Source organism: Macaca mulatta, chromosome 15, assembly GCF_049350105.2.
Source record: "Macaca mulatta isolate MMU2019108-1 chromosome 15, T2T-MMU8v2.0, whole genome shotgun sequence".
NCBI classification, from domain to species: Eukaryota; Metazoa; Chordata; class Mammalia; order Primates; family Cercopithecidae; genus Macaca; species Macaca mulatta.
Window position 1 is genome coordinate 43,163,016 of NC_133420.1, and position 134,552 is coordinate 43,297,567.

The window sequence follows — 134,552 nt, forward strand, 5'->3', positions numbered from 1 at the left end:
TACCTCACTGTCCTTCACAAATACCCTGCCCCACACCAACTTGGCCTGTCTTTCCATTGCAAGAGTGACAGTGGGCAAAACCTTTTTAAATTTAGCCAAGGTCTAGTCTGGAATTTATCTTTGTCACAGATTTGGTGATAGGGCTTATACTGCATTAGGTTTAATCATATTAAAGTATCATTTTTATAGGTCACATATGGTTGAACACGAGCAATTTCATATGAATTACTTCTTAGATTAACTGAGCAAACAATATTGCAACTTGCTAAAAGCCAAAGTACTTCCACTTCCTTCGAAAGCAACCACTTGTGACTGATTTCCGCTCATTAAGCCAGACTCTCAGAAGATCTCTCCTTGGCATACTTGACTGGTTTAAAGGAGCCACTGGCAGAATATACTTCAAAGTCAGCTTCCCTGGATTGGTCTTCCACAATGCAGCTGTCTCACTGATTCATCCTGGCCCCTGCCCACTACTGTCCATGGGGATTATCAAGGCTTCACCATAATTTCCTTATAAAGTATTTCCACGAGAGAAATCTATCATCTACCTCAAACGATGAGTCATCTATCTATATTCACTCAAGAGCACTCCTCATATACCATTCATCTGCAAGCTGAGTCCAATGTGGGCCTGGGCAGGTGTTCCAAAGAATTTAGAAAGTCTTTTTGAAGTTCCCCTACAGAGGCTGCTTTCTGATACAGTGTCTGAAAAACTTGCCTGGCATCTCACTAAGGGGCTCCTTTGGCCCCCTGATGCCACAGCCACATCGATAAGAGCACCACGTGCATCCAAAACCGGAGAAAAGCGGGAGAGAAAGAAGGGACATCATACTGCTGACGGAAGCTCAGAGGGAGTAGAGAGCCTGGTGTGTGTTCACCTACTCCTCTCAGTCCCCTTTATATGTCCTTTCTAAGCGAAGAAGCCCAATCCATGTAAAGGATTTTTAAGCAATAAATTCCTTTGGCTTTGGCTGGTCTTACACTAATCTAGGCAAGCATTTTCCTCCACATGGAACATAGTTTCACAGATGAGCAGACCTGGATTTTAGCTCAGAGTGGGCAAGACGCAACTGCTTTGGGCCCCATTTTCTTATCTCTAAGTTGAGCAGGATTGTCTCATAGCTCTTTTCACACTTGTCAAAGTGTGCTCTGGGTGAATCCTCTGAATTATGGTTGAGCAGTGACCCAGATAAGCCTGCCACTTGCTGGGTTCAGACTGACCTGGGAATGATAGGAATGTCGTGTATAAGTCTAGATTTACTCCTCACTGTGGGCTAAACCACTCAACACTGCAAAGTTCCCATGTCAACAGGCCACTTCAAAACTATCAGGCTAATGATGGAGGTTGCAACTCCCTCCAACTTCCCTTTCCTTCTCTGTCTTTCAGCCTACAGCTAAAATGTCATGTTAAAGGAGCTGTGCCAAAAAAAAAACAGCCGGGCGCGGTGGCTCAAGCCTGTAATCCCAGCACTTTGGGAGGCCGAGACGGGTGGATCACGAGGTCAGGAGATCGAGACCATCCTGGCGAACACGGTGAAACCCCGTCTCTACTAAAAAATACAAAAAAAAAAAACTAGCCGGGCGAGATGGCGGGCGCCTGTAATCCCAGTTACTTGGGAGGCTGAGGCAGGAGAATGGCGTAAACCCCGGAGGCGGAGCTTGCAGTGAGCTGAGATCCGGCCACTGCACTCCAGCCGCGGCGACAGAGCGAGACTCTGTCTCAAAAAAAAAAAAAAAAAAAAACTACTTGAAAATCTAGCGATGTGCATTTACATCATAGAACTACATCTCTAAGGAAAAGCATTCCAGTTTCAAGGTAAGTTAATGCCATTTCTCCCAGAAAAATCATCTCTTGGACGAATACTAACCATTACCATTTTTAAAAATTCATTAATTTTTGTTGGTACATAGTAGGTGTATATATTTACAGGGTACATGAGAGGTTTTGTTTAATAATCATGTCATGTAAAATGCGGTATCCATCACCTCAAGCATTTATCCTTTGTGTTACAAATAATCCAATTATACTCTTTTAGTTATTTTTAAATGTACATTTAAATTATTATTGACTATAGTCACCCTGTTGTGCTATCAAATACTAGATCTTATTCACTCTTTTTAATTATTTTTTCTGCCTATTAACCATGCTCACCCCCTATTCCCCCTCCCACTACCCTTCCCAGACTCTGGTAACCATCCTTATGCTCTCTATCTCCATGCGTTCAAGTTAAACATTACTGTTTTTAAGGCCCTGTTATGCACAAGGCAAAGATACTTTCCCATTTATTTCTTGTATTAGTTTTATATTGCTACTCTAACAAATTACCACAAACTTAACGACTTAATAAAACAGAAATGTATTCTCTTAAAATTATGGAGACCAGAGGCCTGAAGTGAGTTTTAGTAAGCTAAAATCCAGTTGTCAACAGACCTGGTCTTTCTGGGGGCTCCAGGGGATAATCCATTCTTTGCCTTTTTCAGTTTCTGGTGTCGGCTGGCATTCCTTGGCTTGAGGCCACACCACTCCAGTCTCTGTTCCCTGGTCACACTGCCTTCTCCTCCTCTGTAGTCAAATCTCTCTCTGCCTTCCTCTTATAAGGACACTTTTAAGTATATGCAAAATAAACTCCCCACCTCAAGATCCTTAACTTAGTCACAGCTCCAAAGTCCCTTTTGCCATACATGATAATATTCACAGATTCCATGGATTCGAACACACACCTTGGGAATCCTTATTCAGTTTCCCATGACCCTTCCTTTATCCCTGTGAAGTAAGTATTCTCCTCTTTTACAGACTCAGATACAAGATGGGGTCACGTAAGTGAAGGAAATTGAAAAAGGTCAAACACCAATAAATGGCAGAGCTAAGATTGATCCCATCTGTCTAGTGTCAGATCATGAGTTTCTTCTTTATACCACTATACCCCATAAAACTGATAAAATAATACTCTTTATAGATGGTTCTGCAATGGAAACCTGAAGAGCCCAGTAGCCCAGTAATTTTCATGTGTGGACCTTCTGTGAGACCACATACCAGCTGTGTGACTTTCAGCAAGTCTCTTGATCTCTCCTCACCTCAGTTTTCTCACTTGTAATAGGGGAATGGTCTGGTGTGAGGACTGAGATAATGCCAACGCCTTGTCATGTTATTAGCAAATACAAGTGGGTGTATTTGTTACCACCCCTACCATTGGAAGGCTATGGGGCAAGGAAGTAGTCAAGGTTAGGACTTCCCAGTATGTGCTCACTAAAATAAGGAGGGTCAATTTACTCTCTGCCTTAGGAAGGGCAAGGGACAAAGGGCCAGCCCAGAGTACTTTCTAAGGAGGAGAGGGACACAAATACCTATGTGATGCCAGTCCATCAACCTCTAGACCCTGCCGAGGGAGCTTCTGGCTCTGAGGCAAGTGAAACCACTCAGCTGACTCTGAATCAGGGAAATTTTTCCACCTGAGAAACAGAATGTACAAGGCTTGAAAGACAATTAAAAATAATAATACCTTCTATTGACTGGAAGGGCAAATGTCATTCTACTTTTCAAAGGAAGTTCAAACTATTTCTCTCTCAGAGCAATACTAAACATCCTTTCAGGAAAATATTCATTTCAATGAACTCTCTCTCTCTCTCTCTCTCTCTCTCTCTCTCTCTCTCTCTCTCTCTCTCTCTGTGTGTGTGTGTGTGTGTATGTGTGTGTGTGTGTGTGTGTGTGTGTGTGTTGCATGTGTGTAGCAGGATGGAGGGGAAATTTATGAAGAACATTAGAGCACACAGGGTGACTAGTACAGTTCAGTCAACCTGAAAATCTTATGTCCCATGATGAAAAGAGCTGTATATTTTTATTTGCATGTACCTTTGTTTTATTAACCCTTCTTATTTTAGTGAGCACATTTATGAAGCATACCTCTGACATTATCTTTTCCATCATTTTACAGATGAGAAAGTAAAGGCTCAGAGTAGAATAAGTGACTTATCTACAATAGCTAAAGGCCACCATTTTGAGATTACTTACAATGTGGCAAGCAACAGCATAAACTTTTGACTAAGTATTGTTCTTTTAATCCTGACGCTAGCTCCAAGGAGTACCCGTTTTACAGATGGAGAACCTATAAGAAAAGTGTTAAGTAATTTACCCAAGGCCCTACTCCTTTTTGAAGCTACTATTGGTTCAATTAAGGTTTGAAACCAAGTCCATGCTAGGTAATCCCAAAACTCCAAGATTAGCACAAATAGGGACAAAGCAAAATAACCAAAATCTTGCCTCATCAGATCTTTATGCACAAGCTCCAAATCACTCAATCTGGTTCACGAATCGAAGAATGTAATCTTTGCCTTTGGGCAATTGTTACATTACATACATAAGAAAGCACTGACAATAATAGAAAATTGGGAGCTGGAGTCCTCTTGGTGGGTTTGAATCCTCTTGCTACTATTTATTACCCGTGCACCTTGGTCGTTTCTCTAACCTCTCCATGTCTCATACCCCCCATCTGCAAAATGGGAACAATGATAGGACTAACCCAATAGGCTCATTGTAAAGATTAAATAATTTAATACATCCAAACTGCTTCAACAGTGCCTAGATCACAGGAAATATTCAATCAGCATTAGCCACTGTTACTCTTTGTGGTCCACAAAATAAATCTTAAGAAACCTAAGAGAGAAGGAAAAGAAGCAAATTATACTTCCTCACAAGTATCCAACCCAGCTGTGGAAAATCAAAGAAAGAAATTCAATTTGCATTGATTTCAAAGCTATATATTCCCTCTGTGACCTGCATTAAGCCCAAGATGGTTTGACCCATTTGTATTCATCACCACAGCCTGAGCTCAGACCGGTAAACATGATCAAAACTGCCTCCCCATCCCTCTGTTGGAAATATACAACTCCAGATCTTCTAATTTAGCCTGGGCAATGCTAGTTTTTTAAATTCTCCCTCTTTCCCTTCAACCTCCAAAGAGGCAGTCTTTAGAATGTTTTAACGAGACAGCACCAGGTGGCTTCAACTCCCCTCTTCCTGCTGCTAGTCCCTGTAAAGCCCAGAAGCGTTTCAGATAGAAGTGGGGGTTCCATGCTTTCATAAGCACAATACAGCTATGGAGATATTGAGCTATCTTTTGGGATTTGGGGGTTGTGGGGCGGGGAAGGGAACCACATCATTTAGCATCAAAAAACTCTACATAGGGCATCCCAGTTTGCTAAGCACTTTGCTTATACCCTCTTTCTTGGTCTTCATACCAATTTTGAAAGGTACTCAAGGTACAGATTTTTATCTCAGTTTTATAAAACAGGAAACCAGATGGATCCCAAGAAGAAGAGGAGCTTAAGAGAGGGGACGTGCTTTTCTCAAGGTAATTCACATTGAAAGCAGTTGGGCCAAATAGAACACAAAACTGTGTGGTAATATCATATATTTTCCACTATGCAGCCAATTAGTTGATCAGTCAATCATTTCAAGGGAACATTAATAGACCTCCAAGTGTTTTGGGTCTGTACAGGCGAAAAGCACAGTCCTTGCCCTCAAGGAGTCCTCACAGACCAGCTAGGCAAATGAATGAGTAAATCGATGATCACAGTTAAGGTTTCTAATCATTTCATAAAAGTCACTTCAAGAATGTTTTTATTGCTTACCTCCAAAATCTGCGACAGGTCATATGCTATTCTAAAAACTATGATATGCAGGAACAATATTCAAAATAATTAACAAATAATATGGCATAGGCAGCAGCCATCAACAGATGCTGGCAACAAACAGAACTGCTGACAAACAGACGGAAAGGCACAGTGCCTATCCTCAGGTGTCCATGATCTAGCAGGGTAAACAGGCAATGGAAATAAAATGTGCAATATGCCAAAAGTTAAAAAATGGTGGTGTGGATGAGCATGAAGGAGACACCCTTCTCTCTGGATGTGAAGGTCATTAAAAACTTTGTTAGAAGAGTATGAAGGAACTCTTGAAAAAAAAATAATAAGGAATTTGTCATGGCAATAAGGCAGTGTTCTTCCTAGGGAAGTGAATGTGCAAAGGCTTGGAGACTTCTAAATTATTTCTTTAAAGATTTTACTTGAGAGTTTTGAGTTTCTATAATCCCTGGGAATTCCCCACTTGGTAACCAGGACCCTGGGGGTCAGCGGGGAAAGGGATTTTCCCAAAGTCACACAGCGAATTGATGCAGCATCAAGACTTGGACACTTAACCAACGCTCTCCACTCTGCTCTGCTGACCAGGCATGGCTTCTTGGTTGATGGTGAGGCTAAATTGCCATAGTCCATCCATCAGGGACGCTCTCATATGTCTTGCCACACACTCCATATGGTCTTTGACCTTGATTTTGTCCTTTGTTTTCTAAGGAAAAGTGAGAACAGATGAAAAGAAGACCACTCAACCATGATCTGTAAGCAAGTTGGGAAACCTTGACTCTAACGAAATGCATTTAATTAAATGACTGGCCCACTGTGTGGGATCAGAGATCCATCCTGGCTTTGGAAAAGATTTCTGGTGATTATGGAGTTACATGAGACTTTTGGACCGGAGTTAGCACACCAGATGAGATGAATCCTGAGAAGAGGAGGAGGAGGTTGGGAACACTGAAGGAGTACGTAATCAGAGTAGGAAGCAGGGGATTCCATGGGGAAGTGGACACTCAGCTTCCTCAGCACTAGTCCTGGCCAAAATTCCACTCATTGGCTGTTCTGTCTGGAAGAAAAAGTATTACATTTAACAGACCTTTAAGGAAATGAGAATGATCTCACCTGAGGCAAACCCCGACATTCCTCTGGCCTCCAAACCACAGCCTCCACCAACAAGTCCTGAATGAAAATTGCAAACAAGCAACAATGAAATCAGTCTTTGGCAGGAAGCTCTGTGCAGAGGTGGTGTTTACACGCATTCATTCTACCCTCTCAAGTGGAAAAAAAAGTGCTTATGCTTCTGAGAAGGATGCAACCATGAGGGATCAGATGCCAAGAGGTATGGCCTCTGCCAAACAGGAGGATAAATGGTTCTTCATTTCCATACACTTCCTCTGCTGTAATGTCTAGTGTGGCTTGGTTACTCAGTTCTGACTGTGACAGTTTTCTTCCTGGAAAGCAGGCATAGTGGCTTCAGACAAGTCATTCTTCCTCTCAGTGCCCCATTTTCTGATCTGTGCGATGGAAGCATTGTACACAATAATCCAGTTTCCTTTCCAGGTTCTATGGTTGTAAAAGGAAGAATTTAATTATAAAGCACAACATGTCAAACATTTATTTGTTCCTCCATTACTTCATTCATTCTATAAACATTTACTGAGCTTCTCTGATACCCAAGGCTCTATGCCAGGTACAGAAAAAGCAACTGTGATCACCAACCTCAGGAAGCCTAGAGTCTAGAAGGAAAATCTAGACATGCACATGTTTAATTATACCACGTTGATGCAATGGATGTCCTAATAGAGTTACAAATGCCATAGTGCATAGAAGCATTTCTTCCTAGATGGATTTCTTCCACTTAGGAAGCTCCATAGTGAAGTCAGATCAGAAATGGATGATAAATAGATGTGAGGACATGGAGGTGAGGAGCCTAGGGCATCATCCTAGCATGAAAAAAGGTTGGGGGTATTGTAGAGTACGTGGTGCGTATGGACCCATCTACCAGAAACAGAGGCTGTGAACAGTACAGGGATGGAAAACACGTCCTTGTCTGGGCCCTCCTTACTCAAATGCCAAAAAGCTATATAGCTTAAGATGCCACATAGCTTTTTGGAGAAAATACCTTTTACAAGTAGCCTCTCCTAAAAATGCATAAATCATCTCTTCTCTATGTTATCAGAATATACTTATATGATAGCTGTTAACTTAATCCACAATAGTATTCCTGTTTGTCACCTCCACTAGCCTTTTCCTGCTTTGAGGGCCAGCCTGGTCATATTTGGCTTTAGTTTCCCTGTGATTGGCCATGCCACTTGTGGTAGACACTAATCAATAATTGTAGAATCTTAAGAGAACTGGGGAGAGGAGTTCGAGTTTGAGACATTCCCCAAAAAAGCCATATCTATCATCTAGTTTTCTAGCATGTGCTCTTGTCTTATTTAAAAACTCACATAGAATTATAAATATATTGATTATATGTTATATACAAATATAGTTTATATACCATAGGAAATATATTGTACACTATTCTAATATTTTACTCCCTAACCCAAGAGATTAACTCAGTAGCCTTAGGAAAGCCAGGAGGCATGGAACCACTCACTGCTGGTTGAGACACAGCTTCATGCTACTGAAATATCCTTTGGCTAAAGCACAGAATGTAAAACTTCCCAAACAACCAACATTTGAATCAGCCAAAATGGATCAAAAGTTCAAATGAGCAGTTTTATGACATGACTATTTATGGGCTTTCTTGCTCTCTGGGAGGGGTCACTTTAGCAGAGAATCCTAAAATACTACAGCCAAAGCACCGTAGGATGACCTAATCATGTCTTTTTTTTTTTTTTTTTTTCAGAGAAACTGAGGCCCACAGCAACAATAATAACTGTGGGGATGATATCATTTAATGTTGAAAATAAGTGAATAATTGAGACCTCTATTATTAGTAGCTATTTTTTAAAAAATCAAAGGTCTCTCCTAATTAGCTTTACGGAGCAAAGAAATGTATTTTCCATATTCAAATATGGCTGTGATTTCTACACAAATCGTGTTAACAATCTAATACAGCATAAAACATTGCTTAAATATCCTCATACCCTATTCCTAAATAGTAACGTGTAATAGAACTCTGGAGCCCAGTGTTGTAATAAAAACACTTCCCAGGTGTATTCCCTTGGTGAAGTTTCATTGCTTCTCTTAACCTCAGTTCTTCTGTGAAAAAGAGACACTTGTGCCTATCCTACTTACTGGTTGCAAGGATATAATAAAAATCGTGAACAAAAATAGTGTTCATAAAGTACCCTGCACAGCACCTTATTAAAGACTTAATAAGGGAGGGCTCAATGGTAGTTGCATTTTGAATTACATTCGATGTTTCATTTTCCTCCACGGTCACAAACTACTATGCTCTGTGACAGGCTCAGAAGTCTCTAGGCGCGGATGAAGTGCTACTTCTCCACTCCCTTAAATGCCCCTGTATGCCCTGCGGATACTCAGCGCATGCTAACCACCAAATGAACGAATGACTCAGAGCTTGGAGGAAATCCACGGCAGGCTGGAAAGCAAAGGCGCAGCTTATGGCTCAAGGATTAGGTTGTTACCTTTTTAAATTATTGCTTTTCTTTAAAGAAAAGGCTGTGGGGGACGCCTTTCAGCACTAAGAGAAAACCTCAGAAACCGTTCCCCCTGGAGACCCAAGCTGAGAAGACCACACCAGGCACAGGGCATGAACAATGTCAAAAAGCTACTGCCCTGTAGGACACTGGGGCTAGAACAAAGATGCCTCCCAGCAGCTGGGCAAGGCTGGCTGCCACATAAGAAAAGCAGGGCTGACATGAGCCTCCCACACGGTCCCCACCTGCTGAGACCTAATCCTGGGTTATCTCTCCGCTGGCCCAGAGAAACCTGAAACGCCCCAGGCTTTTGAAGGGCTTTATCTCCTCTTTCCAGGAACTGGGCTCAGTCCCTGTACTCACTCCCAGGTGCCACTGAGCAGCTGCTGCCCAGAGCCTAGGCGAGCCCTGGTCCCATTTCCAGCTTGACCAAGTACAGGAGGGGAGCCAGGGCTGCGGATCCTGCTCCCTCTTGCTCCCCGGGGCATCCGTCTCACAATTAGAAAACCCGTGTGGGGAGCAAAGCAAAAATCACATTTCACTAACAACTACTCGGGTCGGGGGCGGGGAGGCGGGAGGGGAAGCGGGAATTCCTACTTTCTCCATAAATTGTATGCAAATGGGTTCCTTCCCTGGCCGAGAGCCAGGAGTGAGTGCGTCTTTCATGAGCTAACCCTGTTCCGCTGGGAGGGCTGTTCCTTTAATTCGCCAACTGAAAAAGTGGGAAAGGATGTCTGGAGGCGAGGCGTCCCATTACAGAGGAAGGAGCTCGCTATATAAGCCAGCCAAAGTTGGCTGCACCGGCCACAGCCTGCCTACTGTCACCCGCCTCTCTCGCGCGCAGACACACGCCCCCGCCTCCGTGGGCACAAAGGCGGCGCGGCTGGGGGACTCGGGACCGCGCACGTGGGAACCGCCGCTGCTTCCCACTCCAGGTACTTCTTCCAAGGATCTAGGTCTCTCCCCCATCAGAGAGGTAAGTCTGTTTTTCCCTCATCACTAGAGATCCTTATGATGTACGGATTGCATTCCTGGTACCAAATAAGTTGTGGTTTTATATTATAATCATAAAACGTTTGGGTGGTTTTTTTTGTTTGTTTTTTTCCGCTGCTGGAAAAAAAAAAAATGAGTGTGTATTGGTTGTGATCAGATGCACCTTGACTGTTCTGGTTTTGTAATTTTGTTTGTTTTAACTTTATGAATAGTCAGACTTGGAAGGAACTTTTCGTAAAGTTGTTATCTTCAGCTGTTCTGCAGAGGAAAAGTAAGAATTTTCTCTTAAACTTCCCCCCTACTTCTAGCCTGACTGATTCACCTGTATGTATATTTCATTTTGAGGGTTAGGGAAGTAGAGTTTTAAGGTAGAGTTTGCTCATAGCCTGCCCCTGGGATGGGTTAGAGGGACTTTGATAGAGGAGTGCAGGGAGAATACAAAAGTTTACATCTAAACAGACCTTACATAAAGTTTACAAACAGTTTTGTACCCATTCCCTCATTTGGTCCTCAAAATATTCACCCTGGAGATGAGAGTTGGGGGACAGAAGAGAGGAGGTGGCTCCTGGGCCAGATGAGTAACTGACAGGCAGCTAGAAAGTGGTGGAGAACAGCTTTATTGGGGTGCCTAGAGCCAGCAGCATCCCACATGTCTCTAGAATCACCTCCTCCTCCTCACTTCTCATCACAGAAAGATCTGAGCAACAACGTCCCCCAGGTATGGGAACCCTACTGCCCCTGGTGTACTTTGGAAAGAATGCAGGGTTTCTTCTCACCCATCGGTGTTGTAAGAGGAATAAGAGCTTATGTTTGAAGCCAGAGGTGTTTGGTATTCTCCCCACCACCATGCATACGACCCTGAGAAAGATACATTGCCTCCTTAGTCCTCAGTTTTCCCATCTCTAAAATGGGGACAATAGCGTCTGCTGTCGTTTTGAGGAGAAAATGAGGTATAGAAAGATCAGCAGTGACTGCTCAATAACTGGAAGTTTGGATAATCATTGTCATTGCCAAAAACTGCCATCACTCTGGAAGTTAAAAGAGGCACTTAGCCAGTGTTGGATCGTTTCTTGTGTATTGTTCCTCAGCCCACTCCCAACCCCCACTTTTTATCTCACCCAATCTGATGGTGTCTCACCAGGCTGGCAGGTCTGAGACTTGGCTATATTTTACAAGCAGGAGGTTGTGTTGGCACAGGTTGGAGAAAAGGTAGCAGCCTGGGGCTGGGTGTTAATGTCAAATACTGATTCCAGAATGTCAGGAGGTTTTGAGTTTAGGCATCTGCAGATTCTAAAGCTGACAGCTATGAAGTACGATGCTGTTGGAAACTCTTTGGAAAGCTTTCTGTCCGGAGGGAGAGCAGGACAGGGAGCCCCACTTGAAGAATGAATGCCTCTTTTTCATGTTTTTGTAGACTTTTTTCCCCATTTTTACAGAGCTTTCCCATATGTGCTTTAGAAAGGAAAACTACTACCCACCCCAGCCAGGCAAGCCTGATTCAGGACTGAAGATTTATTCAGTCCTAGATAACCCAGTGAAGAGTTTCTGGCATTGTGCACATACAAGCCATTTGCAGGATATGTAAGTTAGCGTGCTTTGGCCCTTGCATTTCAGGAAGGTGACTGCTTCGGGGGGAAGAAAAAGGTGCACAATATGAGTATTCTCTGGTTTGCTCAAACAGAGTAAATTGGACAAGGATTGAAAGGGATGTTGCCAAGCTCTACAGTCATTAAATATTTTTTCCTCTATGCTTTGTTTTAAAAACCTAGTTTCTCTATTTTATCTCCCACTAACCTCCTCCTTCCCCACTCTAAGAAGTTACTAACCTTTCAGCCATCAGCTTTGTCATTCATATAATGGAGATGACAAACTATGTCTCACAGGGCTCTTGCAACATTCAAATGATGTAATATATGGCAAACTCTTGGCATAGTACCTGCCACATATTAAGGGTTCAATAAATGGAAACTTTTCTCTGTTTATCATTTTACAAGGAGTTGTCCAAGATTAATGTTCTAATACCATGATTTTTAAACTTATTTTTAAAGATGGAAATATTCATTACATGAATTTACGGCAAAACCCCAGTATATGACAGGTAAATGTAGGGCTGCTTTGGTTGAAGTGAGGTCACAGGGTCTAAAACTTATACCTTTGCTCTTAGCCTCTGTGACATTGCCACAGAATGTCCAATGACAAAAAAACACAGTTACAAATCATGAAACCAGGCTGCGTGCATTCTGGTTGCCCTTCTACCCTTCAACAAGGATTTTTGCGCCTCTGAATCACCATCTGTAACAGAAGTAAAAGCAAGTCCACAAATAGTGCAATAGACAGGAAAATATATGAGAAATTTAAAAGGTTTAACAGTCTATTTTAATTAATTCTAATGACAATGATAGCCAAAATATACGATGAGCCTACTTTCTAAACTGTAGCCCTTGGTGGGATCATGCACAGCATGTCTCTGAGGTGTGGACTGTATCTGTTGGACAAAGAGATGGCTTCAAGAACAGGGAGACTGAATAAATTTACTAAGGTCCCAGAACTCGAAGTGATAGAACCAGGTTTCACACCCAGGTCCCCGTGATCACCAAGTCAGAGGTACATTCTGCCATGTTCCTTCTGAATGCTTCTCTGCTTCTTGCCTGCCTTTAGAAGGAAAACACTTCCTTTCTGACTAAATATGCCCCTCCAGGCAGACTGTGGCCACCCATAAATACAGCAGTAGCGTGATCATATAACCAGAATGGAATTTGGAAAGAGAATTCAAGATGACAGGATGAAAAACATATCCCCCTTAATCCTACCCTTTCTAATGCTTATAATAAATTAAGAGCACATATTCTCTTCTTTCTCTGTAGATTTCTATAGACACCTAGCTGTGCTTTCTTACAAGAAAAAACATCCACTGGACCAAAGTGCAACCCTCTTCATGCTGAAGGCACTTCAGTTTGAAATGTAAAAAGTCTAGGTTGCAAAAGTTTAGTTGGTTCAAAATAGACGTCCTTTTGTGATGGTAAAACATGCAAACACAAAGTTGATAGTGAGGGCTATGTGTGGCATATGTAATAGGAGGGTTTGCCAATAGTTTTTCATTTAATTCTCACTCTAACACTACAAATTATAAATTACTAGCTCAATTTTATGGCTAAAGAAATCAACACTCAAGGAAGTTAGGTGACTCATCTGAGGTCTTTCTGTAATTGAGGGGCAGAGCTGGCTTTGACCCAAGCTTTCTAACTAATACCCTACTGTTCTTTCTGCTGTGCTACATTGCCTTCTGAAGTCAGGCTGTGCTGACCAAGTTTAGAACCTTTAATGGTGTCTTTCAGTGAATGATCAAGATCGTGAAGAAGACCCCAGCTGTCATTGGTGCCTATTGATTTTACAGAATAGCCCTGCATGTATCATTTTTCATGGTTCTCAGCAAAGGTCAGCTCTCAGTGGTGCAACTCTCTGCCTGGAAACAGGAAAGTTCAAATTTCAGCCCCTGGAAGAGAGAAGAATGAAACTAGAGGTAGCAGTCAGGTCACTCCTGCTGATTTTTCATCTCAGAAAAGTAGGCACACAGGTGAGCCAAACATCTGGTTTTAAAAGGGCTGATTGGTAGGTAAAGTGAAATCGGCCTTGGGGCCACGAATCCCAGGACAATTTGGAAATGGTTGTAGGCTCCAAGCCACAAATTGAGCTACAAATTCAGGGGAAGCCTGGGAGAGGAAGATTATGATTCAAATACTTCTCACTCTGAGAAGATTGTAGGGAATCCCCTTGAATCTTATCCCGGTCCAGTCTGAACACCTTCAACATGTGGGAAACATTAGATGAAGGCTCCTTTCCAAGAGGAAAACCCCCCTCAAAGTGTGATGTAACCAGCTGCCTACAAACCCCAGCCATAATTCTAGTCAATGTAAAAGACAGAGATGGTAAACTTACCTACCTTCGGAAGCTATACATGCTTTGTGACTTCTCTGTAAAGGAGAAAAGTCTGCGTACCAACCTGATTCTAATCCTAGTGGCCAGACTTTTTTCAGTTATGCCCCTAAGCCTAAACTCCATTCCCTCCACCTTGTCTCACATTTCCAGCTTCTCCTCCACTTTAGAAACAACTCTATCACCATCATTACTCTCTTTGACCCTTCACCATAGAATAAAAGCAAAATGTCCAAGTCAAAAGCAGATCATGAATGGAAAATCCCTTCCATGTGCATTTTCAGTCTATCTGTGAATGGAGATTTTAACAATATATATTTCATGCCATGTTGTCTCAGAATTTTGAAATTTCCTGAAGTTCATAGGTCCTTCATGATATAGCCATGGCAACTCAAATAGCTTTGTTTGGTCCTTTAACCTTCCCCAAATACCCTACACCAAGAGCCAGAGATATATCATGAGCTCTGAACATAGATAGCTTTGTTTCAGAATTAACCATTATTCACCTCTAACCCTAAAGCTGGCTACTGCTAACTTCGACAAGAATGTGTCTGAAATGTTGTCCTAGGAGAATCCTAGGGGATAATCATAATAGCTAATATTTACTGAGGACTCTACAGGCATCATGCCATTTAGTCAACCATAGCTTCTAGTAAGTCTTAACACCCACCCCATTCAAATATGCACAATGTGAGGCTGAAAACGTTTAAGTAGCTTACCCAATACCATGCAGAAAGTACTTGGTGGAGTCAAAAATCAAACCCAGTTCCCAGTCCTGAGAGGGTGGTTATAACCATTTCAGTAAGGAAGTCATGCTCAGCACCCTAATTCTATTCATCTTCTGATGAGAGAGGGCTAGACACAGCAAAGCTAAGAAAGAGACAAAAGCTTGTCTTTTGGGTCCTTGTGTTCTTTGACAGACTGTTTAATTTTGCTATCTCCAGCTTGCTCCTTCAGGCTTCACCTCTTGAAAAAACTGTAATTAAATGATTAGCATGTGACCCATAAATGTAATATATTTTCTCTACTAGACTTTATGCTGCATGAGAGCAAAGCCCGATCCACATCACATCCCCGCAACCAGCCCGAGATCTGAAGCACAGACACACATAAGCAAGTGCTGCCCAAGGAAAGCCATGAATGCCCTGCAGGCTGCCTGGAATCCTCCTGCTCCAGGTTCCCACTGAGCTCTACCCGTCCCCCACTGTGTGTGTCATAATTACCCCTATGATTGCCTTCCCTGCCACACTGGACTGTACACCACTAAGGTCAAGAACGTTAGGGAGGCAGGAGCTTTGTCTGCTGCAGTTCGTTTTCCCCAAAAAAAAGGCCAACCATGGGCAGACGCACCATTAGCACAGTCCCCAAAGGAGATACCCAGGATTGTGGAATGATCTTGTGAAGGTCGATGCACAGATATTGCAGAGGAGTGCTTTAACTTCTAGGTAGGTTACTATTTTCTTAAATCTCCTTAGGGAACATAGAATTTTCAAACTGTAAGGGCTCACGGGCAGCCTCTAAGCCAGAATCTTTCAGACTGGATTTTAAAAAGAACCTCAGAGGAGATTTGGGGGCTGCTGTGAAGAGACAGGGAGGTCAAGCAGGGGATTCTCCTCAACTTATATCAATGAAAGCCCCTCCACTTATCTGTTTTGTACACTGAGCCTCCTCATGAAATTTCATTTGATGAAAGGGTTCTGTGGGGAAAAAACAGAATGTTTTTGTAAATTGCTGCCCTAGGTTAGCATACCTCATTTTAAAGAGGGTGAAACTGAGACGTAGAGAAGGGAAAGATCTTTCTAAGATCTTCCGCCAGTTGGCAACAGGGTCAGTGTGGAATCCCAGGTCTTCTGACTCTTGCTCTTGGAAGCCAGGGACAATATTAAAAGTTTCAGAATTAAGACATTCTTTTAGAAAAGAAAAATGAACAGAGTCTTATTCTCTCAACAGCCTTAACTCATATGGACTGAGCCAAGGATGACTAGTATCTCTGTATTCATTATCTATTAATGCATACCAAATTACTTTAAATCAACACTCATTTATTATCTCATGGTTTTTAGAGGTCTAAGCACAGCTTAGCTGGATTGTCTGCCTCATGATCTCTCATGAGGTTATTGTCTGTGTTGGACAGGGTTGATGTCCCATCTAAAGGCTGAACTGGGGGATGATTAGCTTCCAAGCTTGTTGATGTGGTTGTTGGCTGGACTCCATTTCTTGAGAGATATTGAACTGAGGGCCTTAGTTCCTTGATGGCTGTTGGTCCAAGGCCACCCTCAGTTCCTTGCCACATGGGCTTCTCCAACAAGGCCATTTACATTAACAAAGCCAATGAGAAAGAGAGTTGCCAGGCATGGTGGCTCACACCTATTGTTAATCCTAGCACTTTGGAAGGCCGAGGCAGGTGGATCACTTGAGGTCAGGAGTTGGAGACCAGCCTGGCCAATAAGGTGAAACCCTGTCTCTACTAAAAATACAAAAAAATTAGCCTGGCATAGTGGTGGGCACCTGTAATCCCAGCTACTCGGGAGGCTGAAGCAGGAGAATCGCTTGAACTCGGGAGTCATAAGTTGCAGTGAGCCGAGATCAAGCCATTGCACTCCAGCCTGGATAACAAGAGTGAGATTACATCTAAAAAAAAAAAAAAAAAAAAAAAAAAAAAAAAAAAAAGAGAGAGAGAGAGAGAATCTATAAGCAAGAGGCACATCACAATCCTGTGTAATCTAATCATGGAAGGGATATTCCATCACCTTAGTCATATTCTGTGTGTTAGAGGAAAGTCGCTGGGCCATCCCACACTCAAGGGGAGGTAATTGCACACGTATGAAAATGCCATGAGGCAGTATCAATGGGGTCACCTTAGAGTCTGCCTGCCACAGCCTCCAACACTCCAGTGTCACCAATTTCTGGCAACTTCTTATCAATGACAAGTTCACTCAACCCATCTGTACTCTCCCTGATGAGTAATAAAAAATTATGGCAGCCACTGAAGTGGACTAGTTTCTGTTTAGCATCCTCCCATGTATATAGTGGAGTCAAATGTTTTGATTAGCTGTCTTAACTCATTGGGTAGCCATAATTTCTCCTGAATTTCACCCCAGGGAGGGGTCTTTCAAGGTAATGATTCCAAATTTATTTTATTCTAATAATTTTATTTATTAGTCAATGTGATCAAAACTAAAACTCATCCATTGTCCCCCTTCTCAATCTATTCCTCTCAGCAGATATAATAATAAATAGTAACATCTTCGATTAATTCTTTTTTCCTTACTATCCCCACATACAAAATATTGTAGTCTCTACTGCCTTGACAAGCAAAACTGTTCACTGCCTCCCCACTTTCTCCATCATCATCCCCTGCCCCACCTCCATTACTCCTGTAGTTCAGGTCTTGGCACCTCACAGATGGGCCACTGCAACAGCTTTCCCACTGGCCCCCAGCAACCCAGCCCTCCCCTTCTTCAACCTGAGACATAGAGGTTAACATTCCTAGGCCTCGAGATTCCAAATGCTTCTCCTCTGCCTGCAAAAAAAAAAAAAAAAAAAAAAAAAAAAAAAAAAAACCGATATTCTGACATTCAAGATTCTCCATGATCTTGCTTCTGGTCTCTAAACAGATCCTGTACTTCAGCTGTAATTCATACTCTTCGCATCAACCCTTTTATTCCTTTTATGTCCTTGTAAATGCCATTCCCTCATGCCTAGATATCCTTTTTTATATTTTTCACCTATTCATATTTTTCTCTCAAAATTCAGTTCAGGCACCACTTCTTCCAGGTAAATTAGATGCCCCTTTACTGTCATCTCATTCTACCTATGTTTCTTTTTTTAAATCTGTCATCTCCTTTATCATCCTGGAATGGACTATCTGCCCCTCTTGACAATATAGTTCTTAAAAGAAAAAATTGTATCTGGTTTATCTGAAACCTAGCACAACCAGAATAAAGTTAATCTTTAGCAATTAATAGGAGTCTTTGCTGTGTCCCAGATTTGGACATCCTCTTCCTTAGCAGTTTGCTCAGAAAGCCCAGAACTTGAAGTTGTTTTCACGCTTCACCCACTGGCTTGCAAATGTGCAGTGTGGTGACACAACATGTGACAGGAGGAAACCATCCCAGCCCTAGGACAGGAAACTGTCTCAGAACACAGACCTCAAGGAATGTGTTTGCTTTCAGAGGTGGCCTTCAGGATAAAACACAAATTGCTTTGGATTTGGAAAAACCAGTACCAAGGACAGAGGAGTCCTGTCTGGGGATTTTAGGCTGAGTCACAAGAGATAGCTGAAAATCTGGAGGTTAAAACAAAGATCAGTCAACAACTAATAGGAAGAAAGAACAGGCTCAAGGGAGGGATGGAGACAAACAGCTGTCTATCTTGGACATGGAGAAGCTCACATCCCATGAGAAGAAATGAATAATGGTTAAGAGTATGACTTTGGCATCAGAATCCTCTGGGTCCGAGAGGTATTTGCTTGCTATGTGATCTTGGCCAAGTTACTTAGCTTCTTTAAGCTAATTTTTTCTTATCCATATTAAAAGCAAAGGAGTAGCACCTAGTTTAAAAGTTTATTGTGATGATTAAATGATGTAGTTCATGAGCATTGCTTAACACAGAAACTGGCATTCAATATAAATGTTTTGTTGTTGTCATTGTTTTGTTACTTGTTGATCAAATAGTTCTTGATGATAAGATCCCACTAGAGAAGCAGTTCCCAAAAGTGTGTCATGTGGAAAAGCATTCTCATGGAAATCACCCAAAAAAGGATTTTGTGGCCAAATGAGTTTGGGGAACACTTGATACCCTTCTGTTCTTGGAAATGCACAGCTCATATGTCCATTCAATGCATAATTTTAGGGCTGGTGATACAATAGAAACTAATACAGTCAAGATCCCTTTATTCATGGTGTTTACATTATGGTGGGGTATCTTAGTTTGTACAAGTTGTTACAACAAAATACCATAAACTGAGTGACTTACAAACAACAGAAATTACTTTCTCACAGTTCTGGAGGCTGGGAAGTCCAAGATCAAGATGGCACCTTCTATGTCCTCACATGGTGGAAGACATAAGGCAGCTCTCTGGGGTCTCTTTTATAAGGGCACAAATTCTATTTATGAAGGCTCTGCCTTCAAGATCTAAGTACCTCCCAAAGACTCTGCCAACTAATATTATCACACTGGTGATTACGTTCCGATGTGTGGATTTTGAGGGAACACAAACATTCAGACCATAGCAGGGGGAAGGCAGACAATAAAAAGGAATCACATAAATTTATAGCACAATTTCAGGTAGTGATATTTTCTGAGAAGAAAGACAAAATAAGGTAAGGGGATAAACAATGACTGGTGGGGAGAGGGGTGCTCTTTTAGATGGGGTGAGAGGTGAATGTGCCATTGTGCAGACATCTGAATGAAAGGAGAGAAGGAGCTCTGTAGGCAATGACTAGGAGTTTGAATTTTATTCTGAGTGTGGTTAGAAGCCAATGGATGGTTCAGGGAAGTAGAGTGCATCATCTGAGAAATCTTGCTGTAATTAATCTATTCAACTTTCATTAGCCCAGTATCTCCAAACATACCTGACCATAGGACGTCTACCTAAAAACATCTTGCAACGTAGTCTGGGAAATTCTTCACTGGAGTACAGGGCTTCGTAGATTTTAAAGAGACTGCAAATTTGCTCTTTTTCATCTAGATCTGCAGTAAAAATCCAAACATACTGCTTGGGACATGATAGGTATGCCCAGGAAGGAAAACCTAGCTCTAGAGGTAAAGACAAGCAGGATGTCATCCTAATTAGCAGCTCTTTTTGGCCAAGACAATCGATGAGCGCAGCCAGGCCTCAGCAGATTCTGGAAGCCCATTTGATGCCAACGGAAACTCGCCAATATCTACCCAAGGCTAATAAGTGTTTGCAAACAGTACACCTTGGCTTAAGTATTCTCCAAAAAGGAAGTGCATAAAACTTGAGATCCAGCAGAGGTTCTGAGAGAAAAACAAAGGTCAAATATTTTGGTGCTTACATGTGCGCAGCCACCAAAGAGCTGCTGAAGGTCTGGGAAATGGAAAGTCAAGGTATCCACTTGAATGCTGATCTCTTTCTTTATGGAGCAGTAAAAATTTAAGTTTTTACCTTATCTGAACTGAAGAAAATTCCTTTAGGAGTCAGCCCGGTGTAGCTCAATGTAGTTGAAAGCACACATTTTAGAGCCACAAATAAATCAGCATTCAAAAGCTAGCTCTGCCTCTCAAGCCAGTCATGGAAACTCCCTGAGTCTCAAATTAATTTTCAAATAAACATAATAATACCTAACTCACCAGGTTGTCATGACAAATGACAAGATAAATGATAGCATGAATAAAAAGCATTTAGTATAAGATTTGTCATAAAAATGTATATAATAGCCACTCAAAAAAATGTTAGTTTCCTTACTGTTTAATTCAATCTGTATTTAGTTTCATAATAGAAGCTGTCATTTATTGAATAACTACTATATTCCAGCAGAGGTTAGCAAACCACAGGGTGGCAGCCTATTTTTGTAAATAAAGTTTTATTGGAACACTGCTATGCTCATTTGTTTATGTATTATCTATAGCTGCTGCCTCTACGATAGCAGAGTCGAATAGTTGTGACTGAAATCATCTAACTGCAAAGCTCAATGTATTTTCTATCTGTTCACTTAAGGAAAAGTTTACTGACCCCTTCCAGTCAACCTACTAAATTTTTATACTTACTTTCCAGTCACCTTAACCTAACAAGGTGGATATTATCATACCTATGCATATAAAGAGATTGAAGCAGAAAATAAAAATCAACTAGTAAGTTCTCCTCCAAAAACATAATGTTAAACTCTATACCTAAAAGAAGTTCAGAATAATGATTAAAAGTTATTCGTTTGTATGATTCATCTTCATTTGCCTCTGCCTTCCTCTGACTTGTATTTCTTTCTGACTAAATTTCTTGAATTTCCTGCCATATGCTGAATTAAATGATCCTATTTAGAAAGAATTTTCCCTCCTTTCCTTACTTATACAAATAGGTTGTTTGTTCATAGAAGTCCATGCTTTCAAAACTGAAAGTGGTAATTTCCAGCCCCTCTGAAATGCTCTCCTGCCTTGACTGATTTCTTGGAAACCACGCTTTTTTTAGATAGTACATAGTGTGAAGCCCAGTTTTCCAGAAATGATAGATTTTTAGCTCCCCCATCTGCTACTTCTCACTATATCTTCCTCTCACTTATTAACCTTCTCTCCAGGTCAGACTCAAGGAGAGCAGGCTTTTCTCCAGGGGCTTTAAAGATTTGCCTAAGACATAGATGTTATAGTCCGCCTGGCCTATGCTGTCCCCTCAAGTTCACGACTATAAATAAAATAGTTATGTGAATCCCAATTCCCAAACACCATCCTACCTTGTTCCATTTTGCAAATCCAACAACTCTATTCATACTAATTATGTTGAGTTTCTCTCTGATAGTTAGTAGATAAATATTAATTCTTTAACTTGAACAATGAATCTTACTTCAAAGGTAACTTGATATAGCAGAAAGAGCATAGACTTTCGAATTATAAGGCTGTTCTTAATTCTGATTCAAATAAATGCTGACTGGGCCACTTACATAACCTTCTTAAGCCGTCGGTTCTCTTACCAGTAAAATACAAACAATGCTCCCTAATTCCCACAGTTGGTAACATGATTAAACAGCATTTGTAAAGTGCCAGGCACAGTATAAATATTGACTTACTTGCCTCATAGTTTAAATTGCTCAAGATCCTCTAACACAGGACTTCACATTTTATCCCAGACAGGTCATAGGTATATCGCTGCTTCCTTCTAATACAGGAGGAAATGAAAGGAGAAAGGGTCTAGGATTTGTTCTCTATCAGTTCTTCCCCTATCGTGTGCCATCAAACCTAATCCTAATCCTGTGACTCACTTCAAACAGAATAATCAAGTAGATTTGGGAAACACTCTATAAACTGTCCCCTTCTTGGAGATTTCCAACGAGCATGAACCTATTAAACACCCTGGAAAATCCTGAAGTAAAGAAAGTTGTGTAATTTGTTTGGCTTAAAATCATATATGGTTAAAATAACATTTTCCAAACATGTTTAATTAGGAAATCTTTTTCCCTCACATTAGTACCTATCAACATGTTGTAGATTACACTTTAGAAAATGCTGTTTAGAGTTACACAGCTAAGTTAAAGCCAAGTCAAGGAGGTTAGACATATCTCTATTTTTCAGGTTCTTCTGCAGTTTTTCCTGTCCTGCCTGTAGATCATAAAGATGTTTCATTGCCAGTAGCTTCTCCAGACCCCGACCTTGGTTATGCAAACCATCCTTTAACATAATTAAAACAAGTGAATCAGTTCACCTGATTTAAATTTCTGTTCCCCCTTTCGAGCTATGTGATCTTGAGCTGTGTGAGCCTCAGTTTTCTCATCTATAAACTGTGAAAAATAAAGACAACTACCTCAGAGGTCTTGGGGAGGATTCAATGAGATAATCCACAGAAGACACAAGAAGCAGTGTCTGGCACAGATGGCATATGCAATCAATGTTGGTTATTATTGTAGCATTTAGATGGTCCCATTTTGGAAAAGTGAAAATAGACAATGAAAGTATGTTTGCTTTGCCTGGAGTCACACAAATTTATTACTGGAGTAGTCTTAGTTTTCCCTGAGAGTCTGGTTTCCTGCTTCCAGTCCTAGAGACGTATTTTTGTTTCACGAGTCATATTCTATCAAAATGTATCAGACTTTATTGAACTTGATTTAAACAGGATTTTGTAATTGTCAGTGGCTCCATCTGGCTCCTTCTGATGCAAACCCACTCAAGCAGGATTCCATTCATTTGAATATTAGCACATTAGATCGGAAAAGATTTCCAAAGCTGTCTGTTTTGCTATGCCAAATATTTGGTGTATGCATCAATACTCCCCACTCCTGTCCCCATGGTGGATATTGCTAATCCATCACAGCACCTTTTCCCGAAAGCCTAGTCATAGCCACAGAATCTTTCTCAAAGCAGTTCCAGGTAGTTATGTCAGCTCTTTGAGTTGAAACGTAATTGATCCCAAACCAATTCCACTTCTTAACCAGTGCCTGAACCACCTCTACGCTATTACTCTTTTATTTTTTAATATGCCCAATGTCATGGAGCTCCTTCATAAAGGGAAACACGAAGGAAAAGGAAAGAAAAGGAGAAGATGTACTAACATTAGGGTAACGTTTATTATTAATATGTCAGGCACTTACAGCTTTGTTGTCCCATTCACTGTCTCAAACATCCCTGGAGAGATTTTATAGTTGAATAAGCCACAATTCAGAAGGTATAGAACGTTGTCCAAGGCTCCCCAGCAGATAAGTAGAATTTGATCTCAAGTCTTCCTGACTCTAAAGGCAATGCTCCTGTCTCTCCCATTGCAATGCCTTCTTAAAATTTTTCAGGGTCTTTCAGGACTGTATTTCTGACATTGGGTGGCGGATAACAGTTTCACAAAGGCCACCATATCACAGAGCCCTATTCAGAAGTTCTCTTACTTAGGGTTGTGTTAGTCTGTCTGTACTTTGTCGTAATCAGTTCTTCCTAGATAAATCTCTTCCATTTCTTAACCTTGGCTCAAGACTTTGAGAACTGCTTTCCAATGCTTGTGAAAGAGTCAACTAGATTTCTTAAAATTCTGGATGAAGACCAAAATAGAAGAGGTCATTGTTCCATTGGGAAATGAATTCAAATCTATTTTTGAAACAATTTTCCAGAATTTTACAGGAATCTATATTGTTGCCACTTGGTCAGAATCACTTTTTATTTTCTTTTCTGTCTAGGCAAGAAATAGAAGAGAGAAAGCAAGTGCTCTGCAGTTTTATTTCAAAAATTGAAACCAGACCACACCAGGGCAGTTTGTGGTCTGAATGTATCAATGGATCTAGTCATATTTCATCTGAGCATTTCTTAGGTATACTAAACCACAAATATGAATCTCGTTATTGTGTCTGGATGGAAATATTTTATGGATTAAGATTTGTGGATTTAATTTGGTTGGTAATGGAACTTCTGTTCAAGGGGCAGGATGGAGGAAGTCGTGAGGCACCACCAATGCTTAAGCCAAACTATGGAAAGAAACAGTATTTAGAGGGTTTTGTATTTAATGTTGGCCATTTGACTTGGGTCTAAAGTGAAATTCAAAATAAAGTTCAACAAAAATATTGTGAAATTAGCAATGGACCACAGATCACTAGAACCAAAGGGATGTTAGAATTGGGAACCATACACGGTTGCTCATTTTACATGAGAAACTGAGGCCTCAAGAGTGGATGTGACTTGCCCAAGGTCACACAATGACCCTGTTGGTCAGACCTGCTTGGCAGAAGTGGAGCTCAGAGCTTCTCCTCCAGATCTTCAATTTATTGCACTTCCTGTTATATGGCCTCATAAAAGGCCAAGTATCTGGGAACTTAAAAAAAAGTAATGAAGGTAAAAATTTTAAATGAGGAAGGGAGACCTAGATTTAACAACAGTACAACAAAATGACAAATACTGCAATGAAATTGAAAGTGCTACTAACTAATAACCCAGGATGCTTTCTTCACACCAAAACCAAATTTTCATGCTGAGTGCATCTTAGGCCTGGCCAAACTTTATGACCAAGTTTATTTGGTCATAAAGAAATCTTGTTTCAAAGTAGAAAGCACTGAGCTCTTAAAAGCCCTTGGGTTGATGTCTAGAATCTCATGGGAAGGAGCTAGGTCTGTCTTTGTCACTTTTGTACCCTCTGCACTTAGTGTAGTGTCTGGAACATAGTAAGTACTCACTGAATAACTGAATAAACAAAAACAAACTAATTCAGAACTGAGACTGTGATAAATTCCTTGATACATCTTACCAAGAAATACATTCAGCTTCATTTTATTTAATATAAATATATTGTGCATTTACTATGTTCTAGATAAAATGTTTTGTGTTGGGCATTCAGAGATGAATGTCTCAGATATATCCCTACCCTCATAGAGCTTATAGTCTACATACAATCTAACTGCATGCAGAATAACTGTATGCAAACCCACTGTTTATAGACTAATACAAATATAAGCTAGAATTAGCTAATTTCCTAAGAGATGGAATTATGCACGCGTAATAAAGCCATTCCAAATCTTTTTTTAAATGATAAATGAAATAATATCATATCAATTCCCCAGACAATTCAGAAGAGAGAAAGATAAATTTAGGCCAAAGTTACCTGATAAAACTTTCAATAGTAGATTTTTTTAAGCAGCATCTTGAAGGACTGATAGATTTATTCTCGCAGAGATGGCAAAAAGGCTTCTAGAAGCCTTCAAGGCATCTGGAACCCTCGCTCAATGATCACTGAGAAATGGCAGCATCCCAAAGGTATCTGTTAGCTTGCTTCATCTCCATAGCAGTCACAGGCTGTCTAGCATCTTAATGGTCTACTTCTCGGGGATTGATTGTATACTGCTTTGAGCCAGGTGTTGGGAAGCTATATAGTCAGAGGTTGGGGCTGGTCTTGACTCACAGCTCCTTTGCTTGGCCCTCCAGCACAAAAGCCTGTAAAAAACCATGGTTCAGAGCCCTGACTTTGGACTCAGATGGGCTTTGGTTCAAATCCTGACTCCATAACTTAATAATGTCTGAACCTGCACAAACCATGTAAAGACTCTATGCCTCAGTTTTATCAGCTGCAGAATGAGGGTGCAAATACTATCTCATAATTTTATGTGAATTTGAAATTGGAAATTTAAAATGCTAACTAAGCACAGGCTCTGGCAAAATCAACACTTAATAAATTATAGTTAATGATATCTGTATTACTTTTGATGGTGATGATAACGATGTCAACTTCCTGATTGTTATTATTATTATGTTAACTTCTTAATGATCTTCCAAGGCCTCTTCAACCAATATTTGGTGATTGTAAGTCTTTGCTTTTCTAGGAAGCCCTCCATGAACTTCCCATTGCAAACTGACACACAATTATCTCATTCAGGCTGGCATTAATACCAGACCTTGCTTGTATATGATCTTCTAATTTCTGAGATCTCTAGGAACAAAAAATAACTGCTTACTTGGCCTATTTTCCAAAGTACCCAGCACATTGGGAGGTCCATAGTAAGTGAATAGCAATTCGCTCTTGAAATAATGTTAACATTTATACTCTTGCTATTGGCTTGGGAGTGTTCACCATGTTCTCAACCTGCAGTGGCACTTAAGAATATCACAAATACTAAATCAGCTATACATGAAGTTAAAATCAATTGCAGCTGGGTGCAGTGGCTCACGCCTGTAACCCTAGCATTTGGGGAGGCAGAGGCGGGCAGATCACCTGAGGTCAGGAGTTCGAGACCAGCCTGGTCAACATGACGAAACTCCGTCTCTACTAAAAATACAAAAAGTTAGCTGCGCATGGTGGTGGGCACCTGTAATCCCAGCTACTCAGGAGGCTGAGACAAGAGAATCGCTTGAACCTGGGAGGTGGAAGTTGCAATGAGCCGAGATCGTACCACTGCACTCCAGCCCGAGCAACAGAGTGAGACTTCATCTCAAAAAATAAATAACTAAATAAATAGCATTTTGTGACTCTTTGGGAGGAAATTATGAGCTTTGTGATTATACGGAACACATTTATCTTCTTCAGTGTCGTATTGTTCATACTTAACTCAGGGCTTGGCACGTATGTACTGAAAAAGTAGATAGTTGGATGAATGGATGGATAGAGAGACAGAAAAGCAAAAACCTCAACAGGGTCAAGAAGTCTAGAAATACTTTAACACAAATGCGCTCCAGGATCCCACCACCTATATTTCTCTCTGGAGATCATTACAATAACCTCAGACTAAGAATTACTGAATGACTTTCGTATGCACTTTTTTAAAGTTTTTTTCTGCCAGCTTTATTGAGGTATAATTGACAAATTAAAATTTTATACATTTAAAGTATACAATGTGGTGATTTAATATATGTATACATTGTGATATGATTACCAGATTCAAGCTAATTAATACATCCATCACTTTACATAGTTACCTCTGTGTGTCAATGATAAAGACACTTAAGATCTACTACTATCTTAGCAAATTTGAAGTATACAATATGTTATTATTAACTGTAGTCACCATGTCATACATATACACTCCTTTTTGAAGGCCTCCCGGTGGTCTAGAGGAAAAGATCAATCTCAGTTGAACTACTTGACCCAAAGGCAAAATCTCTGGATTTTAATATCAGCTTTAATAGTTAATTAGTAAAAGTCACCACTGATTACCTAGTGACTCTCTGTGGGTGTTTCAATTCAGTTATTCTCTTAAATAACTAGGTAGTATGGCAAATAAGTTTCATGTGATATACCTACCTCTATTTATATACTACTTAATTGGCTGCCTGAAGTGATGATTCAGAATGATTCTTAAGTAGGGTTCCTCAGAAGTGTGTTGTTATTGATTAGCTGTGTCTGCCCCATGCACTAGAATGAAGTGTTTTGTGCCACAGACTTGCCATGCCTGTACCCAGTGATCTTCTACAGTTGCTTCTAAGTCCTGCTCAAGCATGATTTTGATTCTATAATTTGATGTCTGTCTGTGTCTTTGGAAAGTACTGAGAAGCTGAGCCAAATATTTCCCGTTAGGAACACAGTCTTGAAAGACTAAACCACAGGCAGTCTATTCTGTAGAAAGCCCTGGCTCAGCAGCATGGACAGCCATCCCAACGGCAGCACTGCCCCTGAGAAACCTTGGCCAGGGTCCTGACCTCCCAGAAAAGAGCCCCACCCCAGGCTAATTCGTTTGCTTTTCTTGCTACTGAGTTAAAAGAGGTAGGATAGGAGGAAACCCAGGGTTGTAGCCACAGCCTCCTCACTTTCCTAAAAATTTTAGAGTGTCTCTGCTACTTGACAAATTGAAACACTAAGATGTACACATTTCCATGGAAAAAAGCAACAGCAGGAAAGAGAGGGCTTCCCAGATTTGTCTTATAGATCTTATCCTTCAGAGACTAGCCTTCTGTTAGAAATGCCGTCTCCAAGCAAAAGACAGAATAATCATATAATACCAAAACACACCAGTTGCTAAGGTCTCCCTCTTTTTAAGTGTTAGCTACTGAATGTTTTGCCTGTATTATCTCATTTTTCTCACTTTCAGTTGAAAGAACTTTATTGTGCAGTTGATATTAGTGTTCCCATTTTACAGATGTGAAAATTAAGGCCCAGACAGGCAATGTTACACAACCAAGACAGCTACTGGATGGAGCCCTGTGGATATGCTACTACCCAACCATTTCTAACCTAAAACAGTGGTGATTCCCACTTGGACACAGGAGGGGGAACATCACACACCGGGGCGTGTTGTGGGGAGGGGGGAGGGGGAAGGGATAGTATTGGGAGATATACCTAATGTAGTTGGCGAGTTGATGGGTGCAGCACCCCAGCATGGCACATGTATACATATGTAACAAGACTGCACGTTGTGCACATGTACCCTAGAACTTAAAGTATAATTAAAAAAAAAAGAAAAGAGTGGTGATTCCATGTGTTTCAAATTAATAGCAAGTGGCAGAGTAAGGATCTAGCAGTGTTTGACTGATGCGAGAGCAGATATCCTCAAACATTGCACAGATGTTTCTTTGATATCTGTCAATGTTAGTATTTATCATTCTTCACAACAGGTATCTGTTTACATGTCTGCTTTCTATACCAAACTGTGAGCTCATTAAGGGCAAGACCATCATTGGCTTCTGAAACACCCCCCCACCACTAGGCTATCCCATAGCCTGTTCTTACATTTGTTCAACACATCTCTGTTGAATGCAAGAATAAATCATTTAAAAAATAATTCTCAGTCCTCTCGGATAATCGCTGGCTCCCCCAACATCTTAACCGGGCATCAGTTAAGCCACTGTTCTGCCTAAATGGATAACCACTTCTCAGTTCTGGAATTCTTCAAACACCTAGGGTTAGAAGGGTCTTTACTTTGGCAGTTAAGAGTTTTCTCAGTTCTCTTATGACACAGGTTGTGCTGGACTCATTCAACTATGGAGATCAGATGTCCTCAGGGAAAAAAAAAATCCACACTTAAGGCTGTTTCCTGGCTCCTCTCTCTTCCTGACACATTCCAAAAAGGAATTTATGGATGTTGGGAAGGACAAAGGGTGAGGAATTTCTAGGACATTTAAGAACGCCCATGTAAGCAACTCTACGCTTGACAGGCCATGCACAATAAAACCCTTTTGCCTGTAAGTGAGAAGAAAAATTTGGTATAAGCTGCCTCATGAGTTGCCAAAATGATGTGGAAACAAATTCATCTGCATTTCTAAATGACAGGAATTCTCCTTGTCCTCCCAAACCTAGAATATTTCATGTACGTGCTTAAGTCAACAAGATAAATATATTCCATGAGGTACTAAAAATGAAGTCATAGGCAACTAATTCTGAAACATGATTCTAGCCAGTTGGAAGTTTTATCTTTATCTAAAAATGAAATTGTTTATTCTCCAGCTGTGATCAGGGAAAAATTCAGATTGTTGATTTCTTTGTCTAGCAATGGTCTTTGTCCTGCAGTGAGGTGCCCAAAAATAACTGTTAGTCTATTCCCTGCTGCTTCCAAAAGGTTAGCTACCAAACAGCTCTACTAGTAAAAGAGAAAAAAAGAAGGATTTGACAGCAAGCCAATAGGCATCTTAATGTGTAAAATTATGTGCTAAAAAGCCATTAAGACGGGCATGACACTGGCCTTGGTTTCTCAACCTTATAAATAAATTGTTATCTCACAGTAACGCTCTGAATAAAAGTCTGTAATGCCAAAATCTGAAGAAATGATTCAACACTGATAACATTTAATACCAAGACAACTGAAATAAGATTAAAGCTTAACATTTAACCCCTCTCTTACCCCACACTCCCCCCAAAAGCTTTCAGGACCATTGTTTTCATCTTCTTATTTTTTGTAGGGCGCTTGGGCCGTAAATGTACCAGGTATTTGGATAATGGGGGACTAAATATTAAAGCCTATATTCTACCCAGCCTTCTCAACAGATGACTAACTGTGAGCAGTTAGGCACCTAGCCTTACAGAGGTGCCACACTGCTTACTGAGTTAAGTACCAGCTTTTCATGTTGATCTTTTATATCCTTCCTAATATGGCTTCTGCCAACACCATGTAGTCTCTGCCTTTCCACTTTCCTATGCGTTATTTCATACCCTAGTAGAATGAGACCTCTCCATATTCCCTGCATACTACACCACCTTAGCATGTGTCTGGCACCCACAAGGATAAGCCACTATTATTACAGCCATCTTCTTAATTCTCCTCACCACCCATGCATTCCAACTTCTTTGCCTTTTCTCATGGTGTTTCTTTTTTCTAGGATGCTGTAGGCTTCCATTTGAACCCACCTACTGGAGTTGTATCCAACCATTTTTCAGAATCTTGCCCATCTTTCTCGTACATCTCAAATGCCACTTTTTTGAGATGTCTTTCTTGGGACCCTCAATGGGTATGAGTTGGCCAGTCTCTTTGGTTACTTGTTATAGTCATGAATGTATCTCCCTGATTCCCCCATCCCTTCTGAAGACAAGGTTTTCTTTCTGATCTATTCTGTATTTGGTCAGTGTTGTCATTACTGCTGCTGTTATCATTAGCTGTCACATATTAAGCACACCTTAATGTGTGCCAGACACTGTGCCAGTAGCTTAACATGTGTCTTCTCATTTCATCCCACTCTCCTGCAACACTATGAGATAGGCATATGTATCCCCGGGGAGAGGAGGCAGGGAAAGTGAGGTTCAGAGAGGAAAGGGATTGGCCATAGGGAGCAGCTGCTAAAGTGATAGAACTGTATCTGAACACAGGTTTATTTTACTCCAAAGACCAGACTCTTTCCCCCATACCCAGCTGCTTCATTAACAGAAATGTTTAGATGGCTGAAGGGTATGGACTGAGTGCTCTCAAAACTGGAGCACAGCAGTGCAGGGACAGCAGAGGAACGGGAGTCATGAGTTGTCTTTGACAAGTTCCTCCAGCTTCTAAGGAGAGGCTGAAGCAGACAGAAAGAGACATCAGACTTGGCCAGAGTGGTTCCTGGAGCAATTTGGTTTTAGTTTGACGTGGGGAGAAGATTCTCATGAGACTCTAAGGTGTGCAGAGGGAGGCAGAAAAATACATTTCTTAACCCAAGGACAAGGTTGGGGGAAAGGATGCTGATCTGACACAGGGTAGTTATCTCTTCAGATCTGCAAAGAACAATAGCCTTGAGGATTGTTTCTCACTTGTACCTGGATATGTTCAAACATGTAAGGTATGGAAACTACAATGCACATACATGCTTGCTATAGTTAATTGAGTTAGTTGCTAAAAAGAAGCCATTTTTTCTCCCTAATCCCAAGGCACTTGTATCTGAGGTACTCACCCATTTTCATTAGTCAAGAAACTTAACAACATTGAAACTTTCTTGTAGATTCTTCTTGACCTCTTTAAGTCTCAGTCTCCTCATTTTGTACCATGGGCTTAGTAAAAACAAGCAATCCTCTAAACCAGTGCTGCTCAATAAAACTTCTTTGGATGACAGAGATGTTCTTCATCTGCACTGTCTCATATTGTGACCACAAGCCCCATGGGCTCTTAGGTGCTTGAAATGTGAGTGATCACCTGAGGAATGAGATTTTTAATTGCATTTAATTTTAATTAATTTTAATAATCACAGGCGGCATATTGGACAGAGCAGCTCAAGACCAATGAATTCAAAGTGTTTTACCTCTTCTTAAATTTTCTATCTCATGGGGAAATTTTTATTGTGGATTTTTTTCACCAGATTAATTAGTTTGTGAGACATTGACAGGGATGGAAATACATAGAAAATCTCACAAAAACAATTTCATAATTCACGGGTATTTATTTGACTCTAAAAATTAATTTTGGTAAAGAAAGAAAGACACATGTGTCTTCTTTTGCATTAGATACATAAGCTGAGGCAGAGCAAAAGGCAGCACAACACGCTTAGCTTAGAAATAGCTTTGTCCTGGGTATGTGACTCCAAAAATCTGTATTTTGCGCCAATGCAAAGGCTATGTCTCTTCCTGATGCCCTTCTTTGCAATCATTGACTTACCAGATCCTTAAATATCACCATGAAAGATATACACACACTTACATATATAACATAATATGTAATATATTATCTATATTATATTATCTTTCATTGTTTTATAATATTTAGTATGTTACATCACATATTATAATATAATAATATATATAATATAATTGGAACAACTATAGTGAGAGATATATATATATCAGGGCATGCATATTTTCTGGGATCATTGAGAGAGGAAAAGTTCTCACTTTGCTGCAGAACTCTTGTCTTTTCTTAAAAACAGACATATGCCAAAGTAGGGCTTTCAAAGTTTAGGAGAAAGAAAATCCTAGAAAAAAAACACATTCATTAAAGTCCATATTTTTCGTTACAAATGTTTCCCTTTATTAAGCTCTTACTGCTACCGAAGACTGTGTGCCATTTCTTTTACACACATTATCTCATGCACTATGAGGACTCCCTTAACACATTTATTGATGACAAGACTCTAGCTTATGGTCACAGATGATATCTTGCACAAGGAACAGGAAGTGATCAAACAGTAATTCAAACCTAAGACAATTTGCCTATAAAACTTGTGCCCTTCAACACCATTCTATTCACATTCTGGTGCTTTGGAACCTGCTACATTCCCAAAGAAGCCCTTTCTATTGGGTGCCAATTCCAACTAGAAAAGCCTTTCTCCTGTTGTGCTGAAATTTGTCTTCTCATAACCAACCCTCCCTCCCTGCCCCATCCCCAGCATGTAAACACACACACACACAGGCACTTGTTCTGTCCTTAGGGGCTACAAGAGGCAAGCCAGTACCTGCTTTGCCAGGATTTATACATAGTAACCCTGACTCACTCAACCTTGGTTCTCTCAACTACAAAATACACATGCCCAGGTCTGTAGTCCTTCCTCCTACAAGATATTTTCCAGACCTTTTACTGCTGATCGATTTTCTATAAAGATTAGAATCTGTTTGTGTTTTCTAAAGAGTCTCTGTAGAATAAGTTGCTCATTCTGAAATTACAAAAGTCCTACTATCAGAACATGATTCTTCATGTCTAACCTAAATACCTCCAACTGCAATCTCAAGCAATTTTCCCTGGGTTCATCCACAAAGGAGACTTAAAACAGCCAGTTGTCTGCATGAGAATATTTCACATTCTTAAAGGTCATTATTTGCTCCCTATTTTTTCCCTCTCTCATATAAATATTTCTAGTTCTAGTAAATTTATCTCCTCGCCCACCAGTGATTTCTGCAGCTCTTCTTTGATCTACATCCAAGTTGCTGCTGAGTTTAGGACTGTATTCAACTAGGAGGTCAAGCTCAGGCTTAAGTAAAAGGAGGCTATTGGCATGGACTCTTGTTAGGTTTTGTTCCCAGGGGTGCAACAAAATAGGAACTACTGTTTAATGAGTGCCTACTACGGGCTTGACACCATGCTGGGTACTTTATGTACAGGTCTCTAATCCTTAATTTTCTCTGGAAAGGTTTTGACTCCTGTGTTATAAATGAGGTCATAGTTTAGAGATGATAAGTAGCTTGCCAAAGTTACAGGGCTGATGAGTGACATTTGAACCCAGGTATGTCTAATTCCAAAGCCTAATCATTTTCTACAACACTGAAAATATAATGGATTTTTCCCAAAGTACAAAAACACCCGCCTTCCCTCAGACCACCATGAGCCAATAGGAAATACACAATGTTCAAGAATAACATACTCTTTCCCCCAACGATGCAACATTTGGTGGTACCAGTGCACATCTCTTAAACACACAGTGAGAAATCCTCACACTACTCACACTCTGGTCATTATTACTCTAAACTCATTGCCTTGGAGTCTCAATCAGCAACTATAATGGCTTTTTAGATGGAAATTTAAGTCATTTAGCAACACACACAAAAGTGTCAGGGAGAAGTCCAAAAACATTTCAAGCTTGGCCCGTGGCCCTTTCTAAAAAAAAAAAAAAAAAAAAAAGCTAAGAATTGATGGGAAAGGAGTAGGAAAGTAGAACTTTGTGAAGGTGAAGAGAGTTAGAGCAGCTATTCTAGTAGACTGTGCAACCAATAAATATTTGTCCAGTAAACACGTAAGATGGCCAAATTGGTTTGAAAGGAGAGAACATGCCAAGTCTCCTTTTTTATAATAATCTTCATTCAGTGGCCTTACCTACATTACAGACCCACACATTGTTAGTTAAGGAGCTAATTTCAATGAGAAAGCATGCTCAAAAGAAGGTTGGGTGTTTTTTGTTTCTTTGTTTTTGGGTTTGTTTTTTTTTTTGGTTTTTGTTTGTTTTGTTTCTGGGGGGGGTTGTTTATTTTTTTGTTTGTTTGTTTGTTTTTGGTCTAACTAGGAGAAGATGCCCTAAATATATATTACAGGAATAGTTGGTAAAGTGTCAATAAGAATATAATTAGAATGTGGTGGGTATGTGGATAGGACCTTCTTGGTTAAATGCACTATGCTTTCTCAGTCTTTAGGCCCCTGATCAGTCATATAGAAATGTTTCCCAGTTCAATTTTCTTTGCCGCAATTCCTCTCTAAGTTTTGCAAAGGCTTTCTGTCATGAAGAAGGAGATGGTCAGTTGGGATCATGTTGATGCATTCTATCATTAGGATAAAATCTTTCCAGAAAAAAGTTAGAAACCTTCTTATAGGCTGAGCAATCCAAGCACCACCACTAATTGACATAAACAACTAACTTACAATGTGCAAATATAAGAACATCATGGGCATAGGGAAGTGTCAATTTCTAAATGACATGTTAAAAAACAAATATCAGCCGGGCACGGTGGCTCATGACTGTAATCCTAGCAATGTGGGAGGTCAAGGCAGGTGGATTGCCTGAACTCAGGAGTTTGGGACGAGCCTGGGGAACACGGAGAAACACTATCTCTACTAAAAAAAAGAAAATACAAAAAATTAGCTGGGCATGGCAGCATGCACCTGTAATCCCAGCTACTTGGGAGGCTAAGGCAGGAGGATCGCTTGAACCTGGGGGATGGAGGTTGCAGTGAGCCGAGATCACGTCATTGCACCCCAGCCTGGACAACAGAGCAAGACTCCTTCTCAGAAAATAAATAAATAAATAAATAGCTCTTCAATTATCATTTGAACTTTACTCAGGTGCATTCCCTAATTAAAGAAAACCATGAATGACTTCATATCATGTGTAGATCACTTTCACATGCCTCCATGGCATTGTTTTAGTGAATATTATAACTGCCATTTCTTCCTGTCTTTATTTAGTTTCTCAACTGCCTCTGACAAGTCCCCTTTTCTCCGCTGCCTGATTGCCCCTACCGGTGAATAGCTCTGAGATAGATGAATAAGATAACTTGGCAAAGTGAGAACTGCTTCATGGTAGCATATTCTCCTCCATATTCTGTTCCCATCTAATTCTTCTCACTATTTAAGTCTCAGTTTAAATTTTACTCTCCCTTTCCCATAAGCTATGCCCCACCTTTCTCTTGACCATTCCTTTTTATTTTCAAACCCCATAGGCAGTTATACACTATACCACAAAACAAATCCTATACATTCTTTCTTGCTTTGCTCCTTAAGTACTGAATGGATTATTCCATTTTCTTCTTAATTCTATTGTTAACTGCCCTGATGGTATATATACACTTGGTCTTATATTTATTTCTCCCACCCTCAGACCTCTGTAAAAATGCTCTAAGTACTTGTTGATTGGAGAAGACATCAGAGGCTCTCGGACATCCTTTCTGAGCTGTGAATTTCAGTTTAGACAACTGGTTCAGGAATATTCTGTCAGGCTCTTCTAAAAACTGGACTTTTGAAGGTTTTGGAAATAAATCAAGGAGCCGGGAAACTGAGGTGCAGAGGAGTAGACTGAATGCTATGCTGACAGTCACATAACTAGTAAGAAACTCTACTGGAATTAAAACTCAGTTTGCCTCCTAGAGTCATCCTTTATATTAACCTCTACCTCTCATGACAGAAGAGAATCAGCAGATGGTGTGAAAATCAGTTTTGAAGATCAATAATAAGAGGCAAGAGTTACTGAACATCTACCGGGACTAGGGCCTTTATAACACTGTAATAATTCATTCAGAGGACTTTGTAAATACTGAAGGAATTACTGAATACACAAATAACTTCTACATCATTCTTTTAACCCTGTCATTAGCAATTATGATCTTCACTACACAGAAAGTGAAATAAGGCAAAGAAAAGTTACATAACTTATCCAAGGGACCAGAGCTACAGCCAAGATACTAACCTGTGTCTCTTTCATTTCAATATTTTACCTTTTTCTCTCTATTTTTCTGTCTCCTTAAATTTCCAGAAGTTGAATAGTGAGTGAAATCATTCCTTCAAGTGGCAAAGTTCTTCTAGAGACCATTTTATGTTTTTACAAGGGTATGTAATGAAAGATTATCAGGAGAGCTTCAAATACAGGGAAATAAAATCAAAATTCACTTGGAATTACAGATATTCAATATATTCAATAGTAGATACTCATAATTTTTTTCTTCATCTTTGCTTGTAGAAAATAATTCTTTCGAGAAGATCAGGGACAACGGATTTGAAGTCTACTTTGTGCTTCTAAATCCCCAATTCTGCTGAGAGTGAGACACCCCAGAACCGTAGAACTCCAGCAGCACCCAGCCAAACCCACCTCCACCATGGGGGCCATGACTCGGCTGTCGGCAGGTGTCCTTCTTGCTTTGCTTGCCCTCCTTACCGAAGGTGGGGTCCTCAAGAAGGTCATCCGGCACAAGCGACAGAGTGGGGTGAACATCACCCTGCCAGAGGAGAACCAGCCAGTGGTGTTTAACCACGTCTACAACATCAAGCTGCCAGTGGGATCCCAGTGTTCGGTGGATCTGGAGTCAGCCAGTGGGGAGAAAGACCTGGCCCCACCTTCAGAGCCCAGCGAAAGCTTCCAGGAGCACACAGTGGATGGGGAAAACCAGATTGTGTTCACACATCGCATCAACATCCCCCGCCGGGCCTGTGGCTGTGCCGCAGCGCCTGATGTTAAGGAGCTGCTGAGCAGACTGGAGGAGCTGGAGAACCTGGTGTCTTCCCTGAGGGAGCAATGTGCTGCAGGAGCAGGCTGCTGTCTCCAGTCTGCCATAGGTATGAGCTGGCGACCGGCCCAGTCCCACACTGTGCAAATACGGAGAAATGAAGAGCATAGCCGCATCCATCACTTGCTTCCAAAGTGGGCTCACTAGAAAACTAGCTTCCCAGAGTGTTCATTACAAAGAGATTTTATGTTCAAATAAATGTGGACACTGCAGCCATCTCTCTCCTGCTTGGAGGAGTCATGGCGACAACTGCTTCTCAGAGGAATTTTCAGGCTTCTGATAAACCCTGCTTTGAAAAACCCTATTTCACCTTAATTATAAGTTTCTAAAACGTATTTGACCATGAAATCTACCCACTTTCTACCCCAAAACCTATGAGTACGCCATGAAATTTCTCCCCAGAGAGCACTCTCTGATAGGTATTGGTGTGGCCCCATCACCTCATTGTACAAATAGAGAAACTGAGGCCTGGAAGGAGGATGGGATTCCTGAAGGTCCTCCAATAAGGAGTTAAGTTCCTCACATTTCAGTATTCTTACAAATGCACAGTGCTGCCTGTGATAGTGCTGAGTCTATAAGAATTAGAAAAAAAGTTCCAATTTAATAGCAATTATAATGATTACAATCATATAAGCTACCTCTGTGTAACAGGCACTGTTGTATTATCTCATTTAATCCTCCCAACAGCCCTTTAATAAGGTTAGATAAGGGAAAGATAAGTCCTCTTCTGCAGATCAAAGAAATGAGACTCAAAGGGATTAACCCACTGGCACAAGATGACACAAAGAGCAATAAGAGATAGGGGCTTTGACCGAGTGCAGTGGCTCACACCTGTAATCCCAGCACTTTGGGAGGCTGAGGTGGGCGGATAACCTGAGGTCAGGAGTTCAAGACCAGCCTGGCCTACATGGTGAAACCCCATCTCCACTAAAAATACAAAATTAGTCGGCTGTGGTGGTACATGCCTGTAATTCCAGCTACTCAGGAGGCTGAGGCAGAAGAATCACTTGAAACCAAGAGGCAGAAGTTGCAGTGAGCTGAGATCATGCCATTGCACTCCAGCTTAGGTGACGAGAGCGAAACACCATCCAAAAAAAAGAGAGAGAGGGAGAGAGACAGAGAGAGAAATAGGGACTTTGCATGTGCCTGTGTGTCTCCAGAGCTCATACTCTCCCATGGATGCCCTGTTTCCACATGCATCTTATTTCAAGGAATTTTGCTGCTTTGGAATTATGTCTTTATCTCCAATAACTAAAGTTGATAAAGCTATGAGTTTCAACAACTTCAAATCAGAGCTGAAAATCTGTGTCCACCACTCAGAAAAAATGTTCTTCAACAATTATTTCAAGAGTAAACCTGGCTGGCCACAGTGGCTCACGCCTGTGATCCCAGCACTTTGGGAGGCCGAGGGGGGCGGATCACCTGAGGTCAGGAGTTCAACACTAGCCTGGCCACGGTGAAACCCTGTCTCTACTAAAAGTACAAAAAATTAGCCGGGCATGGTGGTGCACGCCTGTAATCCCAGCTACTCGGGAGGCTGCGGCAGGAGAATCGCTTAAACCCATTTGAAAACATTTTCTTTAGGCATAAGTTAGTTTATCTTCCACTTCTGCCAACTCCCTGGAAAAATGCAGATGAGAATACACAGCAGGAGTCATGCTAAGTAGTCAGTTAAAACGATTATTTAGAGCAGTGCTCTCTAATGAAAATATGAGTCATACATGTAATCTTAAATTTTCTAGCAGTCATGTGAAAGGAGAAACAGGTAAACATAATTTTAATCATCTCTTATTTAATTCAATGTAGCCAAAATATCAGTTTTTCAGCCTGAAATCAATATAAAAATTATTAATGGATATTTTTCAGTCTATTATTTCATACTATTTGGAATCTGATGTGTATTTTACACTTACAGAACATCTCAATTTAGACTAGCCACATTTCAATGCCTAATAACCACGTGTGGCCAAGGGCCACCATACTAGACAGTACAGACTTAGACTCTCACTTTACAAATCAGCTTTAAAAAAATTCTTACTTCCTGCTGTCAAGAAGGAGATAAAATATATTAATACAAGCTGTTTCTAGGTACAGAGAATATAGAGTGAATATATTCCAGTGCAGATTATTTAGAAGTGGGTTTTGTTTCTTCTCCTTAAGCTCCATGGAGATCAGACCAGTGACTTCTGCAAACTGAGCTAAGGCAATATTTAGGCCTCAAGGAGCTCGAGTAATGTCAACCTTGACCCCACATTCTCCAGGTTGACCTCCACTTAGCCTTCAGGATAGAAATAAATAAAAGATAAAGGCACGATACTTTTCTGGTGACAGAGCCAAACTGAAAGGTGTCCTTATAGAATTAGAAAGCCATTAGCTACCTCATTTTAGTTGTGGAAAATTAGAATGTTTTGGTTATATAAACCCACATACCAACTTGAGCCAACCTTCCACCAAAAACTTTGGAAAAGAAAACAGAAAAAAATAACAAGGACACAAGAGTGAGCTCTTAAGGGGTTCACTTAACTCGGATATTCCCCAGGGAAGTGGGCTATTGGCCCAACTTCATCTATAAGAAAACTAAGCTCCAGATAGTCTAAATCCCTTGCCAAATGTGGCATAGATATTGAATCAAAAAGTTAGAATTACATTCAGCTCAACAACTATTTCTTGGGAATCTTTTATGTGCCCGGCCTTGACCACGCACTAAAGAAATAGTAACATAGTGGCCAGGCATGGTGGCTCACGCCTGTAATCCCAGCACTTTGGGAGGCCAAGGCGGGCAGATAACAAGGTCAGGAGATCGAGACCAGCCTGGCTAACACGGTGAAACACCATCTCTACTAAAAACACAAAAAAATTGGCCCAGCGTGGTGATGGCCTCCTGTAGTCCCAGTTACTCAGGAGGCTGAGGCAGGAGAATGGCATGAACCAGGGAGGCAGAGCTTGCAGTGAGCAGAGATGGTGCCACTGCACTCCAGCCTGGGTGACAGAGCGAGACTCCGTCTCAAAAAAAACAAACAAACAAACAAAATATATATATAGTAACACAGCCCAGCCTAATGTATGACTCATAATCATCATAGAAATAGTAAGACTTCTTGAAAATGTGACAAAAACTATGAATACACTCCCCAGGGGTGGAAATACACACACACACTCACACACACACACCCCTATGCATAATCACACACTGTTTTGGCATACAAGCCTATAATTTTGGGGAGTTCAGGTTATGAATTCCTACCTGGTATAACTGGATGTGAGTCTCATCTGATTTCACACACTACAACAAATGGTTCTCAAGCCAGATGGAGCCTGAGGATGCAACCATCCTTCAGCTGAATTTGAATCTGGGTGCCCTGGGTAGATGCCGAGAAATGTGGCTGTTTAAGCCTGGCTGAGAACTTCTGTTTCTTTTGTTGCAGGCCGCGTGGACACCAGGCCCTTCTGCAGCGGTCGGGGCAACTTCAGCACTGAAGGATGTGGCTGTGTCTGCGAACCTGGCTGGAAAGGCCCCAACTGCTCTGAGCCCGAATGTCCAGGCAACTGTAACCTTCGAGGCCAGTGCATTGATGGGCAGTGCATCTGTGACGAGGGCTTCACGGGTGAGGACTGCAGCCAGCTTGCTTGCCCCGGCGACTGCAATGACCAGGGCAAGTGCGTGAATGGAGTCTGCATCTGTTTTGAAGGCTACGCCGGGGCTGACTGCAGCCGGGAAATCTGCCCGGTGCCCTGCAGTGAGGAGCACGGCACGTGTGTAGATGGCTTGTGTGTGTGCCACGAAGGCTTTGCAGGTGATGACTGCAACAAGCCTCTGTGTCTCAACAATTGCTACAACCGTGGGCGATGCGTGGAGAATGAGTGCGTGTGTGATGAGGGTTTCACGGGTGAAGACTGCAGTGAGCTCATCTGCCCCAATGACTGCTTCGACCGGGGCCGCTGCATCAATGGCACCTGCTACTGCGAAGAAGGCTTCACAGGTGAAGACTGCGGGAAACTCACCTGCCCGCATGCCTGCCATGGCCAGGGCCGGTGCGAGGAGGGGCAGTGCGTATGCGATGAGGGCTTTGCCGGTGTGGATTGCAGCGAGAAGAGGTGTCCTGCTGACTGTCACAATCGTGGCCGCTGTGTAGACGGGCAGTGTGAGTGTGATGATGGTTTCACGGGAGCTGACTGTGGGGAGCTCAAGTGTCCCAATGGCTGCAGTGGCCATGGCCGCTGTGTCAATGGGCAGTGTGTGTGTGATGAGGGCTATACTGGGGAAGACTGCAGCCAGCTACGGTGCCCCAATGACTGTCACAGTCGGGGCCGCTGTGTCCAGGGCAAATGTGTATGTGAGCAAGGCTTCAAGGGCTATGACTGCAGTGACATGAGCTGCCCCAATGACTGTCACCAGCACGGCCGCTGTGTGAATGGCATGTGTGTTTGTGATGACGGCTACACAGGTGAAGACTGCCGGGATCGCCAGTGCCCCCGGGACTGCAGCAACAGGGGCCGCTGTGTGGACGGACAGTGCGTCTGTGAGGACGGCTTCACCGGCCCTGACTGCGCAGAACTCTCCTGTCCAAATGACTGCCATGGCCGGGGTCGCTGTGTGAACGGGCAGTGTGTGTGCCATGAAGGATTCATGGGCAAAGATTGCAAGGAGCAAAGATGTCCCAGTGACTGTCATGGCCAGGGCCGCTGCATGGACGGCCAATGCATCTGCCACGAGGGCTTCACAGGCCTGGACTGTGGCCAGCGCTCCTGCCCCAGTGACTGCAGCAACTTAGGACAATGCGTCTCAGGCCGCTGCATCTGCAACGAGGGCTACGCCGGAGAAGACTGCTCAGAGGGTGAGTCCCAGGGTGCAGACCAGCGTGATGGCTGTAATGGAGTGGACTCCTAGTATGGGTTGGAAAACTATGTTTATATTTATAAACATACATACACACTGATTCTTTGCACATATTAATATATCCATTTAGACACACACCCATAATGACTCTTTAAGGGGGCCCTGTCATTCAGTTGTTACAAGGTGACCTATTTAAGGGCTGAAGGGCTCAGAGAGGTTATATAATTGTCCCAGGGACACATAGCTGACACATCACAGAGCTGCTATTCGAGTCTACCTAACTCATCTACATAGAGTTTAACATGTAGTGTTCAAGATGAGGTAGATAAAGGGATAACCTCTCTTTTGCTAAATGTCAACTTTATTTCCTACTCTCCACTGACATCAAACCAACAGTAAAAAAGTCTCTCTATTTGGATGGACGTAAAAATTCAGCCAAATTGAATATGCAGTGAGATTACATAAAAACAACTGTTTCAAATGCATACTCAGCTAAAGACTAAATGCCTATTATCTGCAAGATTGACCTGTCTTTTAATTGTCTTTTGTAACTAGTTTTGGTTTTTTGTTTGTTTCGTTTTTTTAATCCTAAAGCTCCTATCCTTAAAAGGGCACTATTTCTGGCAGTTGGTAAGGGTCCTGGTACATAGTAAGGGCTGAGGAAACCCTGGTTAAATGAAAACACAGGAGAGAAATATAATGTTCATGTTTAATGAGTGTCTTCTTTGTGCTTCTCTCATCCTCCCATATTATAATTGTCATAATGGAGAATCTTTGCCTTTACTAAAGTTATTGGAATCTAGACATAAATAAATGGCTTTGTGTTCAGTGCGGCCCAAGCAGGGAAGCCTGGTTGGAAAGAACACCAGGCTGGCAGGGAGGAGATATAAGTTCTAAACTTGATGAGGTGAGCAAGCTTGGTCAAGTCATTCTGCCTTACTTACCTCTATAAAATAAGGAATTAGACCAGATGAACCCAAAATACCCTCCCAGTGCTAGGGACATGTAACTCAAAGTTCAGAGCAGGGAGTCAGGCTCAGACTGCACTTTCCCATGCCAACAGCCTGCATCTGAACTAAGACTCAGGGAGCAGAGAAAGTTGGAGAGGCCAAAACACCAAAGGGACTCCAGCCTGAAGGAAATGGACTAAGGAACAGCCACTACAGGTCTTAAGATGGATCACAGCAGGGGGTCCTTGATACTGTCTGCATTTTAGAGGCAGTGGAAGATCTTCAGACCTCTGTGGCTGACAGTGGAAGAGACAGGTCAAGAGAAACAAACCTAGAGAGATTTTATAGGGCATATTGTTGACACCAGATGTCCTTTCTTATTCCTGCCAGTGTCTCCTCCCAAAGACCTCATCGTGACAGAAGTGACGGAAGAGACGGTCAACCTGGCCTGGGACAATGAGATGCGGGTCACAGAGTACCTTGTCGTGTACACGCCCACCCACGAGGGCGGCCTGGAAATGCAGTTCCGTGTGCCTGGGGACCAGACGTCTACCATCATCCGGGAGCTGGAGCCTGGTGTGGAGTACTTTATCCGTGTATTTGCCATCCTGGAGAACAAGAAGAGCATTCCTGTCAGTGCCAGGGTGGCCACGTGTGAGTGAGCATAACTCTTTAGGGTAGCCTCACCTGACCTCAGCCCACCCAGTATATAACCCTCCCTTGCCACGGCCCCCTACAATCCCATAGTTGTTCTTTATAGTTATACCAAATAAGAGCCTAGAATTAAGTCCATAGAATCATTTCTTAAAGAAATCCCTCGTTTTCCATGAAATCTTTCTCCTTGCTCTCCTGTATACTTCCTGCCAGAGAAAATCATTACAAGTAACATTTAGCAAGTGTTTACTATGTATCAGACTTTGTTGTAAGCAGTCTACATACTAGTACAAGAATGGTCATTTGGCCGGGCAGGCGTGGTGGCTCATGCCTGTAATCCTAGCACTTTGGGAGGCCAAAGCAAGTGGATCACCTGAGGTCACAAGTTCAAGACCAGCCTGGCCAACATGGTGAAACCCCATCTCTACTAAAAATACAAAAATTAGCCAGGCATGTTGGTGCATGCCTGTAATCCCAGCTACTCGGGAGACTGAGGCGGAGAATAGCTTGAAACCAGGAGGCAGAAGTTGCAGTGAGCTGAGATCATGCCACTGCACTCCAGCCTGGGCGACAGAATGAGACTTTGTCTCAAGAAAAAAAAAAAAAGAGTCCTCATTATATGAGTTAGTATATGTATGAAATAGGATCTATTGTTAACTCCATTTTACGGATGAGGAAACTGAGACTACATGGTTAAGCATCTTATCCCAAATCATGCGGTTAACAAGGAGTAGAGGCAAAACTTTAACCCTGGCAGTCCTGGCAGTCCTGGCAGGTTTATGTTCTTAACCACTCTATTACTTTTCAGTGGAGCTCACTGACTATTTTTTTTAAGTGGAAACATTCTGGTTTATGAGTTTAGCATCATTATAATTATCTTCATATCTGAAAAGCAAGCTCTGGCTAGAAATCGACACTTTCTTGCTTAATAATAACATTGGCTGCCATTTATTCAACTTGCTCTGTGTGCCACGAACCAGGCCCAGCAGTCTACACATTGCAGTGGAGTATATCACTCACACCTCAATGCATTCCCAAGAAGTAGACATATTTACCTTCTTTTTCCAGGTGAAGAAACTCAGGCTTAGAGCATTGTGTGCAATTTGCTCAAGTTCACATTAATAGTAGAGCTTAGATTCTAACCCCAAGTCTGTCTGATTCCAAAGCCTGTGTTCATTTTAGACTTAACCATATGAAATTGCCAAAATTAATCATGCCATTTATCCTAATAATAATTTTTATACAACCTCATAGTAGACCTCATCCCAGAAGAAGCTTTAAAAGGACTCCTGCTCTGGTTGTCAGCCCCTGACTGTTGCAGACATCCAGTCTGGTTTAGTGGAATCGTGGCTGTGTTGCCCAACCACACACCTGCCCTATCCTTATGTTCTATTTGTGTTGTTACTTACAGACTTGCCTGCACCTGAAGGCCTGAAATTCAAGTCTATCAAGGAGACATCTGTGGAAGTGGAGTGGGATCCTCTAGATATCGCTTTTGAAACCTGGGAGATCATCTTCCGGAATATGGTAAGGAATACAAAAGAGCAGATCCGTTTGATCTCAAGAATTTGAAAGATGACCAAAGGGTTCTGAAGACTTCTGTATCAACTCATTTTCCTCAGTTTTTCGTGGAGGACAAGGCTCTAATTAGCATGTTTTGTGTTTGCATCTATATTTTAAGGGATGTTGGTTTTCCCCTGATTTTAGTAAGTCAGTAAGTTTAGCACTTAGGGCTGATACCCTAGACAAAGAGAAGTTGTCACCTCAAGGTTCCAATTGTCCTCATCACCTTGGGAATCTCTACTCAGATGCAAAGAAGAGAAGAAATGGTCTCTCCCTCAAACTACAGTACATCTCAGATTTGAGCAACGCTTCTCTCCAGACCCAAATGTACACGTGAGGGAGGGAACTTGTTCTCTGAATTTAAGCCCAGGCTCTGCCACCAACTAGCTGTGTGACTTTGCAACAATCACCCTGCTGCTCTGATGCTGGCCTCAGTCTACCAAAGGAGGGATTGAGCTTGTGCCTTCAGAATTCCTTTGGCTCTCACATTCTGTCATTTGACTTGCACGACAAAGGGGTAAATGTTTACAAGAGGGAGAAACAAACTAGAGAAATGTCTTTATCATCTCTGTATCCTCTGTAGCTCACCTACTGATCTGATGCATAGTAAGTGCCTAATGAATAGATGAAAGAATAAAAGAGGAATGAATGAATGCAGAGTGAATGAGTCACATAAATTAAGAGACTGACACCTCCCCTAAGTCTTACTAAGCTGCCTCTATCTCTCAGAATAAAGAAGATGAGGGAGAGATCACCAAAAGCCTGAGGAGGCCAGAGACCTCTTACCGGCAAACTGGCCTGGCTCCTGGGCAAGAGTATGAGATATCTCTGCACATAGTGAAAAACAATACCCGGGGCCCTGGCCTGAAGAGGGTGACCACCACACGTGAGTATCACCTTTAATACTTATAGAATGATAAGGCTGATTGTACCTCATAGCGCCTCCTGGTTGAGAAAGTGCCTTCTCATATAGCATCTGTATCATTTAACTTTTGCTACATTTTTAAAAGTCCAGATACAGTGGTTTAAAATAACAATTCTTTGCATGTTGGTGATTTGGGTTTGGGCTCAGCTGAGCAGTTTATCTGTTCTTGGCTGCACTCCTCATATATCTGTGTGCTTTAGGGGTGGATTGGCCTAGGATGACCTTAGCCAAGATGGTGTCTTTTTGTTTCGCAGGATCTCTCATTCTCCAGGATGCTGGTCCTGTTCACACAGCTATTGAACAGGTTCAAAATTGGCATTATATCACTTCTATCAAAGCACATCCCATGGCCAGTTTATATTTAAGGAATAGAGAAACAGATACATCTCTTGATGAAAGGAATTTCAAAATCGCCTTTCAAAGGGGCGTGACTACCTGAAGATAATTAAGCCCATTGCTAACAATCTACCATATGGCTAGTTTAATATTAGCACCCAGTTCTAGGACAGAGGAAGGGAAAATATTAATGTTAAGGCTTAAAGAAGCTCAATGACTTTAACATCATATAGGTAACACTATCAGGGGCATAACTTTAAGCCAGGGTAAGTTTTATAACTTTAACCCCATTTCCACTAACATTGACTAGGCTCTGGTTTATGCAGAATGTTAATTCCATCTCTTCAATGGGAACCTAAATAAAATTTCATTCAGTACTAATGATGTCAGAACTTCTTGGGAGTAGAATAGGATTTAGCAGTACTAGATCATTTGGTGAGAAAAAGACCTGAATTTGGAGTTGCTCCAACAGGAAGCGACTTTTTTTTTCCTTTTTTTCTGTCACCCAGGCTGGGGTGCAGTGGTGCAATCTCAGCTCACTGCAACCTCTGCCTCCTGGATTCAAGTGGTTCTTCTGTCTTAGTCTCCCAGTTAGCTGGGATTACAGGCTCCCGCCACCACACCTGACTAATTTTTTTGTATTTTAGTAGAGAGGGGGTTTCAGCATGTTGGCCAGGCTGGTTTCCAACTCCTGACCTCAAGTGATCCACCCACCTCAGCCTCTTAAAGTGCTAGGATTACAGATGTGAGCCACCGTGCCAGGCCGCAATGTTTTAAAAAGAAAAACGTACATAATTTTGCACTTCCATATAGGAAAACCTCTTTATTTTCTTCAAGATAACATATGCGCCAACTCTTTAAGTAATTGACTCTTCTTGGCAGGGGTTGTTGGAAAAATTAAATCAGTTGCTAATGACAAGAAAGAACATCTTGCGTTTAAATATTTGCACATTTTGCCTAGCTCAGAGCCAATTCAAAGAATTTTCTCTTCCATAAGTAAGTGTTTTCCATCATCCTGACAACATCACTCTGTGGTAGGTAGAAAAGCAGGTACCAACAGGAAAAAAAAAATCATTAGATCACCAGAAAGACAAAGAAAAGACAAAGCAAATGCTTAGTTGCTATGGAGGAGGTACACTGACAATACAAAAGACTTTTTTTTTCACTGCTCTTTTCTTTTTTATCTAAATTTGGGAATTGTCTGCTTTATTTCTTCTTATTTTAGATTTTTTAAAATCTAAATTTGAGAATCGTCTGCTTTATTTCTTCTTATTTTAGAACAAACATTCCAACATTTGAAGTTGCATAATCATATAAATTTCAACATAGGGGGACAGATATTTACCTGTTTATTTTGTATTTTTAGTACAGACAGGATTTCACCATGTTGGCCGGCCACTGTGGCCGGCCGCAATTTACCACATATACCTGAAACCTTTGAACCTTTAACCTTTTTTCCAGATTTAAAGGGCCTTAAATTTCCAGTTCAAAACACATTTGGCTCCTTCTGTCTGGCATCTATATCAAGGTGGTATTATATTTACTTTTGAGGTCGATATTTTTGAAAGGTGTTGTCATGTAAAGGGGAAAAGGAGGGGCTTTGGATTCAATGAGTTCTGAGTTTGAATTTCATCTTTACCATTCACCATCACCTTGGAAAAATCTATTTCTTTAAGCTCCAGATCCAACAGCTGAAAAATGGGTTTACAGTATCCTCCTTGTGAGGTTGTCATAAGACTCAAGACATAAATAACAAAGCACCATGTTTGCACCTGATAAGTACAGAGCATTGTTAGTTTCTGCTATTCAAGGGCCCCAAATCTAGGGGGACATCAGTGTCCTTGACCGAATCTCCACTTCTTTAATGTAAGGGGACTAAGGAAGGCAGTAGGTACGGTTTGAGTGCTTGCTAGCACCTATAATGACATAGAGCAGGCAGCTTCTGTCCTTTTTTGTGGCATCATTTTCATTGTGCATTTTATATCATCTGTGAGCCGAGACTGATGTATCAACACCTAGACTTCAAAAACAGACTCTGCAGTTTTCTCACAATCAGCTGTGAATTATTCTTCCTTTTCATTCGCCATATAAAGCCAATTTCCTGTCACTTGTTATTGTTTACTGAACAAACGCTGAAAACACAAACATGAAGAAGAAGAAGACGACGATGACGAGGAAGAAGAAGAAGAAGAAGAAGAAGAAGAAGAGGAAGAAGAAGAAGAAGACGACAACGATGACGAGGAAGAAGAAGAAGAAGAAGAAGAAGAGGAAGAAGAAGAAGAAGAAGAGGAAGAAGAAGAAGAAGAAGAAGAAGAAGAAGAAGAAGAAGAAGAAGAAGAAGAAGAAGAAGAAGAAGAAGAAGAAGAAGACAACGATGACGAGGAAGAAGAAGAAGAAGAAGAAGAAGAAGAAGAAGAAGAAGAAGAAGAAGAAGAAGAAGAAGAAGAAGAAGAAGAAGAAGAAGGAGAAGGAGAAGGAGAAGGAGAAGGAGAAGGAGAAGGAGAGGGAGAGGGAGAGGGAGAGGGAGAGGGAGAGGGAGAGGGAGAGGGAGAGGGAGAGGGAGAGGGAGAGGGAGAGGGAGAGGGAGAAGAAGAAGAAGAAGAAGAAGAAGAAGAAGAAGAAGAAGAAGAAGAAGAAGAAGAAGAAGAAGAAGAAGAAGAAGAAGAAGAAGAAGAAGAAGGGGAAGGGGAAGGAGAGGGAGGGGAAGGAGAAGCAGAAGGGGAAGAAGAAGGGAAGAAGAAGAAGAGGAGGAAGAAGAGGAGGAAGAAGAGGAAGAAGAAGAGGAGGAGAAGGAGGAGGAAGAGGAAGAGGAAGGAGAAGGAGAGGAAGAGGAAGAAGAAGAAGAAGAAGAAGAAGAAGAAGAAGAAGAAGAAGAAGAAGAAGAAGAAGAAGAAGAAGAAGAAGAAGGGGAAGGGGAAGGAGAGGGAGGGGAAGGAGAAGCAGAAGGGGAAGAAGAAGGGAAGAAGAAGAAGAGGAGGAAGAAGAGGAGGAAGAAGAGGAAGAAGAAGAGGAGGAGAAGGAGGAGGAAGAGGAAGAGGAAGGAGAAGGAGAGGAAGAGGAAGAAGAAGAAGAAGAAGAAGAAGAAGAAGAAGAAGAAGAAGAAGAAGAAGAAGAAGAAGAAGAAGAAGAAAGGAGAAGGAGAAGGAGGAGAAGAAGAAAAGAAGAAGAAGATTCACTGAATACCCAGAATGTGCCTGTCTCTATACTGGGAATTTAAAAAGACTCACTCTCTGAATGAATGAATAACCCCACCTAAATTGACTCAAACTGTACAGAAATCTGTTACAAAACAATGAGACAGATGTGATATTAGAATGCTCTTTAAGGACAGTAGCAGCCACAGGGAGGGAATACATGTTTACCTTACTGAAGCCGGGTTTAAGAAAGGCTTCTCATTAGGAGACAACATTTAAGTGGGATTTTGAAGGATGCATAGGAGATTTTTACAGGGAAGTGTGATCTTAGAAAGAAGAGAGAACAGCATGTACAGAGACCAGGTGGTGCCCAACAGCATAATGTGCTTCCAGAGCTCTGAGCATCTGTCAGAGTACAACAGATAGTGGGTGGGGCAGAAAAGGTCAAGAAGAGCATGCAAAGATAGGCACGGCTGGAAATAGCAATGACTTTCTTGCGTGAATTCCTTTTCATCAAAAATAACTTTTCATACACTGTCAAGACAGTCTACTGCCTCACTTTTCTGCTTTGTAATTCTGTTGGAAAAGTTTTGAACCATCCAGGAAGTTTTGCCTAATTAAAAATTTAAAGAGACCAAGTTCATTTTTTCAAATAAAGTATCCCCAAAGCATGTTTCCTCAACTTATGAGAACAGTAATAATACCAATAATGATAATAACAAAAGAACAACCTTTTTTTTTTTTCGTTTTCATGTGACTCCATGGGCCAGGCTTTGTGCTAGATGTTTTGCAAGCTTTATCTCTGTTAAGATTTGAAAAACAAAAAACAAAAACAAAAAACACTAGAGGTAGCTGCTATTATCCCTACTTATAGTTTATCAAACCAAAAACAGGTTCAGAAAGGTAAAATAAAGTCAAGCCGTTAGTATCTATCTAAGCATTCACCCACAGATCTGGAGAATTACAAAGTCCTCTCTGCTCAGCCTCAGGCACTGGCCCTAACCTCTGAAACCTCTCTGTCCTATGCCCATCATAGGCTTGGATGCCCCTAGCCAGATGGAGGTGAAAGATGTCACAGACACCACTGCTTTGATCACCTGGTTCAAGCCCCTGGCTGAGATAGACGGCATTGAGCTGACCTACGGCATCAAAGACGTGCCAGGCGACCGTACCACCATCGATCTCACAGAGGACGAGAATCAGTACTCCATCGGGAACCTGAAGCCCGACACTGAGTACGAGGTGTCCCTCATCTCCCGCAGAGGCGACATGTCAAGCAACCCAGCCAAAGAGACCTTCACAACAGGTAAAAGGCCTCTGCCTGTTAACAGATACAGTAAAGGAAAGATTGAAAGATTTCCATCCCACTCCATGTTGGGGTATCTTCCAGGCTCATTTTACAGTTAAAAAAAAAAGGAGTATTTCTACTCATGTAAATTTTAAAATATTGTAGCAATTTATTAATTAATTTTTCAAAAAAAATTCCAAATAACCTTCCAAAGCACTTTTGGGGCTGGGGGGCCTATATAGAAGATGCTGGTCAGATATTCTGAGACAAAAGTTCTGATTAAAATAAAGTTCAAATAAATATTTTTAAAGTAAAATACAGTATATGGAAAACATATATGACAAATGAGCCTCCTAACACCTTAGCCTATGGCATTATTTTAAAAGTTCGAAAGTGTCAATTTTTCATTCAGTAAATATTTTTTCGGAGCTCAGTAAGTACTTTGTGAATTATTAGAAATATGATGAGGAGGCTGGGTGTGGTGGCTCATGCCTGTAATCCCAGCACTCTGGCAGGCTGATGCAGGCAGATCACAAGATCAAGAGATCAAGACCGTCCTGGTCAACATGGCAAAACCCTGTCTCTACTAAAAATACAAAAATTGGGGTCGGGTGCAGTGGCTCACACCTGTAATCCCAGCACTCTGGGAGGCCGAGGCGGGCGGATCATGAGATCAGGAGATTGAGACCATACTGGCTAACACAGTGAAATCCCATCTCCACTAAAAATACAAAAAAAAAAATTGCCAGGCATGGTGGTGGGTGCCTGTAGTCCCAGCTACAGGCTGAGAGAGGAGAATCGCATGAACCCGGGAGGCAGAGCTTGCAGTGAGCCGAGATCGCGCCACTGCACTCCAACCTGGGTGACAGAGCGAGACTCCGTCTCAAAAATAAAAACAAAAATAAAAATAAATAAATTTTAAAAAATAACCGGGCATGGTGGTGTGCTCCTGTAATCCCAGCTACTCAGGAGGCTGAGGCAGGAGAATCACTTGAACCCGGGAAGCAGGGGTTGCAGTGAGCCGAGATCATGCCACTACACTCCAGCCTGGTGACAGAGGGAGACTCTATCTCAAAAAAATAAAGAAAGAAAGAAATATGATGAGAAAATGCAAAAGACCAGCTTTTACACGCATGAACTTATTTTTAAGTCTTTGCATTGTTCTTTAACCACAAAGTCTGAGAAAAACACAAATGACTAAAGTGTCGCACTCATCCGTAATAGGGAAAGGTGCCAAATCTGTAGCACTTGTTTAGATTTGCACATCAACTATGGGGACAGATGAATGTGCTGAGATTTTGTAATTTATCTCCAGTTCCAGGCACATTTCATATGTCAGCTTGGGCTATCAAAGACTCTTGCTCTCTTGTGACTGATATGTTCAATGCAAATGCTCCTTCTTCTCTCAAACAGGCCTCGATGCTCCCAGGAACCTTCGACGTGTTTCCCAGACAGATAACAGCATCACCCTGGAATGGAGGAATGGCAAAGCAGCTATTGACAGTTACAGAATTAAGTATGCTCCCATCTCTGGAGGGGACCACGCTGAGGTTGATGTTCCAAAGAGCCAACAAGCCACAACCAAAACCACACTCACAGGTGAGCTCTGCATCTCTGCAAGCCTGAGCCAGCCAGCCCTAGAGGGCCCTTAAAGGATGGGCACCTGCTCCCATGTGTCCCCATTTGCAATCCTCAGAAATAAGTCCAATTTCCAGAATTACTGCTTACTTGGATTGCAGCGAGTTCTTTTGTAAAACATTCTGAACATTGGTCGTCGCCTTCAGAGACCAACTCAAAGCCATTTTTATCATCCTCTGAAAGTCTTTCTGATTTCAGGATGAATCTCAACTTGCACATTCTCTCCTTAGGTCTGAGGCCAGGGACTGAATATGGGATTGGAGTTTCTGCTGTGAAGGAAGACAAGGAGAGCAATCCAGCGACCATCAACGCAGCCACAGGTGAGGCACACCTGGGATTCCCATCCCACTGAGCAGGTGCTGGGCAGATGAGACAGGGCCCATGTGGCCAAAACCTATTCAAAGAGAAAAAGTAGAAGCCCAGAGGAGAAAGGGCCCTGTAGTATCACCTAGCCCCAATGTCAAAATTCAAAAGGAACATAAGTGTGGTCCATCTGTGTGATGCCAACATCATCCCCTGTACGGAAAGGGAGACTGGGGATTTTTGTTGTTGTTGTTGTTGTTGTTGTTGCTGCTGTTGTTGTTGTTGTTGTTTTTGAGATGGAGTCTCACTCTGTCACCAAGCTGGAGTGCAGAGGCATGATCTCAGCTCACTGCAACCTCCACCTCCTGGGTTCAAGAGATTCTCCTGCCTCAGCCTACCAAGTAGCTGAGACTACAGGTGTGCGCCACCATGCCCAGCTAATTTTTGTATTTTTAGTAGAGACTGGGTTTCGCCGTGTTGGCCAGGATGGTCTCAATCTCTTGACCACATGATCCGCCCGCCTTGGCCTCCCAAAGTGCTGGGATTGGACTCGTGAGCCACTATGCCTAGCCGGGATTTTTTAAAAGAAAAATTGGAACCAGACTTTATAAGAAATTCACGAACATTTTTAAGTTGGTAATCAATTGCATCTTTTAAATAAACCATTGTCTAGTCCAAACACATCTGTGGGGTTTTCTCTGAGAAAACACCTAACTTTTATACCCCTGTCAAGCAGATTATAAGTAACGGGATTGTAGTTTAAGTCCAGGCTCTGCACTTACCTGTCATATCCTGTAGCCACAGCCTGCAGGTGAAGATGCTGAAGGGTTACCTGATTTGAGGTCATTGATTCTTCCCTCAAGATTTTTTTTTCCATTTTTCTAATAAGTATGCACTGCAAAAAGAAAACTCCTCCTCTGCCTCTCCCCCAGCCCCCAGCCCCCAGCACCCAGCTTACCTCCCTGCAGACACTATGAGGAAGAGGGAGGCTGGTGTGTAAAGAGGAGATGGAGCATCGTTGAGATTCTACATTATGCAGGATGCAAGGCTGGGCATTTACATGACAATTCTTTTTCTTTTAATCTTTTGATTTTGAGACAATTGCAGATTCATATGCAATTTTGAGAAATTATACAGAGAGATTCCCTGTGCCCATCACCCAGGTTCCCCCAAGGGTAGCATCTTGCATAAATGTAGACGAATATAACAACTGAGAAATTGACATTGGTGTAATCTGTCAACTCTATATTTCACCAGTTTTGCATACACTCATTCATGTGTGTGTATATACTTAGTTCTATGCAATTTTATCGCACATGTAGATTTGTGAATGCACCACTAGATTCAAGATACAGAACAGTCTTACTACAAGAATCCCATGTGCTACCCTTTGCAGCCACAGCCACCTCCCTCCCTTTGCCCCTCTGCCTAACCCTGGGCATTCATTTATCTGTTCTTCATCTCTATGATTTTGCCATTTCAAGAATGCTGCATAAATGGGATCCTACACATATTAATCCATTTGTGTTACTGTAACAAGAATATCTTAGACCAAGTAACTTATAAACAGAAGGAATTTATTTCTCACAGTTCTGAAGGCTGCAGAGTCCAAGATCAAGATGCCAGCAGATTTGGTGTCTGATGAGGGCCTGCTTTCTGGCTGACAGTGGGCCATCTTTCTACTGTTCCCTCACAGGACAGAAGGGGCAAGGTCTCCTTTATAAGGGCACTACTCCCATTCATGAGGCCTCCCAAAAGTCCCTAGATCCAAATACCTTCACTCTGGGGATTAGGTTTCAACATAAGAACTTTAGGGAGGCACAGACATTCAGTGCATAGCGATACAGCATGTAACCTTTTGAAACTGGCTTTTTTTCCTTCAGCATAATTCTCTCGAGATTCATCTAAATTGCTTCTTTTATCAATAGTTGGTTCCTTTTAACCGCTTTAAATTTGACTAGCATTTCACGGAATGGATATTCCATGACATTTTTAATCTTCTCAGACTCCAATGGAGTCATGTGGATAATGTATAATTAGACCTATTTTACAAAAGTAAAAAGAGAGACCCAGAGAGGTGACTCTCCTGTGGTCCCTCAGCTCCTCTGTGGCAAACCCACAGAGGAGCTCAGAGGCCAAATTCCAGCCCAGAGGCAGTTGACTTTCAACCCCAGAAGCAGCCCTGCCTTGCAGCCTGAAGAGCATTCATCTCTCTGTTCTCCTCCCAGAGTTGGACACACCCAAGGACCTTCAGGTTTCTGAAACTGCAGAGACCAGCCTGACCCTGTTCTGGAAGACCCCGTTGGCCAAGTTTGACCGCTACCGCCTCAATTACAGCCTCCCCACAGGCCAGTGGGTGGGAGTGCAGCTTCCAAGAAACACCACTTCCTATGTCTTGAGAGGCCTGGAACCGGGACAGGAGTACAATGTCCTCCTGACAGCCGAGAAAGGCAGGCACAAAAGCAAGCCCGCACGCGTGAAGGCATCCACTGGTGAGTCTGCCCTGAGCTTCCTCCAAACTCTAGGTTGATTCTGAGGTTAGCAGATCTGCTCAGTCAGGGTGTCCTTACATGAGAAAGCCAAATGCAAAAGCAAGCCACTTTGTCCATCCCTGAAGTCCCTAAACACCACTTTGAAAGCACTGCTTATTCGTCTTTCCTGCCTCCTGTCAATTGATACAGCAAAGTTCCCCCACTGGGAAATAGGGGTTTTAAAATAAAATATTTCTTCCTAGGAGAACTTAAAACCTCAGGGTTTGTGTTTCAATTTACCTATGATTTTTGTTTTCTTTTTTTAACTGTGTGTGCATCATAAAATCTTTTAAGTTGTTTCTTGTTTATTTCCTCCTTTTAGCCTAACAATGAACTTACCTTTCATTTTACTTCATTTAAAGATGGCCAAGATGTTGGTAATAATATTTTTTTGGGTTATTTTACACAAACTGTTTTTATTCCAGGTCTTTTGCTTTCTGCCAAGGTTACCCCTGAAGAGTGGCACATGGCCATTTGAGACTTCCACGGTGCCCTCTCATTTTCTCTTTTCTCTTAGTCATTAAGACATTAACCTAGTTTGTCTATGATGACAGCTGAATCCTGACATTGTGGCCCATGCAACCTGTGTCCATTCTGGCCCATGCAACCTGTTCGCTGAACCTGCTGCCATGCTTACTTGGTGGCTAAACTGAAGAGACAACCAGGTTTTTAAAATATTTCCTCCTTTATGAAAAATAAGCCTATTCAATTTTGGCCACCAAATATTCAAAAAGTATAGGTGGAAAATGTTACTTCTCCAGGGTTTGGCAAGTAACAGTCTTTACTTCCAATTTAATTAGTAAGCATGTTTTGAGTACCTACTGCATACATTGTACAGTACTGATATTTAAGGAAAAGTAGTTCCCAAAGTCAGCATTGTTATGTGGACTAATTTGTGCCTGCTCAGAGTGCTTGGGGAAGACTAGATACTCAGAATGCTAGACAGAACTCAAGAAAAAGAGTGATCCAAGGAAATCAGGAGAGCTGACAAAGGTGTTACGGCAAGAGATGTTATTCCAGTTGAAGCTTGATATGCAAGAAAAGGGTTAGAAGCATGGATATATTTGGAAATGGCTTGAAGAGTCTTTCTCACAGTATCTTCAGTCTCAAATCACAGTCACTTACACAAGATAGAAGTTGGTTTTCTTTCTTATAAAATGAATCTGGAGCTGGGAGGCACAGGGATAACAGTAGTTTCAAATTGTCAGGCACCAAGGCTGCTTCTGTCTTTCTTTTCCACCATTTTTAGTCCTTGGCTTCCATTCTCAGAGTCATCTCAGTGTCACAACATGGCTGCTGTAGTACATCCATTACATCTGTGTTCTAGGCAGCATAAGGGAGGGAGAACCAAAACTCCCAAAGAGGAGCACCTTCTAGGTGAGTCTTTCTGGAAATTCCACCAATCACTTCTCCTCATAGTTCATTGCCACTCTTAGCTGTAAGGGAGACAGGGAAAGGTAGTCTTCTGTCTGAACATGTTGCTTCCATATAAAATTGAGGTTATTTGTAAGAGAGAAATTTGGCAGACAATGAGCAGTCCCTGCCAGAGTCTGAAATGAGTTTACGTGGTCAATTCTGTTGACTCTGCATTGACTGCTTCCCACCCAACTATAAGATTATTATCAAGGATGCTCTGAAAGAGTAATTTAATCAAAAATAAGGGGGGGGGATAGAATCAAGAAAAAATAAATCTATAGTAGAGATTTAGTTTCAGCTTTATAAACATGAGCTTGTTATAAAGTGTCAAGGGGCAACAAATGAATCAGAAATACACAAAAGATGAAATCCCTCTCTTTCTTTCTCTCTTTCTCTCTCTTTCTTCCCTCTTCCCTCCCTCCTCCTCTTCTTCCTCCTCCTCCTTCCTCTGCCCATCTGTCTTAGCTTTCCCTTAAGTTTGATAAATGCTGTTATCTAAAAGAGATTCCTATTGCCCCTCAGTCATTCCACCTTCTGGTGATGGCCACGTTGCCTCCTTCCTCCAGTGAGAAAGCCCCACACCTCCGCAGTCACTGAAGAGGTTTTATCTCCCTAAGATCCTGGGGTATGGGGCTTCTCCACTAGAGAAAGGAGGTAATGTGGCTATAACCAGGAGATTTACTAGCTAGAATTATTCTGTGTCTGAATGAGAGCCCAATATTGGTATTTCAAAGCCTTAGCAGTTGCATTTCCCCACCATGCCTCCTTAATGCCATTTCAAAGATATCATGTTTCATATTTAAAGACATTCTTCAGTATGGGAAAAATGTGCAAAGTTCTTTTTATTGGTTCTTCTCCACTGTCCACAGAATATTTCCCCCATCCCTTTTTCCACAGAAAAAAAAATATATGTTTCATTTAAGGTGAAGCAAACATTTCTTTCCCTCTCTTGAATTCTAACTTGTAAAGTCAATAAAATATATCACCATGCTCTGTGCTAAGTTATGGGGTTAATAGGGAAAAGAAAATGGGTATCTAATTCCAAGGAACTCACTGTGTAGCAAACAGATGATGAGACAACATTCTGCTCACTACGATCGAGGGTACAGAGGGTGCAGCCAGTGCGCAGGAGACACTGGATCTAACTTCAGAGAATCAGGAAAGGCTTACAGTGGGAAGATGCTTTTGGACAGACAGGGCAAACATATAAAGGGCAAACATAGATGTGTTAAACTGAATAGGTAAAGAAGTAGAAGCCCAGGCACCTGGCCTTGGTAAGCATATAGGAAGAAAGAAAATAGGAAAAGTGAGAGCTCTTGGGTGAAGGAACCACGTGGCTGTAAGTCCTGAAATGTTGCAGAGTTTTAGGTTCAACCCTCAGAAGTAAGAACCTTCCAGCTCTGTATCACTGGATTCTTATCAACAGAAGCCTGCAAGGCGCCACTCAATGTCTGTGGGGCTTACAGAAAAAAATGGAGAATCAGTGGCCCTGAAGAATTTTTCCCAGGGAATTCCAGGGTTTTAGTGATGGATTGGGCCATAATGTAAGCCTTTTTCTTGATGTGGCACCATACTAAAAGTCTGCACAACCTGGCCACCTATTGCACCTCTCACCCAAAGACCCAGCCATGGGTTACAGGGCCCTACAGAATCTGGCATGGCCAGCCCATCCTCTGACCTCAGTCCTGCTACTCATGCCCTTGCTCACTTCACCGTGGCCTCTTCGGCCTTTGCACTGTTTCTTAAGCTTGCTGAGCCTGCTCTCCTCCTCGGGCCTTAGCATGTGCTGCTCCCACTGCTTAGATATCACTCTTCTCCCAGCGTTTCATAGAGCAGCTCAGGTGTGACCCAGAACAGAGGTCTTCTCTGACCACCAGCCTAAAAAGGCACTCCCATCCTGATCTACCCCTTCAAGCTGCTCTAGAGTTCCTTGTGACACTTACCTGCCTTGATATTATACAAGTAGTGGTTTACTATAATACCTATGGCCTGCCTCCCCATCAGTGAGCAGAATGTAAGGACCAACTCCATTATCCACTGCTGCATCCCATCCCAGTGCCCTGAAGGCAGACAAGTTTGTGGTATGAGCTTCATGAGTGTTTGGGGACCCTGGCTACCCCGGAGTCAGCATTTCCATGGAATCTTCTGATTCTTCCTTTCCACTTCTGCATTAACACCCCAATTCTTTCCTTAAGGAGTAGGGGAAGGGAAGGGAAATCATTCGCTTGGAAAGTCTTCAGTTCAGCTTAATCTGGATAGGAGGGAGGGAAGGAAGGAAGGAAGGAAGGAAGGAAGGAAGGAAGGAAGGAAGGAAGGAAGGAAGGAAGGAAGGAAGGCAGGCAAAAGGAGGAAAGAAGGGAGGCAGGGAATAAAGAAAGGTACTGGGTCTGTTGGCATTTAAAAAAATGAGCATGTACCAGGCATCTTTCCCTCTCCACCTCTCCCATTCCTTCCCTTCTCTTTCCCTCTCCTCCACGCTATTCTCCTCCTCTCTCCTTCCTCCCTTCTCCTCTCTTCTCTCTCTTCTCCTCTCCTTCCTCCCTTTTCCTCTCTTCTCTCTCCTCTCCTCTCTCTCCCTTTTCTCTCTGCTTTTGTACTTTCATAAACCCAACTAAACCCTGCTTAAGGTCAAAGCCATGAATTTGCTACATGCCGTAAGAGACAGGAGGCAGGGTTGATAGGTAGAAAGCCAGCAAAGCATCTTTTCATGGCAACATAAGCCTTGACAGTGACACCCCAGTAGCTCTCAGGAATTTTGGAAGAAGAGAGGTGGAATTTTGTTTTTAGCCACAGCTACCAGTAATAGAGAACATTCTGCTCTGATTTGCTATTTTGGTTTTCTCACAGACCAAACTGAAATTTATTCAAATATTTATTCATCCAACAAATATTTATTTCATATCTACTGTGGGTCAGGCGATGCCGGTGTATAGAACAGAAAGAAACAGCTCCTCTCAAGAAATGGTGCACATTGCTATAAGAGAGAGAACCAAAACCAAAATTATAATGCTGGAGCTTATCTGTTTTAGAGGGATTTGTGGGAGGCTGCAGGAGCATAGAGACGGGAGCATCACAGACCTAAGCAAAATGAATGAAGAGCATTGGAGTAGGCTTTTTGGAAGAAGTGATGTTTGGTTGAGTTCTGAAAAAGAAAAGGGGTTGGGCAAGTGGAGAAAGAGTAATGACATTTCCAGCAGGGGGAATAGCATCCAAAAAGCTGAAAGGCATGAGAAACTTTACCTTAGTGAATTGCACGCTATACAGTCCTACTACATGATAGAGTGGGAAAACAGTAGGGTAGGAGGCTAGAGGCATCATCAGGGGCACCTGCAAAGGGGCAGTTACAAAGAAATCACTGAATGTTTTAAGGCAGCCAAGGCTTCTCATTTCAATTGTCTTATCTCTGTGAGATGAGAGTAAAGCCACTGAATATATCCTTTGGGGTTGTCAGGCTTGGACATGACCATGCCTCTGCTGTGGGAGAATCAGTCTTTCTCCCATAAGTGGTCACTGAAATGGGTTCCTCATCAAGCCAGCACTTGGTCATCACTATCTAGAAGATGGTAACAATCTACAGATTTTAAGTTGGCACTGTCAGAAATTCCTCCAGACCAGCTGCTCAACCCACCAGGACTACAGCAGTGGGGTTTCAAAATTCTGATTTCCCAAGCCCACTGACATTGTCTAGAGGGTAGATTCCAGTGCACAGCTGTAAGAAAAAGACAACAGCCTTTTCATAAAGAAATGCCAAGAAATTCTGTGTGGAATCTATAATGGAAACACTTGGCTTCTAGGGCAGTAAATTCACAGTATGTCATTTGTGGTTGAAATGTGGAGCCAGCATTTATGTGAAGCCTCTTGGTCCTCACCTTAACTATTCTCTACTGTATTTTTTATTCATAATATTCCCCCTTCTTTCATAATTCTGACCCCTCTCTCTTTAATTTAGGCACTGATTTTATTTGTGGAAGTTTGGCCACATACTGCCTCTCTGAGTTATAAACCAATGCTCTTTCTTGATTTGCCTACCAAAAAAAAAAAGGTAGAGAAATAGCCAAAAGTATTAGCAGAAGTACCAACACCGTCACTATTACTATTTACTGAACAACATGACGTTATATAAAAAAATCACTCTATCGACTATATGAACAGATAAAACAGGATGTGGAGACCATTAGATGAAAGTATCAATGGCATATTAAAAATCTGATTCAAAGAGATAAGATGATTCTCATCAGGAAGAGACATTTTCCAACGTGCATCTTTTCTCTCCATCCATCTCTTGCCACAGCTTAATGGGCAATCCACAATCACATTACCCCACCCCCCGTAAGGTAACTTTCCCAATATTTCTTGCAAGGGGGCATTTAAAATTTCTTTCATAGAAAAAAATATGTTTTATGTAACAATTAGAGATAAGGATTAAAAGACAGACACCCGCAGAAGAAAGAAAGTAACTTAATTCACATGAAGGGGTATGCTGTCAATGACAGATTAGTTCCTGACAGGTGGACAGCAGAGGAACAAAAACAGGAAAGTGGGATAAGAAGGAGAGCTAAGAAGACATAGGACTGATTTAATTTTCACTTAGCTGTGTTTTATCCTATACCTCTTTCTGCATCAGAACTGCTGGAGTATTTGAGAAGGACATGCTCTTGAGTGTATTTGTGTTTAAATCCCAAGGTCAAGGGTACAATCACTATATCAGGGCACTGTTTCTGGCCTCACAAGGCCCAGCAGGATTAAATTACTATATCAGATACTGTTTCTGGCCTCACAATGCCCAGCAGGATTAAAGGTAGTTGACACCTCCTTTCTTTTCCTAAATCTAGATACATCACTTGCAGTTTGGGGTCCTTCCTTTCTCATAAAGACCATGTTTAGGTGGTTAAGAACTGCTTTGGAGCCTCGGGGGTAAGCTTCAGGACATGAGTCGGGGTTAAAGAGGAGTCTGTAGACTGTCATTCAAGATCAACCATTGCAAACATTTTCTATAAAGGGCCAGATGGTAAATATTTTAGACTTTACAGGCCAGGCAGTTTACATCACAATTATTCAACTGCACATTTCGTAACACAAAAGCAGCCATCAACAATGTAAGTGAACAATCATGGCTATGCTCCAATAAAACTTTATCTGTGACACCAGAACTGGAATTTTATATGACTTGCAGGCACCGTCAAATAATATTCTTCTTTGGATTTATTTCCTGACCATGTAAAAAAGTTAAAAAAAACTGTTGTTAGCTTGCTGACTACCAAAATAGCAGGCCAGACGTGGGCCTTGGGTAGCAGTTTGTGGACCTCTGTTCTCGATCAAACAAAATTTGAAGAAGTGTATGCTCTGACAATGTGAAACAAGTAGGAAGAATGTTCCCCAGAACTTGGAAACGTCTGAGTTAAATCAATTCTAGAAAAGAAATATTTTCTCCTCTGAAAGGATATCCTCAATCAAATTCCAAGCTAAGATTTTCAAGTTAGTAGCCGGCTCTAATGGACACATAAGACTCATTTGAAATTAGCAGCAATGTGAAGTATAAATAGAAAAAAACAATTTGTTCTTTTAAATGATTTAAAGGCAGTTTCTACTCTCTAGTTTACAGGATCCATTCCCAGAGAAATACTTTCCTTCCTAAACTATGCAAAGTCCACTTAAGCTCAGCCCTGGGCAAGTTATCTCCCTTAAGTCAGGTTGAGACCAGTGAGTTTTTATGGAATTTTGTGCATTAAGGAGATGAATGAAGAGGGTGCGTTCAGTTTTACTTGAGCTTCATAAGATCTGCTTCTGCCAGGACCTCTTTCTTTTTTCTAAGAAGGAACAGTTTTTCAAAGCATCATCACTTTCCTCAGCTCAGGCTTAGTAATACTGTGTCAATGTGTCTCTGATCTTTACTAATATGATCTATGTAAATGATTTGAACCCTAGAAACTGATGAAATCCCAATATAAACTAGAAAGCAGACCTCCCATAGGATATTGAGGCAGCACAAAAAAGAAGAGGATTCTTTTTTTTTTTTTTTGAGATGGAGTCTCAGTCTGTCACCCAGGCTAGAGTGCAGTGACTCAATCTTGGCTCACTGCAATCTCAACCTCCCGGGCTCAAGCGATTCTCCTAACTCAGCCTCCCAAGTAGCCGGGATTACAGGCTCATGCCACTACACTCAGCTAATTTTTGTATTTTTAGCAGAGATGGGGTTTCACCATGTTGTCCGGGCTGGTCTTGAACTCCCGACCTCAGGTGATCTGCCCACCTTGGCCTCTCAAAAAAGAAGGGAATCTAAGAGGAGCCAATTGTCTCAAAATACAGAAGGTTGGACAGCTCAAGTCAAGACCCCCAGAATAACTGAGAGCCACCCCCTTATGATGCAAGACATGTTCCGAAATGAAAACTGAAGCTCAGAGCATTGCTAACAAAGACGTATAGTTTTCTAAATCTGCAGGACACTGATCAATAGGAAAATACCATTTCCAAGAGAAAAACCCAAATATGCGTGAAGGCAAAATAAATTTTTTTTTTTTTTTTTTTTTTTTTTTGGAGACAGAGTCTCACTTTATCCCCCAGACTGGAGTGCAAGGCGCCATCTTGGCTCACTGCAAACTCTGCCTTATGGGTTCAAGCTATTCTCCTGCCTTAACCTCCTGAGTAGCTGGGATTACAGGCTCCCACCACCACGCCTGGCTAATTTTTGTATTTTTAGTAGAGACAGTGTTTCACCATGTTGGCCAGGCTGGTCTCGAACTCCTGACCTCACATGATCCGCCCACCTCGGCCTCCCAAAGTGCTGGGATTACAGGCGTAAGCCACTGTGGCTGGCCGCAATAGAAATATTACATTGTTGTCCTGCTGTGTTTTAATAGGGACAGCACCAGTAGGGGATGCAGTGAACAAAGTATGGCACTCGGACTGCAATGGCCTGTAGATGTGGCACTGGGCTTGCCATTCCCAGGTTCTCAGAAGCAAAACTTTCTGAGGAATACTTTAACTGACCCCATCTCTGTCATTATTCAGAACAAGCCCCTGAACTGGAAAACCTCACCGTGACTGAGGTTGGCTGGGATGGCCTCAGACTCAACTGGACCGCAGCTGACCAGGCCTATGAGCACTTTGTCATTCAAGTGCAAGAGGCCAACAAGGTGGAGGCAGCTCAGAACCTCACCGTGCCTGGCAACCTCCGGGCTGTGGACATCCCGGGCCTCAAGGCTGCCACGCCTTATACAGTCTCCATCTATGGGGTGATCCAGGGCTATAGAACACCAGTGCTCTCTGCTGAGGCCTCCACAGGTATCTCTTTCCTTTCTATTTATAGCTTCTGTTTTACCCAGCAGGAAACTGCCCGTGAATAATCAGACACGACTAGCTTTGGAATGGACTTGTTCTGCCACTAGTTATGTCTATGGGGTCTAACTGTGACACCAGGCCATTATACTACAGAACCCCAAGGCAACTTTTAATGCTTCACTCCACATGAATGACACCCTTGGGAGTTGTACAGAGCTCAACCTGAGGGACTAAACACACAGCTCCCATGGAGAGGGTCTTTAGCTCCATAAACAGCCTCCCTCCTGTTAAAGGATGTTCAGGCTCTGTATATGAAAGGGAAAGAAAATCACAAAATTCTCTCATCTACTGAGGGTTAAGGCAATTCTTTAAGATTTAAAAAACAAACAAACAAAATATTTTCCAACACTTCCCTCTCTTTGCTCCATTTCTAAAATTTAAAGAGTTGCATGATGCATGTTTATCTAAAGAAAATCACATTTTTTTCAGTAATATTATTATTCAGCTTATTCTTGCATTAAAGATTCCCTGGCTCTTGTTGTGTGATTTGATGACTAAACTAGTTCTTTGTCCTTCTCCAGGGGAAACTCCCAATTTGGGAGAGGTCATGGTGGCCGAGGTAGGCTGGGATGCCCTCAAACTCAACTGGACTGTTCCGGAAGGGGCCTATGAGTACTTTTTCATTCAGGTGCAGGAGGCTGACACAGTAGAGGCAGCCCAGAACCACACGGTCCCAGGAGGACTGAGGTCCACGGACCTGCCTGGGCTCAAAGCAGCCACTCATTATACCATCACCATCCGCGGGGTCACTCAGGACTTCAGCACAACCCCCCTCTCTGTTGAAGTCTTGACAGGTATTCTAGATGAATTCACTAATTCACTTCCTCCCCTTTGTCTCCACTCAGGAGGAATCAAAGCACTTTCTTGCTTTAAACTGGGATCAGCTCCTACCACCTTGGGGAAATACCAGTGAATCATCTCTGCTTCTTCCTAAATGTCACATCCCTTATTTGGCTAAGTCCTAGTTGTAGCCCAGTTCTATTGAAAATTCCACCTACTCTTCTTTTAAAAAAGTGAGAGGTGACTTTTCTTTCAAAGTAAGTTTCAGTCAAATATCTAAAAAGTTGGAAAGCCCAACCTGTAAATGAAGAAAAAATAGCTCTGAGCTCATGAGCTCATTTTAAGAACACCAAAGGACTCCCCATAGCCCTATTTGTATGTCAAGAATAGAAATTGTGAACAATTCCTAAAACTACTTTTCATTCCCAAAAGCTGAATAGAAAAACCCTGGCTTTAGTGCCAACAATTTGAGTGTGCTCAACACCTGCTGTAAATCATGTGTCTATAATCAACACTAACCAGACAACTCATCCCAACCTTAGCCAAAATGCCATCTCACCTGAATCTCAGAGTGCAATTGCCTTTTTAAGTAACTCAGCAACTCTGTGTCCTTATGCAGAGGAGGTTCCAGATATGGGAAACCTCACAGTGACCGAGGTTAGCTGGGATGCTCTCAGACTGAACTGGACCACGCCAGATGGAACCTATGACCAGTTTACCATTCAGGTCCAGGAGGCTGACCAGGTGGAAGAGGCTCACAATCTCACCGTTCCTGGCAGCCTGCGCTCCGTGGAAATCCCAGGCCTCAGGGCTGGCACTCCTTACACAATCACCCTGCACGGCGAGGTCAGGGGCCACAGCACTCGACCCCTTGCTTTAGAGGTCATCACAGGTATATGACCCTCCTCCCAGACTGGAGACGTGATAGGAGCCAGCATGTCATTGAAATAGAGAAAATTCCCCTGTGAGGCAGAATCCTACCTCAGTGTTGTTGACAGACAGAATGAATCTCTAACTCAGGAAGGTCTGTGTTGGAATTCTACCTCACTGACTAAATATTCTTGGGAATATATGTATGTATCTATATAGATACACATACATACACACACACAAATATATACTTATATATATAGTGTGTGTATATATATACTTATATATATAGTGTGTGTATATATATATACTTATATATCTAGTATATATATAATTTTTTTTTTAGTCAGGGTCTCATTCTTTTGCCCAGGCTAGAATGCAGTGGTGTGACCATGGCTCACCATAGCCTCAAACTCCTAGACTCAAGTGATTCTCCTGCCTCAGCCTCCACAGTAGCTGGGACCACAGGTGTGAGTCCCCACACTCAGCTGAGTTTTCTGTATTTTTTGTAGAAATGGAGTTTCACCGTGTTGCCCAGGCTGGTCTCGAACTCCTGGGCTCAAGCAGTCTTCTCACTTTGGCCTCCCAATGTGCTGGGATTACAGGCATGAGCTAGCGTACCCTGCCTCTATTCTTGGGTATATTTCTTGACATCCCTGAGCCTCCTTTTTGTATCTTTAAATCAGCAATGACCCCTACTTCAGGAAACTGTCATGAGCAATAAATAAGCTAATGAATGTCAGTGCTTAGCAAAGTGCCCATCATGTAGTAAATATTGAATATCAAATAGCTAAATTTATCATATAGCAACAGAGTCATGATTTTTAAAATAGCACTAACATTAGGGCTGTGGCACAAAAATAAGATCAGAACTTTCTAGAAAAACCTTATCACTAGCCTCAGAGCCACCAACTAACACCCAACTGATAGGCAGATCTTTACATAATAACCTTTAGAAATGATGCAGTTAGCTTCTGATAAAACTATCTAAGACTCTCTCCTCAACAGATACAAAAAGTAGGGACATTTCCAAGAAAGGACAGTCACCTTTGACTTCAATGCTTTTCATTCAATTTGGGAAGGAAAAACAATTCCTCTCAATTTTCCACCAAAAATGTGCTGCTTGCTGGGTGCGGTGGCTCGTGCCTGTAATCCCAGCACTTTGGGAGGCTGAGATGGGCGGATCACGAGGTCAGGAGATTGAGACCATCCTGGCTAACACGGTGAAACCCCGTCTCTACTAAAAATATAAAAACTTAGCCGGGCATGGTGGCGGGCGCCTGTAGTCCCAGCTACTTGGGAGGTTGAGGCAGGAGAATGGCATGAACCCTGAAGGCGGAGGTTGCAGTGAGCCGAGATCGCGCCACCGCACTGTAGCCTGGGTGACAGAGCAAAACTCCATCTCAAAAAAAAAAAAAAAAAATGTGCTGCTCCATCTGTTATAGAAAACTGTGCTGTACATGAGGTATCTAGAAATAGCTTCAAAAAGGGCTATGGGGAAAAGGGCCAACGTTTTGGTAATAGGGTTTCTGTGCTGACCCCTAAGCCCATGCCCCACTCTACATATCCTGCCTTTTGATAATGCAACCCAAATCACCCAATTCAAAAAAATTGTTTTCCTTGCTCTTATATAACAAATTAAACTTGGTGGTTGCTAGAAACTACACAAAATTCCAAAAATAAGGGGGCCAGGTTGTATTCCTGTGTTTCCTGGAATATCTTCAGATCAAACAAGAGCAAAAAGGGCCTTTGAGTCAGGTGTGGCCTGTGTGCAAGATGCTCATGATCTTCCTCTGTAGTCTGCAAACTTTTGTTTTTAGCAGTACAACTCCTTTTGCAAATGAAATCTTCCAAGGAACCCTACTATTTGACAGATAAGTGAACAGCTGTTCTTGGTGAGCCTGGAAGTAAGAGGGAGATACCGCCACCCATGTTCTCAACACAGTTCTTCTAGAAAAGCCCCAGATCTATGTGGAACACAGTTTGAAAATAACCCTTCTTAAAAGGAAGAGGTTGCTCAGACTCTCACAGTGCATTGAATCCTTGGACACCCAAGAACAAGTACCTATATCTTTCACCTTTTTTTGGTTGAAATGCCTGCAGATATTCTCCTCCCTAACTTCTAACCCATGGCCACTTCAGCCTTCAAAACAGTGGCTGAGAGATTGCATTTAACCCTCAGAAGCATCCCACAAAGCAATGGGATTTTCCATATCCTAAATCCAAACTTCCTAAATCACCAATAACAACTATGTTAAATTTCCTTTCTACATTGTAGAAGTACTAACAGTGGGTTCTGTTCTGCACCATTTACTGCGAAAAACATCCTCTCTTTTAATTAAAAGTAGGCACACTCATTTCACACAAACAGCTTTGCTCCGTGATACAGCCATTCTTCATTTAGACATAAAGTACAAGCAGAAAAAGGTGGAAGAAGAAACAAGCTGGGAACCCAGGACACAACTTTTGATCCCTGAAAGCTGACAAAAGACCAAAGAAAAAACATCATACTTGTTCACACCTGAGATAGCATACACTTTATCAACCCAGGCAGGCAGTCAGTGGCTAGTGATGAGATTATCTTTCTAATTACAAATAATGAAATAAAGCAGACATTTCTCCCTGACATGAGTAAGAAATTCCAAGGGAAAACACTCAAACAATAATTTATTTATTAAGCTGGCCACTAGCCATGTATCAGGTATGATACTAAGAAGTTGATAAATATTACCATTTAATCATCACACAATCCCATGAAACAGTACCATCAGCTCCATTTAAAGGTAAAGAGAGGGTGGTTCAGAGAGAAGCTGAGTGATATGCCCAAGATTACGCAGCCAGCAAACACTAGTGTTGGGATTCCAATCAAGGACCACCTGCCTCCAAAGTCTGAACTTATAGCTATTCCCATATCTCTTGCCCTAACCCACAATCCTACTTTTCCATGTGAACTTAAGCTGCTGGTAATACACGCTCCCTGTGGGTTGTGCATTGGTGCAGATGTCTTTGCCATCTCGAGGATAAACCATGCAGATATTCCCCTTTCTGGCCATTTTCAACACCTGAAAACTACTGTGGCCAGAGAACCACAGTTCAAATTGCAAATGCTTAGAGACCAAGAATTAAAATTAAAAAAAAAAAAATTATCTTTCCCCTTTCTCTCTTTCCTAGAGTCAGGCTGTGGGATGTTTGGTTTCCTAATTTTTGGTTTACACAACTGACAAATACCTTTCTATCCTTCTTCAGAGGAGCTCCCACAGCTGGGAGATTTAGCCGTGTCTGAGGTTGGCTGGGATGGCCTCAGACTCAACTGGACCGCAGCTGACCAGGCCTATGAGCACTTTGTCATTCAGGTGCAGGAGGTCAACAAAGTGGAGGCAGCCCAGAACCTCACGGTGCCTGGCAGCCTCCGGGCTGTGGACATCCCGGGCCTCAAGGCTGCCACGCCTTATACAGTCTCCATCTATGGGGTGATCCGGGGCTATAGAACACCAGTACTCTCTGCTGAGGCTTCCACAGGTACTTCCTCTCCCTGTCAATGCTTTCTCCCCAAAGTTCTTTGCTTCCTCTCCAAGAGATCATGCGCGGAGTCAGCATCTCGCCATAACTGAATCCTTTCCATGTGCCTTTCAGTGGCCGGCTGTGCATGCTCAGAGACCTCCCTGTGGGCTATGCCTTTGTCCTCATGCCTTTGCCATGTGGATGGCGAATGATACAGGTGTTGCCGTTTCTGATCTCCAGCCCCTCAGCCTTTCATACTTTACCTGACTGATTCTACATCTTTTTTCAATGATGAATTTTTGTTTCAGGAATCAGCCTGATGGTTTTAATTCACTTATCCAGTGCTTGGATATAACTAAAAGCCTCCCTCCCTATATATGAGTTCTGGTGGAACACAGATTATTTACTTTAGAGAGTCTTTTACTAGTTGGAAACGGTGCTTTTCTATCTCTAAATCCCTCAAGGATATGGGTACTGTGGTTCTTGCATTTAAGAAATGTTTCTTTAAAGCGTAGCCAGTATAATAAGAGAACTGAATTACCCTCCTCCGGGCAATTCTCTCAGATACTGAGTCATTGTTAGAACATCAAATTAGCAAATAGCTAGACCAGAAGGAAAAAAAAAGAAATTACACAATTATCACTGGAGACTGTACCAAAAAGAAAGCCATTCATTAGCACAAGTACACACAGCAGCTTTTGGAACAAGGAATGTCCTGGGCTATGAATGTCAAAGAACTGATACCCTTTTTGCTGTTTTAATCAAGAGTTTCTCTCTGGAGTGTTGGCCTTTGGATGGCAAACTCCCAGCCCCAGACCCAGGAGGGTGCGTTATAGTTTACTCGTCACTCTACCCCTGTTACAAGGCTTCAGTGTTTCCTGGGAGCCTGCTAAAGTCAGCAGTCTTCCCCCAACACAGTTTTCCATTGCTCATCTTTATTATGTGACACCATGGGTTTGAAGTTCAGTAGAGACTATTGCTTCATTTTGCATATGACTGCCCCTCTTTTAAAATAATTATTAATGCATACCTGTACGTCCCAGTTGAATCTAGCAAGAGCATAGCTCTGCATTTTAACCTCAGTCATTTCACTAATTTTCACTGAGATAAAGAAATATAAAGCACAGGCAACCACTGCTAGGACAGTGACCCTGAAATGCCTAGAATTTGCAGCCGAGGCTACTCTGAAGGCACCCGGGCCTCCTTTTTCTGAGACCCATAAACCATCCCTTCCCAGAAGGCAAAGTAATCACCCACCACTTCTGATCTTTTCTGCAGATATTGTGGCTTGGGTGTCCTCGGCATTTTTATGTGTATGTGTTTTTCTTCTTAACAATAGCAACATTCTTGCCACTGATGAATTGGCCTATGGGCAGGAAGGTCCATCATCCCATCTGAACTGTATCTCAACAAATCTATTAGAAGGATCTCAGAGACCAGGAGCCTTCTTTCTTGCTAAAGAGACAGTACTAGCTTTTCAAACCCTGCTCCTACCTGCCCTCTGCATGTTTTATTCTTATGGCTAGGGAAAGCACTGGCAGGACCATCTTCAAACAAAATGTTATTTCTTCGCTGAAAGAGATGGCCTAAACTGCCTTGCCTTGGCTTAGCCCTCTTGGTTGGCAATGCAATACTAGCCTTTTTGGCCTGCATAGCAGCAGTTAAGAGAGGACAAGTTATTTTAACAGAATAGGAGAATGGTTGGCTGGTCCTTGTCTAAAGCATGAAAAAAAATACCAAGAATTACACTGAGAAATTGGTAATTCCCATTAAGTCACAAAATCAGAAGCCTCAAGTTACCACCTTGGGAGGGTAATGGCATCAGAATTATTTAGCTCTCATTTGAATAGATGAGAGCTCCTTCAAAGCAAAGAATGTCTGTGGGGGGCATCCGAGTAATCTTGGTTTCCTTAATGCAATTCAAGAGACTGGAAGCTGTCAGGACTCATATCTTTTGACCAGTGGCCAGCAACCCTGAGGGAGGGCTCCCAGAGGCATATGTGACTAAGATGCAACAGTTCCTGATAAGATCATTCAGCACATCTTCTTGGCCAGGGCCTGATTATATGTGGCAACTGCATGTAGAGAAATCTAATTGCCATACCTTCCTTTCTCTAATTTTTCTTTTAACAAAACTGCTTTTTCTCTCTCGTTGGCACTAATTGGTAACATTGCTTCCTTCCATCATAGCCGTGAACTATCAGATCTCTCTACCCAGCAATGATTCCATTAACAACCTCAATCTTAAAACACAGCCACATAATTAACTCAAATTTATTTGTTTATTCTCCCCTACCCCTTCCTTTTTCAGCCAAAGAACCTGAAATTGGAAACTTAAATGTTTCTAACATAACTCCCGAGAGCTTCAGTCTCTCCTGGACAGCTACCGATGGGATCTTCGAGACCTTTACCATTGAAATTATTGATTCCAATAGGTTGCTGGAGATTGTGGAATATAATATCTCTGGTGCTGAACGAACTGCCCATATCTCAGGGCTACCCCCTAGTACTGATTTTATTGTCTACCTCTCTGGACTTGCTCCCAGCTTCCGGACCAAACCCATCAGTGCCACAGCCACAACAGGTATATGTGCATTCTCCCATTTCTAACACAGTCTTTCCAGTCTTCTTTGCAGGGTGAAGCCTCTCCTTCTCCTCGCCCATAGATGTACAAGCCACGGGGCACTAACTCTTCCATGGTGCTAGGCTGAAGTGCTGTTTAACATAACTCTTTTCCAACAGCAGCCCAAATAATGGATTGCCATAAAACCATGTGCCTGATTTATTGCTGACCAGGACGTTTACAGCATAAAATGTAGTTCTGTCTAGTTTGCCGTATGGAATCTAGAGAAAAGAATTCTAACCTCTGATAACTAAAAAGCTATATAATAAGAGCTGTTCTTGACTTTGAAAGATGTCTACCTCAGTCGAAGAGGTCTTATAAATTTTCTTTCGTATTATCTTAGTGTCTTTGTCTTCCTAGTCTCTTGGACCTCGCAATACCCAAATATACCAGTGATTTAATAATCATGTTGATGGTGTTCAGTATTTTTTTCCAATTGGGAAAGTAAAGAGAAACAGCAAAGATTGCTTATCAGATGAGTGCAGGAGGCAGCCATGCCATTCAGATCACCCCAGTTCCAACACCACCTCTAGAAGACCAGACCAGGATGTCTTGCCCTCAGAATAGTGAATGATAAATGGCAAAAATAAAAGTAGAATAGTTGTGTTCAAACAAGGGACTTAGTTTAAAAAACAAAAGAATGAACTGCTCTCACTTGAAATTTGTGGTGTCTGTGAGATGTGCACTAAGTCAGATGCTCTTTGCCATTCAGTAAAAGAGAACCCTATGTGAATTTAGAAATGGGAACCCCATACATTCAAAATAGCATTCTTAGCACAATTTAGACAGTGCCCTTTCTTGGGAGGTCAATGAAGAAATCACAAACTAGAAAAAAAGAAACAATATCTACAGAACAAACACAGGAGAAATGAAGAAATCACAAACTAGAAAAAAAAAGAAGAAACAATATGTACAGAACAAACACAGGATAATTTTTCCTTATAGTTTACAAAAAGGGGACTCATAGTCTGGGAAATCCAAGAAAAGGATTGACATTGTAGCATCAAAACTGCCTGTCATTTAGGTCTCACCCATGGTTGAGAGAGCGTCTGTCCTCATTCTACATGAGGCTACAAATTATCATCAGGGTGGTCCACAGATAAGGCAGAGAGTCAACATTATCCAGTTCCTATCTCAGCCAGGTTCAAGTATAAAAAAATCTTAGAGGAGAAAATTAGACAAACATATATGTTTGTTTCTCATGGCTCAAACTGATTTTCAACAAGGGACAAATTATTTTACCATTAACAAAGGGTAAAGTCTAAAACTTTATGGATTTAGTCTTAAGTGTTTTGATTTTGACTTTATAATGGTGTTTTAAATTGACACACTTTCTTTTTTTTTTTTTTTCTTGCTTTAGTAGCCGAACCACTTCTTAGCCACCTCACTGTCTCAAACATGACCTGGGGCAGTGTGTCCATCTCGTGGGAAGCTCAGGAGTCTGCCTTTGATAGCTTTCTTATAGAAGTTAGTAATTCCGATCACCCCCAGGAGACCATAGTGCTCTCTGTGCCTGGGGTGTCTCGCAGCTCTGTCATCACCAACCTTAAAGCTTCTTCTAATTACACTGCCCACCTTCATGGGCTGATTGGTGGGCAGCATGCTCAGACCCTGATGGTCCAAGCAACCACAGGTATTTCCTATTATGGCTTCTTCACTCTTCATGGAATTTCCTCTGAATAGCATTCCAAAAATCACCCGCTACCCACTTTTCATCCTCCTAGTTGCTCCCAATCCTTCTCAAATTTGATAGAGCCATCCAAATCCAAGGTTTAAGGCTTTAAAATAACTCTCATCCCAAATTAAAGAATTTCAGTGTCAAACCTCTTTTTCCTAAATATCCATTCACATCTGGAGTTGTTCTGTTTGTTTGTATAAAGTTAACCTGACTTGCTTTGGTTGAATTTCTAAACCATCCTTTCATCTGATCTTGAATAATCTTTTTCAATCCCACCCATTATCATCTGCTTGTGGTCTTTCTAATCAAAGTTTGCCTATGTCATGTTCAAAGAGGTATGTGCATGCCATTTCTGGTGCCTTGGTCAGAAAGATCTACACTCTCTTTCTCTCTAGCAGGATTTTAAAAAATAAGAGTGCCTTGAGCATGCTGAGAATAGACTCTGAATCACAACCCAAGAACTGCATGAGATGACCCAGTGGTCTTATCTTGTTCTCAAGATTTTTGTCTGAAGACTACTCTTTTTTGACATGTACTTTGTCAAGCATGTTTTGCCACCCACTGATAGCTGTCACAAAGTCTCAGGCTCTTCTTTCAAGCCATCATCTTGTCTAAATCTTGGTGCATGTGATGAATATTCAGAGCATTAAATTTTGAAAATGTTTCTTTTTCCTGGAAGCAGCTAGCATGGCAATGAATCATTTCAGAAAGTTAAAAGTGGTGGGAGAAAAATGCCCCTCGTTTTGCATGGAACACTGACCATACTCTAATTACCATTATCTTTCTCTGTTTTTTCTTGCATCTCATTTCTCAGCTTGGTTGCACCCGTTGAGAGACAGCTGAGGTAAAGCTGACCTCAAGAACCAGAGTCTTATTCTGCATGGTGAATCTGTTGGCATTGATAGTCTGTCTGGTAGCATGAGAAGAATTCCAGCATGCATCCTTAATTTGGGAGATGGTTTCTACAGCAAAATATAGGGAAATAACAGAGTTCCACTTGGAAGATTTTAGTCTTTTGTGTGGTTGAGGGAATTTGTCAAAGCTATAGCTAAAAATGATTGCATTGTTACCTTCTGAAACTAATTGATAAGGAGGAAGTCCCATGTCAATGCTAATGGCTATATTCTGCTTCTGAACCAAATCCTTTTTGTTCTTAGAGATTTTATGACATCAAGTTATGCTGTATAATTGTGCAGTTAAAATTTATCCAAATGAGCCCCTTCTTTCCTCCAAATTTTGGAGCTGAAGCAAAATAACTCCCAAGTCCTTGGAAGAAATATTGTGCCTTTTCCCAACCCTAAATCCTGATCTTAATATCTGAATCCTCCGGTACTGTTGCCTCTCTCTAAAATACAATCTGGGCCACACTTACTTTAAAATTAGTTTTATTTGATAAATGAACATTTAGGAAGCCAGCCCCATGAACATCTAGCCATATAGGCCCCTTAACATTAAATGAGTTGCTCTCAAAAATGAATGTCTAGACTTTAACAGAAAAGAGATATTTAACCTCAGAGAAACCATCTCTCTGTCCAAATTATCCAATAAGTGAGTTTCCTGAACAGAAAATTCAATGCCTAACTTCAAGTTTTTCTTTCATCTTTGCATTCATCAGGAATTTTTAATGGAAGCCATCTTCACCTTTATAGTATTAAATGGTGAAATATAGATTTTCCTACAGTGCATATTAAGTACTGTAAAAATTTATCTTGTATGGATATTAGCCTTTAATTTGTGCAACCAATAGATACTAAAAAAGAATACTGAATAAGGAAACTCAAAGAAGCATTTTCTAAAACATGTTCAATGGAATACCAGCTCCTTGAGATGTTCAAAGAATATTCCTCAGTTAGGGTATGCATTGATCAATAAGTTTATGATTTATGGGCTAAACAAAATTAAATAGGTTTATTGACAGAACCAGCCTGTCAGAGCCTTCAAAATGCAAACTCACCTTGTGAATCTCTATGGTAAGACATAATATTCAGTGTTTGCCATGCATACTTAATCATAAAGCTGTCTTTTCTTGGAACATCTTACAGGGCTTGTGTCCCCATTACAAACTTTAGAAAATGTAGCCTTAATACCCTTCACATTATTCCAATCTACCACCCTAATGGCTTGTCTACTCTTCCTCATACATGACTAGCAAATGGTAGTGTCTATGCTTTAAAAGAACACAGATCTAAAAAATAAAATAAAAATAAAAATAAGAAAAGAACACAAATCTATGCCTTCAGAGAAAGCAATATATTTTCTATCATCATATTCAATGCAGGTGTAGACACAGCCTAACATACTGTCTCTTCTGCATGTATTTGGAGATATTGATGCTTTCATGTTCTATGGCTACATTCTGGAAAAATCCACTGCTTCCTCTAATAATGTCTCTCTCTTTCTCTCTGCCTGTGTTCCTTCTTTAGAACCAGAGCCACAGTTGGGCACGCTAATCCTTAGCAATATTACTCCAAACAGCTTCAACATGTCGTGGACCACTTAAGCTGGGCTTTGCAAAGATTGTTATCAATGTGAGTGACACTCACTCACTGCATGAGTCCCAGCAATTCACAGTCTCAGGAGATGCAAAGCAAGCTCACGTCACAGGCTTGGTGGAGAACACTGGCTATGACGTCAGTGTGGCAGGGACCACCTGGGCTGGGGATCCCACCAGACCCCTCACTGCCTTTGTCATTATAGGTACTCAATCAGAGGTTCTCACTTGTCTAACACAGAGAGAAAAGGAGATAAGTCATCTTAAAGGAAAATTCAACAAAAATACAATCTTCACTCCAAATGTATACTCTTTTATTTTTAATTGACAAATAGTAATTGTATATATTTATGAAGAATAGTGTGTTGTTTTGATATACATATACATTGTGGATTGGTTAAATCAACCTAATTAACATATCAATCACCTCACCTACTTATTTATTTATTTATTGTGCTGTGAGAACATTTAAAATCTACTCTTTTAGGAATTTTGAAGTGTTCAATGCGTTATTATTAACTATGGCCAGTCACCATGCTGTGCAGTAGATCACTAAAACTTATTCCTTCTGTCTAACTGAACTTTGCACTTATTGACCAACATCTCCCCTTTCTTCATCTCCCCAACCCCAGTCACTGGTAACCACCGTTCTTCTCTGTGCTTCTATATGTTCAGTTTTCTTAGATTACACATATGAGATCATGTAGTATTTGTCTTTCTGTGCCTGGATTATTTCACTCTGTATAGTGCCCTCCGGGTTCATCCATGTTGTTGAAAATGACAGAATTTTCCTCTTTTTTTAAGGTTATAAAGTATTCCATTATATATATATACACACACACACACACTCACAGAATGTATATATTTATATATAAATGTGATCTATCTATATTACACATTTTCTTTATCCTTTCATCCATTGACAGACACAGGTTACATTACTCATGAGAGCCAAGATAATATATGTAAACTTCTAAGTAAAGAGAAAGCAGATACTATTATAAAGGAGAGGACTTTCACAGCTGCTCTTAGGAAGTGGAGACAACGTTCTCAAGAGTTGTATAAAGCTTTTAGGGTTTTTTGTGCCCAGTTTTATTGTCTGTTTTATCCATAGTTTAGAGATTCTGCCTAAAAAGTGACTCCTAAGTTAGTAAAGGCCTGAGATTGAAATTCTGTTCATAAATCATGCTAGGTAAGGCAGTTCATATATGTGCCTCAAAAGTATAATCATCTTTTTCTTTAGAAAATAATTATTCTTAAAATTGCCAATACAATAGATTGATGAAGGTTCAACTCCAGATGACAGATAAATTTCAAGTTTAATTAAGCCCTACCCATTCATTCAACTTGACTTCTTGAACATTTGCCAGTGTTCAATTTGGCAAATGCTTCCAAATGGTGGCAGCACAAACTTCAGTGGCAAAGTCTGCACATGGTGTCAGTTTACTAAGTCTCTAGTCCAAAAAGCCTCAGAAAATATTTAGAAGTCTCTGCCTTTTTCATTAGTGATAATTTTCAGAAGATGGACTTTGCTGTCTGATTTTCACATTAAACTAGGTCTCTCCCAGGGTCTAAATTGTCATAACTAAGACATGTTAATTACTACAATTAAATATTTAATTATAGGCAGCATGGTGTCCTGGAAGAGTGAGGATATTGAGATCAAGCTTGCATGGTTTCTAAACCTCTCCCACAGTTTTTTAGCTACATAACTTTAGGAAGTTCTTAACTTGTTTGAACCCTAATTTCCTTATGCATGGAGAGAGGACACCACAGGTATTTCTGGGAGCCTTGTCTCAGAGATTAAATAGAGTTGATGAAATTTAACTGCCTAGCATCCAGTAGGAATTTTACAGATGCTAGGTTCTTTCTGCTGTCTCCCAACATAATTAGGAAAGCGGCTTTCTTTAAAATAACCAATAAGCCTAGATAGAACAATAGACCTATGCAATCATGAACTCCCTCTCCTTTTTAAGAGAATATTGGGTGCGTTTTAATGTAAGATTAAAAAGTGATTATTTTTTCCTATCCAGTTACCTAATGTGAATTAAATCATTCAGATAAGTCTTCAAACGCAGAACATGGTAATTTCTTAAGGGACTGAGACAAGGAGGTATGAGATGAGATTCTCACTGCTCAGGAGAGGAGAAATGGCCACAGATCCCATCAGGCCATTGCTTGTAGCTGCTTGCAGGACCTCCCACATAGCAGAAGAAAGGGAAGCTGAGAGAGCCAGTCTTGGGAATCCTAGATCCCGTTACAGCATTGCCTCAGCTAATCCATGATGTGAAAAGATTGTGTTTTAAAAGAAGCATATTAAAAAAGAAAAAAACAAAACAGGAAGGACTCTTAAATAACAAGCCCTCGATTGACTAATTATCCTGAATGCCCTCACTTTCATTGGAATTCACTGCTTTGTTGGTGTGGAGGTACAAAGAGGCCAACTATCAAAGGAAGATGCCACTTACCTAAACAAAATCCAGGAACAGAATTTGAGACCCTTGTTTCTCAGACAAAGATTGTTTTCTCAGTATAAGATATTTCATCTTCGCTTTTGATAGAATTATGATTCTTGGGAAATTTTTACATGGAAAAAATGCCTCAGAATAAACACCAAGTGTTTCAAAATAAGTACAGGAAGTCCAAGCCACGACAAAATTTAAATCTCTATTTATAAGATGAAGGTATTAATTCCCTTATTCATTCAGTCACCAAACACTTCTTTTTTAAACATTTTTATTTATGTGTCATGGATTAGACCCTAGGCATTAGTGAATTAATGCAAGAGCTTTGAAAGTTTCCATTTAGCTGCAATGGAAAAGAAGTCTCTAAACTAGATGCAGCTAATTTGAAATTCTTGTCTCCTTTTTTTCTTCTGATTAAAAAATAAAATGCATTTACCAGTACTGTTGGAAAAAAAACACACACACACACACACACCTGGAAAAGAGACGCTGGACCTTCTCCACTAATCCTCCTTTTCCCTTAGGATTGCCATCACTGATTGGGGTTGACTTTGGGTATGGAAAGAACACAGAACTTGGAGTCAGAAGACCTGGTTGGATCTCAGCTTAGGCACCTAGTAGATGTATGACCTAGGTTAAGTCATTAACCTCTCTGGTTTTTTAAGATGTGATAGAGGTTGGAAGGCAGGTAACAATATCTACCCTACTGTATCATTTTGAAGATTAACTAGGATAATGATGTGAAGCTTTGTCAGTTGGAAAGTATCAGTGGAAACTTAGCCAACACGAGCTCACTCCTTTTGGATATCCCAATGTGTGAATAGGCCATTTAGCACGTGAGAAATCAGAATGCCTGGGACATACATGTTTGGTGAATGAATGAATGAAGGAAAGATGATGGCAGAACTTACTAAGACCGAGATGTGTTCTTGTTTTCTAACTTTATCCAGGAAAATAAACAGCAAAAGATTTAGCAAATCTTATAATTTCTTAGTGGGTTATAACCATGAGCTATTAATTTTGACACATAAGAAAAAACTTACCTCCTCCCTTTATTTCAGCTTGTGAGGATATGTCACTAATTGACTTCATTAATTTGATTCAAAATGTGCACTAGAAGTGGGATAGAAACACAAGAAGTATACCGGAAATAAATTATACTTGGAAAAAAAAAAACCTGAAAGCAGTGGGAAGTAGACAAAGGGATCCAAACTCAACACAATGCATCCTATTTGCATAGAGAACTACATGGCTTTTGGAGTCAGGCCCGACTAAAAACTTTGCTCTATCTCTTCTTACAAGCTTATAACTTTAGCCAAGTCAATCAACTTCTTTGAAACTTAGTTCGCTCACATGTAAAATGAGAATAATACCTACCTCATAGGCTATTAAGAGAATTGCACAAGATAACCCTATCTGGCACCCAATAAGTTCTTGCTGAATTTTAATTTGCTGAGCATATAACACAAATTGAATGATGGACTTGGGTATCTATTGATGTTTTTGGAAACGTGTGCTATCCTGACAGAGTCAGTGCTGCTAACCTGAGTTATTTTCACTCCTCCCTTCTTTCAGAGGCCCTGCCCCTTCTGGAAAACCTAACCATTTCCGACATTAATCCCTACGGGTTCACAGTTTCCTGGATGGCATCGGAGAATGCCTTTGACAGCTTTCTAGTAACGGTGGTGGATTCTGGGAAGCTGCTGGACCCCCAGGAATTTACACTTTCAGGAACGCAGAGGAAGCTGGAGCTTAGAGGCCTCATAACTGGCATTGGCTATGAGGTTATGGTCTCTGGCTTCACCCAAGGGCACCAAACCAAGCCCTTGAGGGCTGAGATTGTTACAGGTATTTCAAATCAAGTGAGCCATTCGTTCCTCTTCCTGGTCCCCTTCTGTGTAATCTGTCTGCCAGATCGCCATGACTTTAACATCTTTGTTCACATTGCCTACTTAATCCATAAATGTGGTCTACTGTTTCACCTTCTCCCCATACTCCCTCTTGTCATATGTACCTAATGAACACGCCCCACTCCCACCCTAGAAATGAGAAGGTCGAAATATTTCTGCTTTGTATTCAAAATCCTTTAGACCTTGTCTTGTCCATAGCTCTTGTGTGCTTACCTCATATCATCTTCCCTTGTGATCAACCTGGCTGGTCCCCAGCTACATTTCAGCCTTCTCAAAAGAAATATACCAATGAGTATATTTCCAAAACGTATTTAAAACCTTTGCCATCTCAAAGTCTCAACCACGATCTTAACAAACTTACCTAGTGGGCTCACCATTGGAAAACCAAATGTGAACTTATTTTATTGGTAATCACTAATATCAGAGAGACTCTGCAACACAGACTAAATCCATAATTTTCTCAAGACTAATGATTCCTACAGAAATTAACAACTGTAACAGTCAAACATCTGTGTTTCCCAAAGTCTTTCTAGAGATTACTAGCTCCACAGAATGTTCAAAGGTCCTACTCGGTGAGGAAATTCCACGTTCAAATAAGTCTGGAAAGATTGAGTTAAACAAAGTTAAAGAGGATCTTTAACTGCAAGGCTTTTCAGAACACCCTAACGTGCATTATCTCCAAGAAGTACTTATCCAGGCAGTATTTTCCAAACTTAATTGACAAAGGATACTTTTTAAGGAAGAGGATCAAACAGGAATAGTTCGCTCTGAGCACACTTTGGGAAACTCAGCTCTACATCTACATTGACATTGAGTTTTGTCTAGTTAAGGCAATACAAGATGAAACCCTAGGTCCACAATATGTAGCACAAAAGTTTCCAACTTCAGTTCTACCATCTGAACATTTATCTAATAGTTAATAAAATAACAAGAAAGAATGCCAAAAAAAAAAAAAAAGTCAAGGGTAGGTGCCTTCTTTAATGAAACCGCACTACGAACAAAGCAAAAAGACCAAAACATTTTAAAAGCCATTTTGGGCAGCCTCAAGGGAAATGTAATCAGCAGTATCATCATGAGCAGCTCTACAGATCATTAATGCTGGTTTATTTGTCTTTTCAAAAAGAAAAGAAAAGGGTCTTGCAGGGGATGGGCACTCAGCCACTGGAAGACAGAGAGCAAATGTAAACAAGTTACTGGCTTTGAACTTATTTAATAATATGTGGGAGGGGCCGATACTGAGTCCAGATGTGGATTTACAGAATTGCTTTTAGACAAAACTCACATATGCAAACATACTTGATTTGTATTGAATGTGTCTACTCCATCATTCCCCTCTCCTGACTCTACTGGACTTGTTAATGTTGAATGATTTTATTTTTGGTATCTCAGGACACTTCTATCTCTGAAAGCCGGGGCATCACTACCTATTGATACCCCCACTGGAGAGAAGATTGTACGGACTGGTAAATGATGTTGTCTTTCCTCCTTCTCCCACCATTTTCTCTCCCTCTAGAAGCCGAACCAGAAGTTGACAACCTTCTGGTTTCAGATGCCACCCCAGACGGTTTCCGTCTGTCCTGGACAGCTGATGAAGGGATCTTCGACAATTTTGTTCTCAAAATCAGAGATACCAAAAAGCAGTCTGAGCCACTGGAAATAACCCTACTTGCCCCCGAACGTACCAGGGACATAACAGGTCTCAGAGAGGCTACTGAATACGAAATTGAACTGTATGGAATAAGCAAAGGAAGGCGATCCCAGCCAGTCAGTGCTATAGCAACAACAGGTACTGTAAATAAACAAGAGAGAACAGAGAAAAGTCATGACTCAGGGGTCTTCTTCTCACAGGGCTCAGTAATCACAGGAGCTTTGGATGCAGGCAGGCTGGTGCTCTGATCCTGGCTCTTTCAATTATAGACTGTGTTACCTTGGACAATTTGGCTAAGTCCTTATGCAAAAAAAAAGTATGATACCATTTACTTAATAGGGTTGTGAGGATTAAATGAGATAATTTATGTAAAGCCCATAGTGGAGGGCCTGGCACATGGCAAGGGCTCAGCAAATGAGAGCTATTCACATTATCATTAATGCATCATCATCATTACAATTATCGTCTTTTTTTTATGTTCCAAAGATTCTTCCTTCTATCTATTATCTCATCATATTTTATCCAGAGATACACCTCCTTGTTCTTTGGCCAAACATTTGAGCTACACCAAGCAGGGAGATAATGGAGAAGCGGCACCTCTACCTAAAAAGATTAACATTTATAAAATGCTACATGTGAATAATCAGTACGGTGATCAGCAAGGATAAAGGAGAGAGCTGGCAAGATTAACATGCTACTGTTTATGAAGCTCTCTAATTTTGATACTCATAACAACTCTGAAAGGCACCTAGAGTGTCCTTGGAGTTTAATCACTTTTTTCCAGAAAAAAAAAAAAAAAAGATGGTTAATAATATGACTCTTAGGCCCAGTGTGATGGCTCACACTTGTAATCCCAGTATTTTAGGAGGCTGAGACCGGAGGAGGATCACTTGAGTCCAGGAATTTGAGACCAGCCTAAGCAACATAGTAAAATCCTGCCCGTACAAAAAAAAAAAAAATTAAAAAATTAGCCAGATGTGGTGCCTCATACCAGCTACTTTGGAGACTGAGGCAGGAAGATCTCTTGAGCCCAGGAGATCAAGGCTGTAGTGAGCCGTGTTCATGCCACTGCACTCCCACCTGGATGACAGAGCAAGACCCTGTCTCAACTAATAGTAATAATAACAGTAGTAATAATATGACTCTTTATAATAATAATACTAAGATGAACATGACTTTTTAAAGAGAAAAGGAAAGACCTCCAACAAGTAGAGTAAATTCTTTCATGAAATTGAGGGAGATACAGAGACATAGCATTTGCTGGAGACAGCTGCTTCAAAGGGAACCAGGGGACAGAACCACAAAATCACCAGGAGAGATAAAAGGGACCTGAGAGGTGATGTAGCTCAACCTCTTCTGTTTGTGCATGAAGACTCTGAGGACCAGAATGATGAGATTATTTTTCTATGGTCATAGAGCTAGATTTGGAGTAAAACCCAATGACCAGTTTATTCTAATAGTATTAAAAATGAGCAGTCTGGATGAGAGAAAATCAATGCCTATAGCTGCTTGCCATCTCTGCCAGGTATAGGCATGACATTTGCCAAAACCTCTCCTTTTTGTCTAAAGATAGATATTCTATATTGTCAGGTTTTCAAGACCTAACAAGTGGCAACAAACCACCCATGTAAAAATAATAATCAGTATTTATAGACTTGGAGAAAATGCTAGAATCCGGGCAGCAACCTAGTAAGAGGGAAAAATCCTGTTTCTTATTAACAGGGACACTCTATCCTGGGATGCAGGTCTCAGTATCCTCCTCCCTGTGGCTGCCCATAAAACGACTCCAGATCAGAGACAGAGCCTTGATTTTGATCTTGGTTTGTAAACAGTACTCTTCAAAGTTTACTTCTGATCATTGATTTGTTTTGCTGATCTTTTTTTTCTAGAAGCCCTGCAGTTCTAAAGCAAAAAAGAGAATGAATAATCATGAATTAAAATTTTTTTTTAAGAACAACAACAAAAAAGGCAAGGCAGACCCTGCTCTTTTGGAAAGCCCTCTCTTTCATTTTCTTCTCTAGAGCCTTGTAGTTTACAGCCAAAGACAGGCGCCCACGTGTGTGTGCAATTGTGTGTGTGTGTGTGTGTGTCTCTACATGCCTGTGCTCCAGGACCAGAAGACAGGAAAGGGGGCTCTTGAGCACAGAAGATGCCTAATTTCTATCTTCACCTCATCAAGTTTATAAATTTCCCCTTTTGTGTGTGTGTGTTTTTTTTTTTTTAATCCTTTCTCCTCTCCTTTCTTCCTCCCTCATACCATTGTAAACTCTTCTCTGTAATGTCCTATCCCTGTTCCTCCTGAGAAGGCCCTGCTGTAGCTCTTCCTGTCACTCACAAGGTACCTCTCCACAGCAGAAGCTGCCAGCCCTGGGTGCCCAGGGCAGTAGAAAGGGCAGTGAAAGACAGTGCTACCTGTTGGTTAAGCCAACAACCGTGGGGCAGTGTCCTTGGAATTTAATCATGGCTCTACCTCAATTCCCTCATCTGGAAAATAGAATTTAACTCAAAGGTCAGCCACGAGATTTAAATAAGATCATGAATATCAAGTATTTAGCAGAATTTCTTTACCCACAGTAACCATGTTAGCTATTAATGTGTTTGGCCATACGATACACTTACTAAAATGTACCTACACCAAGGAGGTTTTCAGTCGGAGCAAAAGTGTGAGTATGCCAGGTTGGCAGAGGGAGGTCCTCAGTGCCTGAGTTTATGCACCTCACTGGTTTTTTGTTTTTTCCCAGTAGCCTCATCTCGATCTTTCGTAGGGGACACCTTAAAGTCTATTATGGCCCATGGAGGAAAGAGGGACATGGGAAAGAATATAAAGAGAGGGCAATCATATTTACTGAATTCTCACTGCATGCCAGATGCTGTGCTGGGCGTTTCACATTTGTTATCTCTGCTAATCCTCCAAACATCCCTGTGGGTGGGTACCACTTTTCCCTCTGGACAGATGGAGCAAATGAGGTTCACAGAAGTGAAGGGACCTGCCCCGGGTCACGCAGCCTCTCAGTGGTATTTGGACAATTAAGATCTTTCAGGCTCCAGAGACCCATGTGGTTTCTGAAACTTTCCATGGACAGGGCAAAAACCCAGGCAGCCACAGAGTCTGGGGGTGGCTACCAGGCCACAGAAGAAAGCTGTAGGAGGAGATGTCTTGGATGAGAGAAAAATACAGAAAGGGGAAGAAAAAAAAAACCCTTTCTGAATTTCTGTGGGTTTCAGCATGTAATAATCCCTGTGGGTTGGAGAGGGGAAAAGATGAAGAAGTGAGCTCCCCAGAGCCTGAAAATTGTTTCCTGAATTCTCTGGGTAGGCATGGTCAGCTGAAGAGGGCAAAAATCGAAGCCAAAAAATACACAGAGAAAAGCCAAAGGAAACTGGGTTTTGAGGGGAGGTATTTGGGGAGGCAGAAGCTTCCCCTGGGCATGGCTCTCCTCACAGGTAGACCCAGTGTCCACTGGGTGTTTGCTTTGGTGATGGGCCTGAGGTTGTTCTCCTGGCTTTGGACCTCCTTCCAGTTCTAGGAATGGGTTTGTCCGGGTCAGTGTCTGTGTGAACATTGTTTCCAGGATTCCAGGCTGTGCTTGGCTCTGCTGCCTACTCCTGGGACCCAGAAAGATCGCATCACAAGAATGTTCATGGAAACTTTGGTTTGGTCCTCTGTAAAATGGCTACAATCACATCTTCTCGGTGGTTTCTATGTGAGGATTAAGCCTTATAAATTGCAAAGAACTGTACAGTTGTCAAGTCTTAGTATTATTTAATAAAAGGAACTAGAAAGCAAAGATTTAAGAAAATGTTAAAAATCAAAAATGAAAGGGGGACATATTCCAATCTGGGAAACCATTCTCCCTCAATTCCTTGGAAGTCAGCTATGGTGCTATCACTCTCCTTGAATTAAACCAAATAACTCTTCTACAACCCTGGGCCCTATAACTGAAATGAAACAACAATTGGTCCTAGCAAGTCACAACTTAACCACAGATCGCCACATTCTCCATCCTAAGGGCTTGGCTGAGACATGAATTCTAAGCACTGAGTTTTTCTAAATAAGGAATTCAAGAAGAACCATTGATGAACAAGATAGTTAACTGTTTCTGGGTTTCTCTTTTGTTTTCTTCTTCACAGCCATGGGCTCTCCAAAGGAAGTCATTTTCTCGGACATCACTGAAAATTCGGCTACTGTCAGCTGGAGGGCACCCACTGCCCAGGTGGAGAGCTTCCGGATTACCTATGTGCCCATTACAGGAGGTAGGAGACTCAGAAAGGGGAGAGAGAGGAGGAGTGTTGTGGGTTTGGATGGATCCATGAAAGAGACCCTGATAATTTTCATCACCCCAATATCATGATCGAAGAAAATGAATTCTTTATTTGTGAGACCATCTGGAGGGAAGAGATCTCATTTATAAAGTGCTATGAGATTCTTAGAAGAAACTATCTTGTGAAGGGTCATTTGAACAAGACCTTTTTTAGTCTTGAAATTATAAAATTCCATGAGAAATACATCTCTAGTATTGTTTGCACACAATGACAAAAGACTCTAAATATATTGACATTTCTCTCCCTGAGCACACTCATCTGAAAAGCTAATCTTGGATGTATGTGAATTTTTCCTTTAGGTACCAAATCTGTCTGTCTCAGTAAATGATGGCAAGTTGTGCCTTAGAAAATTTGTGAATTCTAATTCAAAGCGCATGGGCTATAATAGAGACCACAGGGAGGAGGCCCAGTCAAATCTGCCTAAAGACACTCTGGCAGGTAGTAAGCTACCTGTTGCTGGAAGTGTGTAAAGAGAGGATGGTTAATAACCTCTTCACAGGAATGCTATTTCATCTCTATGGGAAGTCTGACCAGCTGATGTGCAAGCTCTTCACTAGCCCCCAAATTCTAAGAAATACAATTTCTGTGTTTATTAATAAAAACTGCAGCACAAACTTGACTATGATCAACTATCTTTTCTTAAGAAGAATTTCCTCCAGTAAGGGAGTCTGTATAATCCTAAGCCAAGATAATGGGTGAAATAGATCTGATAAATGTTACATAGTAGGCTTCCCATATTCTTTGTGGGGGAAAAATAATAAAATAAAATTTGCACAACGTGCCAGCTCTCTACTGAATGGAAACTTGCCATTTTTAGTACGTTGTGACTTCACATTTTTTTTCCCACCTCCTGGCTTTGTTTTTGGCATCTGCACCAATGGAAAAAGCATGAGGTTCATTATTCCTCATCTTGCTTTTACTGTGTTCCAGGTACACCCTCCATGGTAACTGTGGATGGAACCAAGACTCAGACCAGGCTGGTGAAACTCGTACCTGGGGTGGAGTACCTTGTCAACATCATTGCCATGAAGGGCTTTGAGGAAAGTGAACCTGTCTCAGGGTCGTTCACCACAGGTGAGTCGGTGGAGTTGTGTGTATGTGTGTGTGTGTGTTACTGTTTTTCAGAGGTCACTTGTGCATCCTACGTCATTTCTCACCTTCAACCTTATAGCTCATGACTCAGCAGCTGGAAAAAAGGGGGGGGGTTGTTTATGAGATCCTAGTGGAAAGTGAACTGGATTTGGAATGCCAGATTCCTCTCTTCTGGCCCATCCCAGCCTCTGGTGAGCTGGGTAAACTTAACCTTGTTGGGCCTCCATTTCCTGGACTATTGTGAAAGAAAAAGTCCAAGTTTGGGCGTCATACTTACCTGAATTAATATCCAAATTCTACCAACTACATGAGCTATCAGTCCATTTTACTAGGGTCCACTTTCCTCCTCTATAAAACAGACACAATTCTGCTTCCCTCACAGGGTATGGTAAGGATCACATGAAGCTGTATTTGTAAAGCATCTGTAAATGCAATTGTTCACATTAGCCCACCACCTCCTTCCCCTCTCCGCCTATTACCTGGAACCCTTGTGAGGGTCCTTCAAAGCAGGTGCTTCACATGAGCATGTGATGGTGACAGCCACAAAGTAGCTTCTGTCTATTTGGTGGCTCCTGCATTCCAGGCACTGTTACTAAACCCTTCACATTTAATCCCCACAGCTATTATCATCCCCATTTTACAGAGGAGACAACTGAGACTTGGGGAAATGAAATACCTTGGCCAAGCCTACATAATTAGTAAAGGCTGGAACCAAATTTGAACATAGGTCGGTCTGACTCTAAACTCTCTATCCTTCTAGAATAAAGAGTTCCTTTCCTAGGATAACCTGATTTGTACAGTACACTGTAAAGAGGGGAAAATAATGAATTGCATTGAAGGAGAATGAAGTGGAAAATTTCTCTTCAGACAGCCATGTCTCTAAACAATTTATCCTTTGATATATGAGCAATTATCCAGTCCAACTCATTAAGGGATACAAAGAATGGGCCTCATAGGAAATTTTAAAAATATCCTCATAGCCTAAAAGAGTTGACAACACACAATTAAAACATCCCATCTGAACCCAGAGTCCTGTCCACCCTGCCTCACAGGCCCTTATTTCCCCAAAGAAATCTTTCATCAATGGATTCTCCACGGCAACAGATGGCAAAAGCTGGACGTAGTTCCTCCCAATGCCCCATTGTCATCACCAGTTAAAGGAGATTCTATCCATGCACAGTGAAGCAGGAAGGAACTCAGAGTGGACAATGTGGGCTCCCCAATTGCCCTGCCACATCCTGGCTCCAGCCAGTCATTTCATCCCTCGAGGCTCAGGTGCCTCTCTGTGAAATGAGCTGAGGATAGCTTCCCTCCACCCCCGCCAGGGCTGCTGGAATGGGCATAATTCAGTAGTAAGTGCAAAAGCAAGAGGAAATGGTCAGATTCAGGTTGGCTTCTGAGAAAGTGATGTTGGGTAGTAGGAGAGGTCAGTTAAAAGAGACCAGGGATAAATACCCTTTGAATATCCATCCTTTCTCAGCACAAGTCATTTGAAAACCGTACTTACGACTTCAAATACCTTTAATAGAGATCTTAATAACAACTCAATTATTGAGAGCTTTCCCTGGTACATTTTACACACCACACATTGCTTAGCTAGTCTTTATTAACTAAACAGTCATCCTTTGGCAACTAAAGAAAATGAAGTTGGAGAAGGAAAATGAATTTTCCCAAGGCACAGAGGCACCAGGCAGAGAAGCCGTGGTAGAACCCGGGACCACTGGCCTCCAGAGCCTGGCTTTATGTTCTCTGCAAGCCATCTAATGAGAAATACCACTCAAAGCTCAGAAAAGGCTCAGGGCCAGGCGTGGTGGCTCACACCATCTCAGCACTTTGGGAGTCCAAGTCAGGTGGATCACCTGAGGTCAGGTGTTTGAGACCAGCCTAGCCAACATGGTGAAACCCATCTCTCCTGAAAATACAAAAGTTAGCTCAGCTTGGTAGCGCACACCTGTAATCTCAGCTACTTGGTAGGCTGATGCAGGAGAACTGCTTGAACCTGAGAGGCAGAGGTTGCAGTGAGCGGAGATTACACCACTGCACTCCAGCCTGGGAGACAGAGTGAGACTGTGTAAAAAAAAAAAAAAAAAAAAAAAAAAAAAAAAGGAAAGAAGGAAGGAAGGGAAGGGAAGAAAAAGGCACAGGCAGTCTTAACTATGCAAGTCCCCTCTGTTTGTGTAAGTTCTTTCCCTGAGGAAAGTAATATAAACTATAACAATTCTTGTCATGTGTTCAGCCCTGTTCAGTTTACATAGCTTCTTTCCACCAATAATATAATGGAAAAATCAAAATAACACGGAGCATGAAGCCAGCCAGAATTACTATCCCTATTTTACACATGAGGACATAGAGGCCCAAAGTAACTGAGCCAGCAAGGGAGGGAGTCATTACTCAAAGCCAGGTCAGCCTGGCTGCAGGCTCAGGTCTCTGAACCATTCCATGCAGCTGACACTGTCCTAACATCAGGACTCCATAAGCAGTGTGGACAGCTGAGCAGCTGGGGTCTGATGTCCCAACCAATGACTTCCGTCCTGTCCACCATCTTTCTTTGCAGCTCTGGATGGCCCATCTGGCCTGGTGACAGCCAATATCACTGACTCGGAAGCCTTGGCCAGGTGGCAGCCGGCCATTGCCACTGTGGACAGTTATGTCATCTCCTACACAGGGGAGAAAGGTAAGGTTTTGTCCAAGTCTCTCCTCACTCTAAGGAGTGTCTTTCCTGCTGTAAACTCTTCCCGTTCACTCTTCTCCCTGCCACATTTGGTACAGGATGATAAAAATGCATGGGTAGGTTGAAAAGTCCAGTAATGTTCTTGTGGCTCCCAACTGAAACCTCAAGGGAGTCTGGTAGGCCATTTAAAATAAAAATAAAAATACATCTCCAGCCTGTACATGTTTTCCTGGGCCATTCCTCCTCTCCTGTTAGTCTCTCTGCCCACCAGTGTGAGACACCCCATTTAGGAAGCAGCTGTCATCTTTTACAAAGAAGAAAACCAGAATCTAAAATCTTAACCAGACCACTTCAGGCCATACTGAGGAGTCTCAACTTTTCAGAGATCACAAAAGTAGCTAGTTTTAGCAGATTCTATTAAAAAGTCTGAAATTTTAGGCCAGGTACAGTGGCTTACATCTGTAATTCAGCACTTTGGGAGGCCGAGGCAGGTGGATCACTTGAGGCCAGGAGTTTGAGACCAGCCTGGCCACTATGGTGAAACCCCGTTTCTTCTAAAAATAAAAAAATTAGCTGGGTGTGGTGGTGCATGCCTGTAGTCCCAGCCACTCGGCAGGCTGAGGCAAGAGAGCTGCTTGAACCTGGGAGGCGGAGGCTGCAGTGAGCTGAGATCGCACCACCGCACTCCAGCCTGGGCGACAGAGGGAGGCTCTGTCTCACACACACACACACAAAAAAAAAAAATCAGAAATGTTTTCTTGTTTGGCAACCACCAGTGCTAATTTACCCAGTTGGCAGATTAAACACTTGTTTTGAGCACCAGCAAACTACAGCCGCCAGAAAGTAAAATCAAATGTAAGTAAGAGACAGGAGAAAGAGAGAATCCTTTTCAATGAACCCGTCCATCATTTTGTAATGATCTACTCTAGAAAGAATTGTATAATTTTAATTTCTAGGTATAGGTAAGTTTCATATTTTATGGTTTGGTATTGTTTTGCTCTCAGTGACAATATGAGCAGCCAGCAGCATCTGTGCCTGGAGCTCTGAAAATTTTAATTCAGTTCTGGTAACCAACTAAGAGAGGTCTTTTTGAGGACAGAGCACGGGTGGGGGTGGGTAACTGACAGGGAGGAGGGATGCTGGATTTATTCTTTCTACTCTTTAATTCTTAAATAGTCCCTGTGAGCAAACTCTTCTGAGTCAGGAAAGATGGTGTTACACCTAAAATGAATCAGGTATAGTTCATGGGAACCATGGAGATTGCAGATTCAGGGCAAACAAGGGGCTTGGTTCAGAAGGGGGGGGGTGTTCATAAATGATGAGGTAAGGTGACCAACTTGTCCCCACTTGCCTGGTACTTTCTCAGTTTTAGCACCGGAAGTTCCACACCTAGGAAACCCCTCAGTCCCTGGCAAACCAGGATGGTTGGTCACCTGTGAATAGGAAATAAACACATGCCCCTGGGCACAGCGATCGGTATTGCTTTCCACCATTGGACATGACCCAGCAGGCCCGAGACATAGTGGTCAGGCTCTGTTGCAGCTACCGCTGTCCAATTTTTTTCTTTTTTTTTTTTTTTTTTTTTTGAGATGGAGTCTCGCTCTGTCACCCAGGCTGTAGCTCAGTGACGTGATCTCGGCTCACTGCAACCTCCACCTCCTGGGTTCATGCCATTCTCCTGCCTCAGCCTCCCGAGTAGCTGGGACTACAGGTGCCTGCCAACACACCCGGCTAATTTTTTGTATTTTTAGTAGAGACGGGGTTTCACCATGTTAGCCAGGATGGTCTCCATCTCCTGACCTCGTGATCCACCTGCCTTGGCCTCCCAAAGTGCTGGGATTACAGGCATGAACCATCGTGCCCAGCCTGCTGTCCAATTTTTGTGGCCCCTCAGTCTAATGACTTGATAACATTTAGTAAATTATAAAAAGGCATGTGAAAAAGTGACAAAGAGAGGAGAGCATGCACCAGGACAAATTAAGCTTGGGCAGCACAAGGCTTGGGAATGTCCCTCCGACCGTCCTCTACCTTGGTCTCAGTGGCAAAGTGATTCCAGCCAGTACCATGTGGGAAAAAAATCTCCTGACCCCGAGTTCCCCTTCCTTCTGATTTGGGGCCTGGAAAAATTAAGTCTCCATATGATAAATCCTTTACACATGAGGTGAGTGCTCAAGAGAGAGAAAGAGAGTGTGAGTCATTTCAGAAATCAGACCTGCTTTTCCGAAGGGTCACTGAAAGTTTTGATGTTCGAAGGAGGTGTGTATGTGGTTTTCCAAGCCCACTCATGGCTCAGACAGTGAGAGGTGACTGCCTTGGTATGTGTATTTCATGTTTAGTGCCAGAAATTACACGCACGGTGTCCGGGAACACAGTGGAGTATGCTCTGACCGACCTCGAGCCTGCCACGGAATACACACTGAGAATCTTTGCAGAGAAAGGGCCCCAGAAGAGCTCAACCGTCACTGCCAAGTTCACAACAGGTACAAAGACACTGAGAGCTGGAAGCTCTCCCTTCTGAGATGCCCACCCACAGCCTGCATCTTAAACGGGAACTGCTAGCCAGTTCTTTCTTAAGTCAGGGCCTTGCAATGTGATTACATCAGCATCACTTAAATTCACCAGTGCCCACTCAGTCAAGGCCTGAAGAAACACACCATTTCCTTTTGAACTGAAATGACCTTGGTTTCCCCACGGGCAAGGAAAAGATTTTAAGAGGAGGGCTTTGTAAGTGGAAAAACAGTTCCCACTGGCCCTAAACCTAGTATTTAATGATCCATGTTCCAGGCAGGAAAATATTTTTGAAGAGGCAGATTTTTTTAGGCAGTTTTTCCTAGATGTTTGTTAGGTTTCTATACATTGAGAGCTTTTTACAAACTATAGCAAACAGGGAAACAGAGGAACCATCCTGTCTGTCGGGGTATTGATATTAGCATTCATCTGTCCTCTTATTTAGAAACAAGGGGCTTGATAATGATGTTCACAGCTGTATATTTCTCTCTAAATCCAACCAAGGCCAGCTAGAAACATCCAGCCCTTAGGACGAGATAAACCATAGAGAATTCATCTTTGGAGGTCATCTGGCTCAACCACCTTATTTATACAAAGAGGAGGTTCTTGCCAAAGGTCACATAGTTCAGTAGTAGGGAAAGGACTTGAACCCGGTCTTCTTGATACCTAGCCCGAATTTCTGCCCTACATTTGCTGACCTTATCCGATATTAATTGTCCTATCTTCTCCAGACCTGGATTCTCCAAGAGACTTGACTGCTACTGAGGTTCAGTCAGAAACTGCCCTCCTTACCTGGCGACCACCCCGGGCATCAGTCACTGGTTACCTGCTGGTCTATGAATCGGTGGATGGCACAGTCAAGGTATTTTAAGTATACAACAACTCCTTAATGCTAGTTGAAGCATTTTCATGATCTTTAAAGTACAGAAGAATTACCTGATGCTGTTTTTCTACCCCAGTGCATCTGGGGAGCTGGAAAAAAAAAAAAAACAACAAAAATCAGTAGAGACTGGACGGCATGCCAGACCTTCTGAATCATACTCTCCAGTCTCTTTCATTTTAACCAGACTCCAGTTCTGATAGCCAGCCAAGATCAAGAACCACTGCTTACAAGACTTGAGGACATTTTAGGAGCTGGAATCTTGATCCTTTAATATTTTGTTGAACAAAGGCCAAAAGGTTCTTCTGCATGTTTTCCATATGTATTATCTTGCAGATGGTATCTTTATGTTATGTATTGTAATATGTTTCAGCATGTTCTTTTTATATCAACTATTAATACTGTTTTTATCCAGTGTTTATATTATTTATATTCTCTATCCAAGAATTTTCTTTCTTTTACCTTTTAATTTGAAATAACTTTAGATCTTCAGACAAGTGAAGGAGATTTCCTAAACTTTGCCTTCCAAACTTGTTATTGAATTTTTTATTTTGGTTATCTTACTTTATATTTCCAATATCTTTTGCTTATTCTCCACACATTGATGTTTTTCTGGCATTTTGTTTGTGCTTCATATATCATCATCTCTTTATCTCTAAGAATATTTTGCTGGTACTTTATTTTATATCCTGCACAGTGTTTGTTCCAAGTTCCTTTGCTTTGCTGTTGTTAGGTTTGATTTGGTTTGGGTGTCTGTCTTTCACATTGGAGACATCCACCCAACGTCTGTTGATCATGGTCTGTCTTTTTGTATTTGAACTAGGAATGAAAGAGCTAACTGGGAGTTCCACCTGCACAGGCAGGGCTTGTAAACTTTGTGGCTCCCTGCAGAATGGTTGGGCAAGTACCCAACAGTTTTCTTGGGGAACCCCCAAATAACAGTGTCATAAAGCCTGGGCTTTCACTGTGTACAAACTTTCATCTCACTATGTTTCCAGTGTAGCACCTCGGCCTCCTTGAAGGCTGAGCCTAGTGGATTTGAATCTGGAGCTTCCTCTCTGTCTCATCCTCTCCAGAGAGTAAACCTCAGCCTACCATCTGAATGGGAAAGGGCAGTCATTTAGACTGTTGGAGGGAATGGGGAGATCTCAGAGTCTATTTGTTACAAAAAATCAAACAAACCAAACTTTTGTTCAACCACACTCCACATTGGCCTTTAAAGACATCTCTGCTTGTGTACACATCCCTTTCCTAAACTTGCTGGACTCTGTGACTTGCACCAAGCAGCCTCTGACTAGCTCTGCCCATGCTCCTTAGTTAACCTCAGCCTTCCTCATTCATTCCCCTCCACGGTCTCTCTACCACTCATTTTCTATCTACCAAGATTCTGTTGACACGGCACACCTGGTGCTGTCTCCTTTCCCATTCCCCTCATCTTTGTGGATTTATTCCTCACATTCTCCTGCTCTCTTTTTAGTGGGTTTCAGAAGCAAGTAGAGATGAGTGGCTATATCCAATCTGTCATATTTAACAAGAACTGGACACATTGCTAATTACTATCATGCCCCTTTCTGCAGTTGATATAACAATGAACTATCTCACTGTGTGAGCTAAAGCAAGTCCTTTATCTTCTCTGGGTGTCAGTGTTCCCATCTGTAAAATGAATGTCTTGAACTTACCCATCTTTGAGGTCTTCTCCTGGTCAGGCATTCTAGGGTTCTGTGTTTACCTGAATCATGAATCTCGTTTTGATCTAGAGTACCCTAATTGCCTAGAAAATGGCTTTGCACAGAAGCCTAGAGAGCTGACAGGTAATTGCATTCCTAAGTAATGCAATGAGTCCAGCTTTATCCCTGACAGTTGATCTTTCCCCCAGGGAGTAGAACTGGGGGGCCGCATAAAGGCCTCTGGGTATTAAACAAGCACTCATCCCAGTTTACTTTTCTGCAGGTCCATTCACCAGCTTTATATGTCTTAGAAAAAAAAAAAAAATCAACCTGGTATAGGAGAAAAGAGTCCTGGACAGGGTGTTAGGAAACCGGGATGGAAGAGCATCCTCTGCCCCCAACAATTTATGGAATGAGAGCAAGTCTTTTAGCTTCTCTGAAGCTCAATTCTCCCATTGAAAAAAACAGGATAAGGTACCTTACCAGTTCCCAGAATACAGGAGAACCTTCCGGGGCATCTGCACTGATTCATAACTGCCCAAACTCAGCTGACTGTTTGCAGATTGTAGAGAACAGCGTTGTGTTTGGTTTACTGGGAGTGTAGGTTGAATTCCAATCCCAGACACTAAGGTCATTTGCTGAAAAGAATTGGAAGCTAGCAAGAGGATGTGGAAAGAGGACCTCCTGTAAACTGAAACCAATCACCTCCTCTGTACGGCAGCCCAGAGACCAGCCACAGACTATAAGTGTAGTTAGAGTTGGTCAACATCTGTCTCTCATGGATATCCCTGTTCTAGAAGAGAGACACGTGGGGTCAGCTTAAGTTTTCATTATACCATGCCTATGGGGCTATTCTAATCATCTCCTAACACAAGAGATCCCCAAACTGACTGCACATTCGAATCACTTGGGAAGTTTCTTAAATATAGTCAGGCCCAACTTCTGGCTCTGATGATTCAGTCAGTCTGAGATGAGGCCCAGGCATCATATTGTTTTAAAGCTTCTCAGAGTGATAAAGAACTATATTTAGCGACCACTGACCTAACTGACCTCAAAGTCCCTTACCCTGTGTGATTCATCTTGCCACCAGATTAAGCTTCTTAAAGCACAGCTTGATTTATGTCATTGGCATGTCCAAACATCTTTCAAGACTCCCCATTCCTTATAATAATAAACTTCAAGTTCCAAAGCTTAGCATTTATACCTTACGGGGATCCTCACTCCCTTTAATGATAAACTTTAAGTTTCAAAGCTTGTCATTTAAAGGCCCTTCATAATCTAGTAACATTTTCCACTGTTCTAACACCTGAAGTAAGTATGGTTGAGGTCACTTATTGCCTCCTTATATTAATTCATTTTATGTTTTAAATCTGCTTTATTCAAAGTTTACTGATTTAAATATTAATCTCACCCGAAAAAAAGAAAAAAACACCTTCACAGAAACATAGAATAATATTTGACCAAATATCTGGGCCCCATGGCTAGCCAATTTAACATATAAAATTAACCATTACAATCCCATTCTCCCAACGTAGTTTGGCAGGGCCTTGGGCAGGTGGTAGCCTCAGCCCTGGAGTCTACAGCAGTGCTCTCATGCTTACCAGATGCAGTCCCTCCCTCCTCATTTATTTTAACTTGCTCTGCACCTTCTGGCCCAAGGACCTTTGCTTGTGCTGCACTCTCCCCATCTCTAATATCTCAGCAGCGCACATGGAGCCTGGCACAGAGTGGGTACTCAATGAATTCTTGTCGAGTAAATAAGTGAATGGATGGGTAAATGAACTTGTAAACAGAATGACTTGTTATCTATACCCTGAGAATTTCTGTGACCAAAAGCCATTATATTCTTTCTTCTGCTCTTAGGAAGTCATTGTGGGTCCAGACACCACCTCCTACAGCCTGGTAGACCTAAGCCCATCCTCCCACTACACCGCCAAGATCCAGGCACTCAATGGGCCCCTAAGGAGCAATATGATCCAGACCATCTTCACCACAAGTAAGGAGGCCCTGGGTGCAACCCAGCCTTGAGATCTAACTTTGACCGAATCAACCCTCGACCTCCCCTTTGACTTCTACCTTAAAATTTTCAAACAAACTTCTGAAAAGAATTGATTCACTGTTACTACTTGGAAGCCTGATGAAAGCAAGTATGGGAGGGTAATGAGCATCCCAGTGAAAGGAAAGGAGGGAGCCCATCTGGATTCAATCCCCATTTCTATCACTTGCTAGGTGGGCCTTAAGAACGCTACTTCCATCCTATAATCTTTACCTTCTTCATTTATACAGGGCGATTAATAATAATCCCTCTGTCACCAGGACCTTGCAAGGGTTCGTGAGGTGTTGCATTTGAACTCCTAGCCCAGCATGTGGCCCATATAAGTGTGTGGTCCTTTTATCGTCAGAGTCCAACATGAGCTCAAAGTCTCTTTCTTTCTCCTTCATCATGCCAGTGTTTACAAAGCCCATCCACATTCGAAATCACAAATGGTCTTCCCACCAAGCTGGTATAGTGGGCCCTATGCTCAAAGTCCTAGTAGGGAAGCAGAGGCTTTCAGAGAGCAGATGACCTGTTCAAGACTATCTTGTGAGTTACAGAGTTTGGCTCAGATATTCCATGCCCAGGGAGCCTCCCTGCCACAAAGTATCTTCTGCAGATAGCAAACCTGCAAGTTGTTCCTTTCATAAGTCAGAGTAGCATCCATTCCCAAGGATCAGAGGAGCTGGTCTTTGGAGAGCCCTGCCTTTTACAATTCATGGAACAGTCATTCTGCACACATCTGCCAAAGAAGGTGCTTCCTCTTTGCCAGATCTTATGCCAGATGCTATGACTGTATCCTAAAGATGCTCTTATACTAGGGCTGTGAAATAAATAAGAAAACAGCTGATGATACAACTTCAGATGAATGTCCTCGGATCAGAAAGAAGAACTGCTATGATCATCACATCTAAGACTTATCTACTAGGCATAGTTCCAAAATTGTCCATTTCTACAAGTTTTTAATTGTTTGCATCACATAATTGCACTTGGAAATTCCCCAGGCATTCTAGTCCATAGAGGTAAGCTGAGAATTAAGCTCCAGCTCAGTCGTCCTGCTCTGACAGCATCACCATTTCTTCTTATTCCACAGTTGGACTCCTGTACCCCTTCCCCAAGGACTGCTCCCAAGCAATGCTGAATGGAGACACGACCTCTGGCCTCTACACCATTTATCTGAATGGTGATAAGGCCCAGGCGCTGGAAGTCTTCTGTGACATGACCTCTGATGGGGGTGGATGGATTGTGAGTACCACTAGGAACTGCAGAGCCCTCAGGCCTAGGGGAGGAGGGAGAGGGCAAAGCAGGGGAGGAGAAGAGAGTGATCTCCTCCTGGTGCACTCTGATACCCACATGTGTGAGGCCTTGCGAGATAGTGCCTGTCACACAGAGGCACTCAGGAATTCTCTCTTAAACAAAAGAATGGGAAACACGCTGGCTACTTTTTGAAACGGGGAGATAAGTTTCTTGAAGTTTATCTCATCAGATCCTCATCAAATAACTCTGTGATGTATAAATGACAGTTGATCATTGAACCCATTGCTTACATTAATTAGCACTGACTAAGCATTTATTATCTACCAGGCACTGTGCTAAGAGTTCTAGATGAATTATTCCAATCCCATTACCATAGGAGCTGGGTAGTGTATTTTTGAATTAATAAACTTTATTTTTTTAGAACAGTTTTAGGTTCATGGCACAATTAAGTGAACAGAAAGTTTTCATATACACCCCACACCCACCCACGCAACCTCCTCATTATTAATATCCTGCACCAGAGTGGTACATTTTTTACAATCAATGAATCTACTTTGACACATCACTATCACCCAAAACTGGGTGGTATTTTTAATCCCTGTTTTTCAGGTGAGAACACCAAGGGTTAGAGAGGGGGAGGTGACCACCCAAAGTCACATGGCAATTTAGGGATGGACTGAGCAGAGCCTGATGCTCTCTCCACAGTGCTACATTCCTTCCTGTCAGAACGATGCCCTCTTTCCTGCAATAGCTTAAGTACACCCAGATTCATTGATATGTTTATAGGTGTTCCTGAGACGCAAAAACGGACATGAGAACTTCTACCAAAACTGGAAGGCCTATGCTGCTGGATTTGGGGACCGCAGAGAAGAATTCTGGCTTGGTAATGCAGCTCTGCATGTTTGTATCTAAAATGCCCATTTCTGCCCTCCTTGTCATTTTTCCTAAGCCCCAGGGACCTATGGGAGAGAAAGAGATGAGGAAGAAGCACTAGTTCTGGTGGCAGACACAGAATATCAAATTCTTAATGAAAACGACTATTATTTAAATGCTCTGAATCATTAAAATGTAAACCAAAAATTATCTGAGACAGATCTCATTCAGTTTAGAGGTTTACTTAGCCAACGTTAAAGGCATGCCCAGAAAAGAAGAACACAAAGCCACAGGAACAACCTGTGGTCCGTGCCTTTTTTTCTTCTTTGAAAGATGATAATGAGAGCTTTAGTATTTAAAGGGGAAAAGTGGGCTGGAGGAGAAAGAGGGAGGGTATGGTCACATTACTGAAACCACATGTTGCAAAATTTAAAAAAAAAAAAAAAGGCAGAATGATTTAAAAAAGCAGAATGACAAAAAAGAGAATGGTCAATTATGTATTCATCTCACACTCAATAAATCGGCACTTTACATAAGATAAAGTGAAGACCTGTGGAGATATCTGGCCTTTTATCTGTAGCATCTGCTTAGGGACAAAAGGAGAGGCAGTTTCTTGCATGACTCAGCTTTCAGTTTATTTTTTTCCTTTTGCCAGAGTTAAATTGGGGTCCCAAGATTTTATTTTCCTTTCACATAAAAATAAAAATCTGATTAAGGAAGAGCCAAAACTTACATGTTAGCCTTAAGTCATTCTCTGGACCAGTCATAGAACCCTCCTCACTGATATTGACCGTTTCCCTCCTGTGCCCCAGGTTGTGCTCCAGGTGCTAAGATGGATTTCTTAGAGCCATAACCTTTAACCCCCAGAGCACCCCTACAAAGTACTCAATTGCCACCTGGTGGGCAAGGTGTCAGGTGTCAGAGTGGTTGGCTAGCAGGTTGGAAAGATGAATTTACCAACAACAGTATAGGTTTGAAAAAGGAAAGTTTATTAGAAAGAAAGAATGCTGCAAAAAGACTTAGAGCCCTGTAGTGGATTTTTCCTTAGGGGTATTTGTGGACCTTAAGGCAGGAGCTTAAGTGTAATTTGGACCTTATTAGCCATGTAGAACATGATAAATGATTACATTTGTGGACATTTTGGTGACTTAATGTCAGCAAGGGTTGCAAAATGAGTTTCGATATGCATGTATTCCAGAGATGTATAGAAATTCTAGTTACCTATACATTTTAAGGAAATAAACCTGGAACCAGATGCTTCCTTGAGATATAGGGAAGCCTAATTACCTCTAAATTCCTCAGTTAAGGAGTTTTTGTCTCCGAGGCCTACTTGATGGTCACCAGGTGATTTTTGCTCTCCTCACCACCTCCCATGGATGAAATCACAGCCTCAAAAAGGCTGAGTGTTTTGCCCATAGGAGTCTAACCAATGAACAGCTGAGCTGAAATTTGGCATCTCCCAAGTCAACACTATAATCCTATCACCCATCCATTCATCCATGCAACCCACACTTTCCAACCACCTAACTGCAGAGAACATTGTTCCATGCACCACTGCCTAGGTCAGAAAATGTTTATCATACTATAATAAACATTTATCCATATTATTCATTGCCCTTCATTTGTAAGGCACTTTATTTTATTTTTTTTATTTGTTTGTTTGTTTGTTTAGACAGAGTCTCACTCTGTCACTGAGGCTGGAGTGCAGTGGTGTGATCTCAGCTCACTGCAACCTCTGCCTCCTGGGTTCAAGCAATTCACCTGCCTCAGCCTCCCAAGTAGCTGAGATTACAGGCACCCTCCCCATGCCCTCCTAATTTTTGTATTTTCGGTAGAGACGGGGTTTCACCATGTTGGACAGGCTGGTCTCGAACTCCTGGCCTCAGGTGATCCACCCACCTCAGCTACCCAAAGTGCAGGGATTACAGGTGTGAGCCACTGCGCCTGGCCTGTAAGGCACTTTAGAGTTTAAAAAGTACTTTCACCACCTTATCTCCTTGGATCATCACTAATGCACTGGAAGGTTGGAAGTGGGGCAAAAATGTCAACCCAATTTTACCTGAGACTTAGAAATATCACATATTTGGCCTAGTATTACTCCAGCAAGCATAAGACTGAGCTTCCATCCCAGGCCTGTATGATATGCACCCCCCCACTTTTTTTTTTTTCTGAGATGAAGTCTTGCTCCGTCACCCAGGCTGGAGTGCAGTGGCACAATCTTGGCTCACTGCAACCTCTGCCTCTCAGGTTCAAGTGATTCTCCTGCCTCTGCCCCCCAAGTAGCTGGGACTACAGGCACCCACCACCACACCCAGCTAATTTTTGTATTTTTAGTAAAGACAGGGTTTTGCCATGTTGGCCAGGCTGATAATGAACTCCTGGTCTCAAGTGATTCCCACCACCCCCAACCCACCCCCTCCCACCCCCTCCCACCCCACCTCTGCCTCACGGAGTGCTGAGATTACAGGCATGAACCACCAGGCCCGGTTGGCCCACTTTTAAGTGTACCCAGCTGCTGCTTTTACAGAGTGAAATAGAAATGAGGGCCTCCGTCACCTGTGCTTCTTAGCAACCCTTGCCTGTCATCCGCAGGGCTGGACAACCTGAACAAAATCACAGCCCAAGGGCAGTACGAGCTCCGGGTGGACCTGCGGGACCATGGGGAGACAGCCTTTGCTGTCTATGACAAGTTCAGCGTGGGAGATGCCAAGACTCGCTACAAGCTGAAGGTGGAGGGGTACAGCGGGACAGCAGGTACAGTAATGGCTGCACTTAGAGCCTACAAAGTCATGGAGACCTTGGCATTTACAGCTTATTTCTCTAACTTTCAATCCTTCCTCATTAATCCAGCCATTTATTAAATCAACAAATATTTGAATACCTACTGAGTGCCAATCCAGAAACATTGCAATTCAAAAGTGTTGGGTAGATATTTGGATCCTGAAACATTGAGTAGGTTGGGAATCAGGAAAATCAGGATTGATTTCTAATGACCATCTTTCAAAAAAAGTGTGTCTTCCTTACCCAGTTTTAGATATCAGTTGTAAACTGATTTTAAAAAAAAATCCCCCAAAGGCCTTAATATTCATCCAATCCAGCACTTCTCAATATACTCTGGGCATATGGACCCACTGGCGATCTTGTGAATGTCCAGATGCTGACACAGGTTGTCTGGGATACGACTGAGATTCTGCATCTTCTCCAAGTTCCCTGATGATGCCGATGTAGCTGGTGTTGCTGGTCTGTGGACCACACTTTGAATAGCAAACCACCCACTCCATCACCTAACTGCTTGAATCTCTTCCAAGACATTCCTGCTATGTGATCATCTAGTCTCAGCCTGCATCCTCATGAATAGAAGGTCACTGCCTCTCAAGTGGCCCCTTCGTTCCTTGTCTGGCTCATAACCTTCATTCCGGTTTTGAAGATTTCTTGGACTTGAAGTGGTTTTGTGTGGTTTCCTGGCTCCACATAAGAGGAGAAATAAATAAGGAAACAACATGTATTAAGGCCTACTAGGTACCATTCTCTTTTGTAGACATTCCACCTGCATTCATCTCATTTATTCCTCATAAAACCATTTTATGAAGATGTTATTTTTATACAGAAGAGGAAAGAAGTTCAGAAGAGCTCAGTGATTTGCCCAAGGTAAAACAGCTCGTAGAACGTGGATGCAAGCCCAGCTGCAGAAAACTGCATCCAACGGTGTTCTTGGTGACAAAGAAGGGTCAGGACTGAGAGTGTGGACCACCCTCATGCAACCCATGCCCACTTTCGGTGGCTTTCTGTTATGTTTGTGAGAGCAGAAGAGACACATGCTTGGCACGTTTCCAACCTCCCTGAGCCCTGAAAGAAAACAACCATAAAGTGAAAAGGTTGCCAGATAAAAGTTTGCCAAAAGCCAGGCTGAGCGGAAGGGGGCACAAAGCTCTTTTGAGATGGCAATTTAGTGACAATAAAGAGAGACACCCAGGGGCAAACACTGCTTTAGTTCTTGAATCCTTCAAAGAATGTTGGCATTTTATTACCTGGAAATAAATACCTCTTTGGTTGAGATAGCTTCAGGCAAGAAGAATAATGTTATAGGGCAAGCAAATTCGTTAAGCAGCAGGAATGTGACCTCTGTTCCTCTTTGTACTTCCATTGAGGAATGAGCCATAATATTTCCCTTTACTGAGATAACGTTTGTAAGGCTGCATTTTCTTGCATGATTTGGCTGCACCCACGCCCTCTGCAGGAGAGCATCCTGTTTCATTAATATCTACGTGCTGTCCTCATGCTCTGGGTAGCATCATCATTTAAAAAGGTATCTGGGTCCCTTCGACAACTTGCTCCAAATTATCACAGTAGAATGCCTCAGAGTCTTGAAATGTTTGTGCACAACAAAACATTTGGATTGCTGGATTGGGAGTGAGGAGACCCACAAAGCAATGGCACTGAAATGCTTCAGAAATTCAATACATTAAATTACAAATTAGATTTCCAAATAGTACTACATGTAAATGGGATTCTTGTCTAAGAATCACGGAACATTGGTCTGATAAACACTTTAAAAAGTAACTATGTGATACAGAGGTTATTTAGGGACATCTAATGTCTACAGGGCTTAATTATGACTAATAAATATTTGTCTGTGGGAGAAAAGCATACCATTAATAAATGCATACTTCTCACCTTACCCTCTGAAATCTTTTATGTAAAGGGAATGCAGAAAAGTCATAAAAATAAGAACAATCAAAGTAAGTATTTGTATGCCATGCCACCTGTTTAGCATATGCCTTTGTATCCATTGTCACAATGGCACTGCTCAGTATATAGAATCAAAGTGCTAGTTTCATTGTGTAGATGAGAAAACTGAGGTTCAACAAGAGGCTTGACTTGTGCAAGGTCACAGCCAAAAAGTGAAAAGGTGGGACTCTCCAAAGCCAGCTACAGCCCTCTTCCCACCACATGAAGCTGCTTCTGTTGGAAATAAATAGGGGGGGTGACACTCATGTCCCATTCAGTTCCACATTAAATGCTGACTCTGCATTCAATGTTCAAGGCCAGTCCCACCCCCAGAATCTTTCAATTGTTACCTCTGGTTCTGCCCTTTACAGTCCAGGAGGGAAATTTCAGCTGGGATTTCTCAGGTACATATTTTCTGTCTCTCCCAGGTGACTCCATGGCCTACCACAACGGCAGGTCCTTCTCCACCTTCGACAAGGACACGGATTCAGCCATCACCAACTGTGCTCTGTCCTACAAGGGGGCTTTCTGGTACAGGAACTGTCACCGTGTCAACCTGATGGGGAGATATGGGGACAATAACCACAGTCAGGTGAGTGGACCATGAGGGCCCAGAGCAGGCCAGGCTTGGGAAGCAGGAGGGGGCCGATGGAAGTACAATTTAACCCCCTATCCTAGCAGAGACTAGGAGGCAGGAACCCTACTTACATGACAACATGTTTTTCCCAAGACAATGAGCACTCTCAAGGACACTGCAGGCCAGGTAAAATAGAAACAGCACAGGCTAACCCTTGGTGATCCCAAGGACAAACACTGGTCAAATGGATTCCAAAAACAGAACGCTTTGCTCAGACAAAATCTCTGTCTGAACCCCAAAAGTAAAGCAGATAAAAGTGGAGGCCGTTTAGACGAAGCAGGGTTGATGACACAGAACCCCTGGCCTGGGGCACCTTTGGAATCCCAAGAATACCTTGAAATGAAGTCCACAGACTTTAAATCTCCACCTTTTGTGAAGAAACCAAGGCCCAGAAAAAGCTGATTTTTCTGAGGTCACAGAGTGAAGTTGGCAGCAGAGCCAGCTCTCCCCACTTCCAGCCCCTGGCATTTTCCCTGCACCACACACACACCTCTAGCATTTGTTCTGTATTCATAGAAACAGATTTTTTTCGATCCCCTTTAGAAACAGGCGAATGGATCAAATTCAGTAATCTCCCTTACTCTGAGCCCTGCCTACACTGGCACATTCCTGAAAAGTATAAAGCTGCTTGGGACTAACCACTTAATCATAACCAAACTCCTGCCCAGGTCCCTCTACAGAACTTAGTCACCATCCCAGGGAGGAGGGATGGGTCTTCCCTCAAGGCCATACCACACTGATCCCTGGACCGCAAGGATTCTTATGAGGTCTGCTCACTGGAATCCCGGGGACTTTATAAAAATGCAAAGAGCCAAATTCTACTTTATGATAACCTCAGGGATTCTGATTCAATGATCTCAGGCAAGACACAGCATCTCATTTTTTTTTTTTTTGCATATTTGCATTTTTGTTGTTGTGCTTTTGCAGCGGGAATGGGGGGTTGATATACTCCACAAGTGATTCCTGACATACAGCAGATGTTGGGACGTATTGCTTTTCAATATTAGTAACTTTGATACATGTGTTTATGCTCTAGTTAACTGCTAACAAATGACACCTGCGACCTTAAGTGTAGACCTTACCTTACATAATTTCTGGCACTTTTCAAAGCACTCTTACCTTCTGTACCTCAAGTGCTTATCACTTTTACCCTGTGCAGGAATTAGGATGTGGTTTTTCATGCCTGTGTTACAGAGCAGGTAAGAGTCACAGGACATTTCTTGACAGCAGTCCTGTGTTGTTTCCATCTTATTATGTTACTTCATCAATATTTCCATTCTGAGCACTATTTTATCATCTTTATTGCCTTGTCTCAAAATACTTGTATAATACAAAGTTCTTCTGGGAAAAAAACAAAAAAAGCAAGCTACATGTCAGAAAGCAAGCCTCTCTTTCCATCCTTCCATTCAATTATGGAAGAAGAAAGAGATGACATGGAAAGGAGCCACAGGAGCAGAGCCCCAGCTCCGGCTCTGCTCCCGCTGCTGTGTAGCCTCTGTGAAGTCACCCTCCCTCTCTGGCTTTAGTGCCTGCCACAGTACAAGAAGGTGTGGCTTCCATCCCTGAACTGTCAGAGGAAAGAACCGGGGCAAAGGCAGGCAGTGTGTGCACCAAGCTGTTGGACTACCATACTCACTGTAACTGAGTGATTACAAGCGGATTTGCCCATGAGATGAATGAGTCATTCTTTTTTTTATTATTTTTATTTATTTATTTTTATTTATTTATTTTTGACACGGAGTCTCACTCTGTTGCCCAGGCTGGAGTGCAGTGGCGCGATCTCGGCTCACTGCAAGCTCTGCCTCCCAGGTTCACACCATTCTCCTATGTCAGCCTCCCAAGTAGCTGGGACTACAGGCGCCCGCCACCACACAGGGCTAATTTTTTGTATTTTTAGTAGAGATGGGGTTTCACTGTGTTAGCCAGGATTGTCTCTATCTCCTGACCTCGTGATCCGACCACCTCGGCCTCCCAAAGTGCTGGGATTACAGGCGTGAGCCACCGCGTCTGGCCGAATGAGCCATTCTTAAACCTCACATCCCTGTAAGACTCAGAAACTGCCCATGTCAGTGAATGCCAAACAATTAGAAGCAAATAAAGTGTCTCTATTTTTCTCCCATCTCACTAGCCATTAACTTCCCCACAGTGGGGCAAGGGGCCATGTGGGGTTTCATGGGTGGACTCTACCATCTGCAGACTTCGCTAAAGAGTCAAACTTGGAACCTGGATGCCAAGACGCAAATACAGTTTTTTCTTGTAGAAAGCCTTGGCCAAAATTTCAAGGATATTTCCCCCTACTTAAGACTAGGGAAGTAATACTTACCAAGTACCTATGATGTGCCCAGGTCTGTGATAGCTCCTTTACAAACTCATTTAATCTTCGTCTCATCTTTCAAGGCCAGCATTGTCAGATCTTAGGAAAGAAAGAAAAAAACAAAACAAAGCATAGTAAAACCAAGGCTCAGAAAATATTGAGAACTTGTTTAATACTATTTATCTCTCAAGTAAGAGCACTAACATTTAACCCTGTACGTCAAGTTGTAAAACTGTGTTTTGTTGATGTTCTTTCTGCTATTCCATACCAAACCCCTATTAAAATACTCCATAGGAATCTTGTGAATTACAGACACATACATACACCCTGTATATAGCTATTCAATTCTAGAACTTCTGATCATGATCTGAATTCCTTCAGAACCTATTCTGAAGGATGGCAGGTTTCATCAGCTACCATTTTGCTTCAAGAGGGAAAACCAAAGCTCCATGCAAACTCAGGCAACTCGACTCAGGTGAAAACTTGGGTCAGATTCAGCCAGTTCCTTTGAAAGTTTTCACAACCCAGACCAACAGAGAGATAGGCAAGAGGCAGCTGTGATATACCAAATGGTCAAATTGAAGCAGAACTCATTTAGTTTGACTAAATAGCAATCATCAGTGAATACCTTGCCTAACAGTAACCAACCTGGAGGCCTTCTTATTTATATATATTTATTTATTTATTTATTTATTTATTTATTTATTTATTTATTTATTTTTACAGGGCGTTAACTGGTTCCACTGGAAGGGCCATGAACACTCAATCCAGTTTGCTGAGATGAAACTGAGACCAAGCAACTTCAGAAATCTTGAAGGCAGGCGCAAACGGGCATAAATTCCAGGGACCACTGGGTGAGAGAGGAATAAGGCCCAGAGCGAGGAAAGGATTTTACCAAAGCATCAATACAACCAGCCCAACCATCGGTCCACACCTGGGCATTTGGTGAGAGTCAAAGCTGACCATGGATCCCTGGGGCCAACGGCGACAGCACGGGCCTCGCCTCCTCTGTGATTTCTTTCTTTGCACCAAAGACATCAGTCTCCAACATATTTCTGTTTTGTTGTTTGATTCAGCAAAAATCTTCCAGTGACAACATCGCAATAGTTTTTTACTTCTCTTGGGTGGCTCTGGGAATGGGAGAGGGGTAGGATGTACAGGGGTAGTTTGTTTTAGAACCAGCCATATTTTACATGAAGCTATATAATTAATTGTCATTATTTTTGTTAGCAAAGATTAAATGTGTCATTGGAAGCTGTCCCTTTTTTTACATTTCATACAACAGAAACCAGAAAAGCAATACTGTTTTCATTTTAAGGATATGATTAATATTATTAATATAATAATGATGATGGTGATGAAAACTAAGGGTTTTTCAAGAGATCTTTCTTTCCAAAACATTTCTGGACAGTACCTGATTGTATTTTTTTTTTTTAATAAAAGCACAAGTACTTTTGAGTTTGTTATTTTGCTTTTAATTTGTTGAGTCTGAATTTCACCAAAGCCAATCATTTGAACAAAGCGGGGAATGTTAGGATAGGAAAGGTAAGTAGAGGTGGTGGTCAAGCAGGAGGGGTGGAAAGGAGACTAAAGACTGGAAGGGAGGAAAGCACTTTTATAGACAAAATTGAACACGCTTGTGAAAAGCTTACAGGCCAGGCATGGTGGCTCATACCTGTAATCCCAACACTTTGAGAGGCCGAAGTGGGAGATAGCTTGACCCCAGGAGTTTGAGACCAGCCTGAGCAACATAGTGAGACCTTGTCTCTACAAAATAGTAATAATAATAATAAAATTAGCCAAGTGTGGTAGTGCACACCTGTAGTCCCAGCTACTCAGGAGGCTGAGGTAGGAAAATCGCTGGAGCCCAGGAGTTCGAGGTTACAGTGAGCTATGATCACACCACTGCACTCCAGCCTGGGCAACAGAGGGAAACCCTGTCTCTAAAAAAAAAAAAAGAAAAAAAAAAAGCTTACAACTTGAGATTCAGCATCTTACTCAGTATTTCTAACACTAATAGATTATGGTTTAAAAGATGCTTTTATACTCATTTTCTAACGCAACCTCCTAGAAATTCTGTGATATAGTTGAGGTAAGGATTGTTACCACACACGGACTAAGACCCCCAGAGGCAGACTACCTGAGTTCAATTCTTTGCTCCACCATTCCCAAGTTCCCTAACCTCTCTATGCCTCAGTTTCTCTTCTGTAAAGTGGGGATACTCACACTTCTTATTTCAGAACATGTTTGTGAAGAATCAATTATGTCATCCATTTGAGGCCCTTAGAATGGTGCCTGGAGTATATTAAGTGCTAGTACGTGTTAGCTATCACCATTATCACTTTACATGAGATGAACTGGGATTCATAGAAACTCAATGACTTGATAGTGGTTACTACTCAATAAATAATAGAATTTGGATTTAAACCCAGGTCTTCTGGCTCCAATGTTCCTGCTCTCTCCCAGTCCCTTAAATCTCTCCTTCTCTGGAGAAATGTGTGCTGCGGCAAGAGAGTGAAGGTTGCAGAATGGGATATGGGGGGAAGTTCAACTGGATGCTTCCTCAGGCTTCTACAATCCTGAACTCTTAGAACTAGGAAGAATGTCTGTTAGGAATATTGCCTTCTCCCCTACATTGCAGCCCCCAAAAAGGGAGCAAGCCCATATTCCCCCAACCTCAGACTGAACACATCTAGTGATGGGGAACCCATTGTCCGGATGGCAGGTGTGTTAGTCCTCAGCAAATATAGTGAGTCAGAACTGCTCAACACATAGCATTTCTCTTTTGAAACAAGGGTATATGGGGGGAGAGTAATTCCCAGTTTACTCTCTTAGGGATTTTCAGAAAATTGACTTATTTAATAAAATAAGTCAAGTTTGGGCTGATAGGCCTCATTCAAATGGAATGTGATGGCTCTGGAGCAAGGATCAGAGGAATTTATGGCTTCAGCCATATCCTTTGTTGCTGAGTTTATCTTGCTTTAATAAATGCTGTCATGTTATATACACAATGTGCTGTTCCAGATCATAAGAACTGTTGAATGCAGTTCAGCCATAGCAACGCTCTCCTGGCTGTATAAATCCAAACAAACGGGCTCCCTGTAGCAACCAGGCCTCTAATTGGAGGCGTACCTCTCCACTGGCTGCTGACTTGTAAGTCTCTAAACCCAAGCCCTATTCCCTCTACAGAACTGTGGATGTACCTAAGCTTGAAGGTATTCCCCACAAGCCACACAAGAATCACATTCGGATTGGTGAAGAAGCCACATCAAACAGGAGTCAGTAATAACCCAAATGTGGACAGGGCAGGCAACAGGGTCTGAGGCTATGGCATTCAAAGACCACAGTCTCTAGTGTAAGCTAATCATTTCTCAAACGTGTCCTTCAACCTCTGGTTCTGTGGCTTGGCTCAGGAAACCTCCTCCATCTTGAAAGTTCTCTTAAAATTCCACTTCACCCTTAAGGCTGGGCCCTACCCCTGCCCCCACGAAACAGTCTAAATACCTCTATTAGGAAGTAATTGCCAGGGTGTTCGACCTTCCCTTTGTTCCTTCTCTCATCTGCTCCCCTTCTCCCTGCTCTGTGCACTTCCAGACCACCCTATTTGGATTGCATCCATGATTCCCGGCTTCCAGGTGGATGTCAAAATGGGAGGAGCCAGCAGGACATTGAAGGGAGGAGGCCAGGAGTGGGGGTGGGTCTGGACACTTGTTGCCCAGCTCCGTCTATACAGCATCACAGTGGGCTGTCAGCATCTATATAAGAGAGCCATAGCCACTGTCAACTGGCTGTCTCCATGCAACTCTCTCTTAGGTTTAGAAAACTGCTCTCTCACTTGCTCCCTCTAGCCTAGGAATGGTCATGGCACCCTAGCTACTGCTAGACTTGCGGACGTGTGCTAGCCTCTGAGGCTCTACTCCACCCTGCCCACACCTTTTGGAAAAGCCCCTCTCCTTTAACTCTCCTCAGGGACCCCGGCAGGCTCTCCCATCCCTGGAAGCACTGAGTGCCACTGTTAGAGCTGCCTGCTGGCCTTATCCATTACGATTTCTACTTCCTGCCTCTCTTCCTATAGTAATTATTGGTCATTTAATAGCTTCCCAGCATCCAAACACCTTTCCAGTTTTAGGAGATTTGAGAACCTTACCTCCCAGCAAGGAAGCCATAGAGGAAAATACTCTTTTCCTCCTCTCCTTGATAGCCAGGGCATGGGCACGTAACTTGGGCTTTGCTAATTGGATGCCCACAGAGGGACTTCTAACCTTTAGCAAGGAATGCAAAACAAACAGTGTAGGAGACTGGCTCCCCCATAGAATCTAGTAATGGGGCCATCTATCCGTGGGATCTGTGGCCCAGCACCATGCAGGGTACAGCCATGTCTCTCTCTAATGGTGACAGCTATTTCCAGCAGTGACAAAGGCAGACTGGTTGATGGTTCCTGCTACCTGGCTTCCTTTGGTTCCTGATAATTTTCTGTGCCTGCTTCTTCAAACTTTCTGTCAATTTTATGAGCATCCTGATATCCTTCCAGAAAATTCCTTTTCTGCTTAGGTAGTCCTAGATTATTTCAGGTGCTTGAAGCCAGATACCTTGGCTGACACTTTCCTCCCTAGACCATGAGCCCATGATATTTACTGACCCTCTTGTAGTCCCAGCACTGTGTTTGACACTTTAAATATCCAAAGTCTTCTAAACATCACAGTCACCTGTGAGACAAATCAAACTATTCCATGTCATGTAGAAAACTAGGCCTCAGAGGGGTCAGGTGGCTTCTCGCAGCCACGCCACTGGCGTCAGACCAAGATTCACAGCCAGGCTGTCTGATTCCAAAATCCAAGTTCTTTTCAGTGAAGATATCGTATTCATTTCAAACAAGCCACACTATATGGAAAACAGTACTTTATTCATTTCACAAATGCTTGTGGAGCACCTCCCGTGTGGATTTGTCAGTGAAAAAAAGACGAAGAGGTCCCTGCGGTCACAGCATTTATATTCTAACAAAAAACAATTAATGATGAATGTAATAAATGCCCAAATTAAATGGTATATTCAAGGGTAGCAAGCACTGTGGGAAAAAAGGACAAAGGGGACCAGGGTAAGGAGACAGGGTTGCAGTATTGAAGTAGGGTGGTCACACAGGGTGGGCCTGTGAGAAACCCTAAGGAGGCACAGAAGATGTGCTCAATGAATATTTGTTGCATTGAATTCGTGCTCATTTCTTTCCTTCTGAGGAAGCAGCAGTCCAGAGGAGGTTGGGGATTGCCCCAAGCACCACAGCAACCGGGCAGGAGATTCTGATGAAAACCCAGGCTACATACTCCTCTGCAGTGTGGCATGACTGTCTGTTCTCCAGAAGGAGACACACCTTGCAGATTCTTCCTCACTGAGCCTCCTATGACCTGTATGGTCTCAAAACTGCTGGCTACACAGCCCATTCCTTCCCCATTCTCATCTTGCCCCACCCCAGCTTGTCTTCCCACCATGCCTTGCCTAAGCCTGGAAAATCCGAGAGCTCCTTGTGGGCTGTGCTCATCGGTCCCCTTCTCCTAAGATTCTCAGTTCTCTTTTCACTTAAAAATCAGTGTTGAGCACCTCCCCGCTTATGCTCAGCACTATGTGAGCAAAATAACCACATTACTTGCCTCCGTGCAGCCTCTGTGCCCCGGAGAGGTCAGTGACAAACACATGATCAGACAAGCAAATGTGTGATTACAAACTGAGGGCTGTGCTTTGAAAGCAAATGTAAAAAGCTATGAAGACATCTAAAGGGGATCTGATGAGGAAGGCTCTCTGAGGAAAAGGCATTTGAACCCAGATCCAAAGAGCTAGTAGGAGTTAACCAGGTGAAGGAAGCGGGAGAGGCAGAAGGCAGAAGGCAAGTATCTCTACAGTCCTGTGGCTGTCATGCTGTGCACAGAGAAAGCCAGAGGCATAGGTGCGAAAGATGCATCGTGGAAGATGAGGTTTCAGGAGTCAGTAGGAACCCAGCCATGCAGATCTTCCTGGTCCAGAATAAAAATTTTGCTCTTTTTCTCCAATACAATGGAAAGCTACCGAGAAGTTTCCAGGAGGAGAGCATTGTGATCACGTCTGTTTTTTTAAGTCACCTTTTTTGTTGCATTTGGATTTTGGCTGGGAGGTGCAAAGTGGGAAGAGACCTGTGAGGAGGCTACTGCAGGAATCCAGGCGAAAGGTGACGGAACTTGGCTAAGTGTGGTGTCGTGTAGACAGAGCTATGGTTCTGAGAGATATTTAGAAAGTAAAACTCATGGGACTTACAACCCCAGAGAGCTCTCTATGTCCCCACCCTTGTTCCTGAGCAGCCCTCAACTCCTATAGTTAATTTTTCCTGGATGTGGGTGTCAGTTTTAATTGAGGCGGGCTAGTTAGGGATATGGGAAACTGGAATCAGGGGCCCATTAACTCCTGGAGCTGTAGTTTAGGGTGGGGAAGGAATCGGGAAGCCTCCTTCAAGGTGACTGCAGCTAGAAACGAAGAACGGTGGTAAGGCCAAGGGGAGGCTTGGGGCTGGACACAAGGGATGAAGGCATGGGGAGCAGAGGTGAAGATGGAGGTAGGCCCTTGCCTTGAAGGCTTGGGGTCCTGGAACCCAGCTGAGAGTTGCCAAGAGTTTTCAGCCCCAGATGGCATCATCAAAATTGCTCCTTAGAAAGCCTGCTTCATCAGTAGAAATGTATCTGCCCCCGGCCACCTGTGCGCCCCGGCCTCCATGGGGTACCAGGGGTGCCCTGCATGTGCCTGCTGCCCAGGTTTGGGCTGGCAGGACATATTAGCAACCAGCAGAGGGCTCACTCCCCTCATCCTCTTCCCTCCCTAGGGAGCTCCCAAAGGAATGACAATCTCTGGAAAGTAAGTAGAAAAAGGCTTTCTTGAGAGTTGTTTCAATCCCACCAGGATGTAACATAGATTTCAATATTTTACAGGACAATAAAACCACACACATGCAGTCAAAATAAGCAGCTCCGGCTGGGTGCGGTGGCTCACGCCTGTAATCCCAACACTTTGGGAGGCCAGGGCGGATCATTTGAGGTCAGGAGTTGGAGACCAGCCTGGCCAACATGGTGAAAGCCCATCTCTACTAAAAATACAAAAGTTAGCCGGGCATGGTGGTGCATGCCTGTAATCCCAGCTACTCGGGAGGGTGAGGCAGGAGAATCGCTTGAACCCAAGAGGCAGAGGATGCAGTGAGCCGAGGTTGTACCACTGCACTCCAACCTGAGAAACAGAGCGAGACTCAGTCAAAAAAAAAAAGTTCCCACATTTGCCCGCACATTTGCAACTACAGGTTAAGAAATTGTTTCTCAGAGTAGTGAAATGACTTCCCCCAAGTTCACTCAGCCTCCAGGTGTCAAAGTTGGGTTCTCCGACTCCTTAAGTCACAATGCCTTGAGGAACATCCATCTGCACATTTATTCTTTTCTCCACTTTTCCATTTAGGACACTCAGAGCACCTTCCATTTACTGGTTCCTTCATAACACTTTACAGTTTGCAAAGCCAATGTGATTATAACAATTTATTTACAGTCACCATCTTTGTAGGGAGAGCTGAGCTCAAATCCCATGTTTTCCAGTTACGGAATCATCTTGGTCTAATTGATTAATTCTTCTGAGCATCCGTCAAAATGATCATGAAGAGTACCCACCCTGATAAGAATCTGTGATAGTTTAAAAGAGAAAACGGATGGCATCTTGTCTTGAGAAAATGCTGTCAACACAGATTTCCCTAAAAATTGAAAGACAAACTAAACATTTGGGTAAAAACATCCTCAAGTCAACCAGCAGATGGCAGCCTCCACCCGGCTTCGGGAGGGCACTAACTGGGCACTCCTGGTAGATGTGTTGAAGTGGATGGGGCAGATGACTACTGGACTTCTTCGGCTCATAGACACCTTTAGGTAAACAACTTTGCCTTCATGCTAATTCTTCTCTTCATAAGAGGCTAGAACCCTTCCCAGAAGTGGGAAGGAACTTGGCAGGCCTCCTCTTATGTTCTTGACTCCCCATCTGCTACACAAAAATGAGCACCCCCACCCCACCGCCTCACTGATCACCTCTTGCAGATGTACACTGGGGTGGGGGCACAGGAACATGAGACACAGGGAGTTTCTGGCCTTTCTAAAGTTTCAGTCCCACCAGGATGTAACGTAGATTTCAATATTTTACAGGAAAATAAAACCACACACATGCAGTCAAAATAAGCAACTCTGGCTGGGTGCGGTGGCTCACGCCTATAATCCCAGCACTGTTCTAAAGTTCTAAAGTTGGCCTGTTCTAAAGTTCAAGGACTACCAGCCTTTGTCTAACATGTTTAAGGCCTCCATCGTATCCACGCCCCGTCACTCATTAACCTGATTTGCCAGCCCCTCATTGTTGGTTGTGAAGGCCCAGCATGCACATTTTTTGTTGTTCTGTGCTTGTTCCTTTGGCTTGTTTCTGGCCCCTTAGCAAGAAGACTTTGATCCTCCCTCCCTGCCACTTAACTCACTAGCACATCTAAAAATGTGCACTTGCTCCTGTTGCTATTGCTTCTGTCTTCCTTTTCATCTCTGAAGTCTGGTTTAGGTGGTGATCCTTGTGGATTATTCTAAGCAGCTTGTGCAACATTGAGAATAAAGTCAAGGGCCTTATGTCCCTAGCACTTGCCTCCTAGAGCCAGTCTATGCCCCCAAAGAGCTGTAGAGTGATCCTGTAGGAACACTGAGCTGTGATCTACCACTCCGCTACTGACCCCCTCCAATGCCAGCCTTATGGCTCAGAGGAAAGTGGCCTGAGACATCACAGTAGCCTCCAAGGCCTATAGTCCCTGACCTCAACCCCTCTCTCATGATACTCTAGGCACACTGCCTCCCTGCTGTTTCAAACCCAGCAAGCACACTCCCACAGCAAACCCTTCTCCTGGAATACTCTTTCCTCTAACACATGCATGGCTCACTTTCTCATTTCTTTCAGCCATCTCCAACGTCATCTCCTCAGTGAGACCACCCTCACCATCCTACATAAACACACACACATCACACCTATACGTGTAAAATCACACTCACATATACGCACACACACAACCCTCCCCATTCCCAGTACTCATAGGGCATTTTCCACCTGACACACTACTGGCTTACCTATTTATGTGCATGCTTTCTAGGAGTCAAGCTCCATGAGAGCTGGCACTTTGTGTGTTTCGCCTCTGTCGTGTCCCCAGCACCCAGAACAGAGCCTGTTCTATTATTTCTTAATCATTACGTGTTGACTGAATATATGACCTAAGAGGAGAATGCAGCCTTCTGTAGCCTCACTTATTGTCTATTCAATTTGTTGAGTGCCAACTATATTCCCAGATCATCATTTTAAAGCTGAAACAAACTCAGAAAGGAAGTGATTTTCCTGAAGCCACCAGGTAATCATTGTAGATTCGAATTCAGTTCCCACTCACCCACACCATGAACTCAACAGACAGGAGCCTAAGAATGTAATTTAAAGAAACAGCAAAGGAATTGTTCTACCAAGAACTGACAGAGGCAGCCTCTACTAAGGAAGGACAAGTTAATGGGCAGAGATTGTTTGACAACTGAGAGATCCAGTAGGCTATTTAGAGAAAAAAATACCATAAATATCAGTCTTTTCAAAAACAGAACCTGTTATATTTCCAACCAGAATAACTTCTCCAGGGACTTCATACGTGGTCTCTTGGGGAGCATTCTTCCAATTTAGGACAGAGGTCCCTACCAGCCAGCTACACCGAGAATCACCATTTCTCATGGATCAGTGGGAAAGGGGGCAAAATTAATTGACCTTTCAAGGCTTTGATTTACCATCTTTAAATAAAATAGATTACTCAGATGATGGAGGGAAGAGAGCAAGGGGGAATTCCCCAGGTACGGTAGGAGCATAGCTACAGTGGATTCACTTGATTATGTTCTGAAGAGCTTCTCCAATAAAGGCCTCTGTTTCCCAGTGTAAAATGAAGCTTTGATTATCGCCAGAGGCATCAGCTTTTCATGTATTTTTCTACCAGGGCCTTCTGAGCAGCCAGCAAAGAACAAGGCAGAGCAGATCTTCTGGGTATGAAAGTGGTTTTGGGAAAGAGACACAGTAGACCCAGCTCAGCAGGAGCTGGGTCTCTCCACCTGGACACCCTTCAGGTGAGCATCAGAGTCAGATTTGAAAATGTGTCTCCACCAAAAAGCCACATTCAAAGGTATCAAAGGTATCAAAGAGGCTTCAACTCAGTGCTCATCTTTCTTTTGTAAGTGTTGGTTAGCTCCAGAGCAGGCTGCGGTGTTCAGCACTCCATCTCCAATGCTGCATCACCAGTACATAGCACTTGAACATAGTAGTTGCACAAATAAGATCTCTTTGTTAAGAAATAAATGTACAGTAACTGCCTGGAAGTTATTGGAAAGGATTCGGGGATCACAACCAGGCCTACCAGGAAAGAAGTTTCCACTCAATTAATAGATGTGTCTTACTAATATATTTGTCATCCTAGAATGGAGCATATTTAGACCACCAGGATAGTAAGAAACCAGAAACTCCACCTCTTTAGAAAGAAAAATGGAATAATAAGTAGGGACATAGTCTCTGTCTTAAAAACTCTGAACATCTGTCATGGAAAGGAGAGAACAGACATACTCTACTGTGTGACAGAGAAGAACTAGGATCTGATGGTGAAATCTATAAGGGAACAAACTGCACTCCAATAAGGAAAAAACTTTGGGCCGGGCACGGTGGCTCATACCTGTAATCCCAGCACTTTGGGATGCTGAGGCGGGTGGATCACAAGGTCAGGAGATTGAGACCATCCTGGCTAACATGATGAAACCTCGTCTCTACTAAAAATACAGAAAATTAGCCAGGCGCGTTGGCGGATGCCTATAGTCCCAGCTACTTGGGAGGCTGAGGCAGGAGAATGGCATGAACCCAGAAGGTAGAGATTGCAGTGAGATGAGATTGCATCACTGCACTCCAGCCTGGGCTAAAAAGCAAGACTCCGTCTCAATAATAGTAATAATAATAATGAAAAAAGAAAAGAACTCTGAATAACCAAAGCCAAGCAAAGAATAAACAAGCTGTTATACAAGTGATACTGGAAGATATTGGAAGAACTCTAGGTCTTGGGGGTGGTTCAGACATTGAATAAAGTGGTATTGTAATGTTCCCTCCAGCCCTTAAGTGTGCTTACCTCTTGTTGAGTTAGTTGTTGCATGCAAGCTCTCAAAAACGTTTCTATTCCAGGTTTTCAGTCTCCAGCCTGAGTTTCAAATGCAACAAAAGGAAGGATAATCATGGAAGAGACAAGACACCACAAAACACAGATGTTATTCTTAAGAAGACTCCTGGGGGAGACAGAAAGGGGAATAAACACAGAAGTGTCGACTGTTCCTCTGCACAGGCAGAGTCCTTCCCTCAGGGAACATGCTGGGAAGGATCCATAATTGCAAGTTGACAAAATCCTAAACCTTCTAAAAATTCAGGGTTTAATTAGTTTCTCCAAAGCAAGTACCTTACTGGAAAAGAAATCTGCAGCCTTGGCCATGTTCTATTGCAGGAGAATCTCACTGCCTCTTCGGTCAGGATAATTTCTGCAAGAGATTGTTCCAGGCAAAACTTCACTTTTAGATGAGCCTGTCTAAACTTGACTTAGAGAGTTACAAGAGTCTTGCTCAAAGACTTCATCCCTGTAAAGGAGACCTTTAGTGTAAAAAGAGATATGATGTTATGATAGCATCCAGCCCCCAGCCTCAGTCACCACTGAATCCTTTTCTTTTTCCCCACATAATTCCCAAGGGCATTCAAATGAAATTTAAATGGCTGGATGTATATCATGTAATACACGTCTTCAAAACTAAGGCTTGAGATTGGGTTATACCCAAGACTTCTGGGCATGGAGTCAGGAAATTGCCTCTTTGACCAGATTGAGGGTGTGTTGGAGGCAGGAATCATTCCTTAGCCATTCTTTGTATCAGCAGTACCTGGCAAAGATGATAGCAATATGCAAAGTCAATGAATGAATTAATTGATGGGTGGTTTGAAGTCCTGGTTCTGCTATGAAAGTAGCCATGTGACTTTGGTCACGTTACACAATGTCTCTGAGATACAATTTTTTTTCATATATAAATCAGAAACAAGAATAACTATTTCATATGACTGCAACAAATGCAGTGGTGTATATAAAGTGTCTCAGTCTGTGTCTGGCATATAATCGGTGCCCAGTAAATGGTATCTCCCTTGACTCTCTACAAACATCCTTCACACAACATAAATGATCAATAACCATTTGACTGGCTGCTTAATAAGTGGAACTAGTACGAATGCTCTCAGTTAATTTAGGAGGAAGAGCAGACAGATTAGGTCGAGTGCCTTGGGTCATGCAGTTGCTTTATGGAGGAGTTTGAGGACAGAGGGAAGGAAGCAAATGTAAGATTTAAATATATCTCTGCTAAGTATGAGATAGCACTTTGCAGCCAACACTTGTATTTGTGTTTCATTTATACTACGATTTCTACTTTGGTTATTTGCATTCCATAAGGCAAAGTCCTTGATCTTCCAGAGGTTCACATCTTTAACAGCTATTCATAGTAAAACTAAACAAGGAGATACAATAAACTGTACTCAAAGTCATTTATACTTAAGGGAACCACATGGTAGATTCCTACAGTATCTGCCCCACCAAGCCCCCAAAGAATTTATCTCTGCAAATGAATGTATATTTGATGCTGTAATCAGGGAGTGAATATGTGTCAACCAGCTCCTTAGCTGCAGGGAAAGTAAGAACAAACTCACTGGCCACTTATTCCAATCATCACATCTATGTCTATGGCATAATTTGTTCTAGTTTCTCCCACTGCTCTCTGTTCTCTTTTTCATCCCAATGATTGAAGTTTGCTTTCTCTTTAATCCATAAACCATTGCAAATCCTTCTGCAAAAACATACTATAGAAGAATATTAAAAACATGAAATTGCTTACAGATTACCACTTTTAAAAAGATATGTGACTTCTTTTCCTAAGATTCACCATCTTTAAATGCATGATGATGCTAAAAGTAATAACATCAAACACTTATCACAGTTCCTGACATATGCCAGCACTTTTGTAAGTGTTTCTCATGTAAAAACTCACTTAATCCTCACGAAAATCCTATCAGGCAAGTAGTATTATTATCTCCATTATACAAAGAAGGAAACTGTGACACAGAGAGGTTAATTTTAAAACTACACCATTGAGGACATGCACCACTTAATACAATTAGGATTAAAATGGAGCGCTTTCATTTAGAACCCCATCATCTCGGAGCTGTGAAGATGGTTATGAACATAATCCATACACTGTAAATGGTGCAAAAAAGTCAGCCCACACAGTTCGGATACAAATGGTAATGATAAGGAGTAAATCCCATTTTCCTTCTACCATGGAAATTCCACCATCAGAAACTGCAGAACCTGACTGCAGCAAGGGAAAAAGCTGAGAAGAGAGGTCACTTCGTGCTGCAATTCTGCTTGAAGGAGAAACAAACCTACAGGATGAAAGGACAAGCACCCAAATGTCTTCTCTGCCTGCAAGTCAGGCACATCATTCTGCAGGCTCCTCCTGAAGAATGGAGATTTTTTTTTTCTGCAGCATGGGGGAATTGAGACAGGGATTATGAGGTCACTGTAAAGGGAAACCTGCAGCCTCAGCTCCTGACCACAGTCTGGAGGGTGACTCACACTGTATTCAGACAAGCAGATCTTGCTGAGCTGGCCTAATGGAGAAATGGCTCTCACCAGCAGCTTGGAAACTGTAGTCCACAGAAGGCATACACTGCTGTTCTCCAGTTCGGTGTCTCCTGAATCCCAGGGGTCACTGAAAGCTGCATACAAAGTGTCTACCGAAGCCATTTTTCTTTGCAGCAACACTCAGAAGAACCTATTTCCCGGTCTGAGAGTCTCGTTGCCTTCAGAGTTTGGAAACAAACTGCAACCAGATGGACATATATCTTCACTGAGTTGTGTAAGGAAGTGGTCAGTTCTCCCACCCTTCCATGGCCACACTGAGGGAACAAAACCCCATACAGAGAAGTGCTGTTACATAGGCCTAAACCAGGACCAGAAGAAGCATCTTTTCCATTCCCAAGAGAGCTTCCTATCAGCCCAACATTGTCTGCAAATAACACCAAGCTGTCTGGTCGCCTCCTGATTTGCTCCCCTCACCTCTTGACATCTTCTACTCTAACATCTGATAATCAACTAAAGCTTTAGCACTCCTTTTGCACCTGCTAACTGGACTGGCCTTGGCATCTTACACCTCTTTTTTCTTTTTCTTTTTTTTTTTTTTTTTTTTTTTGAGATAGAGTTTCGCTCTGTCACCCAGGCTGGAGTGCAATGGGGACATCTCTGCTCACTGCAACCTCCACCTCCCGGGTTGAAGGGATTATCCTGCCTCAGCCTCCCGAGTAGCTGGGATTACAGGTGCCTGCCACCACGTCAGGGTAATTTTTTTTTTTAGTAGAGACGGGGTTTCACCATGTTGGCCAGGCTAGTCTTGAACTCCTGACCTCAGGTGATCCACCCAACTTGGCCTCCCAAAGTGCAAGGATTACAAACCTGAGCCACTGTACTCGGCACCTCTTTTTACATAATGACCCCAGTCAAAGTCTGGTGTATGTCTTGTTTAAACCTATCCCAAGACCTAGATACACTTGTGGGCTGATAGATTTTAAGCATCACTAGCTAGGCTGCTAGAAAAGGGTTGCAGGAAGGAAATTGCATGGGATGGAGTAACCACAGGTTGGCACCTACAAATAGTAGGTCAAGAAAGAACTCTCTGAAAAGGTAACATGAACCTAGACCTTCAATGTGGTCCATGGCATAGTTAATGCACAAAGCCTGGGGAGGAAGCATCTTGCTAAGTAAAATGGCTTCTGCCAACACTTTTATGTGCATATCATCTCTGGTTTCAGAGCCGATGCAGTGGTCAGGTTCTCCTTCAAGCACGTGCCTCTAAGGCTCTCCACTTCTCTGCCTTAGGGCTTTCTCAAGAGTATGGGAAGCCCACTCAGATCTGAGCCAGAAATATTTTCAAAGTGGAACATCAGCTAGTGAGGGAGAAGACCAGTGGACGAATGTCCCAGGCTTCTACAGGACAATTCAGAGGGGTCCTCATGGGGATCCATGGTTGCACAGAGCAGGAACTAATTGAGCATACCACATATTGGCTTTTCCTCCATCCCTGTCTTACCCTCACTCCTGGTCCCTCGCCCCTATATCCTGGGGCACCTCCTAAGCCCTTGTCTCAGGCTCTGCCTTAGGCCTGATAAGCTGAGGCAGAAGCTCACTGTGGTTACACAGTGAGAACCAGGAGCTCCATAGGAGACCAAATCAGCGAGGTCTATGTGGGCCAAACAGTGAACAGCCTCAGGAAAAGCTTTACATTTCAATCCTCAGTACCCAGGTGGTCAAGGTGATGGAGCCCACCATGGGAATCCAGCAGACAGGGTTGGAGAGTGCTGTAGCGGGACATAGGATCTGGCCTCACCAGGGCTACATAGTCTTTAGGTCTCAACTAAGATGACTAAGGCTTAGGGCAGGAATTGGGACTAGCAGGAAAGGGACACTGAGCCAGAAGGCTGCTCATAGAAACAGGGCCAACAGGGAAGCCACAAGATGCAGGTCTGACTCAACCATTATGCAAGAACCCAGAACTCATCTCTAGCACATTGGATATGGCATGAAAATAACCGCAACTTTCCTGAATGCTGCCTATTTACAGTCAGTCTGCTAAGCAGTTTTCATAATGAGCTCACTTAGACTTCAAAACTACCTTATAAGTTATTCTCCCCATTTATAGATGAAGAAATTGAGGCCACTAAACTCTAGAATGAAGGTTTAATCCAGAGTTACTGGATTCCAAATTCCATGCTCAAGACAACCAACTACCTTGCCAGGGTCTGATGGGGCTGCAGCAAGGTTCAAGGTTAGTGACTGGCCACCAAGATATAAGCTTGATGGCTGAAGGTGGGAAGGCCTGGGAAAGGTAGGAACTGACCCTCAGTGTCAAAGTGCACACACAACATGGGTCCACTGGCACCGCCTGAAAGGAGATATTTCCTTTGCCACAGACTAAGTCCTGACAGGACACAACACAACTATCTTCCCATTTACGAAGGAATGTTTCTCAAATTTGTCTTCTACTTTCAAAGCCATAAGGGAAAGGACACCAGGTAGGGGCGAGCAGGATGCTTGGCTACATGTCATGTAAAAAAGAAACCACAGCCATCCTTATATTTGCACAATATGCACCCATTTACAAAAACAATTCTAGCATCTGAACTCACAGCCCTAGGGGTGGGCAGAGCAGGCTATATAATTCCCACTTCAGAGAGGAGCAACCTGAGGAGCAGAGATGTTGAGGGGCAGAACGGTGTGGTAGAAATACCAGTCATTGGACATGAAACCAGGAATGCCTGCTCTAGTCTAAGCTCCACCCCAGACTCGCCTGGACTCACCATGGGCTTCCTATACTTGCTGGTGCTGACTTTATGGACTGCATGTTGGAGAGGGAAGAGTCCAAAGATGGAAAGAGCATTCCTGAACAGTTGCACAGAGCAGAGATCAAACACAACAGAAGCAATGAGCAAACAATACATTTTTATAGTGTTATGCCATTGAGCTTATGGAGCTGTTTTCAGTTAGCCTACCCTGACTAATATATTCCTTCTGCAGTCAAGCCTGCTTTCTCCTCTGACTTTAGTCCAGCAAATTTAGCATCCTTTGGAGATTCTATCCAGTGCTTTCTAAGTTGGATTTCACTGATAGAATGTTCCTTGGTTCCTGGACCCTGATCCTTGTTCAGTCTCTTCTCTATTACTCTGAATATCAGTAAGAAGGCAAACCCACACATTACCCAGCTCTCCTCCCTGGTGGAGGAGAGCCAGTTCCATCAGATAATCTAAAAGACTAATCACAGGGCACCAGATCCAGTCCCAGGAGACCCGGGGCTGACTCAGCTTCTAATGCACTTTGTCTCCTTATCCATGTGTCATTCACTCCATCTCTAAAATGAAGAGGTTGACCTCACTCATACCAAAGCATCCTGCTAACATTTTAGGATTCTAACACATAGACTCAAAGCACAAGAGAGAAGGATGTGAGTTAATTAGTCAAAGCTGTGAGATAATTAATGAAGGTAATTTCCCCAGACTCTGAGGGGAAAAAAATTATATCGAAGGGGAGAGAATTGTTCAAGCTGATGTCATGTTTATGAAGGCAAAAGATCAGAATGTTTCCACGGCACATGTCCAGTGGTTTGAGAGGTAGCAAATGAGAATGGAGAGGCCGTAGGTGCTGGATTTGGGCAGGTCTGGGTTCAGTTCTCACCCTTACTCCTTACTGGCCGTGTCTCACTCTGTCACCTAGGCTGGAGTGCAGTGGCGTGATCTTGGCTCACTGCAACCTCCGCCTACCGGATTCAAGTGATTCTTCTGAGTCAGCCTCCTGAGTAGCTGGAACTACAGGTGCACACCACCATGTCCACCTAATTGTTTTGTTGTTGTTGTTGTTGTTGTTGTTGTTTTTGTTTGTTTGTGTGGTTTTTGTATTTTTAGTAGAAACGGGGTTTCACCATGTTGGCCAGGCTGGTCTTGACCTCCTGACCTCAAGTGATCCATCTGCCTCAGTTTCCCAAATGTTTCACCTTTCTAAGCCTCAGTTTCCTCACTTGTAAAGTGGTACATCTCAGAAAGTTGTGGTCATTAAATGCAACCCTGTGAGTAATGCACATAGTAAGTTGCAGAAGGGAATTCCCTTTACTCTCATCATGCCAGGGTGAGGATGAAGCTGTTTTGTGAAATCAGAGAGGGATACAGGCATTTCATTTTTGCCTGTATTTATTCATTTATTTCAAAATCATATGTCAGACACTGGCAATACAGAGATGAATAAAGCATGGCCCCTGACCTCAAGGAATCTAGGTGGACAGACAGGGACATATCCAAATTATTGAGCTCCTAGTGTGATAACTACCTCATACAAGTATGAGAAAGCCAGGCTTTCCCATTCCAGAAGCATACCAAAGGTAGACACATACAGATGTTCATAGAAACATATACAGAGACGTCCACCGGAATTACAGCTATAAATTTTAAGCAATTGAAAAAAATCAAATGTCCATCAATAGGAGATCAAATAAAATGTAGCAGATGAATAACTAGAATCATTAACATGTAGTCTTTAAAGCTAAGATTAAGTGAAAAATGCAGTGACCAATGCAAATGCAGTTGGATGCCATTTAATTAAATTTTGAAACACACAATGTTTTGTATTTTTCATAGATGCATGCATGTGTGTGATTTGTGTGCATAAAACCATATATTTTTAATGAACTAGAATCCACGTCAAATTATGAACTTCGTTGTTTCTGGGAAAGGTAGAAGGAAAATGAGTCCAGGGATCATGGTCAAAAGAAACAGTATTTTCATCTGCAATGTTTTCCTGATGTTTTTAAACATCAGAGGAAAATATGATAAGGCTAGAAGGAAATACGATAAGATCTTAGCATTTGTTAATTTGGATAGTGGCAATATGTGTGAATGATCGTATTATGAGTGCTTTTCTGTATTTTTCATAAGTTTCTCAAAATAAAAGTTATGAAGTATAGCAGTGGGTCATACAAAGAAGTGATGAAAGTGTCCTTTATCTGTTAGCCTAAGTTGACTTTAAGGAAACCTCAGAAGGCCCTGGCTAGAGAACATGATCGAGGCAGGTTAGCCAGTGGTGATGAAGGCTCTTGGGGACTGTCAGTTTACCACAATGACACTGTACAGGAGACAGCACAAAGAGTTCGGTTTGAAGTTACAAAGACCTGGTTTTCAAACTTCTGTATTTACCACTTAACAGTGCGACAAGTTCACAAATGTACCCACACTTCAACTCTGATATGTATTGCTTTGTCTAATGAATCTAAGCCTTCATTTCAGTTAGCAGATAAAAGTGTGGACTTTAAATTCTATATGGTTTAGCCAGGTGCGATGGCTCACACCTATAATCCCAGCACTTTAGGAGTCCAAGTGGGAGGACTGCCCAAGCCCAGGAGTTTGAGAGCAGCCTGAGCAAGACCTCCTCTCTACTGAAAATAAAAAAATAAAAAATAGCTGGACTTGGTGGTGTGCATCTCCTTTCCCAGCTATTTGGGAGGCTGAGGTGGGAGGATCACTTGTAGTGAGCTGTGATAATGCCCTGCACTCCAGCCTAGGTGAAAGAGTGAGACCCTGTCTCAAAAATAAAAAGTAAAAAAAATAAAAATGAATTCTGTATAGTTTATTCTTAGTTTGAGCCAATAATTTTAAATAGTTCCTTTAAGAACTTTTTATTCTCTCTAAAAAAAAAAATAATAAAGTCCAATCTATGGTTTTTCTTCCAGCCATCACCAACTCCTCTCCTTGGTGCCTTCTGTAGGTTGGAGCCCTGAGTCACAGAGCCTGTTGAATGCTGGTGTCAGAAGGAACATTGTTGAGCTAATTGCATCTGCCCTGCTAGTGTTTGCAACTGAACTCTTTAGCAGATGAAACTTAGAGTCTGCTGTCTCTTTTTGGGCAAAGTGTAGGTGCTCCCTGGCTACCTCAGCCACACTACTTCCAGACCTTTCTGGGGACTTTCCATGAATCCATTCAGCCTCAGGTCAGATGGTTTGTTGTCTGTGCAGCCTTTACTACAGAGCCACTTTGGCCCTGCTATGGTGAGACCCTCTAATGAGCATCATACCCCTAGAAGCTCTCAGCTGCTTCTAGGTCTTGTCCACGGCACACAGGAACCAAGAGCAGTTTGAGAAAGCTAAACTTGAGCCTTTCTTGGCGTGGCAGGCACTACACTGCCATGTTCTTTGGGGGAGCTGCCTGATATTACTGCAGCATCCTGTGAAGTGGCTTTGCCTGGCAGCTCCCCAAGCAGAGTAGAAGCAAGAAGCACCCTCTGTTCTGGATGCCTGTTTCATTTATCTTAAGCACTTTTCCTTTGTTGTTCAAATGCCCAGGCAGTTACAAACTAGAACACAGGATGGTTCCGTCCTCTCTTTCCTCCCGCTCTGCCTTCTCCTTTCCGTAAAACCCTAGGCTGCTGTGATGGCTAATTTTATGTGTCAATGGAACTAGGCCACAGTACCTAGATATTCGGTCAAACGTGTCTGGATGTTGCCGTGAAGCTATTTTCTAGATAAGATTGATATTAAATCAGTAGATTTTGAGTAAAACAGATGACCCTCCATAATGTGGGTGATCCAATCAGTTGAAGGCCTTAAGAAAAACTTTGCCTTCTCTTGAGGAAGGAGGAATTCTGCCAGCAAATGGCCTCCAGACTTGAGGTACACCATCAACTCTTCTCTGGGTCTCTAGTGGGCCGAGATTTGGGATTTGCCTGCCTTCATAATCATGTGAGTCAGTTATTAAACACCTCCTGAACTCTCCCTCCCTTTCTCTCTCTCTCTCTCTCTCTCTCTGAATATTCTCTGAATATTCAATGCATTCTGTTTCCATTGTGTGTGTGTGTGTGTGTGTGTGTATATATATCTGTGTGTGTGTATATATATATATCTGTGTGTGTGTATGTGTGTGTGTGTGTGTGTGTGTATGTGTGTGTGTGTGTGTGTGTGTGTGTATGTGTGTGTGTATATATATATATATATATCTCCCACTGGTTCTGTTTCTCTGGAGAACCCTGACTAATACCGCTTGAGCCAACCTCATGCTGAGCCTTAATGGTATACAGAGGTAAATGTTGAGGAGTCCTCTGGGCTTAACATTTGATGTGATAAATGAAAGATAAATGAATTCAGCAGATTATTTTCTTCTCTATAAGAACCAGCTTGAGGCCAGGCGTGGTGGCTCACGCCTGTAATCCCAGCATTTTGGGAGACCGAGGGGGAAGGATCAAGAGGTCAGGAGATCGAGATCATACTGGCTAACATGGTGAAACCCCGTCTCTACTAAAAATACAAAAAAATTAACCAGTCATGGTGGAATGCACCTGTGGTCCCAGCTACTCAGGAGGCTGAAGCAGGAGAATGGCATGAACCCGGGAGGCGGACTTTGCAGTGAGCCAAGATCACACCACTGAACTCCAGCCTGGGCAACAGAATGAAACTCCGTCTCACAAAAAAAAAAAAAAAAAAAAAAAAAAAACGTTTGCAAGGATATGGTTTTGCTAAGGAGGTCAATACCTGTTCTCTGGAATAATGAACTTGAAGGAGGTAGGAGGTTGCCAGGAAACTATGACTAAAAGAGAAAAATTCTAATTTATTATTACAATTTTTACCACCATTACATTATGTTATCTTGGACACATCTTTTCATCTCTGAGCTTCTATTTGTTTCACACAGTTGTGAGAATGTGCTTATAAAAGATGTGGCTTCCTCAAAGATCTAGAACTAGAAATACCATTTGACCCAGCAATTCCATTACTGGGTATATACCCAAAAGAATACAAATCATCATATTACAAATTACATTCATGCGTATGTTCATTGCAGCACTATTCACAATAGCAAAGACATGGAATCAACACACGTGCCCATCAACGATAGACTGGATAAAGAATATGTGACACATATACACCATGGAATACTATGCAGCCATAAAAAGGAATGAGATCATGTCCTTTGCAGGGACATGGATGGAGCTGGAAGCCATTATCCTCAGCAAACTAACACAGAAACAGAAAACCAGACACCACATGTTCTCATTCATAAGTGGGAGCTGAACAATGAGAACACATGGGCACAGGGAGTGGAATAACACACACTGGAGCTTGTCGGGGGGTGGGGTGCAGGGAGGAAGAGCCTTAGGAAAAATATCTAATGCATGCTGGGCTTAATACCTAGGTAATGGGTTGATAGGTGCAGCAAACCACCATGACACATGTTTACTTACGCAACAAACCTGCACGATCTGTACATTTACCCCAGAACTAAAAATAAAAATTTTTTAAAAAGATATGGCATACTGCCTGATGCACAATTAGAGGTATAATTAGTCCTCAATTAGTCAGAGGTATAATTATAACCACTAGGATTAATGCTTATGTTTTTGATATTTTGCCATGTGCCAGTCACAATGCTAAGTTTAATTGGGATCATGAGTCTAGGGTCTAAGGTTTGGAAGGGGTGATGTGGTCAGAGTTCAGTGGCCACAGGTGAGGTCATATGGTCATATGGGGTGCATATGCACAACGATACAGTTTAGACGGCCAGACCTTGGCTGAGTTATAAGATCCAGGTAGGTGGTAAAGTAGGGATTAGCATGTAGTCAACTATGATGGGACAGGTGATTTGTGGTCATTGGAATCAGAGTTGAGAAATGGAGAGTAATGACTACTACTCCTTCCCACATCTCTTTTCTCGAATTATATGATTCTGCTAAACTTGCCTTCGATCCCAAAAGACATTTGTGCTGGCACCAGCTTTACCATCTGCCCTGTTGAGTAAGGAGCGAACGTTCAAGCAGCTTCACCCATGGAGTATAAGGAGGATGGGAAATTCCCCTGGAAGCCCAAAGTGAACCGAGGCCAAACTCTGGGCTTTTTCTGAGCAAACATTTTGAGAGAAACCAAAGTGATGATGATATAGAACAACTGGGGCTGTCCCCTTGCACCGAAGCAAGACTGATGAAAACACAGGGATTAGTACAGATGATTCATTGCCAGTCCTTTCCCTGAGAGTGTTTGCTAGTGGCGACCCAATAAATACCGGATCTCCAAAAGCGCTGACAATTCGCAGACCGGGCTTGGGAGTTACAGAAATCACTTCCGAAATTGGTGGGAGGAAAAAGCGAGGTATGGAGACACGGGGGCGTATCCCTCTTCCAGAATTCATGTTCCTTCCTTTGTTAAGATACTTTCCTCCTCTTAAGTGTGGGTGACTCTAGAATCTAGATGAATGGTGCCTGAGATCCCAACCTTGCATCCCTCCTGCGTGGGTGGGAATTCATGTTCCTCTGTGAGTTCCGTCTCTGACACCGATGAGGAGGGGTGGGAAGCTGTGGAGGCAAGAGGGGTAGCTGCCTCACCTCTGATAATTAATAGTGAGGAAAAACTAAAGGTCTCTGGAGTGCTGCTTCAAACAGAACCTACAGTGAACAAAGCTTAAGGCAGTATTCTGTTCAGTATCTTGACTGTCATGGTGGATCCACAAATCTACATGTGTGATAAAATGTATAGAAGTAAACACAGAAAAAGAGAGACAGAGGAAAGAGAACGAGTTAAACAGGGGACATCTACGTAAGACCAGTGGATTGCATCGATCTCAACATCCTGGTCTTAATTTCCTATTGTGCTATAGTTTGGCAAGATAATACCATTGGGGGGAAAAGGGCAAGGAGTACACAGATTTTTTCTGTATTATTTCTATCTTTAAAAACAGTTTTATTGTTTTTTATTGATTCAAATACCATACAATTCACTCGTTCAAAGTCTCAATGCAATGGCTTTTAGTGTATTCACAGAGTTGTGTGTCTATCACCCCAATCAATTGTAGAGCATTTTCATTATAACAAAAAGAAACCCCTTACTCCTTAGCCATTATTTTCCGACCCCACCATTTCCCAAGCCCTAGGCCACTGCTAATCTACTTTCTGTCTCTGCAGATTTGCCTATTGTGTAAATTTCATACAAGAAGAGTCATGAAATATGTGGTCCTTTATAACTGACTTATTTTACTGAGCATTTATTGTACCATGTGTCAAAGTTTCATTTCTTTTTATTGCTAAATTATTATCCATTGTATTTGTTTATTCCTCATTCGACAGACATTTTTGGGTTTTTCCAATTTTTGGCTACTATGGATAATGCTACTATGAATATTCATGTACAGGTCTTTGAGTGGACATATGTTTTCAGTTGCCTTATGTATATACTTAGGAGTGAAATTGCCGAATCTATGGTAACTAACTCTACATTTAACCTTTTGACAAACTGTCAGACTGTTTTCCAAAACATCTGCATCATTTTACATACCCATTATTGGAATGAGGATTCCAATTTCTCCATATTCTCATCAACATTTGTTATTATTAGTCTTTTTTATTATAACCACCCGATGGGTGTGAAGTGGTATCTTATTGTGGTTTTAATTTGCATTTCTCTGATGGCTAATGAGGTTGAGCATGTTTTCATGTGCTTATTGGCCACTTGTATATTTTCTTTGGAAGAATATCTATTCCAACTCGTTGCCCACCTTTTAATTAGGTTATTCATCTTTTCATTATTTCTTATAATTGCATGTGAATTTATAATTAACTCAAAAATTTCCATTTAAAAAAAAAGGGGTGTTGGGGGAAAATGGAAGGGAATTCAGAGGAAAAAAGTACAGTCATGCATCACACTCAACTCTGAAAAATCCATCATTTGGCAATTTTGTTATTGTACAAACATCATAGAGTGCACTCACACTAACCTAGATGATATAGCCTACTACAAACCTAGGCTATATGGTCTAGCCTTTTGCTCCTAGACTACAAACCCGTATAGCATGTTACTCAGCTGAATACTGTAGGTCATTGTAACATGATGGTAAGTACTTATGTATCTAAGCAAAGAAAAAGTACAGTAAAACTAAAGTACAAAAGATTTAAAAATGGCACACTTGTATAGGGCGCTTACCATGAATGGAGCTTGCAGGACTGGGAGTTGCTCTGTTGGTGAATGAGGGGTGAGTGAACATGAATGTCTAGCACATTACCGTACATGACTGCAGATTTTATGAATACTGTATACTTAGGCTATGCTAAATTTATGTTTTAAACTTTTTCTTTCTTCAGTAAGTTAACCTTAACTTACTATAACATTTTCACATTATAAACTTTGTAATTTTTTTAAAACTTTTTGAGTCTTTTGTAAAATACTTAGTGTAAAACAAACACATTATACAGTTGTACAAAAATAGTTGATTTCTTTATATCCTTATTCTATAAACTTTTTCTATTTTTTATTTTTTTACTTTTAAAACTTTTTGTTAAAAACTAAGATACAAATACGCACATTAGGTTAGGCCTACACAGGGTCAGGATGATTAATATCACTGTCTTCTGCCTCCACGCCTTGTCCTGCTAGAAGGTCTTCAGGGGCGATAACATACATGAAGCTGTCTCTCCTATGATAAAAATGCCTCATTCTGGAATACCTCCTGAAGGACCTGCCTGAGGCTGTTTTACAGTTAACATTTTTTAAAAGAAGTAAGAGGAGTATACTCTAAAATAATGATAAAAACGTTAGCAAATGTGTCCACCAGCACCACAGTTGTTTTTTATAATTACCACATATCAAGTGTTACATATATACCGAATATTTTTATACAGCTGGCAGTGAAGTGGGTTTGTTTACACCAGCATCACCATGAACACAAAAGTAATGCATTCTGCTGCAAGGTTACAACGGCTAAGACATCACTAAGGAATAGAAATTTTTCAGCTCCGTTATGATCTTGTGGAACCATCATGTATGTGGTCCGTTGTTGACGGAAACATCATTAGGTGGTACATGACTATATTTCACTGGAGAAGACAAACAGATGACAACTCAGCACATGAAAAGATGCTCAACATCATTAGCCATTAGGGAAATGTAAATTCAAACCATGATGAGGTCTAGCGACACACCTATCAAAACAGCTAAAATAAAAAGTAGTGAAAGGAAACAAAGGTTGGTGAGGCTGCAGAGGAACTGGGTCACTCATGACTGCTGATGGAGGTGCAAAATAGTACGGCCATTCTGGAAACAGTCTGGAAGTTTCTCATAAAACAAAATGTGGACTGCCATACAACCCAGTAATTGTGCCCTTAGGCATTCATCCCAGAGAAATGAAAAGTTATATTCACACAAAAACCTGTGCATGATTGTTCACAGCTGCTTTATTCATAGTAGCCAAAAACTAGAAACAAACCAGGAGTCCTTCAACAGGTTACTGGTTAAACAAACTGTGATTCATTCATACCAGGGAATAGCACTCAGCAAGAAAAAGGGGCAAACCTTGCATCAATCTCCAGAGAATTAAGCTGAGTGAGAAAAGGCCAAGTTCAAAAGGTTACATAATGTAGGATTCCATTTATGTAACACTTTTGAAATGACAAAATTATAGAAATGAAGAATAGATTCATTGTTGCCAGGAGTCAGGGTGGGAGAGGTTCAGGAGAGAGAGGCCAGGTGACAATAAAAGGGCAATATCAGATGACAGATCTATTAAAATGTTATGTATCTTGGTTGCATCAATACCCAGTACCCTGGTTATGCTATTGTACTATATTTGTTAGGATGTTACAACTGAGAGAAACTGGTAAAGCCAGTACTACACCAGCTCTCTCAGATCTGTCTGATATATTTCTTATAACAGCATGTGAATCTACAATTATCTCCAAATAAAAAGTTTAACTTTTAAAAAAGCAATAGGCAATGCCTTCATAGCTCCACGTACAACTGTACCAATTAGTAACTGTGTGATTTGGGGCAAGTTAGTACTGTCAAATTTTACATCTGTGAAATGTGGATAATGCCTACTCACATAATCGTGGTAAGGATCAAATAAAAATATAAGTGAAAGAGCGTGTAACTGGCTGGGTACAGTGGCTCACACCTGTAATTCCAGAGCTTTGGGAGGCCGAGGCAGGTGGATTACTTGAGGCCAAGAGTTCAAGACCAGCCTGGCTAACATGGCAAAACCCTGTCTCTATTAAAAATACAAAAATTAGCCAGGCGTGGTGGCACATGCCTGTAATCCCAGCTACTCAGGAGATTGTGGCACAAGAATCGCTTGAGCCCAGAAGTCAGAGGTTGCAGTGAGTGGAGATTGTGCCACTGTGCTCCAACCTCGGTGACAGAAGGAAGCTCTTGGAAAAAAAAAAAAAAAAAGGAAGAGACAATAACTAACAAAGAAATTACTACTACAACTGTTACCATTCTCTGTCCCAATCCTTTACTGCAGTCCACAGTGGAGAAATGTCCATTCATCATCATTTGACTTCCCCATTTGATAATGATGTAGCCACTGTGAGAAAGGCACCCGAACACAAACACACTAAGTCACACTTGAGTGGGAGTGATAAGAGGTTGCCAACATGGGAGGGTTCAGGTGCTTTGAAGGGCTCAGGATTAGAGGGAAACAGGCCAGGCTTTGAGCACTTGTCATCACCTCTCAGAGAGAAGGTGCAGGAGACAGGCCATGCTGGAATCAGGTCACAAGGCTTACAGACTTTGGTACCTGGAAGTGGGCCTTCTGACCTGCCTGCCGGAGTTTAAATTTCCTCTTAACCTTGTGGTCTTGAGAAGGCCACTTCTCTCTGCCCCAGGTTTTTCTTGCCTGTTAAACAGAAATAACAATACCTCCCTTACATGGCTGAGGAGATG

General features: G+C 42.2%; 1 protein-coding gene across 10 annotated transcripts; it reads left to right on the top strand.

The window, feature by feature from the left end:
* Positions 1–10,041: 10,041 nt before the first annotated feature.
* TNC (tenascin C) lies at positions 10,042–108,634 on the top strand. 10 transcript variants are annotated; one of them, XM_015116971.3, is made up of 28 exons: positions 10,042–10,215; positions 36,771–37,363; positions 40,740–42,149; positions 43,492–43,755; positions 45,167–45,282; positions 46,048–46,204; positions 50,750–51,019; positions 52,415–52,600; positions 52,870–52,959; positions 55,171–55,434; positions 63,898–64,170; positions 64,749–65,021; positions 65,627–65,899; positions 69,124–69,396; positions 71,690–71,962; positions 80,211–80,483; positions 82,059–82,331; positions 86,325–86,447; positions 87,447–87,590; positions 90,163–90,282; positions 92,616–92,759; positions 93,519–93,649; positions 97,198–97,330; positions 98,463–98,614; positions 99,413–99,509; positions 102,092–102,253; positions 104,656–104,819; positions 107,905–108,634. In XM_015116971.3, the coding sequence occupies exons 2-28, from the start codon at positions 36,907–36,909 to the stop codon at positions 108,013–108,015; spliced, it is 6,606 nt and encodes a 2,201-aa protein (XP_014972457.3). In that variant the 5' UTR covers positions 10,042–10,215; positions 36,771–36,906; the 3' UTR covers positions 108,016–108,634. The 10 variants fall into 10 exon arrangements, with proteins under 10 accessions (XP_014972457.3, XP_014972459.3, XP_014972461.3 ...); XM_015116973.3 differs by lacking the exon at positions 80,211–80,483; XM_015116975.3 differs by lacking the exon at positions 65,627–65,899.
* Positions 108,635–134,552: the final 25,918 nt, after the last annotated feature.

Bases quoted from the DNA above. Each gene is read 5' to 3' on its own strand.
- TNC (XM_015116971.3), top strand. From the start codon at position 36,907: ATGGGGGCCATGACTCGGCTGTCGGCAGGTGTCCTTCTTGCTTTGCTT. The intron at 64,171-64,748 runs GTATCTCTTTCC...GTCCTTCTCCAG, and splicing joins CTCTGCTGAGGCCTCCACAG to GGGAAACTCCCAATTTGGGA. The intron at 92,760-93,518 runs GTACAAAGACAC...TATCTTCTCCAG, and splicing joins CACTGCCAAGTTCACAACAG to ACCTGGATTCTCCAAGAGAC.